General features: G+C 37.6%; 4 protein-coding genes and 1 non-coding gene across 5 annotated transcripts in view; 4 read left to right on the forward strand and 1 right to left on the reverse strand.

Moving 5' to 3' along the window:
* bmp16 (bone morphogenetic protein 16) overlaps nt 1-7,926 on the forward strand; it is a 34,426-nt gene extending 26,500 nt beyond the window's left edge. The window contains 2 exon segments of the mRNA XM_059331149.1: nt 1,825-2,180; nt 5,408-7,926. Of these exon segments, the coding sequence (XP_059187132.1) occupies nt 1,825-2,180; nt 5,408-6,474 (1,423 nt within the window). The 3' untranslated portion in view covers nt 6,475-7,926.
* A 37,381-nt stretch (nt 7,927-45,307) lies between these two features.
* LOC131970304 (histone H2A-like) lies at nt 45,308-46,943 on the forward strand. The gene is made up of 2 exons (XM_059331666.1): nt 45,308-45,414; nt 46,469-46,943. The coding sequence occupies exon 2, from the start codon at nt 46,476-46,478 to the stop codon at nt 46,887-46,889; it is 414 nt and encodes a 137-aa protein (XP_059187649.1). The 5' UTR covers nt 45,308-45,414; nt 46,469-46,475; the 3' UTR covers nt 46,890-46,943.
* Nucleotides 46,944-52,603: 5,660 nt separating this feature from the next.
* On the forward strand, nt 52,604-118,437 carry ppp1r37 (protein phosphatase 1, regulatory subunit 37). The gene is made up of 13 exons (XM_059330729.1): nt 52,604-54,666; nt 77,078-77,175; nt 90,474-90,519; nt 90,662-90,762; nt 97,224-97,343; nt 101,571-101,721; nt 103,366-103,521; nt 105,413-105,525; nt 108,597-108,738; nt 108,836-109,002; nt 110,612-112,229; nt 113,781-113,866; nt 116,414-118,437. The coding sequence occupies exons 1-12, from the start codon at nt 53,928-53,930 to the stop codon at nt 113,855-113,857; spliced, it is 3,528 nt and encodes a 1,175-aa protein (XP_059186712.1). The 5' UTR covers nt 52,604-53,927; the 3' UTR covers nt 113,858-113,866; nt 116,414-118,437.
* Nucleotides 118,438-124,375: 5,938 nt separating this feature from the next.
* trnastop-uca (transfer RNA opal suppressor (anticodon UCA)) lies at nt 124,376-124,462 on the forward strand. Its single transcript has one exon. It is a non-coding gene; the product is annotated as a tRNA-Sec (tRNA).
* A 13,063-nt stretch (nt 124,463-137,525) lies between these two features.
* Nucleotides 137,526-144,179, reverse strand: part of relb (v-rel avian reticuloendotheliosis viral oncogene homolog B) — a 16,585-nt gene continuing 9,931 nt past the window's right edge. The window contains exons 7-10 of the mRNA XM_059330735.1: nt 144,000-144,104; nt 142,024-142,239; nt 141,864-141,935; nt 137,526-140,333 (exon numbers count right to left, since the gene is read on the reverse strand). Coding sequence (XP_059186718.1) covers nt 139,894-140,333; nt 141,864-141,935; nt 142,024-142,239; nt 144,000-144,104 — 833 coding nt within the window. The 3' untranslated portion in view covers nt 137,526-139,893. The remainder of the gene's footprint in view (nt 140,334-141,863; nt 141,936-142,023; nt 142,240-143,999; nt 144,105-144,179) is intronic.

Genomic DNA, 144,179 nt, shown 5'->3' on the forward strand with positions numbered 1-144,179 from the left:
CGTGCGAGAATTGAATCTGACAATGGGGGAAAATGCAGTTTTCCACCCTCAGTAAACTGTTCTAAATATGAGGGGTATAAATGATTTTTTATCTATTAATATATTTTATATTTCACCTGCGCACTGCTGCTTACTTGTGCAATAATAGTAATACACTCTAATGTATCATTTTAAAATTAAAGCCTTTTGAAATTTCAAATAATACAATATATTTCCCTCTAATTTCAGACTACAATTAAAAGAAAAGCGTCTATAATCAAAGACTTGTTCCACTTCATGTGGCTACTGGATATCCCCAGGGTGTCCCTCGACCAATTTGCAGACATTCTGATGTATAATTTCAAAATTAAAGCCTTTTGAAATTTCACATATTATGCCATTTTTCATTAGAGGAATAATAGCAGATCTACCTTCTTGCAATCTGCTGAGGGACATCCTGAGGTTGTCCACTGTCCCCATTAGGTGAAATGAGTCTTCAATTATGGATGGTTTTCTTTTTATTGTAATCTGAAATTTAAAAAAAATTTGCAGATCATGTGAAATTTCAAAAGGCTTTAATTTTGAAATCATACATCGAAATGTCTTGAAATCATCTGAGGGACACTCTGAGGTTGTCCATCTGAAGTGGAATGAGTCTCTGATTATGGATGATTTTCTTTTAATTGCAATTTGAAATTAGATGGAAATACAGTCAAACCGGAAAACTGCTTTTATTTTGAAGGCCGTTCTTACATGTGGTACCGTTATGACTAGTACATAGATGCGTCGCGAAAACAAGTGGCGGCTGGCTCAACTGTGTTTTCCGAACTCAGGGGTGGCTTGACCAGGGGAACCTCGGGGTCATAGAATCCTGACCACACAAGAATTTAATTGCAAAATGTAAATTTTCAAAATCAAAATTCAGGCCCTTATTCTCATACTTGATTTCCTGGTCATGCATTGTGTTTAAAATTACACCTACAGATACAAATACAATAATACAAGTTTACAAAACTATATTTACAGATACAAACCCTGTTTTCAAGTACATTCTTATGAATGAAATAATATTCCATACCCTTTGATGGTCAGCCAAAAATTACACATAGGATAATCCTGATTTCTGTTGTATATAACAAGTCGATTTAAGTAGGTATTTAATAAAAAGTTTCTCTATTTCACTCATGTAGACAAACTTAATGTTTTGATACAGATTTTCTCCTGTGATTTAAAAAGGAAGCGAAAAAGTAAAAGGTTACCTGTCATTGTGACTGGCCTCTACAACTCCCTTACATGCCACTAGCGTCCACAGGCTTTAATTAATGCTGCATGTCTTTCATACATAGCACTATGATCTCTTTCACACACAAAGTAGCAGCATGATTACATCACAAATAGAGACTGTTTAATTACTCCTGCCTAGATATCTGCAGAGATATATGGGCCTTAGGGGCCGGGAAGCTCGCCATAAATTATAAGAGAAAAAACAAAGTGGCGCTGTTTCTACAGCCAGGAGTAACAAGCAAACAACTTCATATGGATATGTGGACGGTAAATTTCTTGAACATATGCCACATGAAGGCTGAAGACTGATGAGAAACTAGTGTGTCCAGGAAGGAGAAGACATGCATGATATACAGAGTCCAGGAGCATCTCAGAGGAGCTATCTCTAGCAAATTTCATATTGTGCTTATTATAAAGCACCTAAATTTAAAAAGACTGGGAAAAAAACCCTGCACAACCTGCCATCACATGTTTGTTTAGATTGCTTCTCTTTTTTCTCCGACTCACCACTTCCTCTATTCTTTTCTCCACCACACCTGTCCTCCCATCAACTCCCTCCAGGTCCACCATGTTCCCTGCTAACCTCCTGCTCCTCATGGTCCTGCTGCTACCTCAAGCCACGTCTGGTCGCCAGGGTGGAGAAACCAGCAAGATTGACCATGGCAGGGTGTCCCCCCCACCAGCTGGGTCCCTCCTCCTGGAGCCCAGCCTGGCTCAGACCATCCAGAACCTCCTCCTGAGCCGACTGGGCCTGCAGTCGCAGCCTGACCCTCGGCCTGGAGTGCCGGTGCCCAGGTACCTCCTGGATCTTTACCGCTTCCACCAGCAGCAGTACCATCTCGTGGAGGACCCTTCTTTTAGCTTCCCAAGCCAGCACATCCAGCAGGCTAACACCGTACGCAGCTTTCACCACAATGGTAAGATCACTGGGCCATACTATATGACGCCATACTGTATTTTATTGGATCTTACACTATGATTATAGTTTTTTTTTATAGATAAGATCCACCAGTGCACTCTTAGATGAGTTGGGTTGTCACGATCAGAGGTGCAAGAAGTATTCAGATCCCTTACTGAAGTAAAGTACTGATACTACACTGCAGAATTACTTCACTGCAAGTAAAAGTCCTGCATTCAAAACTTACTTAAGTGAAAGTATCAGCATCAAAATGTACATAAAGTACCAAAAGAAAAAGTAATTGTTATGCAGAATGCCCCGATTCAGGTTGAATAAATTTATGAAAATGCGTAATCATTTGAATGAATCGTATTCTTTCATGTTAAATCTTGACCTGAAAAGTAGCTAAAGCTGTCAGCTAAATGTAGCGGAGTAAAAAGTGCAAAATTTGCCCCTAAATGTAGTGGAAAAGATGTATAAAGTGTAAATGTAAAAAAAAAAAAGTACAAGTACCTCAAAATTGTACTTTAGTATAAGTAAATGAGTAATTGTACTTCCGCCACTGGTTATAATCCTAAAGTCTTTCAAAACATACGAGAGCATACTTGGATATACACTGAGAGGCTGCTGAATCTGCACTGCACTTCTGATCATGACTGGATTAACCTGTCAGGGGGCCCCAGGACAAAGATCTGCTGCTAGGGCCCTACAATGAACTCCAAGTTCCAATTGTTTCAATTGTAATCCCCTCCTGGAATAATAATACAATTGTATAAGTTTGTGGTTTAATTTGATTAAACACAACTTTTTTTTAGAAATATGCATTACATTTGGATAATAAACTAACTATGTGTGATCCCAAATAGTCCAATATTTGAAGAAAAGTCTAGCTGTAACTCAATGCGACTGCCAATCCCACAGTCAAACTACACAGTGGCTCAAAATGTGGTAATGAAACAAATTATCCTTCCATTTGGGCTACATGGGGGTGCTGAGTGTTTGATTTTAACATAGAACTTATCGAATATTGTCACAATATATAAGTCTATTTCCGTATAAATATCAATTTATTATTAAAAATGTTAAAGTGATTAATGTGCCTTCAATTAATCTCCTTAGTGTGTGTAATGAGGGTTATACTTATATTAATATATTAAGTTCCTCTAACTGGTTGGGATGTGTTAGCCACTGTAGGGTATCGGCAAGATGCACAAGTAAATTCTTCAAATGATATTTATTCTTCCAGACAGTGAGGGAGTGTGAATGTGTGAAGGTGTGTGTGGTACTACAAGGAAAGAAACAGAAAAGGTTCCCCGAAATCCCAAACAGAATTCTCACCCTGCCATGTTTTACATTCACAACTGTTTGATTAACAGCAAGGCATTTAAAGCCAAAGAACATTGTCAAATGTTCACTGAATATAACCCTTCTCCTTTGAGGAAACATAAAATTACTACTTTAGTGTTACTACACTCTTATGTTGAGTAAATAACCTTCATACAATTTCAATTATTTTACAGGTTTTTTAGTATTTTATAAAACGCAGGCTATAGTTGACATGTGGCTACTGTAGTTATGCTGATTTAACTTAGTTTAACAATAAATCAATGAAAGTATGTGTTAACAGCCAAACATGTGCATCATACAATATTACTTACTGGTCTATGGACGCACATAATGGACAACTAGAAAATTTCCTCTGGGGAAATTCTGAAAGGGCCACGGGGGCTACTGCCGGTGTGTGTACACTATGATGAGATTATTCAGAGATTTATAACTATGCCCTTTAACCTCAAAATGTGTGTGTGTGCGTGCGTGTGTGTGAGTAACATGTATCTTACTCGCGCATTCGTGTGTGTGTGTAGCGAAAATAGCATAAAGTTATCTGTGTGTGCGCGTGTGTTTGAAGCAGGTGTATGCATGTGTGAGGAGTGTGCGCACTTACGCGCATGTGTGTGTGTGTGTGTGTATCTGTAACTGTAATCACATCAAAGATCAAAGCAATCAACAGAATTAACTGACACCTGTTAATGAAAGAGTGACAGCAGGCAGAGGTGGACTGGAATTTCTGGCCTCGAACAGAAAGCATTTTTGGCAAAACCATAATATCTATCAATGATCCGACTTCACTTTGAGCGTCCTGAGTTTTTCCTGAACGTCTATATATGATTTTTTATCATATATATATGATTTGTTATGCAAGTTTGTATCTGTGCGTCCTACGCCCAAACTATAACTCTGACAGCTTTACCAGAGGATTGTGAGTGAGAATGTGTTACTGTGTGTATGTTATATGTGTTATAGGTTATATGTTTTTTTTTTTATAAAAATGAAAAAATAGCTTTGTTAGAGCGATCTAACAAAGCTATCCTACGTTTCTATGTATAAATTATATCTGTAGAGTGGAATTTGCGGCCTGGAGCGCAGTTTTCAAATTTATTTTTTGACAGTTTTTTCTCTCCCTCTACACTCTGGCGATGATGTCACACACTGTGACACGAACATTCCGTGCAATACACACCCATTATAATCTCAGAATTTCTCCAAAAATGATCATGGTCATTGAACAGGGATTGATAAAAAACTATATGACCTATCGAAACGTGGATTAATACACCGAAACACAAGACTTGTGTCTACTGTTTAAAGTTTAAATGGAGTCTCTAGATGAAATTATGCCGGAGAAGTAGACGTTTAAAAATCTCCAATTATTGTTCTTTTTCGCTCATTTTTGGTCGGCCGTCCCATTAATTTCAATGCAAAATTTTGGGCAGTTTTTCGCCACTTATGTCGCGAAAAATTCGTATTCTGTAGAGAAAAGTAATAGCACACCGATCCCGATCAAACCGCACGTTTTGATATATAATTTGTCCTGCAACTCTTCAAGTTGTAGGACTAGTAGCGGGACGAAATTGCGTCCGGAAGAGGAAGAAGAAGAAATCCACAGTATAACAGTAGTGCAGCACTGGTCCCTACAGCTATTGCTGTATGGGACCAGTGCTCGGTGCGATTGCCCCATGGCCCTAATAATAACTGTATGGCAAATAATCTTCAAGATATCACATAGATACACCTCTGGCTCTCATCAGCTCTGCATCTGTCAGGATATAGCCGTTGGAACTTACAGTGTCTGTGTGAGCTATCCTCATAACTTTCGTCCTTGGTAACTTATTTGCTGATATTGATAGATAATTTGGCAATTACTAAACTCTTTTACCCTCTTGTCTCTCTCTCTCTTTCCCTCAGAGCTCCTTGGAGAGAGTCCCACAGCAGAGGATCATAGAAGGGTGCACATCTCCTTCAATGTTTCCTCCATCCCTCAGGATGAGAGGGTGCTCTCTGCTGAGCTCCGACTCCTCCGCAGTGACAGAGCCTCCCTGGGTCCAGGCTACCACAGACTAAACCTATACCTCACTGAGCATCATGAGGACCCTGAGCCCAGCCTGCTGGAAACAAGGTTACTCACAGCTGGCCTCCACAGTCATAAAGCAGGTGGTTTCTGGGAGGCTTTTAGCCTAAGTGCAGAGCTTCTCCATAAGGCCCTTGATGGGTCTGGCAGTCTGGGTTTCCTCCTGGAGGTCAGACCTGAGAACAGCTCCACCTCGCTCCCTGTGCAGAGCTTCTCCTCCGCTGCAGGTGAGGAGGGACACAAGCAGGGACACCTGAGGGTTTGCAGGTCTGTGGGTCAGGACGAGCACAGCTGGGCCCAGGAGAGACCCCTCTTAGTCACTTATAGTCATGACGGGCGTGGAGAGCCCTTAGTCAAACATGGCAGGAGGACCCCCAGTGGAGGACAGAGGATGAGAGGGAGAAAAGGGACAAAAGAGAGGGCCAGGAGCAGCACCAAGGGCCGCAATAGAGACCAAGCCTCGGGGAGGGCCAAAAAAACAGGCTATGCCGTGCCTGGCTGGGGTGGTGGTAAAGGAGCGGTCAGCTGGAGCGAACGTGGAAGGGTGAAAAGAAATGGCGGTCGGGCTGCAAAACTGAAACGCCTTTCCCGTAACAGATGCCGCCGCCATCCTCTATATGTAGATTTCAACGATGTGGGCTGGCACAAGTGGATCATTGCACCCAGCGGCTACGACGCCTTCTTCTGCCTGGGAGAGTGTCGCTTTCCTCTGGCCGACCACATGAACTCCTCTAGCCACGCCATGGTGCAAACCCTGGTGAACTCTGTGAATGGAGCAGTGCCCCGGGCCTGCTGCGTCCCCACCTCCCTCAGCCCCATCGCCCTGCTCTACCTGGACCCTCAAGACCGAGTGGTGCTGAAGAACTACCAGGACATGGTGGTGGAGGGCTGCGGCTGCCGGTAGTGGGCTGGAGAACTCACCCCAGAAAGAGCCAGACGTAGACAGAGGAGCATCGTGGGAATAGAAGAAAGACAGAAACATGAAAAGGCAGAGGGTGGTTGAAAGAGAAGACTGTAGAAGCCAACAGACATGCTGATATGAGATAAATGCAACAGCGTAAGAAGGATGAGTGGAGAGGAGGGAAATAAGAGAATGCAGCTAAATCTTCATTATCAGGAGCAAGGAAAGGGGTCAGACATAGAAAGAGAGAGAGAAAGAGTGAGAGAAGCAGATAGAATCTGCCACACAACAGGATAAATGATGAGACAATAAGTCAGACGAAGCAGAAATATGGGCAACACTGCCAGGAATTACTTTTCACTTTTCCACATTTAGCGATGATGCAGCTGTTTACACCATCAACCAACTCGATCTCATACGAGGAGCCTGCGCTTTAACAACAGATGGTGTCTATTCTATATCCCAGTGTTAGCCACTCATCTCACTTCTCACACGACTATCTGACAAATGTGTTTAGCAGCCGAAATGGTAAGCATTCAGAGTAGGCACACTCTTTAAGCTCTGGAGCAGAATCCTGTAGCTTCTCGATGGACTTCCTGATGATCAACAGCATTAGCAATATGACGATGACACTAGCACGGCATCTAAACTCTGTGTGACTGTGTTGTTTCTGCAGTATTTCAACCGAGAAGTAGGGTGCATCTGTTTTTATGAATAATGACTGTCCGCTCACAAGCACCCCTACATCACAAGCTATTTAAAACCACAACAATAATGCTGAAGAACTATTATGCTATTGTTTGAATGTACTACTATCACTATTATTTAAAAAGAAAAAAAAAAGGAGACTTTTTTTTGTATATTTCTTTTGCAGACATGAAGAAAATCCAAGTGACGATTGTTTTGTGATTATACATAATTCCACTGAATGGCAATTCTAACTTAAAAGACACATTATGTATTTAAATAGCAGCAATATGGTGTATTTAATCTTGAAAATATTTAAGATACCTGCACTCAACAGAGCATACAGCATACTGAAAGCCTGCCGTCCACATGAAGTAAGTTATGGTAGCTTTACATCCGTACAAATGTTCAGTGTATTGAGTCAACAGTCTGTGTTATTTCCCACCTCATCATTGCACACATTTTGGTGTCCTACACATGATAGCAGACATAAGTCGTGTTGCCTTTAAAAGCTCAACTAACAAGTCAATTGAAAGCTGTGTGTAATGTAGCTACTGAAGTGTGTAACAACAGGTGTCTTTGCTAGTTGTGTCTGCATGTGTCAAGAAAAAAAGGAGGATTGACATTAAAACTGGGACTTTAGTGCCTTTCAAACAGGGGCTTTAAAAGTGTTCTCTGCTGAGCTTAGTAATTGTTTTTCAGTGTTGCAGTGGAAACATTAAAGCATCAGCTTGTAAAATGTTTGACAATATACCTCTAATAAACAAAGCAAACAGCACAGCTGACTTTTCATTTGCATGAATCATTTTCTAATTTTTGCAGGTTTTCTTCTCTTTTTCTCTGCAAAAGTAACATAATGCTGCTAGATGGATTGTTACACACAACATCTTTTAAAAAAAATACTTGGCAGGTAATTGGATTACCATCTGTCAATCAAAGTCTGAGTCACCGTCTCCATGATTTTTATTGAATTGTCACCTTGTGGAGTTACATCCCAACCAGCGAAGGTAGCGTTAGGGCTGAGATTGGTTAAAGTTTTGGTAGAAATGTCAGGGTAAGCCAGTATTTTCTGACCTCAAAACTTCCAAACACAACAAGGCTCAATATAAATAATGCATAGTTCTGTACTGCTAGCAAAACATGGACAAGTTTGTGGAAAAACCTGCAAGCTAAACCAAAGCAACACCACACTTACCTCAACAAGGACATGATATGATGAGGCCAGTCCCAGTGGGTTGTTTGGTTGCTTGAAAATATTTTTATTTACAAAAGGGCGCCAATCAGAGGCAGAATAGTCAGCATACCTTCGGTGGTTGGGATCTATCATCTATGCAATGATTTTCAAGAACACCTCAACCACATTTTTTGCTGCGAGTAGCTCCTCACAGCATGATTAGCCAAACGGCTGGCAGTTTGGACCCAAGTGCTTTACTTGAAACCTGAGGAGATGGATTTTTGGTCTTGTGATCCTGCAAATTGTCATATGATCTGATGATATCTCAAGAATCCAGCTGCTGTGCGAGGTAAGGGCCTGAGTGCTTTAAAAAAAAAAAAGCTTCATACATATACATTTTTCTTTAGCTTGCAATGGAATTATTGCCATGTTCAGGAAGAAAAAGGGGAACCAGAAGTCCCACAGAGAGCAGATCCAAACAGATTTGTGTATATGATACTGTAGCTAAGGAAGTATCTTCAAATTCACACATCAAAACAGCTGCTAGGTTTCAATGCAAAGGGAAATGTCTTATCTCCACTGCACATCCCTGCTGCCAAAATCAGTAAAGCACTGTATCACTTCACACCACCACCCGTGAACAGTGCACACATGTTTCTGATTCCAGATATCACACATGGAGGCAGAAAGACAGAAAGAAAGAAATTATAGATGAAAGCAACAAGAGAGGGGAGAAAAAGTTTCCACACTTGGCTGCAGGTCAATCCTCGCTGCAGGGGTCAAACCAACTCTACGACCTCTTTAACCTCCACATTCCCACCCCTGCTTCTGCAGCGACCACCAGATGGACCAGCTCACTGCTGCATGCACAGGTGAGTGAAGCCCACAACCTGTACGGGGCTGTGATTTACTTTGTGTGAGAGCTGAAAGCAGTGGCGGTTCTATAAGAGGGGGAGGATGGGGGGGCCAGTGCCCATGTAGCATTAAGCCTGGAGTGTAAAAACTGAAACTGAAGTGTCTGTTTTCAAAGGGGTCCCTAGACCTTCGATCTTAAGATATCTCAACTCTCAACTCAACTCTATTTGTAAAGCACTTTAAAACAACCACAGCCGCAACAAAGTGCTGTCCATAAACAAACAGAACAAGAGACAATAAAAGAAATAAAACAGGAATAAACACTAAAATAAATAGATTCATTGCTTTTTTAAAGAAAAACAATTTAAAAAACAATAAATAAAAGCAAACCATAAAACACTAAAAAGAAGAGCAGAGTCTGATGCGTGGTTAAAAGCCAAGGAATAGAAATAGGTTTTAAGATGAGTTTTAAAAATGGACAGTGAGGAGGCTTGTCTGATGAGCAAAGGCAGCTCATTCCATAGTTTGGGCTGCAACAGAGAAAGATCTGTCCCCTCTGAGCTTCCCTTTAGACCTCGGTACCTCCAGGAGCAGCAGATCAGCTGACCTGAGGCACCGAGCAGGAGTGTTTCTGAATGAAAATGGGTTTGATGGGTATCTATGAATCTTCCATTTACTGGTATATCCATTTCATGCTGATCCCATAGAGTTTGTGATGGAAAACATACAGTTTTTCTAATGCAATACAAAAGTGGTCCCAGCCTGACCCCTCTTTTCAAGTGGTAACGAACTGCCTCTGGCAGAAAGAAGTGCTGTATGCGGCCCATTTACATCACGCAAAGCAGCTGAATTAACTGGGATGCTACACACTACATCACAATGTTAAAAAATAAAAATGAAAATGTTCTTGCCCAGTACCCCTTCTTGTCTTTACTTTTCTATTGTTGCAATCCATTGTCTCAAAACCTGAAAAAAATGACCTTCGACAAGAATTGCAAGAAAACACTAAATCAAGTCAGAATTTCAAGTGGGAAAATTGGGCAAGATTCATCCAGTCTAAGTTTACCAACATAAACACAACTGATGACCTTTTCGTCATTTATTCATTTCATTTCAACTCAGTTGAATTGTGCTTGATAGAAGTCTTACTAGCCTGCTCCTCCCTTCTCTTCCTTAAATTGTCTTATATTAGACATTCAGAATTAATGGTTATCGTAGAACAATAAATCACCTTTAAGTGCAATGTACAGGCAGTGTGCAGGAGTGCTTTGTTTTACTTTATTCTTCTCTGAAGCACCTGTCGGCCTACAGGGGTGCAGGAGTTTTAGTTTAAAGAATTTGAGTTCATAAAATGAACAAAACAAAAAGTTGGATTTGGAATTTTCAGGTGATACCTAATTGCATATGCTGTTTCGCTTCGCTAATAATACCTTGGTTGATATTGATATAGTAATTGAAGCTTAAAGACTTGACAATGTCATTAAATCATCAGTTTGTTGCAGGAGTCCATGGTTTAAAATGGACACAGTGGAACACATTTAGTTCGGAAGTTGGGAAAACTAGCTCAGAATAACTTCCGACGGCAACATATATGAATTGTATCATATATAACTACTTCCCAGGAATATGTCCCAGGATTTCCTGTCAAAAATGTAAAAAAAATACATTTTACACACAGAACTGTGTACAATGAATCATAAAATGCTTTACTCTCATTGTATTACATCATTCTTTAACCCTTTATCAGGCAAAGAACTATATTTGGTAACTTCAGGCAATATTTCGAGAAAAAAGTTGCAAATTTACTAGATTAAAGTGGCAAATCTACAAGAAAAAGTCACAGATTTAAGAGATTTAAAGTGGCAAATCTGCACTAAAAAAGTCGCAGATTTACGAGAAAAAAAGTGGGAAAAAAAGCAACTTTTTTCTCCCATTTTCACCACTTTAAATCTCATACATTTTTTTCTCGTAGATTTGCCACTTTAATCTCGTAAACTTTTTTCTCAAAATATTATTTTCTTTTGTTTTTTTTACACATTCTGGCAGTATGTAATATCCTCCAATATTCTCTAGGGTTGAAACTGGGAATTTGCAAGTATTTCAATGAGTGCATGTCCAGGTATTGAATATCTATGTAGTCTGATTTGGGGTTAGAGGCCTGCATATATTGTTGAACTGCCTGCATAGTTTGTCTTTACAGGTTTTAGAACTCTATTTCATTGTAAGCTGCCATTGTATCATTTTAGCATGAAAAGTAGCTGGAACCCTCTAAACTTCCTTCCCCGGGATACTTCACCTCTCAACACTTGTCAAGTGTGTGTGTGTGTGTGTGTGTGTGTGTGTGTGTGTGTGTGCGTGTGTGTGTGTGTGCGTGTATAAAGAGAAAAACAGAGCAAAGACGAGGCAGATAAAGACACATAATGTCACATGACATCATGTTCACAGACGGTTCGTGCCTCTGCTGCTCTTGCAGATAACAGTTTGGGTTAGTGCCCGTATTTATTTCATCTTATGTGCTGTAACACATCGTGGTTCACTTAGTGGTTGACTGATAACCTCTGACCTTTTCCCTCCATGACCCCCTTCTCACTTCTTCACCTACAGCCCGTTCTTTATTCTACCTTTCTAAACCACAGCTTCTTCAGCTCTGTTTTTATCTAAACCTATTCATCAATCACCTGCCCGTCCTGACAAAGTTTTCGCTTCTCAACCTTTTTCTTCGTTCAACGTATGATGCATCGACTCATTCTTCTCCCGAGTGCTAGATTAGAAACAGGTGCTAAACGGTCCATTTGTCTGTCATGATGAAGTGAGTGGAGTGATTATTGATGAGCCCTGACCTAAATTTCGCTGATATGTGAAATGTCACTGTTTTGACACTTTACATTAAAGAATAAATGGTACTGAGCAACAACGGGTATCATGTTTGTACAACAAATATGGGGGATGGTTTAAAGCCTGTGTGACTGGCTGTCTCATGTTCCCTGATTGTTTTTGCAGCCCAGGCGCCAGCCAGCATTGTACATTTCTGCAAACCACAGAGACGTTGATCTGCAGTGTTTTTGCCAGCAAATATGTTGGCACTGTACGTATCTGGCAACTAACAACAGGCGTTAATATGCAAGGGTTTTTTGTGTCCGGTGATGAAGCAATATGATGTTTATAGCTGCAAACATCAGCTGTTGGACAAGCAGGAGGTGAGGGGAGTAGGACTAACAAACTCAGAGCTTTAACCCATTTAAACCAGGAAAGCGGATATGTCATTTTGTAGTATTTGTAGTTTTTTCCACTACTTTCAGTCTTGCACTTGCAAATTCCAAATTTCAACCCTAGAGAATATTGGAGGATATTACATACAGCCAGAATGTGTAAAAAAAATCATAAGAAAATAATATTTTGAGAAAAAAGTTTACGAGATTAAAGTGGCAAATCTACAAGAATAAAATGCTCAGATTTATGAGATTTAAAGTGGTGAATCTGTGAGAAAAAAGTTGCTTTTTTCCCACTTTTTTCTCGTAAATCTGCGACTTTTTTCGCACAGATTTGCCACTTTAAATCTCTTGAATCTGCGACTTTTTTTCTTGTAGATTTGCCACTTTAATCTAGTAAATTTGCAACTTTTTTCTCGTAATATTACCTGAAGTTACCAAATATAGTTATTTGCCTGACAAAGGGTTAAAACACGTTTTCTCCCTCTCTCCTTCCTCTCACAGGTGCTCTGCTTTAGTGGTTTTAAGGGTGAGGTTGTGGAGCACAAAGACAGGATATGGCCAGGCTTATCTTGTCAGGTGGGGAGTCTGTTTGAGGCTGGGTAGCAGCGGCCTTGACCCAGTCAGCCCTGAGGAACACCTTCCCTCAGTCCATAAATCAGGGAGGGGGCTACGGAGGAGCAGTGGAGAGTTACTGCCAGTTGCAGGGCTGATCGGACACATGGCTGTGCTTCTGACCAGGTGTCTGGATTTATCTGTGATGAACACCAGATAAGCACCAGGACAGCAGGAGGGAGTACAAATGCCTCACATTACAGGGAGTTCCTCACACAAGGAGTGGACAACCAGAGCGCAGGTTCACAAGAACAGTGTAGCCAGAGCCTTAGGAAGGATTTTAGACAAACTGAGGTCCACAGAGTACAGTGACCCCCTGACCACTCTAGGGCTGCAACGATTCGTCGACGTTGTCAAAAAAAAACGATAATAGAAATAGACTATTGTCGCCAGACGTGTTTTTCCAACAGAGTGAGGCATCTCACGTGTATAAAGTAAACAACAACAACAAAAACCAACTTACTTTGCTTCTCTGAGGTGAAAGATCTGTTGATCTGACCATCTATCCTTATAAAAACAATATGTTATGTCATAAATGATGTATGATGTTCCACTTCAACAATCAGTCTCTTGTCGTCCGTGTCGCCGATCCTCTGAGACCCTTTGATTGATTGATTGATTGATTGATTGCTGATCTGGTGCCTCGGTCATAACATAATGTTGATGTGAAGTAATTTTAGGCTGCATGAACTGCGTATTGTGTTTTATTTTGAAAGGGGCGGAAGTGCTTTACGCTGATTCTGAGTCGGACTTCCTGTCTGGTGATCTGCTCTGTTGAGATTCACGCGGTTTGGCAGCGTCTCGCGGAGAAATAGAAGTCCTACCTAATGCTCGCGTAGAGACGCTGACGCGACGCTGCAGTAACGTTACGCTACGCACCCGGTGGAAATGCTCTCATTGATTAGAGTGTTACCTATTTGCAACGTCATACGCGACGCTGACGTTACGCTGCAGTAACGCGCCCGGTGGAAATCAGGCTTGAGATTCCACCGACTGCAGATCCGCTGCGTAATGAGTCCGACGACGCATGGCCATCCGACAGCCCTCGCAACACTTGCGCAGAGCTTCTATTTTTGTCGGACAACGGAGCACGGCGCATAAAGTCAGCACAGAGCAGATCGTTCGGGACAGGAAGTCGTGCACAGACACAAAATAAAACATCCGGTATATTTTCAAAATAAAATACCTCAGGTTCACGGCAGCTCGTATTTCACAATGTGAAGACGTCATGGCATTTTTTCCAGGCGTTTTAGGCCTTAATGGGTTAAATGACTCAATAAGACCAACAGGAAGCATCACACTGCAGTGCTTCAAAATAAAACTTTATGTATTTTTACACAGTTTTCTCACTACTAAAAAAGAGATGAGCAGGTTGTCCTCCTCTGCATTAGTATAAAGTCCTGTGTGGTTATCAACCACTTGATTTCTCAATTGAAGAGCCATCTCCAGATGGGCGAGGGGATTGCTTTTCTGCTTGACTGCAGGGCTTTCCGAGTGTGGACAGATTTTGTGAAGACTGGCCTGCCACTCTTCCCACCCACACTGACAGAACTGAGGTGAGCCACAGAAAGAAGCAGCTTCATGTGTCCCTGGTGCAGAAAAACTACAGAACTTCTAACTCCCTGTTAGACTGCTTGAGCCCACCCACTGAACATATTTAATACCTGTCTAAAGCATGTCTTGGATTACTACTTTTCATTTTTTAATATGATGATTTCAATTTGACCATTTGTGCACAGACAATGTAGTATACAGTATTCAGACAAAATGACTATTGGCTGTTTTACAAACATCTCACTTTTGTTCCATAACCTTTTTTCCATACATTTCGTTTGGCAAAGAGTCACAGCCACAAACGGTGTGCGCCTGCAGGTTTTTTAAACAGCGATGATAAATAATAGTGAAGATGACAGTGATATACCAGCAGCAGTAGTACCAGGGCATCACTTATACTGCTGAGGTCATGCACCCTTAATGGCTACAAAATATTCCCTTTTGGACATCAGAAACAGTTTTCAATCATGCTAACCCCTTAAGTACACTAAATTGCAGTTTGATACATATAGTGTGTCACACAATAAAATGATAGTGTCCCAAATCGCTATAGCAGATGTGGATGTATCTAGCAGTTGTGTGCTGCTGCTGAGTTGGTGGTTTCAGTCTGGAACACACAAAACAGATAGCGAGGGTTTTGGGTTTCGCCTCCGAGCTTCAAAGACAGACTCATGCTGAAACCCAGTGAGCAGAACTGGACCTCTGGGTCGCAGAGTGAGGCAGGTGCAGCACGTCGAAACCAAAGGTCGAAATGCAGAGCAGGCCGACCGGAAGCAGGCATGTCACGAGCCAGAACCCTGACCCCTAAAGTCATGGAGGGCTGCGGTCCTTCTGTCTCTCTAAGTTTACGTCTCTTTTTCTCTGTGTGCATGTGTGTTTGATGTAGCGGTGCAGAGGTTGCATAAGAACCAGCTGTTGTCCTAAATTCATCTTTGTCAGTTGTCTTTGCCTGAAAATGTGCCAGATAGTGTCTTAACTAAACTGGATACCAGTTTAAACAGTGAATGGGCCATCAACAGTCTGAATACCATTCACTCTTTTCCTCCTCTGTCATCTGTCCATCTCTTCATTTATGTTTTCATCTCATCTCCGTCTTCCCTCCTCCCATTCCCGTACAGCTCAACGATGAAAAATGATGTTTTTACAGGTGTCTCACAATGCGGATGCTGTCCCCGCTTGAATGGAAATTGCATTCATTCCTTCCCTCCTTTCTGCTATTCCTACCTTCTCTCACCACCCCTGATTTGCTCTCGACACTCGAGGCATGCGTTCGGGGAAATATACCACTGGAGGCGAGAAGAGGGAGGGCATGGTCTTACGTTTATTTTTAATTAGGCTCTGCAGGGTTCCTGAAGACATTTACCTTTTAATTCTCCCTGGAACAGCCAACGTTAAAGTTTATTTATGGTTCATAAAACCTCAAGTCTTATTTTCATAGTTCCGGAAAAAAAAGAAGCGACTTACCAGAGTGGGGCGCCGCAGGAATGAGATCTTAAATCGCCCTGGGGTCTCTCCTCTCAAACTCAATGAGGATTTTGAATGGGTTGGTGGTTAGATGCCTGAAATAAGGCCTGTGGCTAACACAAGCTTAAGAGATTTTAGCATTTTGTTGTACGACATAATCAATAGAAAATGAGATGTATCATAAACTGTTCCAGGGCTACATGGTGGTGTAGTGGTTAGCACTCTCGCCTCACAGCAAGAGGGTCCCCGGTTTGACTCTGGCTTGCAGCTCTTCTGTGTGGAGTTTGCATGTTGTCAGCGTGGGTTCTCTCTGGGTGACTTTAAATTTCCCGTAGGTGTGAATGAAAGTGTCAGTGGCATGAAACGAGGGGGAACAGAGACCTCGGTGCCGATATGTAGAGAGTGCACTCAAGGCGAAATATTTTTTCGTAATATATGTAAATACGTTTTTGTTCTGAAATTTAATTTTCTTACCTTGAGTGCACACCTCAAACTGATTTTTAAGAAATTAGTCTGTTTCAGTCATAAAGACTTTTTCCCGAGACTCTAGCTTTACAGACTCGCCTATGATGGATGGGAGAGGCGCAAGAGTTGATCCTTTAGATCCTTTAAATGTCTCATGCATCTTTTTGGTCATGGTTAGGTCTGACTTGTCTTCAAGCTTTACCATGGTTTTCCTTTTAATGGGAACTACTGGTTTGTGAATCACTCTAAGGTCACACTCCAGCAGAAACTTTTTGGAAATGGGTGGGAGGACGACAACTGGTGATTTGGAGGTTGGCCTCTTGGTTTGGACCTGTTTCTCTCTGGGTGGGACAGGGAAGGCTGCTTGGCTCCACTCTTCAAGGCCTCCCTCAACTCTGTGTGTTGCATCTTCTCCTCCAGGTACATCTTTTTGACACTTGCAACCTTCTCAACCAATCTGTTGTTCTCACACTGGTACTCTTCAGTTTTTACTGTGAGGAAGTTAACCTGACCTAATAATGCCTTGATCTTTTGACCTTTCTCTGTGATCTGCCGCTTGTACTCCGGGATCAAATGACATTCCTTCGGTAACTGCGGCTTTGGTTGACTGCTCTTCAGCTCCTCATACTTGGTCTTCATTTCATCTATGATGTGTTCCTTTCTTACCAGTTCTCTCTGCATGACGGCCATCTTCTCTTTTAACTCCATATTCATCTTGCATACTCCAGCACATTCCAGAGGTATGACATGTAGTGGAGTTTGATTTTTCTTTAGCTCGCGCTTAAGCTCTGAACACCTCTTCTGTGCGTCATACGTTTTGGCTTCTTGTTCAAGCAACCCCTTTTTGATTTCACTTTTCTCATTCTGATGTCTGCTTGTCTCTAACTTACATTTGCTTGTCTCTTCCTGAAGTTTGTCGTGCTTCTTCTGAAGTTCCTCAAGTTTCAACTCAAAGCTTTGGATTTTCTTAGCCTCTTCTTCCTTCTGCTTTTTCAGGGCCACTTCTAGGTTCCTGCCTTTCTCTTGCTCCAAAGGGAATTTATGTTTGTATTGCTCGTTCTCCTTACTCAAGAAGTCTCTTTCTCTGGTCACTCGGTGCAATTGTTCCTCCAGTTGAAAGGCACGTTTCTGGTGTTTCCTTGAGGATTTATAAATTTCATCTTTTATCCTCAGTTGTTTTCCTCAGTTCCGTCAGCTTGGCTCTTACGTCCTTTCTATTGTCCACTATCAACTTGTAAGTAGCAAGTTCTCTAAGTAACTTGTTACTTAACTTCTCAAAGGGTTGAAGCTTTGAAACTTTTTCTCTGAGATGTGTAATAACATGCATCAGTTGAGCTTCACTTAATCCAAACAAAATTTCCTCTTCAAAGTATCCTATTGACGCCATCTCTATGCTATGAATTGTAGATGTTACTCTGAAATTGTTAAATGACAATCAAATTGAAAATCTATTTCAGTAAAATCGTTCTGTCTTCTCTGGTCTGTCCTGTGGTCTGTGTGCTGCAATTTCCACTCATGTAGGTAAAAAAAATTAAAATTCTGCATAATGAAGCGGGTCCCCGCTTTGAGTGACAGGTGATGTAGCTGACGACATCAGCCACTAGCCACCTCTAGCTACTAGCACTGCAGCTTATATTCACTGCAAACTTAACCTGTCAGCTGTGGTGTGCTGTACCACTGCCGCACAAGAAGCCCAGGCTCCAGTTTGTTTGGTGAGTGTTATTCTCGTTTTATTTTATTTATAAATGATCACTTATTAGCGTTCACAGTAGTTTGTTAGCCAGCTAATGCTGCCTTCTGTGCTAACGGGATGGAATGAAAGAAGACATTATTAAACCAGTATTATGATTGAAGTCATCAGTAATACAGAAGTGTTATAATTTATTTTTGTAATACTTGCAATCAAAAGGCGTCGGTGTGTTTAGAAAATAAAGCTTTACAGTGTTAGTGTGGTAACATGATGCAATGTTATGACTAAACTTACCATTACACCAAGTAAACGCTACACTCGGCCCAATTTAAAGTGTTGAACTCTGTTATTACAACAATGTCTGCAATTAAAAAATATCACATTTTAGCATGGTTTAGAAATATTGGAGTTTGTTATTAAGACTCAGACTGTGAAATATTCGGTAACGTAAAATTTGACGGCGCGGGACCCCAGACTTTATCTTTTTATTTAATATCATTATCAAAGCAGGCATTTTGATATTAAAACACTCCAGAAACCGACTGATTGTGATCGACTGAAGTTGACACATAACTTTAAGTTTTACTAAAAGTTTACTAAAAGGCTATATTGAGAGAAATACTGTTGAATGTGAATTTTGTAGTCCTTTGAAGACAGATAATGTGATCATAATGTCAGCTGTCTAAAGTCAAGTTAACAAGACTGGAAGTTAAATTAACTGACAAATGTACTGAAAGAAATACATATAAATATAAAATGGCCTTTCTTTCTTAATTTATATTCCAGATAATCCCAGACAGCCCGTCAGTGTCAAATCATAACGATAAATGCATACTGTTTAGTAGCACTGTGGGGGATTATAATTTTGAGTGTTAACCTATAAGCACTGACACATTTGCACTGAGTAACAACCCCCAGATTTTCAAATGTAATATGGGATAATCATATCTATGAGTAGAAGTTATTATTAGGCAAAATAATAATAATTATATGCCAGTATCAATCCAACTTGGAGGGTAAGAATACTAACCTAATTACATATCACGCAGCTCATATTAAAGTTTAATCAAGGGGCATCCAAATAAACAATTTCTAGCTAAAGTAAAATTAAATTAAAATTCAGGTTAACATGTTTGCCTCATGTAAGTATTCGTAAACGTTCTGCTGATTCAAGGTAACACTGGCGACATTAATGCAAGTCTCAACAAAAACGGTATTTCAAATTACCCTAATTATATATCTAAAACAAGTTGAAGCTGGTTTGTAGTTTAGAGTAACTTACCGCGAGTTATGCAGGGTAAGCTTGGACACCAACAGATAGCTTGCATCGATTAAAGTTCTCTGTCGGAGTTCACAGAGGCCACTTATGAGATCATTAGCCGTGTTTTCTTCAGGGGGAAGAGTGACTGCTGGGAAAGTCTCAGGCCACAACCTCTTAAATGTCTGCTCACTCAGTCTCCATTACAAAAAGGGATCCAGAGGGAGTTATGAGACTCCGGAGGTGACGTATAGTTTTCGATTGTAGCTTAATACTTAGCGACAGTTTCGACCGTGACACGGGAGACGCAACTGCGGCCGTCATTGCTAACTGTGAATAATGTCAGCAGCTGATCATAAACAAAGCAGCATGGCTAATTATAATAATAATAATAATAATAATAATACAATTTATTAATAGAGCTCTTTTCAGGGTACACAAAGATGCACAGCGTCTCCGCTGATCATTAATATAGTGATCGTGAATTAACTGGCCTCGCTAACTGTCCACAGAGTGTCCGGTGCATGTTGTAAACAAACAGAGATGACTAGTGAACACCTCCTGCAGCAGCCGCCGACCCCCGCGGCTCGTTAACAAACAAACGGAAAAGAAACTGAGAGAAGCTGTGAAGGTCCTCTCAGCAGTTAGAATATATAAAAGGTTTACTTGAAATACTAAGGAAATAAAAACAGGTAAAGAAAAGTTATGTAGATGCTTGATTATTCTAGAGAGTAAAGACCAGCTTTGCAAAAAAAAAAAAAAGAATTGAAAAGACAAAAAAATGTAATAGATGCAATAGAACAGCTGTTTAAACCTCCTGTAAAACAGTATTGGTTGAGCATTTAAATGTGATGGCTGCATTTGGTTATTTCCCACATGTTTTGTCTTGGAAAAAGAAACAGCATGAAAATGAACTGCGGGAACAGCAGTCAGGTAACTCTCCGGATGGGAGAGTTGGAGGGACGGGACTAGTCCGTGTTTGACCTACATTAACTGGTCTCCGTGTGTGTCTCTTCAGGCTTCTATCTCTTTAGTTGTAGTCTAGTTACAACTGCACAAAATGGAAAGTAATGGATAAAAATAGAATAATGCTGTGTTCCAATCCCCATACTTCCCGTACTTACTATACTTAGTTTGAGTACGCACGGTGTTCCGATTCCGATCGCATTCTCCACATTTTCTGTGTTAATGGAGCCATATTGCCGGATTGTAGAAGTAAAGATTAAACAACACAAAGGGTCATTTTTTCACCGTTCAAAGCGGGAAGTTTTTCGCGGTTGATGAGCCGCGGCGGCTGTCGCAAGCGTAATTGCACCACGGAGTATTAGATTTGGAACAACACTCACCTGCTGAAATCGGCATACTTAGTAAGTGCGGATAGTGTACTGCGTTTAAGTGTACTCATGGAAGTATGGGTATTGGAACACAGCATATGATTGAATTTTGTTTGCTTGGATAGTCCACAGGCAAACAGATGCAGATATCTAAGTGAATAAAAAATGTTGTGAAATATTATGACAATGGTGCTAAATAGGCTAAATAATAATCTTAATCACCTACATTTGAAGTATATGAAAGTAAAACAAGTGCAGCCAATTTGATGGAGCTGAATTAATAGTAGCCTTATCTATATTCTCACAAGCAGCACAGACTCCAGCCAGTGGAGGGACCAAGCCAGCTTCATATAGGACATTTTTTCATTTACACCTTCAACCGGCACAGATGAGTCAGATGCAGCCGCCTCAGGCAGTACAAGCAGCACAGGTCCAGTACAGCCACCGTTGTCAAGTACAGACACGGGAAGAACAGGCAGCCTTAGACACTATTCACACAACCATGTGTGCACAGAAAGCATCATCATTTTGGGGTTTTGCCTAGGGCCCCATGGAGGTCTGAACCGGCTCTGTGACAGCTCCATGTTAAACCAAAGGTGAAACAGTTGGCGATTGTGACTTTGACACAGTGATTAAGTCAGGTTATCTGTGAGAAATCTGTTTCACTAGGTTTATATTGCGCTCAATATTAATCACAATCACAAATACTTTATTGATCCGGTATAAATTTGGTATATATGTATAAAAATTGTGGAAATAGCTAAATATATAGACCTAAGAAAATGTACAATCTTAAAAAATAAACAGACTTCCTTGTACAAATGTTAAGTCTATTGTAATTGTCATTATTGTATTTTAATTCAATGTTCAACTCAATACAGTATTTTTTCAGAACCTGTGCTTGGCTTATTATTGCATCCACTCAACTCGTTTGGCTACTGTGAAATTGGCAAAGTGAAACTTTGATTCTAAATCAAACATCATATTTTTGTCTGGCATGCTCTGTCTGCAATTGCAAATTGCATTTCTAGGGTTAGGGTTATAAAAATTGTTTGGCTGTCAATCATGATGGAAGAATAGACAAGTTCCAGCATGTCCCCTATCTCTTGTGGGGGTTATGCATTAAGCCATTTTGGTGCCCTTACCACATATACTGTAAATGTTAGACTCAATGACAGGCTGGCATGAAATGGCTTGCATAATACTTAAACCCCCAAACTAGGAGTGTGCTATATCGTATCGTTCACGATAATATCGGTATATTTTTTTAATGGTTAAAAAAAATGCATATCATGATATTGGCAACATTCCTACTTCTTGATGTAGTGGTTAAAGTTGTTTTAATCACAAAAAGCTACTTACTCCCTGTCGCTAAACACATGCAGCTTTCAAAATAAGAGCACAGAGAATCCACCACAGAATTTACAAGAAGACTGTCAAAATAAGATGCCTTAAATAAAACATACAAGAACCTTTATTCTCCTTTACAAAATGTCATTAAAATATGCCCCCGAAACCCCTAAATGGTTATTTTTATTATTTGCTTATACTCAAGAGTCAAGAGTAATTTTTTTTGTATTTGGCAACTGTTGAGATTTGCACTTCAAACTACATTTTAGATTTTTAATTATTTATACAGACTAAAAAAAACATATTTTCTATATCTTTTTAAGTATTTCCTAATATCGTCAATAATATCGTTATTGCAGAAATAGCCTGAAATATCGTGATATTCTTTTAGGGCCATATCGCCCACCCCTACCCCAAACCTCTCTTCCCCCATGTGCACCCAGTTTGCAAAAAAAACAACGCAGGGGCCCTAGAGTCCCCCACCCCAGAGACCACGTCTCACCTTTTTCACCCCTGACCCGTTTTCATGGCTGGCATCAGACGAGTCTGGATCAGAATGTGTTGGACTCGACTCAGAATTAATTAGAAGTATCCTTTAAGTGTTGTGGCTTTGTCAAACTCCCCCAAAAATATTTTAGTCTCCTTACTGGCACACGCAAACGTGACCACATTACACCCGTCCTTGCTTCGCTACACTGGCTCCCGGTTGCTTTTAGAATAGATTTTAAAATTTTATTGTTTGTTTTTAAAGCTCTTAATGGCCTAGCCCCTCAATATTTGACCGAGCTCCTTAAAATCCACGCCCCTGCCAGAACATTGAGATCCTCCAGTCAGCTGCTACTGGCCGCCCCTAAAACCAGACTAAAAACCAAAGGTGACCGTGCCTTTGTGGCAGCGGCCCCAAGGCTCTGGAATAACCTGCCCTGGCACATCCGATCTGCAGGATCTTTTGAAGTTTTTAAATCCTCCTTAAAAACACACTTTTTCTCCCTGGCTTTTAATCAAGTTTAAGTTGACATCGTGCAAAAACAAAATTTTATTTACATTTTTTATTTATTTTATTATATTTTTAATTTATTTTATTCTATTGTTGCACTGTGTTTATGTATTTTAGTATCTTTGTTTTTACCGTATTTCCTGCAACTGTGATATCTGTACAGCACTTTGGTCAACCCCGGTTGTTTTAAATGTGCTCTATAAATAAAGTTTGACTTGACTTGACTAGTGCAGTCAGAAAAATCAGCTTTCAATCTGTGTCCTCAGTGTCCTCCACCGCTCAGATCACAAGGCCCAGAGCAGCAGGCTAACATCAGCATAAACACATCCATCACTGATGGTTACTGGTCAATGAGCCAACAGACAACAAACAAACAGAGAGGAGGGGACAGAATGACGGAAACACACAGCATGTGAGGAAAAGGAGAGATGGAATTAAGGAGGAACCAAGTGATGAAGGAAGAGAGGGAAAGGCAGGAGCTGGTTGACAGCTGTTGGTCTGTTTACTTCCAGGATATTACTCTTCTCCAGATGTTTAGCAGCACACAGAGGAAAGGGCTGAAGGTAGAGAGAGCAACAGAAAAGGATGTGAGTGATTGGAGGTTCGCTGGCGGCTGCCAGATTGGACTCATCGTTGTGTATTTTATGACTTGCATATTCAAAAGTCAGTGGTAGGAATGCCCTGTCACGGGATAACACAGGAAACAAACACCAGGAAACACATCTACCGATCCCCCGAGATTAGCTATTCTCAACCTTGGGTTCCAGACCCCAATTGGGGTCGCGAGATGATTTCTGGGGGTCGCCAAATCATTTTGGAAGTCAGCTCTGTCTCCACTGTGTTAAAGTGTTCGTGTGTTAATGTGTGCTTGGTCATTTAATGCCTTTTTTTGGTCATTTTGTGTGTGTTTTAGTCATTTTGTGTATTTTTTTTTATCACTTTGACGTCAATTTGTGTATTTTTTTGGTCAATTTGTGTCTTTTTTGGGTCATTTTGTGTCTTTTTTTGATCATTTTGTCGTCAATTTGTGTCTTTTTGGTAATTTTGTGTCTTTTTTTGGTAATTTTGTGTCTTTTTTGGTCATTTTGTGTCTTTTTGGGGTCATTTTGTGTCTTTTTTGGATCATTTTGTGGTCAATTTGTGTCTTGTTTGGTCAATTTGTGTCTTTTTTGGTCATTTTGTGGGTTTTTTTGGTCATTTTGTGTCTTTTTTGGTCATTTTGTGTCTTTTTTTGATCACGTTGACGTCAATTTGTGTCTTTTTTGGTAAATTTGTGTCTTCTTTTGGTCATTTTGTGTCTTTTTGGTCATTTTGTCGTCAATTTGTGTCTTTTTTTGGTCATTTTGTGTCTTTTTTGGGTAATTTTATGTAATTTTTTGGTCATTTTGTGTTGTTTTTTTTAATCATTTTGTCGTCAATTTGATTTGGGTTTTTTTTTGGGGGGGGGGGGGGGTAATTCTGTGTCTTTTCTGACAAATCCCAAAGTAGCAAATTATTAAGATTAGATTAAGATTTTTGATTAAAAGTAATACTAAAATATATCAAAAATATATTAATGAACATACAGAGAGATGTTTTAATTGTTGTCTGCTTCATTATTTGTCCAAAATCAACTGAGTTTGTATGATCTGAACTGTGAGATTGTGTTCAGTGAGACAACATGCATGTTAAATTGGGGGTCGCGACTCAAAAAGGTTGAGAACTACTGATCTAGACCACCTGAAGAAATAAACGTGCATAAAGATGCATAAAGTAAATATCACAATGTGAATATGATCTGTTAACCTATATGTAATTAACTTGTGTACTCAGGCAGAAAAATGATTCAGTGCTTTATTTCTCCTCACACTTCCACATGTACTAATCTCTGGCTATATTTCCAAGTTTTGTGACCTGTGGGGATTTTTTTCTGGCAGTGGCCTGTTTGTTTCTTGTCTAGCGTGTCAGGAGGAGGAGGCTTAAACCACAGGATTTAGGTTTGCTGTTGACATTCTACAGAGTGAGATTAACTCCTGTGCAAGCACATCCGCTGAATGAGGGAGCAGTCGGCGTATTTCAATGCAGCCACTGTCTGACACAAAGTCTCCCTCCTATCGAGCAGCGAGAGGGAGGAAGGCAGAAAAGGCAAGAGGGAAAATCAAGGAAGAGAGTGACGAAGAGGAAATGAGTTAAAACTCAAAGTGGGACCTAAAATTTATTACTTTCACTAACATGAGAGGTTCCCCCCTTCATCCTGTATCAGAGTCATATAACACAGATGCAACACACTTTTGGCAGAGCTTAAATAAGTGCGGACCAATAAGGTGTCAGACTGTTAAAAAAAAGAAAAAAAGGAAGGTCATTGAATCTGATGAATGATCACTGTGGGTTATATTCTTAAAAAGCAAAGACAGTCGTTCCCTCTTGCTACTTTACCTCCCTTTCATCCTTTCTTATAGGCAGTTATTTTTCATTAGACTTTTTCTCAGCTCCAGACTCCTTCATTGCAATCGCACATATGTCTGAGTCTGAAAACAGGGCTGATAACAGGAGCATGAATAACCAGGGCCCATCAGCACGCAGCAGCAGTACATGATGCTCCTGAGATGCATCAACACAGGCCACAGCCTTTCCAGCCTCCCTCCAAAAAAGTAAAAGGAGGAAAAGAAGGAAAAAAACTGAGACGGGGAGAGGGGAAAGAAAGAGAGAGGAGGGGGAAGGCCTGGCATAAAGATTAGATTAGCACTTTAAAACATCTGTGAACTCGTCCGGCCCAAGCTACCGCTTCCCCACAGATTTGGGCCTGATCTCACATTTTCTTTCCTTCTGTTCTCCACCTCCACCCTCATCCCCCTTTTTGTGGTTTGTCTGTTCTGTTTGCTCTGTCAATGGTCTTTTAGTTTAAAGGAGCAGTGTGTAGGATTTAATGGTATCCTTTCCAAAGCCCTCTTTAGAACCAGGGTTTGGTTTATCCATTATTGCTTTATTTTTATATTATTATTTATTAGTAAATGCTGTCTGTGTGGCCTGATGTGCTTATGCAACAGTGCAAGAAGAGAAATCATCATCCAAAAGTGGTTTGTGATGTGGTTCCGAGTTTCTCTATGTCTCTTTTGTCTGTTCTTTTTAACAAATTGGGCAATCTGAAGTATGAAGTATTGCTGATAAATTCATAGTATGCACAGTATGTCAGCTCATATGTGTTTCCAATAACACGCTCCCACCTTCCCAGGAGGTTGTTTATTTAAGGCTTGATAATGTGCGTTACATTAAACACCCTTTCCCGGGCCATTCATCTCTGCAAGTGACGGAAAGAGACGACATGCCACCTAATTCTGTTCATATCACCATTATGCATCCATTGGGAAGAAAGCATTGGCCTGGTTTGGAGGAAAAGGGCTTCCTCCATTCCTTTCCCCTTCAGCTATGAGCTTGTTTCCAGCAGCACTGAGCTGTAACTCCAAAGGGAGGAAGGGTGGGAACAGTATGAAGACAAAGCGATGGAAAGACTGATATATACCCTCTAATCTCCACTGGTGGGCTGGTAAATACTCAATTATTCTGTCTGAAAATAAGGAGATGAGCTGAGACTCTTGTGGGAACGCAGGAATGCCAATCCAAAAACACAAATTTGGGCCTAATGGGTCTGTATTCTTAAATGAACTGTGCTGTATCTCAAGAAAGCTTGACTGGGACTCCACAAAACTTGTTAAAATGTGAAGGGTACTCAAAAAAAAACTGCTGTATTTAAGTATCGACTTAACACTATACATTCTCATCCCCAACTTGTCACATGCAGAAGCTTGATGAGGACTCCTTACCGTCACTTTTTAACGCACAAAGTAAACCTTCAGGGCCACTTTTGGACATCCAGGGTAAGTTGTGAATTCACTTTATTTAACTTTTAACTCAAGGATTGTGGTTTGAGTCAAAAGAAGTACAATTGTTACAATTTTACACAGGACTTGAACAGCAATCTCCTGGGTAAAAGTCCGGTGTTTGTTTGATCCATTCATCCCGACCTCTGCGGACTTTCTTGCTCTTTATAAAACGTCGTCTGAATTCCTCAGGCAGCACTACACATCCAAAACCAGAAAAAAGGACCGTCCGTCAATACCACAAAACGACCAATGACCGTCTTGCTAGTACTGGTCGGAGCGATTGTAAAAATGGTGCACGCGCCAATAAAGTTTCTATTGGGGAAAAAAAAAGCTGCAGTTTCATTCAATTTAGCCTACAAAGACAGTTTAAACAGTAAATAAAGCACGGCAATGCCAGAAGTGAAATAGCTGCAAGGACGATGTGACCACCAGAAGTGACATAGTTACGTAAAAATGTGATGCACAGAAGTTCAGTGATGTTTGAATCATATTGTTTACTTTTGTTTTCACATGGGACACGAACGCCATTTTCCTGGTTGAAAGTCCAGGTATTGTCTGATCTATCCACCAACTCTCCTGCCCTGACTGCAACTTCAGCTGCTAGAGAGCGGGGAAGGACAGTCTCAGACGTGAATATAGGTCATATTTTGCTGCTTGCACAAACAACTTATGGGGTCGTTATTGAGGAGAGACATGTCTCCCAAAACTAATGCTAAAGGTGATGGTAAATGTGTTAAAAAGTGACGTCAAGGGGTCCAGACCAGGCGGCATTTCAGCGCAAAATCTGAAAACTTCTCACTTGATTTATTACCTCAGAACATTTTTTTCAGGACAACACTATGGTCTCAATCACTAGTAAAAAATCATCTTCAAGACAATTTGATGCCAATAGTTCTAATAAAGGCCCCATTTAAAAGAAAATAGAAGATAAAGAATCATGTGATTTGGGGGCGGGGCTACCTTTGATTGACAGGTCACTAACAAGGCGAGCAGTCACCAGGAGAGAAGCAGAACAATGCGTATCCACGACAACGTGTCAATAAAGTTATATATAACGTTAAATAGATAGAAAAGAGGACGTTTAGCGGTTTGGTCTCATAACTTTGACCCTTTCACTGTATTTTCACTTAATGACAGTTTATTTGAACGTTTTGTTCAGTAAAAATGTCTTGTTCAGTGTTTGGTTGGACTAACAGACACTCCAAGGAGTCGCTGCTCAGTTTTCTGAGGTAAGAAAGATACATTTTGTTTTTGTTTTTTGCTAGCCAAAACTAACATCCCAGTTAATGCTCCAGTTAATGCTAACATGAATTAGCAGCAGCTTCTCTCAGTCAGGTTGAGGTGTAGAGAGGCTGTAGTCAGTGATCAGATCCCTCTCCTCCTCCACAGTCAGATATGGTCTGCTCCGCGTATCGGAAACAAGATGGCGACAAAAGATGGTGACGGGTGTAACGCTGAACTCGAGGCTTCCAACGGGCCACAAACCAATGGGTGACGTCACGGTGACTACGTCCATTATTTATATACAGTCTATGGTCCAGACCAAGAACAGGCTGTTTAAAACAAGTCAAATGGGGGAAAAAGTCAGCCAGAAACATTTTTTAGACAAACGTGAGCTTAATTTGCGACAAGCTAGAGCTGATGAAGAAGTATTTTGTGATGTGAATCCTGTTATTGTTGTAAACTGCGTTTGTGTTGTGCTCGAACAGGAAGTTTGACAGGCGCAGCAGCAGTAACTGCAGGGGGCGGAGCTTAGTGAATGACCAGTTGCCAGGTACAACTGACTGTTTGTGGCTGTCCGCTCTAAAAATAATGTTTTTGTTGAAACACAATATTCTTCATGGCCTGCTGCATTTCTTCAACTGATGTATTTCCCCTCTCTAACGTTCTCTGGCTGCACTAACGCACAAATTTTAGTTTAATTCAAAATCCAGCTCTACAGACAATTTCACCATCAACCAGATGTCCAGCTGAGATCAGTGGTTTACTGGAAGCATGTCGCCTCTTTAAATACAATCAAGCCGCCACATGGTCTTCCAGATTCCCAAAACTTGGTCTGAGTCAAGATCAGGTGTGTGTGTGTGTGTGTGTGTGTGTGAGAGTGAGAGTGTTTGTGTGTATGAGCGTGTGGGGATGCTATGTACCTCACATTTGGCAGATTGTGGCAGCTAGTAGGAAGGAAGAGAAGTGAGGCCAACAAGAGGCCATGGAGCATTTCCATGAGACATCAATAAAGTCTGTTGTAATAACAATGAGCACTATAGCAGGTGTCCATATTATACTTGTTTTGAAGATGCCTGGCAAAAGTCGTTACAAACTTCTTTCTTTATATGAAATAGCACCATGTTTTATTAGAAGAGAGAGAGAGAGAGAGAGAGAGATATTCTGATTGCGGTTTGGTCACAGCGTGGAAACACCAGAAAACATGTTATATAAACATCACACACACTCCATTTGAAATAATTTATTCAGGAAGCAGCTCAGGAACCGAAGGCTCAGAGGTTTGACTGTTTTAAATCACAGACAGTGCTGGTAACCACAGCAGGAGAGAGTGTGAGTGTATCCATTATACAGACATATGCAGTGTACAGCAAGAGCCACTTTAATCTCATAAACTTTTTTCTCAAAATGTTATTTTCGTATGTTTTTTTTTTTTACACATTCTGGCAGTATGTTATATCCTCCAATATTCTCTAGGGTTGAAATTTGGAATTTGCAAGTATTTCAATGAGTGTCCTATTAAGGGTTAAAGTGGTGAATCTGGGAGAAAAAAGTTGCTTTTTTCTCACTTTTTTCTCGTAAATCTGCGACTTTTTTCGCGCAGATTTGACACTTTAAATCTCTTAAATCTGCAACTTTTTTTCTTGTAGGTTTGCTACTTTAATCTAGTAAATTTGCAACTTTTTTCTCGAAATATTACCTGAAGTTACCAAATATAGTTCTTTGCCTGATAAAGGGTTAATCTGTGGAATGCAAATATCAGTGAGTCATTTATTTCAAAGTGAACATTGTATTAATACCTCAGCTTGGACCAACTGTCAACATTACAGTCTGTAATTGAGCATTCAACACTTTCTTCAGTCTGGTGGCCCTTCTCTCCGTCCCTCTGCCCCCTAAGCCCCCTTCCAGTCTTGTTTTGGCCAAAGCAACAGCACAATAATATAAATCACAGGCCTGTTTGTAGCCAGAATGAGAAAACCAAGCCTTGAGCTACGAGAGCATCTGTTCTTTCCTCTAAAACACACAAACATACAACAGACATGCAAGCAAACAAGCACAAGCCTGAGAACAGCCTTGAGCTGTCAACACAAGGGCCTGACTCCTGCAACAGGTTATTTTTATATATATTGACAGGCAGGGAGGGACAGACCTGAGGCGTCGTGTGGTCCAGATGGGAGAGCGAGGAAAGGATCAAATGGTGGAGGAGTATGAAAAGGCAGCTGGAGAAAAGGAAGCAAAATATGAGTAAGAACAGGAAACAAAAGATGTAGAAACAAGCGATCAGCTTATTGAATTGGCTGCTATATTTACGTGTATTTTTGGCAGCACCCTCTAGTGGCCATAGTCATTATGAACATCAAGAAGGTGGAAGTGATGTCTCAAAGCAAAGGGGGAAGTAATAGAATTTAGTATAAAGCACGATAGGAAGTGGCAAATCTGCGCGAAAAAAGTCGCAGATTTACGAGGAAAAAGTGGGAAAAAAGCAACTTTTTTCTCCCAGATTCTCCACTTTAACCCTTAATAGGGCACTCATTGAAATACTTGCAAATTCCAAATTTCAACCCTAGAGAATATTGGAGGATATTACATACTGCCAGAATGTGTAAAAAAAAAACATACGAAAATAATATTTTGAGAAAAAAGTTTACGAGATTAAAGTGGCAAATCTACGAGAAAAAAATTTGCAGATTCATGAGATTTAAAGTGTTGAATCTGGGAGAAAAAAAGTTGCTTTTTTCCCACTTTTTTCTCGTAAATCTGCAACTTTTTTTCTTGTAGATTTGCCACTTTAATCTAGTAAATTTGCAACTTTTTTCTCAAAATATTACCTGAAGTTACCAAATATAGTTCTTTGCCTGATAATGGGTTAACCAAATGAACCAAACGTAACAAAGGCGAAAGTGTAATGTAATGCAGCAAGCAGCCATTGAATGGGCTGATAAATCCCTATTGCACCTATTAGAAGGTAAAATAGGCCCCTGCTTGCCCATAGTTATGGGATGATAAGCGTCCTGTCAAAAGTGTGATGTTTCCTCTCTTTGACCCCCTTTGACTCAGACCACCAGAGAGACTCTGGAGAGCTTCATCACCTGAGGGTTTACACTTCCTCTGAACTTCAAAGCTCAGTTTTTAGTATTCTTCATGTTAGATTAAAAAAAAGTAGGCCAGATATTTTCCAGTCTGAAATAAAATGCACGGATTCAAGTTCACATGTTTATGCTGGGGAAAAACATGCCATCGCTTCCTGAGTGACAACCTGGGAATTATTTCTGTCAAAAGAATTAGAGAGAAATTCTCAGAAAGTTCCAGCTGTGAAATAGAGTAATATGCTGAGTTTATTAGCGAGCAGGGCTGAGCAGGTTGTGCAGTAAAGAGGGTGATATTGTCTGGGAAAAGGCTATTGCAACAACAATTTTTGAAACAGAATCCAGAAACCAGTAATATTAAATGGACAGTAACCTCAATGGCAGAGGTCCATCTCTCTTTTTCCCTCTCTTTCCAACTCTAGGTGGGAATGTGAGGAGGAGGAACTAGTGCCAGGACTGCCACTTCCTACATGGCGGTTCTCAGGGAAGCAGCAGGGCTGGGAACAGGAAACTCCCCAAAACACATCACAGACAGGCGGAAATGAATATTTAAAGAAATGAAGTGTGTGAATGCCTCTGTGTGTGTGTGTGAGTTGGATGATGAGGTACCACTGGTGTATAGAGGAGAGAGAGAGAGAGAGAGAGAGAGAGAGAGAGAGAGAGAGAGAGAGGACAGGAAGAGAATTATGTAAAAGAAAAAAAGAGTTACAGTAGTGGACAGTAGCCAAAACAAGTTATGGTTTAAAGAAAAAGAGAGAGAAAAACAGATGGAGGAATTAAAAGCAGGGAGGAATGGGAGTTTTGCACAGGTGGGATGGACGGATGGGTGGATGATGGAAAATCTCTTTGTCCTTCATTCTTCTTCTAATAACGTGGCAGTGGATTTGCAGTGCCTGTCTTCTTCTGGTCCTTCCCCACACACAGGTGTTCAGCGCCAGATCAAATCCTACCCCGATTTTACATCTCCCCAGGTCCACCCTCTGTTTTCATAATGTTTAAAAAGGGAAATGGTTTTTATTGGGAGACCGGTGACATGTGGTATGGACATATGGTAGCCATCACAGCTGGCTTAGGACCTGAGGAGGATAAAAGATGCGTAGGATGATGCAAAAGATGAGGATGGTGGAAAGGAGAGGGGGATGGTACGAGAGAGGAAGGGCCGGAAAGGATAAAAAAAATCACAATTTCCAGAAATAGTAAGCACAGGAGGGACTACTTTTGGAAACAGACCTAGCCTAATGTTATTACTTTACCATAGCAGGATGACCAGTCTCTGAAGCTTTAGCAGAGTTAGACTCCACACATTTAAATCTATCATCTGGGGGTCACGTGATGGTTGCGAGGTGAGCACAGCTTTTTGGGGAAAGCTCCGCACCACTCGGTTCTAATTATTGGTTTATCATGATGAATGTCGTTTTTTTGAAGATTGAGTATTGCGTGAAAATGAAACCCAAACTGGCGAGTGCACGGAAGATGGCGACCTAGCTGAAGCTAGCGCTAGCAAGGTTGCTAGCACCGCTGTTACGGTGTGTTCAGACCGGACGCGTAGCGAATATTTCGCACGACAAGATTACATACAAAGTCAATGCAAACACGCGAATAGACGCGAATTTTTGCCGGCGTTTCGCGCGACGCGAATGCCACGATTGACGCGAATGCTGCGATTGACGCGAATGTCGCAGCGCGAATGAAACAACGCGAATTCGCGTGAGTTCAATAAATTCAACTTTGGCGAAATATTCGCGGGACGCTGTGTCGGGACAGCCTATCAGCGTTGAGATTCTGGACGACAGTGACGTCATGCATCCCGGGAACCCGCCTATTCCGGAAAAATGGAGGAGAAACTTATTGTTGCGGTCTGTGGGCTTCCCGAGCTTTTTGACACATCATCACCCTCCTACCGCAACCGGAACCATAAAGATCTTGCCTGGAGGAGGGTGAGTGAGGTCACCGGTCTGCCTGGTGAGTTGTGACAATGTGATTTCAGCTATCTGTTGTAGCTACTTCTCTACAAAGTTAGCATTAGCATTAGCAGCCTTCGCCGGCGGCATATATTCGCAAGTTATTTACTCGCGCGAGTGACACGAGTAAATTCGCGTCACTCGCGAATATATGCCGACGCGACGTGAAAATTCGCTACGCGTCCGGTCTGAACACACCGTTAGACTTGACCCAGCCCTCGCTAATGCTTTTGACTTGATGACCGCCAACATTACGAAGGTGATTGGCGATAAACTCAGTCCCCTGTTTGATCTATCCAGCTATAATGGTGCTGTGATGTTCGATGGGTCCAGACTGTCCTTCTTCAGCGACTTCTCTCTTGCGGTGATGAGGAAACGCAAAGCTTATGATGGCGTGAAACAGCAGCTGGGAGAGATAAATATGGCGTACACCATGCTCTTCTTCCCAGCAGAGGTTCGTCACTCCGGAGCAGGCTCTGTCAACTCCCTGACTTAAACATTGTGGCACGGAAAGATCCGGATGCACAGGATGGACATATTACAGTTCCTGCTATGACTAGCCTGCTACGGCTGGTCAGTGGGACTTTGTCTAATTCAGGGGTCTCAAACTCAAATTACCTGGGGGCCGCTGGAGGCAGTATCAAAATGACCAAAAAAAGACAAAATTACAGAAAAAGACAAAATGACTGAAAAAATACACAAAATGACCCAAAAAAATACACAAAGTGACCAAAAAGACACAAAATGACAGAAAAAAACTAAATTACTTAAAAAAGACACACAATTACAAAAAAAAAACACAAAATTATTTTTTAAGCTGTTGAATGCATCCATGTGTCATGGATACCTCGTTGGTGAAAAACGGATGAACGGGTCAAAAGTTAATAAACATTCAACTTTGACCTGTTGGTGGCGCTAGAGCTCTTGAGCTAGAGTTGATACACAGTATCACCACTTGAACCCAAGTAATGGGTGGTCTGCTGTTAAATTATTACAATATTGGGGAATTATTACATTATCAGGACTTGGGAAATGAAGGCTAACCTGATAATGTAATAATCTCCCATTAATGTTATACTTTATTACATTATTGGTAAAAAGTGTTGTTAGTGACCAGCTGAGCTGGTTGTTTATGCACCATTCATGTTCCAGGGTTGTTGTTTTGGTCTCTTTCTTTGGGTTATGTTTTATTCATGTTCCTGGTCTCACCACATACCCTGGAGTGTGGATAAATAGGGTTAATTGCCACACACCTGTGATTGCCACATTCACCTGGGCTGCCACACAAAGAGCAGGTCAGGTAGAGCAGAGAAGCTGAATGCAGTTTGGTTGGTGGACCTGTTGCCATTAATTTGGAGGAAAGTTTGCACCCTTGGTAGGCGAAGCGAGGTATGAAACAATTGAAACAATAGTGGCATGTGTTTTGTTTGGTTTCATATGTTATGTTATATTCATATATTGTCATATATTTGTTTGGTTTCATATGTTATGTTATATTCATATATTGTTATATATTTGTTTGGTTTAATATGTTACGTGTGATATTGGAGTTTTATGGTTGACTGTGGGTATAGTGTGGGTTTTAAAGAAAACATAAACTATCTAATGAAGTAAAATGTGTGAACTTTTAATATGTGCAAATATTGATATTTTGTTATGTGTCTTAGTTTCACGGTGCTCGACGATGGAATAAAATTTTGTACCAGTTGAACTCTACGCTGTCTCATTGATGCCAAGGGCTGTAACAAGTGTATTACATTATTGGGAAATGCACTTTATTACATTATCGGGAAGTTATTACATTATCAGGTTCTACAGGCCCCTGTATTGTTCAGAGTTAACTACTGTGATGTTTGTTTGGTTCATTGGGTTCCAACCTTTTTCCTGGCTAAGCAGAATTGCTCTTATTAAGATGATTGTCCTAGCCAGACTCCTCTATCCGCTGCAGATGATCCCAGTATTGTTGTCTAACAAGGTTATCAAGGTTCGTGAAGGTTGGTTGAGCTCTTTTATTTGGAGCAAAAGGAAACCTCATCTGAAGAGGCAAAACTCCAGACTCTGTCCACCAGCTGCCAGCTGCCATGGTAACGCCCCGCTGAAGTCGATGTAGAGTTCATCCTGGATCACTCTTGCTAGTAACTTAAAAAAAGACTTGAAAAATAAGATTGTTTTAAAGATGTTGATGTTTTCTGTGTGTAAACTAAACTGCACTGCATGGACACTAAAGCTCCCGTCTCTCTTTTTGAGCTCTTAGCACTGACGCTCACTATGGTCCAAGGTTATAATAGTTTTGGATTTTTCATTAGTTTTAGTTTTAATTTCGTTGTGAATTTTTGTTTTCAAATTCAGTTAGTTTTAGTTAGTTTTTAGAGTGAGTTTGCTAGTTTTAGTTTAGTTTTTATTTTTTGAAAATGCTTAGTTTTAGTTTAGTTTTTATTAGTTTTAGTGTTAGTTTTAGTTTTTTTTGTAATGGGCTATGTTTTGGGTGCCAGATTCAAAGTGGTCATAATAAATTTTGCCTTTATTTCCTTTGATTTATCATCTCAGCCCCAATAAGGTTATTAACTGTTTTGAATTTTGGTTCGAGTGTAGACATCCCAGTCTCAGTAAACATATTCACCATGTGTTGCATGTTCAAATGAATGAAAAAAATTGACAAAAACGAAAACTAAGGACATTTTCACTATAATTTTAGTTAGTTTTGGTTAGTTTTGTAACCACGCAATACAGTTTTAGTTAGTTATCGTTTTTTTAAAAACTCTAGTTTTTATTTTTATTTCAGTTAACGAAAATGTTTTTTCAATTCTAGTTTTCGTTATTTCGTTGGTTTTCGTTAACTATAATAACCTTGCTATGGTCACACTATCTGGATCACCAGCAGTGAAAACACCAGGTGCCTCCTTTCCTATGAGGAAATAAATCACAATCACATCCTATAAATCACAAATTGTTGCTGAAACATTCATATCAATGCACAACAAATAAAAGGAATTGGGATCATGCAAGTATACTTTCTATTTGTGTGTAGTGTATTGTTTACCTGCAAAGAATTCATAGAATCTTGAGGATCTCAGTGGTGGTGATGCCTGCTGACGAAGCACACTGCTCACCCAACGTATACTTTAACTTGATGTATACTGTGATGGCCACAGTCATAAATGTCGGTAACCCTCTGCACTCATACATTTGTTTATAGTTAAGTTTTGTTGTATTTTGGTTCATACACAATATACATTCAGTTAAGTAATTGGTCTACATTTGTTTAACATTTACTATCCAAATAAATCACACAGGTTTTCTGTTTCATACAACACACTTTATTATTTTGACAGTACATTAGTTTTCTATTTGAAGCGCGCACATTTAGTTCGCTTTTGTACAGTCTTTGTTTGGTATAGTTTTATAATTCTATAGTTTTGGGTGGGGGGGATTTACTACTTCACTGTTTACTTTCTTTAGAGAATTAGTAATTTCAATTATTCATTTTGTTTGGTTAGTACAGATTTTTTATTTAAGTGAGTTAATTCTCCTGATTTGCTTTGTGGTAAAGTAGCTGTAGTCTTTTGTGTTTAATGTTTGTAAACCCCCTCTTGTGTTTGGTTTGGGCTGATCACCTACTATATAAGTTACTATAAGTTCCCTCTTGTGTTTAGTCATCAGGTCTGTTTGTCTTCTGTTAGTGTGTTCAGTTGACCGTTATACAGTTTTGTTAGCTTGAACTCTTTTATGGGCCCAATTCTTTATTACTTTTGTTTGAAAATGTTGTTGCTTTATACTTTGAGTAAATAAAGACCCCTTTTTTGAATATACTACCTGTTGTCCTCATTGCTGACTGACTCGGTCCCTCACATATACACAGTGAGGCCTACTGAACATTAACACTCAAACCAAGTAAGTTCTTGAGGTGGCCAAAGCAACAAGGTCATTAGTCAACTAAACAGCCTCTCCAAAAGCACTTTTGCGCCCACACAATTGCCTTTAACTGAATCTCTCCTTGTATACAGATACACTGACATTATCCAAATCATCGCACTGTAGCACAAACTGACATTTCCCCCAAAAGAGTATACTAGTGATGTCTGAATTCTTCATTCTGAACGTACCAAACCCCACCTACACTGTAAAACTTTTCACTGTAAAATGTACAGTACCTCTACTGTTTTATAGAAATACAAACGTCTCGTAACGAAGAGAAAAAGCGTGACGTTTAAATTTTTAACTCTAAATTATGTTACAACTTATCCATTTAAACTCTATATTAGCATTACTGGGAAAAAAACAACATTGTGATTATTTCAGCCCAGACTAAAATTAAATAAAATAAAACTTTTCTTCTTTTCGAAAATAACGGCTTTATTTTCCCCACATGCTCATCTGAAAACAGTAAATTCCTTTAAGAATATATAATTTTGATCGTTGATAACTCCCACAATGCATTGCTTTCACAGCAATATAGTGTACAATCATAATTCAGCAAGTTACTGTTAGAATTTTACTGTAACTTTACAGCAAAGTCTTACAGTGTACCATCACCTTTGGACAGCAAGAAAACAACAGGTTTTTTTTACCAAAATGCCCAAATGACTTCCTTAAAAAACTGCTTCAGAGCAATAAGATTAATGCTCATATGTAGGAAAATATTACACCTAAAACACATAAACACAAAATGTGTACGATTTCACTTAGGAAATAACTTTGAGGTCGTCTCTCAAAGTATTCCCTCTTTTATTTAATGGGACGGAGCCCAGGCTGTTGCAAAAGAAGTCATGGAAAAACAATCACAGCCTTGCAGGCCTTTTTTTTTTTTTCTTCAGGAGGCGACAGACTTCAAGCACCTAAGGATCCTGGGACCTCAGGACACCCGGCTGCACTGTGTGTGTCCATAAGGTTTCATAATTAAAGTAGATGCACTCAGAGAATGACTCACTCTCCAATTACTGTGTGAACACCTCACATTAATTGTCTCTTTATTGACTTGAAATTACTGGAGGGGCCAGACGTATTTAACACCTTTTTCTGCTGTCAAGGCACCTTATGACGCTTATGTTGCCGTCATCTGGGATTTTATGAATGAGGGGGAAATGGTGGATGATGAATAGGCTATTATCCGCTGAAAGAGGTGAACAGTTGCAAGGAATTATTTCTAGAGATTTGGTTATTTTCAGAGGGGTTATTGCTCTTTCACAACTGACAGTAATTCAAATCTGAACGCAGCTGTTTCCATGTGAAAACATGTCTGTGTTCGGACAAGCGTGTCTGCACGTACGCAAGAAGTCACTGACCCCTGAGTTTATTTAATGGAGAAAATCAATTGCTTTCTGAAGATCAGGCACAATCTCCCATAGTCCCCCAATGACATCTCCATAAAGCTGAGGAAAGGGGAAAAACTAGCCTTCAAAGTCAAAGTAGCAGTACAATCCTCCTAAAAGCCACATCTACAGATTTATTGCTGCTTGGGGAAAAGAGAAAAAGGCCTCCGTGTGTCAGCTCGAGAGAGCGTGAGGCTGCCTTCGCTGTTTACTTGTTCACCTGTCTGATGCAAAGACCTTTTGTTAAAAATGGCATATAAGGGAAATATATATTATCTTATTTAAATGATTGTGGGTAAGCAGACATAAAAGTCATCTTGTTAGGAGCTTTGGTGTCTGCTTTTGCCTTCAGTCTCTGAGTTTAATCGCATGTTTGGATCAGTTTGTGGCTTCCTCCGCTCTCCCTTTCATCTCCTTTCCTCACTCGGCAGCAGACTGCAAACTTCAGTGTTAGTAGCTACTGTTGCTAATAAATACAGAGGGCCTTCAGACTTTATCCAGACCAAGACTCTCAGGAGGACTGCATGAAAAACAAATGGCTTGTTTCAATGATGACAACTCACATGATGAAAGACTATAGGCCGATCGACTCGCCGCTGAGTGCAAATAAATTGTGTTAGGAACCAGCTCGATGTGTGCACTGGCTTTATACTTTACATACTTGAAAGTCAGACCGCAGACTAGATCTGCATGGGGAGCTGCTCTGTGACAGCTCGTGAGTCCCGTCCTGTCCTCTTCGTGTCGGGAGGATGTTGAAAGGTTGAACAGAATCACATCCAATCTGTCCAAGGACGACCTGCTGGGAAGGTCCCCGCTTAATTTGTCTTCCCGCTGCTCTGCCATTGGCTCTCTGCCATGTTTTAAAGTGAATACGAACAGTCAAAATGTCTCTCTGTGTCTCTCCTCCATCTCTCACTGTCGGTACGTGGGGGAGAAGGCAAATGGTACAAAGGACGAAGATGGTTGCCTTTAAATTTGGCAATGAGGATGTTGACGATGACGTAGCCACCAGTCGTTGCATTAAAGCAAAAGGAAAATAGAACATTTTAAAAAATAAATGTGGTGCTTCCACTGTGACGGTAAAATATTTGCTTACTTTAAAATGCATCTTGGGCGACAGCTGACCACTTGTGTTCAGATGTCGTTACTTTATTTAGTACTTCACTCTAAATATACCCTGTTACGTTAAAAACACCCTGTTACGATATGAGTCGTCAAGTTTTCTTTTGAATGACTGAATGTATGCTTTATTTCGGTTACAAAAAAAAAAGAGACAACAAAATAAAGTCATGTTTTTACAAAAGAATCCATCAGGCAGCAACCGAAAAAGGAATAGGCTGAAGCCCCACTAAAGGCTTATTTTTGCCTCTCCTGTACCATCTACATGCATATACATTACATTTTATACATTCTATTAACTGAATAATCCACATTGTAACAAAACACATGATACCTTAAACTAAAAAATCTAATTCAATCAAATTTCATTGTAACCCTTAATAATTTTCCTTGACTTTAAAGTCTTCTTAAAAACTAACATAGTTACACATCTTTATTTCATCATTTAGTCCATAATTCCATAATTTTACACCCAAAACTGACACACATCTGTACTTAAGATTAGTTCTGACTTTGTGAGTTTCAAACATTAGCATTAACCCCCTTAAGTTATAAATCTCCTGCCTTAACCCTATAAAGCCTGAACCATGAAATAATTGCCAGAAAATTATATTTTTAAAAAACTTGAGTATTTATTGAACCTGCTGACAAAAAAAATAAAATCAATTTGCATATATGAATTCTAATTTGTATCATATTTGATACATCAGGTCTTTTTTTTACAATTTGTTGCTCACAGTTTGTTTTTCCTGAACTAACAAAAACATAAAACCTAACATTTTTTATCCTATTAAGACTTTCCTTTTAACATTTAATTCAAATATGCAAGAAAAAAATTATTTATCTGCTGATATGAAGTTTTCACCCAGCAATGAACCTGTATCATTTTTGCTACATCTGGTATTTTTGTGCAATTTGTTGCTCAGTTTGTTTGTTTTTAATCTCCAACACATGTATACATCAGGTTTTTCAGGAAAAAAATATATCACTCTAATGATGTAGAGGTCTCAACAACATGTGTATCAAATGTGATACACTTGGCTTTATAGGGTTAATTTAAACATTTTTTGAATACAAACAGGAATTGACATGTTTACCACTCGAAACATAATTTCTAATGTTTTTGAATATACAGTGTCCTGAAATTTTAATGTGTGTGATCTTGTTAAAAGCTGATTTCTAGAATCACAGTATCCAACTTCATTTATTATCCTGATAGCTTTTCTTTTGACTGAATCTTCTGGGTTCATCAGTGACGATGTGTCCTTTCAGCTGTTATCAAGATCTGCTCAAATCGTGATGACACATCTGGTTTCACCTCAACAACGTTCATCAGTGCTCCTCTTCATTTTTATGACCGTTGGCGCTCTGTCATCAAAACAACCACCACACAGCCTATTAATGACCTGTTTTTCTGTTAAGTCCTTGTCGGGGATGCATCATACACCATCATTGGCATTTAAGCTACTAAATATATGCGGTCAAATGTGCCAAGACCACCTCAGCAATTGTTTTGAGTGATCCGATCACAGGTGGGGTGCCAGCCAGGTCTCTCTCCTGGCATTTAAGATTTTTGGTCAGTCTGGTTTTATATTGTTCTCTAGGGTTGAAATTTGGAATTTGCAAGTATTTCAATGAGTGCCCTATTAAGGGTTAGATAGATAGATAGATAGATAGATAGATAGATAGATAGATAGATAGATAGATAGATAGATAGATAGATAGATAGATAGATAGATAGATAGATAGATAGATAGATAGATAGATAGATAGATAGATAGATAGATAGATAGATAGATAGATAGATAGATAGATAGAGAGATAGATAGACATACTTTATTTATCCCAAGCTGGGAAATTACAGTGTAGCAGCAGCATTACACACAGAGACAATGACAACACAATTAAATAAAAAGAACAACCTAGGCATACTTCAAGCAATAAAATATAAAATACAATAAAAATACAATAAAATATAAAGTGTCTAAAGAAGGAGTAGAATAGAATTCCAGTGCAGAATAAATATGAATATACAGTATAAAAATGTTGGTGCTATGAAACAAATAAGGTGCAATGAACAGTGTGCATAAAAAACACATAAAGTGCATAGACAGTATGTAATGAACCAGACTATTATTTCTTATTGTACAGTGTGATGGCATGTGGCAGGAAAGATTTTTTATATCTGTCCCTTTGACAGCGGAAAAAGTGGTGAATCCGGGAGAAAAAAGTTGCTTTTTTCCCACTTTTTTCTCGTAAATCTGCAACTTTTTTCGCACAGATTTGCCACTTTAAATCTCTTAAATCTGCGACTTTTTTTCTGGTAGATTTGCCACTTTAATCTAGTAAATTTGCAACTTTTTTTCTCGAAATATTACCTGAAGTTACCAAATATAATTCTTTGCCTGATAAAGGGTTAAATGTCACCACAAAAAAATACCCACAGACAAATACTGGTGTGAAAACACAGGCAACCAAGTTTGTGTTATTAGTTATGAGTAGCCTTTGAGACCTTTAAATGTGAATAAATTCCTGTTTATCTCTCTTTTGTCCGTCTGAGTGTCATGAAACACTTGATAGTGAGTTGTACACAGTAAGGAGATGAGTCATCAGTTAGTTAGTAAGCACATCAGGCGCTCAGGGGACAGACGCAGTCAAGCACCTCATTATAAAGTGAAGGATCATGACACCACTAAGTGTGGCTTTATAAATGCTCCTTCATTAAGGATATGTAATGTGAGTAAAAAACCAATAAAGACAAACTGCACCAAGCGACACCTTCAATCTGAGGACTGTGCTGCCATCTGCTGTTGACACTTTACACTACAGTAAAAGTCCTGAATTCAAAACTTACTGATGTAAAAGTACAAAAGTATCAGCTTCGAAATGTAATTGAAGTACCAAAAGTACTTGTTATGCAGAATGGACCCACTCAGATTGTTTTATATTCCAAATGTATTATTGTTTTATTATTTTTGATACATTTATGGAAGCAGCGTTTCAATTTTATAATATGACTCATTTTAACTACTAAATATACTGTTGTGAGGTTTAATGAAAAAAAAGTCCAATTGCTTAAAATTGATTTTATTTTATTTGATGTTAAATCTTGACTGTCATCTTAATAATGGAGTACAAAGTACAGTATTTGCCTCAAAATGCAGTGGAGTAGAAGTATAAAATTACATAAAATAGAAATACAAGAATAGAAAGTACCTCAAAATTGTACTTGAGTAAATGTACACAATATACAAATATATTGTATTATATTATTTTCTTTGTTTTCTCTTTTCTCTTCTTTCTTTCTTTCTTTCTTTCTTTCTTTTTGTAAACGCTTTAATTTTATTTGAACAAAATATCTATTTAAAAAAAGAAAAGAAGAAGAAATGGATGGGAAAACGTTACATTGTGTTAACTGTTTAAAAGAATATGTGTTTTATGAGCAGCTTGCCCAGAAGTGGGTGTTTCTCAGACAGCATAAACAAATATTTATAAATGTTTACACAGTCAGGATGGTGGAGTGTAAGAGTAAACAATAAACACTTGTCTACAAAGAGAGTAAAGAAAATGTAAATACTTTAGGCTTTTCTGCAAATACTTTTTTTCCAACACACTGCATGCAAAACACTTTTGAACCAGATTATAAAACTATGCGTTTCTTTTTTCCCTATTTTTATTTATATAGTTACTATGTTCAATCTTAATTGCTGTGCTCACTTTAGCACAATAATAAAAATAAAGTGAGGCGTTGAAACTTCTGTTAGTCCACTAGTTTTCTTTAGTTCACACATATCACACATGTAATATAAACACCGAAGCAAAAGAAATAGAAAATATTCATATCACATAGTATTAGTGCAATTCCCCTGTAGTATTATATTACACTTTTCAAATTATGTCAAGCAACAATTTTATTGTTTGATTTTTCTCTCTGAAAGCTTGTGGAGCAGAAGTATAAAGAAGCATAAAAAGAAATTTTAAAGCATTCAAATCCTTTGTTTTAGGTTATTTAAAAATCTAATTCAAGTATATTTGGAATATACAAATACATTGATTGAAACAATGAGACTTACCAACAATAATAACTATTTTTGTTCGACAATGACATTTCTCATTTTAGTGCACAATTGCTTTTTTTTATTTTGAAAGTGCAGTACAGTGAGAATGATCTTTTTTATATATACACAAGCTTTTATTGCATAATTCAAATATTATACAATGTACACATTCTGGGTTCCTTTTGTGTACAATGAGATATTGTTTGAACAAAAAATAGCTAGAATTGTTCCGTCATTCATCGTTATAAATTGATCATTTTATTATTAATTTGACACAGGGGCCACAGTAAACAATTGTCTTGTAAATTAACAGTAAAATACTGGCAGCAGGGTTGCCAGTATTCTACTGTTAATTTTAAAGTTCCCTTACTGTTATCTACTTTACAGTATGTTACTGTGATAAAACCACATACTGAATTACAGTAAAATCCTGCATTTCATTGATTTTTACAGTAGACTAAAACACAGTATAGTGCTGAAGCTAGTTGCAATATTGTTGCAGTATACAATGCAGTCATTTTTTTGTAAATAGAGCATATTACTGTCTGAAAGCCAATTACTACCAATTAAGCGCTGTCTTCACTGTAACCTCAGTCATTTTAATAAACCATATACTGAATGAGTTAGTTAAGTAAAATACAGCCATTAAAATGTGGACAAGAAGTGTGTATATATGTATCATATATTTTATGGGAAACGGCAAGCTACCTACAAATATTGCCCAGAATGCATTGTTTTCTACAGCAGCTATTCTCAACCTTGGGGTCGGGACCTCAATTGGGGTCGCGAGATGATTTTTGGGGGTCGCCAAATCATTTGTTTTAGTCTTTTTGGTCATTTAATGTCTTTTTTTGTTCATTTTGTGTCTTTTTAGGTCATTTTGTGTCTTTTTTTGATCATTTTGTGGTCAATTTGTGTCTTTTTTGGTAATTTGATTTCCTTTTTTTGGTCATTTTGTGTCTTTTTTTAGTCATTTTGTGTCGTTTTTTGGTCATTTTGTGTCTTTTTGGTCATTTTGTGTCTTTTTTTGGTAATTTTGTGGCTTTTTTGGTCATTTTGTGTCTTTTCTGGTCATTTTGTGTCTTTTTTGGTCATTTGGTTTCCTTTTTTTGGTCATTTTGTGTCTTTTTTTGTCATTTTGTGTCTTTTTTTTGTCATTTTGTGTCTTTTTGGTCATTTTGTGTCTTTTTTTGGTAATTTTGTGGCTTTTTTGGTCATTTTGTGTCTTTTCTGGTCATTTTGTGTCTTTTTTGGTCATTTGGTTTCCTTTTTTTGGTCATTTTGTGTCTTTTTTGGTAATTTTGTGTCTTTTTGGTCATTTTGTGTTTTTTCTGGTCATTATGTGTCTTTTTTGATCATTTTGTGGTCATTTTGTGGTCAATTTGTGTCTTTTTTGGTCATTTTGTTTCTCTTTTGGGTGATCTGAACTGTGCGTGTGAGATTCTGTTCAGTGAGCGGGGGTCACGGACAACATGCATGTTAAATTGGGGGCTTCAAGAAGCAAAGGTCTCCACTGTTACTCAGCACAACGTAAGTGAGAGATGTCAAACAATATAACATTGTAAAACGGAGGCAGGTGTCAGCAATCAACTAATTACAGCCTGACTCATATAAAAGCAGCATTCTGTGGTTCAGTCTGAAGCTGCTATCTCAACCTGCAGGAAGTGCTGAATACTGGTGAGTGCTCATTGAAGTTTGATTTAGTTCTACCACAAGGGGAATTAGTTTGTCATTGTGTGTTGTAAGATGGTGTTTTGAAGTTTAAACAAGTGGCTGCTCTTAACCCTTAATAGGACACTCATTGAAATACTTGCAAATTCCAAATTTCAACCCTAGAGAACATTGGAGGATAAAAAAAAAAAAACATGAAAATATTTTGAGAAAAAAAGTTTACGAGATTAAAGTGGCAAATCTACAAGAAAAAATGCGTAGATTTATGAGATTTAAAGTGGTGAATCTGTGAGAGAAAGAGTTGCTTTTTTTCCCCCACTTTTTTTTTTCTTGTAAATCTGCAACTTTTTTCTTGTAGATTTGCCACTTTAATCTAGTCAATTTGCAACGTTTTTCTCGAAATATTACCTGACATTACCAAATATAGTTCTTTGCCTGATAAAGGGTTAAAAACAATTTAGCCTTTTGACCCCTGTTGGTCTTAACCCTATAAAGCCTGAACTATGAAATAATTGCCAGAAAATTCCATTTTTGTAAAAACTGAGTGCTTATTAACCTGCTGACGAATTTTAAGAAATAAATAAATTGCATATATGAATTCTAATGTGTATCATATTTGATACATCAGGTCTTTTTGTGCATTTTGTTGCTCAGTTTGTTTTTCTCGAACTAACAAACATATAAACCCTAACATATTTAACCTATTAAGACTTTGACTTTTCCTTTTTCCTCAAACATGCAAAATACATATTTTTTTCCATATAACACAACATCATACATCTGCAGATATGAAGTTTTTTAATGCAGCAATGACTGATCCATTCGTGGAACCTGCATATCATTTTTGCTACATCTGGTATTTTTGTGCAATTTGTTGCTCAGTTTGTTTATCTTCAACACATGTATACATCAGGTTTTTGATGTAGAGGTCTCAAAAATAACTGTATCTAATATGATACACTTGGCTTTATAGGGTTAATTTGGAACAAAGTATCTGTTTTAATGGCTTTCTTTAGTTGGAGGAAAAAGTATTAAATTGCCTTAAAATCTTTCCACTCAGGTGAAAGATGTCTGGCCGGGGAAAGAAAGTTGTAACCAAAACCAAATCGGTGTCCCGGTCCTCCAGAGCAGGGGTCACTTTCCCAGTGAGCCGCATCCACCGGCTGCTGAGGAAGGGCAACTATGCTCAGCGGATTGGAAGCGGCGCTGCGGTGTACTTGGCAGCAGTCCTGGAGTATCTCGCCGCTGAGATCCTGGAGCTGGCTGGGAACGCCTGCCGTGACAACAAGAAGCAACGCATCGCTCCTCGCCACATCTTGCTGGCGGTGAAAAACGATGAAGAGCTCAACAGAATGCTAGCGGGGGTCACCATCTCCGATGGCGGCGTCATCCCAAACATCCAGGCCAGCCTTCTCCCCAAGAAGACCAAGATGTCCAAGGATGACAGTACAGCCAAAGATGTTAACTCTCAAGAGTTTTAAGTGAGAATGTACAAGTTCTGCAAATGTGTTATTAAAGTGATATTTTTTTAAGAAGTGCTTGTCAAGTGTCTTCATGACAGTTTGAGGTACTGGAAGCAGTATTTCTGGGTAAGATTCTCCTGACAACTGCTCCAAAGAACTGGGCTAATTTCTCCAATGCTAACAAAGTGCTTGATTTCCTATTTCTGGTAGCAAAGGACCTAATTTATGAGGAACCTGAAGTGACCCAACTATTTGTAGGATAATTATCTCTACAAAAGGAAGTGTTGTGACTTTGGGTCTAAAGTTTTGCTTCTGCTCTCCAAGATGTAGCTGTCTAACCCTCCACATGCTGTTCTGAAAGGTCAAAGCTGACACCACGTTGGTGGTGAGGAGCTGAATACAGCCAAAATCTTCAAGGACGAGACAAACGGGCCTCCTTATATAGCCTCATAAGATTTCTAATGTTTGGTCTAAATTAGGACTCTCTAGCATGGTCTTCATGGCTAAAGTTCTTGCTAACCACAAGGTTCCTGGTTACTTGAAAATCTGAAACAAGTCAGCTTTTTTTTTTTAATACACTAGCTACTGCTTTCATGGAGTACAAATACTTGGCAAAGATGTGTATGTGATTTGTCCAAAAAATTATAAATATTTATAGAGTAGAAGCTAGATACTTTATTCATCCCAAGGGAAATCCATGTACCCAGTAGCTAATAGAGAACATACAGCAAAGCATGCAATATTATTAAAAAGTCAGAGAAAAAAAAATACAGTAAGTGTAACATAAAATCAGATTTGGGAAATATACACTAACTATATAGAAGAATACAGAAATTGCAAAACATGTCAGCAGCGCTGCCTTTAACTATATGCAACGTGTTACATAAATATCCCTCATAAACTTATCGTCACCCTGTTAAAATAATAGTCTAACTCATTTTTTCAAGTTTTGCAGAAAACAAAAAACTTCAAGTGTAACATGACATTTATTGATCATTTCACTCAAAGGATGTAACAAAGGATGGCTATTGGCATATTAATAACACTGTTTGCGAATTATGTAATTTAAGATTTTTTGAACATGCCCTTTGTGACTTAAGCAAGATATGGTAACACTTAATTTTGAAGGTGTCTACATAAGAGTCACACAATTGCACCTTATTTGTTTCATAGCACCAACATTTTTATACTGTATATTCATATTTATTCTGCACTGGAATTCTATTCTACTCCTTCTTTAGACACTTTATATTTTATTGTATTTTTATATTTTATTGCTTGAAGTATGCCTAGGTTGTTCTTTTTACTTAATTGTGTTGTTATTGTCTCTGTGTGTAATGCTGCTGCTACACTGTAATTTCCCAGCTTGGGATAAATAAAGTATATCTATCTATCTATCTATCTATCTATCTATCTAAGCCTGTCAGAAACATGACATGACAAGTATCATGAGCATTAATGTTACTTCAAAGTGTCATTAATGTTTATGTAGTTACATACTTCAAAATAAAGTGTTACCATATCTTGCTTAAGTCACAAAGGCATGTTCAAAAAATTGCCTAAGTCACATTTTATTTAGATTTAGGCATAATAAATCCGCTTAAGTCACACACTTGACATAGGACATTATCTTAAAGGGGTAAAATCATGATCTGATTAACTGAGGATGGAGGAGATTTTTACCATAGGTGGCCGGCGTCATGAAGAGCTGATTTAGGCAAAAAAAACAAAACAATTTTGACAAAAAAATGACTTATTTAACATATTTATAACAGTGTCGCGATATGTTTGTTTTTCTTCTTTTTTTTTGCAACCCTCTGGAACGCTGCTGCTGCTGAACGCGCCCTGTGGGTAAAGACGTGCTGACGTCAGACGTGTGAACAACAAACAGTTGTTGGACTTCAACAAGCTAGCGAATGGTAGCGCTGGACTAGAACAGGTCCACCGTCCTTCTCCCGGGCTGAGGGACACCTGAGAGACCTGTGCGGCCGGAAACATATTGAGAATCTCATAATAATCTGCACTATTAGTGCCGTCAGGTTGCAACACTTTATTTTGAAGGTGTCTACATAAGAGTGACACAAGCCTGTCAGAAACATGACATGACGAGTATCATGAGCATTAATGTTACTTCAAAGTGTCATTAATGTTTATGTAGTTACATACTTCAAAATAAAGTGTTACCATATCTTGCTTAAGTCACAAAGGCATGTTCAAAAAATTGTCACATTTTATTTAGATTTAGGCATAATAAATCCGCTTAAGTCACACACTTGACATAGGACATTATCTTAAAGGGGTAAAATCACATGATCTGATCAACTGAGGATGTAGGAGATTTTATCATAGGTGGCCGGCGTCATGAAGAGCTGATTTAGGGAAAAAAACAAAACAATTTTGACAAAAAAATGACTTATTTAACATATTTTTAACCCTATAAAGCCTGAACCGTGAAATAATTGCCAGAAAATTCTAAATTTTCAAAACTGGAGTGTTTGTTGAACCGGCTAACCTTTTTTTTAATTCAATATCAATTTTCATATATGAATTTAATTTGGATCATATTTGGTACATCAGGTCTTTTTGTGCAATTTGTTGCTCACAATTTGCTTTTCTTCAACTTAACATAATCACATAAAACCTAATATTTTTAACCAAATAAAACTTTGACTTTCCTTTTAACATTTTCCTCAAACATACAAAATCTTTTTTTCCATATAAAACAACATCATACATCTGCTGATATGAAGTTTTCACACAGCAATGACAGATCCACCAGTGGAACCAGCAAATCTTTTTTATTACATCTGGTATTGTTGTGAAATTTGTTGCTCAGTTTTTTTAATCGTCAATTCATGTATTCATCAGGTTTTTCAGGAAAAAAATATCACACTGATGATGTAGAGGTCTCAAAAACGTATGTATCAAATATGATACACTTGGCTTTATAGGGTTAACAGTGTGGCGATATTGCCCTTATGTTTGTTTTTCTTCTTTTTTTTTGCAACCCTCTGGAACGCTGCCGCCGTTGAACGCGCCCTGTGGGTAAAGACGTGCTGACGTCAGACGTGTGAACAACAAACAGTTGTTGGACTTCAACAAGCTAGCGAATGGTAACGCTGGACTAAAACAGGTCCACCGTCCTTCTCCCGGGCAGAGGGACACCTGAGACACCTGAGCGGTCGGAAACATACTGAGAATCTCATAATAATCTGCACTATTAGTGCCGTCAGGTTGCAACACTTTATTTTGAAGGTGTCTACATAAGAGTCACACAAGCCTGTCAGAAACATGACATGACAAGTATCATGAGCATTAATGTTACTTCAAAGTGTCATTAATGTTTATGTAGTTACATACTTTAAAATAAAGTGTTACCATATCTTGCTTAAGTCACAAAGGCATGTTCAAAAAATTGCCTAAGTCCCATTTTATTTAGATTTAGGCATTATAAATCCGCTTAAGTCACACACTTGACATAGGACATTATCTTAAAGGGGTAAAATCACATGATCTGATCAACTGAGGATGGAGGAGATTTTTACCATAGGTGGCCGGCGTCATGAGGAGCTGATTTAGGCAAAAAAAACAAAACAATTTTGACAAAAAAATGACTTATTTAACATATTTTTAACAGTGTCGCGATATGTTTGTTTTTCTTCTTTTTTTTGCAACCCTCTGGAACGCTGCCGCCGTTGAACGCGCCCTGTGGGTAAAGACGTGCTGACGTCAGACGTGTGAACAACAAACAGTTGTTGGACTTCAACAAGCTAGCGAATGGTAGCGCTGGACTAGAACAGGTCCACCGTCCTTCTCCCGGGCAGAGGGACACCTGAGACACCTGAGCGGCCGGAAACACATTGAGAATCTCATAATAATCTGCACTATTAGTGCCGTCAGGTTGCAACACTTTATTTTGAAGGTGTCTACATAAGAGTCACACAAGCCTGTCAGAAACATGACATGACAAGTATCATGAGTATTAATGTTACTTCAAAGTGTCATTAATGTTTATGTAGTTACATACTTCAAAATAAAGTGTTACCATATCTTGCTTAAGTCACAAAGACATGTTCAAAAAAATTGCCTAAGTCACATTTTATTTAGATTTAGGCATTATAAATCCGCTTAAGTCACACACTTGACATAGGACATTATCTTAAAGGGGTAAAATCACATGATCTGATCAACTGAGGATGTAGGCGATTTTAAAACAAAACAATTTTGACAAAAAAATGACTTATTTAACATATTTTTAACAGTGTCGCGATATGTTTGTTTTTCTTCTTTTTTTTGCAACCCTCTGGAACGCTGCCGCCGTTGAACGCGCCCTGTGGGTAAAGACGTGCTGACGTCAGACGTGTGAACAACAAACAGTTGTTGGACTTCAACAAGCTAGCGAATGGTAGCGCTGGACTAGAACAGGTCCACCGTCCTTCTCCCGGGCAGAGGGACACCTGAGACACCTGTGCGGTCGGAAACACATTGAGAATCTCATAATAATCTGCACTATTAGTGCCGTCAGGTTGCAACACTTTATTTTGAAGGTGTCTACATAAGAGTCACACAAGCCTGTCAGAAACATGACATGACAAGTATCATGAGCATTAATGTTACTTCAAAGTGTCATTAATGTTGATGTAGTTACATACTTCAAAATAAAGTGTTACCATATCTTGCTTAAGTCACAAAGGCATGTTCAAAAAATTGTCACATTTTATTTAGATTTAGGCATTATAAATCCGCTTAAGTCACACACTTGACATAGGACATTATCTTAAAGGGGTAAAATCACATGATCTGATCAACTGAGGATGTAGGTGATTTTACCATAGGTGGCCGGCGTCATGAAGAGCTGATTTAGGCAAAAAAACAAAACAATTTTGACAAAAAAAATGACTTATTTAACATATTTTTAACAGTGTCGCGATATGTTTGTTTTTCTTCTTTTTTCTGCAACCCTCTGGAACGCTGCGTCTGCTGAACGCGCCCTGTGGGTAAAGACGTGCTGACGTCAGACGTGTGAACAACAAACAGTTGTTGGACTTCAACAAGCTAGCGAATGGTAGCGCTGGATTAAAACAGGTCCACCGTCCTTCTCCCGGGCAGAGGGACACCTGAGAGACCTGTGCGGTCGGAAACACATTGAGAATCTCATAATAATCTGCACTATTAGTGCCGTCAGGTTGCAACACTTTATTTTGAAGGTGTCTACATAAGAGTCACACAAGCCTGTCAGAAACATGACATGACAAGTATCATGAGCATTAATGTTACTTCAAAGTGTCATTAATGTTTATGTAGTTACATACTTTAAAATAAAGTGTTACCATATCTTGCTTAAGTCACAAAGGCATGTTCAAAAAATTGTCACATTTTATTTAGATTTAGGCATAATAAATCCGCTTAAGTCACACACTTGACATAGGACATTATCTTAAAGGGGTAAAATCACATGATCTGATCAACTGAGGATGGAGGCGGTTTTACCATAGGTGGCCGGCGTCATGAAAAGCTGATTTAGGCAAAAAAAACAAAACAATTTTGACAAAAAAATGACTTATTTAACATATTTTTAACAGTGTCGCGATATGTTTGTTTTTCTTCTTTTTTTGCAACCCTCTGGAACGCTGCCGCCGTTGAACGCGCCCTGTGGGTAAAGACGTAAAGAGTATTAATGTAACTTCAAAGTGTCATTAATGTTTATGTAGGTACATACTTCAAAATAAAGTGTTACCATATCTTGCTTAAGTCATAAAGGCATGTTCAAAAAATTGTCACATTTTATTTAGATTTAGGCATTATAAATCCGCTTAAGTCACACACTTGACATAGGACATTATCTTAAAGGGGTAAAATCACATGATCTGATCAACTGAGGATGGAGGCGATTTTAAAACAAAACAATTTTGACAAAAAAATGACTTATTTAACATATTTTTAACAGTGTCGCGATATGTTTGTTTTTCTTCTTTTTTTTGCAACCCTCTGGAACGCAGCCGCTGCTGAACGCGCCCTGTGGGTAAAGACGTGCTGACGTCAGACGTGTGAACAACAAACAGTTGTTGGACTTCAACAAGCTAGCGAATGGTAGCGCTGGACTAGAACAGGTCCACCGTCCTTCTCCCGGGCAGAGGGACACCTGAGACACCTGAGCGGTCGGAAACACATTGAGAATCTCATAATAATCTGCACTATTAGTGCCGTCAGGCTGCAGCTTCGGCTCGGGTTGCCAGGCGCTAACGTTAGCCACCGAAACATGCTCGTTGCTCGGAGTGTGACGCCTGTTTTTTCTGTGGCTGCCGCTGGTGGAGGGCTGTGAGCCGACAGAGGGTGAGACAGGAGCTGGGACATATTTTTCTGGACACAGAAGAATGGACTTTGTCGGTGTGAGACAGACGGGCTCACGTACAGCAGCGGGCATGCGACCGTACACGGGCCTGGACGGGAAACAACTTTAGCAAGCTAGCTAGCATTAGCTCGCTCAAATTCATGCAAATGAATCGGTTTAGTGTCTCACTGTGCTAGTAATGGAGGCTCCCTGAGTGACTGGTTCGTTTCTACTGACTGTCCTGGTCCTCTTAAATACTGCAGGCAGTGTGCTGACCACTTGCAGCTACAGGACACGGTTGGCAGAAATTATTATTAAGTGGTGGTTTGCCTGCCTGGGTGATAGTTAAGCAGATTTGCCTGGTTTGGCATATAAACACTTATTGAAACGGTGTTTCACATATTCCTTATATTGATATTTGTGTGAAATTGCACTTTAATTAGCTATTTTCTGTAGGGATGCACCAAAGGCACCTGTGTTTGTGATCATTTAAATCATCCCAAGTACAACAAACTAATTATATAGAATATAGCTATACATTTCTGATTGCACTTGAATATAATTTGGTCAATAAAGGACCAGGATAGGAGCACATTTGCGTATATTGTTGTGAGACAAAGGCCAGAGACGGGCTTATCCTTGTCAGTTGGTTCCTAGTTACTGTTTAACCCAATATCTAGGCTGTCTGGCACAGTTAAAGACTGAGTTTTACTGGAGATGAAATCATGAATATCGAAGAGCAGTGTCTAGATTTGTGCAATGTTAAGACTAAAAGCAACGTGGATGATGATCACAACACTACCAACAACACAGACGGGGTCATCCCCCGGATCTCTGAACTGATGACGGACAGCAACACGGAAAAACAAAACATTGTTCCCACAGAGGCCTCGGAAACGTACTTGATGCCTCAGCTCACTGACAACCTTCAGGCAGCTGAGGAGGACAACCAGCAGGCACAAGACACACTGGAAATTGATGAGGTCAATGGAAACAGAAAGAGCAGTGCTCAAGACATCCCTGCGCTGGTGAATCCCACTGACTTGATCTTTTCTAATGATGAGCAGCACAAGGATGATATTGGAGTGGAGAAAATGAAGGAAGATAATAAGCACACTGATCCAGCAGGGGATGATGGCGGGGACATGGACATAGGTGTGGATCTGAGTCTTGATGAGAGTGGGGTGTTGGAGGCTGAATCAACAAATATCAGATCATTCTCAGACAATACTTTAGACTCAGAGTCCACGTCGCAGGATCCCCCGGCTGGCAGCGCGGCAGAGAGCCCATCAGATGCGAGCCAGACAGGCAGCACAGATGCTGGTGCCACGGACCCGGCTGGACTGTACCCTTCAGTGGAGGAGGGGGATGATAAACACAAACCCAGTGGCAAAAGAGTGACGTTTCCCTCAGATGAGGATATAATCTCTGGAGCTGTGGAGCCCAAGGACCCCTGGAGACATGGTAATACTTTGTTTGCCTGTGCGTGTCTGTATGTGTGAATGACTTTCAATTTTTTCTATTATGCCTGTATGGACATGTCAGTACAAAACAGTTTGCCAGGATTCATTCTTATAAGGCTTCACAGCTTCTTTGTCAAGCTTGGTATCTAAAAAAAACTGCTCATACTCACACACAATTGTGTGCTGTCATGGTCCATACACTGTTGTGTATTCAGTTTAAACGTGATTGGTGGGTTTATGTTGACACCAGTTCATGAGAGGTGTGTCCATTTGCCGTTTTTCTTGAGGGATGTTCTTTTGTGTGATCAGACGACAGTGTAATTAGTTCACCTGTGCCCCCACCCCTTTTTCAAACAGAAGTTCATGTCTTACTTGAAATACTCAAATAAATAACATACTATATTAGTTTAGCCTTTTCCTACTAAAGAACTACACTATACATTTTAATCTGGGCCCAGGCCTGTGCCTTATCCACTCCTTGAGGTGTGCCATTTTACTGCCGTCGTTCCTGTTTGTTCGGTGAAAACATGTCAAAGGAAGCTCATGCAGGATATTTCACGGCCGTTACTGTGTTGGTATAAGGAAACCATTCTTTAAAAATGCAACAAAATGTGTAGTTACTTTCTCATCTTTTTCACCATCTTCCATGTAATTATCTTTTTCATCACAATTACTCATTGACTTTGTAAACATTGTGCATTTATTGAACAACGCTTGTCTTGAACTTAAACTTTAACTATCATCAGATAAATAGATTCAATAAATAATATATAATACATTTACTTACAAACAAAAAATGGATTCGGTCAAAATTTCAGATCAGATGTTGATAATCCGATCAACTATGTTCTGACATTATATGCACTTCCACACCCTACTAAAACAGCTAATAATATATTCAGTATATTAACATTATTTCCAAGAGGTATTAGACAAAAATACATTAAATCAAATATGTAGAAGTGCACAGCCACAACCTAAACTAAGAACAGTGCAACATATATTCAATATTTTTGGTATACCACCTCAACGGCATCCAGTAAGTGACTCTATGACACAATTATCTTTGAAAGCCATAAATCATTCATATTTATTTTCATGTTAAATCCCTTTTTAGAATAGCTGGTACATCCCGTATGATCTGACCGTGACTCACAGGCTCCTTCATCCGGCATCATTTAATAAAGTGTAACAACTTGTGTTTGCTCACAGAACTGTGACGGCAGTCGACATAGTTACACACTTCACTGCAGTCTGAGAAGATGCCAAATTTGTGTTTGTTTGGACTATATCCTGCCGACCTTTCAGTGTCTCTGTAACCTGTGTGGTTTTTAGTGCAAGCCAGTGAAACCCTGTTTTTTTCGCGTGGTGTATGAAACCGAAAATGTAGGCCAGGTCGAGGCAAGGGTCAGTGATGGGAGATGTCCAGATGGGGGAGGGGGAGCAGAAAAAAAGCATCATGGTTAATATGGATGAACAATACTGACTCATGTTCAGCTGAATATATAATTGTCCTATTAACACCCCTGCAGTTGGTCAGACAGCCACTCAGAAACACACTTGTTGTTTTCCCCCAATTTATCCTCACACATTCAGCTGCATTTTGCACTGTGATTTTTAGTCTACCCAATCCAAATAATTTACACGTTTCTTACATCTATGACCCTTGCTGCTTGTCACATAACAATGCCGGCTTTCCAAATGTGTCTGTATCAATTTACGGTGCACATGCCGGGGGGCGAAGTCCAAGCCAGGATTTCTGGGACCTTATGAAACACTTCTAGTCTAGTATCTAGATTGCTGTAATGATCCGTCACTCAGATTATTTATCATAGCACATTTATCTAGTTGTTTATTTAAGTTCCAAAGGTCCAACTGATTGTGGCATTGATATAGAGGCAGACAGACAGTTGGTGGAGGTTAAGTTAATCACATGATACAGAGTGTTCTGCAGGCAAAGACACACCATGCTACATTTATTAAGAGTTTTAACCCCAGAGGATTGGATAAATGCAATCGATTGAATCTCAAAAACTGAAACTCGCACAAATAAGCAACACTATAATACTGTTGCAATATCATGATCAAGGTATTTGGTCAAAAATATTCTGATATTTATTGTTATCCGTATCGACCAGTCCTGATTTTTTGACCTTTTCATTTCTAGCAAAGCCTGAAAATGACTTTAAATTTGGATATTGCTTCTTGTGCCATGTTATCAAAAAATGACTAAATTAGTCTACAGAACCTTTGAACTTTAAGTGGATATATTTTCCTTTGTCAACCTGAGGACATGCTCGCACATGAGACAGGATATCTTAACATGTTTCTGGCTCCAGGAAATGAAATGTATCTGAACCTCCACTCCAAGTCCCTTCATGCTTTTTTCGGAGCACTGTGCCACAATAGCTCCATGATCCATCTAGACCCTTTATCTGCGGATCTAGTGTCAGGCTCTTTGGGTCCCTGTCTTATGTCACCTGTCAGGAACATAACAGTGAAGTGAGCCTGAGCTCACAGAGCCTGGAGCTTCGTCCGTGCACAGTGAAAGCCAGAGCTGTAAGAACAGAGGGAAGAATTTGCTTGATGGGTTTTAAATGTTCACAAAGCAACAGATATCTGGTTTTATGGCTGTCACAAGATGAGCCCCTGAAAAGTGTGTGGAGAAGCTGCCATTCAAAATAAACACCTGGGGTTCAGGAGGGAGCAGAATCAGGGAACAGTAGTAGCCAGATTGGGTGTCATATTTCCATTTCTTCCTTGGTACGCTCATTTTTCCAGAACTGACATCCAGTTATGTGGCACACAATGCCCTCATTTATCAAACGAGCATACGACAGAAAGTGAGTGTAAAGTGGGCGTACGATCATTTCTACACAAGCCTCGGCATTTATCAATTTGGACGTGAGCGAAGGGTACGATCAGATCTCACTCTGCTCTCAGCTTGTGTACGCAAGTTTGAGTCAGCGTAGAGTCTGAGGCCCTGTTCACACGAGGACGGTCTGAACAGAAGACGCAAAAGTGGCGTCACGTCTTCACTTTTTATTCCTCGTTTAGACGAGCGTTTTCAGGAGGAAATCTGCTGCATACGGTGACGCAAAAGTGTGTGAAATTGGATTGTATGCAGCCAGGCGGCATCACTTAAAGCCATAAGAGCATCTTTGGGCATGCAGAAGTTTTCACGCCACACATTTTCATCAGCTACTCCTTCCACAAAGTTCTCCACCATCCACTAGATCTCCCAGGTCTCGTTCACAGCCGTCTGGCTCCTCCCACCAATCGCTGCATCCAGAATGTGATGGAGGTAATTCCAGATCCTTCTCTGTTCACTAATACTATCTGTACATATCCTGGACATTTGGTGGAAAGACTCCTGTAAGTTTATTAGAGCTGCCAGAGCAGCTTGAAGGTCCCACCATGGAAATAATCCCACGTTTCTTTATTTCCTGTCCTGGAGCATGTATGTGACGTAAACACATACGTGACGTGAGCAGATCAGATCAGAGTTTTGTGTCTTGTCAGTGTAGACGACACGCTACGGAGGAGAGGATTCAACTTTTCCACTCTGGAGGGTGGTTTCAGATTTTTGCGTCTTTAAGCCCCCAAATCGCCATCACCGTCTAAACGAAAGGCACTTCCGATAAAATATTTTGTCGTTTTCACCCGCGAGCGTCCTCGTGTAAACGGGGTCTGAGACGGAGAATTGATCTTAGACTATTGTAGTGATGTCTGGAGCTGATCAAACTCTGCAGTGTTTTGTTTTTTAATGGTGAAAAAGCAAAACATGTTTAGGCTACAGCATGTATCATAAAAACATAATTTAAAATAAATACACCCTGCGACCGTGAAATTCCTTAATCAGAATGTTCAAGCGCAGAGGCTATTAAATGTTGTTGTCTACTGCTATTTACCATTATTATTATTATTATTATTATTATTATTATTATTATCCTGCTGGTCTCCTTCACCACCGGTGGTGCTCAAATAGAAACATTTCCACTCAGCGCTGCCACACCTCTTTAAATGTAAAGAGGTGAATGATATATCTCCATCATAATAATAACAACAATATTTGGATATTATATAGATTATTAGGCTGTATATATCACGATGTATAAATGAATTACTCAAACCTCGCCGGGAGTTTAATTGTCCGCTACTCTGCTGACAGCACCACTGATTTACTTCCTTTTCACTGTTTATGCTGCCAAACTAAACCAGTTTGTTGTTTTGCAGCTGTTGGACGTCAGCGTTTCACTTTCTGACTCTGAGAAATTCCTCTTCTTTTTTAATTAAAACCTACTTTAAAACATTGTTTACCATTGTTAACCAAAAAGCTGTGAAAACGTTTCAGTCTTTGCTCTGAATGCAAAATATTCAGTGAACTTGTTTGAGTATATTACTATAATTACTTTTATTTCATAAACCTCTGTTGCTGCTTATTTCATATTTCTGTAAAATGTGTATTGCACTGTTGTTATTTGTAACGGTGCACTTTGCTAATAAAGCTGGCTTTAGGGGGGAAAAATCCTCTTTTTGGCCGTATTGAGCCCTTCAGTGTCGTAAACTCTGGAGGCAGCCATCTGAATCAGGTATATATTATATATATATTATATATATTAGGGCGTGGTATTTAAATGACGCTTGTTTCGAGCCGCCACATTTATCAACAGTCGAGTCATTTTTACACTGTGATTGGAGAGATACGATCGTTTTAATGAATCACACGTGAACCCTATCATAAGACGAAATATACGCTCACATCTGTGCTCGTTTCTACGGCCGTTTGATAAATGAGGGCCAATTTGTGGCTAGAATTGATACTAAAATGTAGGAACTAGCTTTAGCATCAGAGTTTAATTTGGTCTGCAGTAGTGAGATATGTCTGTCATTTTGCTCCCAGTTAGGTAACGTCTTTGTTTGTCAGAGCTGCTTTTCGTTCTTTCCTCTCTCAGTGTTGAGACTTGAGGGGACGTCTGTTCTTTCCCTCCAGACCTGGGCAAATACTACATCATATCCTGAGATTCCTGAACTTCCCAACACGCTGTGTTGCTTCCCCTGCTCCCTTTGCTTCCCCTCCCCTATTTCTCCTCCTCCTCGGCTGGCCAATTCAGTCGAGCTGCAGCCCAGGCTTATATCAGCAAAGCATGTCATTACGAAAGCAATGGATCATACTGTGAGCATGTGCTAAGTCATTTATTTTGACTTATCAATCACTGCAAACACTTTCAAATGTAGAGAGACTTTTTGTTTTTGTCAAGTCATGATTCAACAACCACCACAGAGAACGACAGAGCATGATAGAGTACTATTCCTTTATTGTGATAAAGCTTTGTGTACAAATAAGCGTATACTATTTGCAATGCAGACATTTCTTTCACATTAATGACTGTTTATCCTGCAAGCGGCCAAGCTCTTTGGCCTACGTGCAGCTCCGTCTCATGTCATCAGACCCGAGGCCCAGTTGGCACCAGGTTATTAGAGGCTCTGTGACCCATGAAATGTTATGTGTTATGGCTGTGGACCAAGTTACCTACTGATAAGCAAAGCTTTCACTCTACAGAATGGACAAAGGCTTTGAAAACCTAGAAGGTAGATTAGTTTGTGCTAGACCGGGACTGGATTTTCTAGGCCAAGGCCCATAGAGTACAAGGCATAACAGGGTTCAACATTAAGGATTTTTCGGTTGCCCAAAGTCAATTTTAACTTGCCCCTAATGCAAATTTTGACAAGTTGTCATCCTGTTGAGAACAACATGGCTGCAAATATTTGAGTTTTAAATCAGCTGCAAACATCTCAGTAGCATCTTGCTCTTCTCACAGCGCTGTAGCAAATTCTATACCGGAGACAAAAGCCAGACTTAATACACCAAACATACAATATGATTGTCACATAAAGGCTTTGATTTTTTTTTTAATAATGTAATATTTCTAATAGTTTTAGAGCTAGTGACTTTGTTTTTTTGCTTTTTTAAATAAATGAAAATCATTATAGGAATGTTTAGATGCAGAGCTATCCATGCAGTCGATATTGCATGGCAATATAAATACTTATAAACATAAAATGTATATGTGCATGCCTCCCTATCAGCTGACTCTGGAACAGCAAACAGCTACTCAGGATTTGTAAAGTATTGTAAACATCGGCGTCTGCTAGATAAACTGTGGAATGATGACACTGTTTTTCCGTGTTGGGATGTTTTTTAACTTTGCACGCTGATGCCTATATGTGAGTGATACGATAACACTACTGGTAATATCAGCCCTGTGGGAAAGCTCCAGTTTTTACATTAATCTATTATACATTTCTGTCTGTCTGTTCTATGCACGCCCCTTTGTTTGTCTTTTAAGTTGAAGAAAGAAGCGTCTGTGTCTGGTGTTTGTTTTGTGATTACCTCTGGCCTTTTACCTGTAGCCCTAAACCATTTTCATTGATTGTAAATGCTAGCATTCCCTAGAGCCCGACTGATATGGGATTTTTGAGACTAATGCAGATACTGATTTTAGAGGGGGGGAATTAATAGATTACAGATATGGTAGTCAATATAGTCATTTTTTGAGCTGGATTGAAAATAGACCTTTTTTATGTGGGTTGTGCAATGATTTTTCACCACTCAAATATACCCAGAGGGCTACTTTTTTAAACATAAAACTTTATTTAATAATATTTAACATTGTTATACATTATTATACGCACAATGTATTATGTTGTCAGCCATTCTATAAATGATAACAGAGAAAATAAAGAAGCTAACACCATTTCTAAATCACACCAGGCAACATTTTCTGCATTATATTTTGTGTAAAAAACATTTTTCAGAACTGCACATATCAGACAGCATATTCACGATACCGGTAGGCCTTTGATAGGCAAATATCGGCCAATAATATCAGTCATCTGTTGGGCTCTAGCATTAACAGAGAACATACCAGTCTCAGTGAAATCTATCAGCTTTTGGTTTGTGTCTGGTGGTGATCTCTCATCCAGTCCCAGTGTCTGTGCTGGACTTTCTGCCCTCGTCAAACAGGAATTCCTTGCTCTCCTGGCGAGGCTCGAAGTGACAAATATTACTTACACATTGCACAAAATGAGCTGTCCTTTAAAAAAAAGAGCGTACAACTGTTGTTTGCTCATCTCCATCTGGTCTGGCAGCTTTCTCTCTCTGAGACGCAGGCCTGGTTTTATGTGGGAAAAAGTTTGAAATGGCTGCTCTGTTTTTTTGTGTTCATCAATGTTTATCACATCAAGTGAAGGAGGCTGTTGATGCAGAGTTATGTCTTACATTTGCATGAAGTCCACATCTTGCAATATCATTTACTGTCCATCTGTAGCTGCTTTGCCTGCAGTATTGTCCAAACCAATTTAAAATACTGGAGATCTATGTTGTATCTGGGAAATTATGTGAAATTTGAGGACGGGTATTGTGTGGGATGTGTGTGAGAAGCCTGGTGGCTGCAGATGTTGTAATTTTTTCACATTCTGCCTCATTCTAACTGGAGTGCTGTCTGTTAATTATTGATCCGCACACAGCGACTTGGAATCAATTCTTGGGTTGTTGTTTTTTTTGCATACTTACACTTGTGACAAGTCTTGATGTTTCTTTAGCTGCATTATTAGAAGCATTCACATTTGCTTTTATTTACTTTTGACCCACTGTCCTCATGCAGACCTGTGTACAGTGTGATTTATCAGAAGTAAATGGCTTTAGGTGGCTGTATAAAAACAGATGAGCCCAAAGGTTTAAGCAGAAGGCAACTTGTATCTCTCTTTGTGTTTATGATAACCCAACAGATGTATCAGTTGACAGATATTATTGCCCAATATTGGCCTATCAAAGGCATATCGGTTTCGGTGTGTATGCTTTCTGATATGTGCTGTAATTAAATCTTTTTTACACAATATATCATGTAAAAATCCTGGCTTGGCGTGATTTAGAAATGGTGTTAAAATAGACTAGTCCTAGCAATAATAATTAAAAAAGCAATCCCTTTCGCAGCATCCACAATCATATCAGACCCTCAAGGAAGATATATTATAGTAACAGGGAACTTGTATAATAATCCAGTAATACTAGCTAATATATATGCTCCCAATGTGGATGATGAGCAGTTTATACAGTCTTTCTTTTCAAAATTACCAGATATGAATTCTCATCAGCTCATTGTTGGGGGTGATTTCAACTTAGTGCTAGACCCATTTCTGGACAGGTCTGCACAGAGGCCAATAGCTTTGTCAAAAATAGACTAGTCCTATTGATTCTTTATTTTCTCAGTTATCATTTATAGAATTGGCTGACATCGTTTACGTCGTTTTGTAGTATTTGTATAAGCTCTCAAATACTTTTTGAATTTCATTTCTATCTGCTACAGAGGCTGAAAAATCTATTCATTAGTAAAAGAGTTCACACTTTTTTTCCCAGAATTTCCAGAAAATTAGAGGCTTATTTTAAAATCGCCCAGCGGTTTTTCAGGCCTCAATGGGTTAATACAGTTTTATGCTTGAGAAAGTAGCTCACTGGGTACATTTGCAGAAAAAAAATCAGTGCACAATCCACATAAAAGGGTCTATTTTCATTCCAACCCAAAAAATTACTATAACTGTGAATATATTGTTAAGTGATTAATATTCCCCCTCTAAAATCAGTATCCGCATCGGTCTCAAAAGTCCCATATCAGTCGGGCTCTAGTGTTTACCCACTGCGCCGTCTTGTTATCCAGACTGGTGGAGACATACAGCAGCAGTGGCACCTCTGACCAGCCAGGCAGCCAACTGTCATGTGTGAATGACGCTGCTGTCACCATCCACAGCACAGCAGTGTAAAAGAATGGACTGGACCGGGAGAGTGGGCCTATTTTCAACACTGGCACTTGCATGTTAAATAGGAGCTGGCAACACTTGGGTGTTTCGCCCACAACATACTCACATCTATCTCTGGAAGTTTGCCCAAAGCCTTGGCATGTTATTCCGAACATTCCTGTCTGAAACCCAGTCACCTCAAAATTTGGGGATTTTCTTGTTAATGCTAATTGCTATTCGCTCCATGCACTGCCAGTTAACCCTTTATCAGGCAAAGATATACCTATATTTGGTAACTTCAGGTAATATTTTGAGAAAAAAGTTGCAAATTTACTAGATTAAAGTGGCAAATCTACAAGAAAATAAATTGCAGATTTAAGAGATTTAAAGTGGCAAATCTGTGCAAAAAAAGTCGCAGATTTATGAGAAAAAAGTGGGAAAAAAGCAACTTTTTTTCTCCCAGATTCACCACTTTAACCCTTAATAGGGCACTCATTGAAATACTTGCAAATTCCAAATTTCAACCCTAGAGAATATTGGAGGATATTACATACTGCCAGAATGTGTAAAAAAAAAACATACGAAAATAATATTTTGAGAAATTTTTTTACGAGATTAAAGTGGCAATTCTACGGAATTTTTTTTTGCAGATTTATGATTTAAAGTGGTGAATCTGGGAGAAAAAAAGTTGCTTTTTACCCACTTTTTTCTCGTAAATCTGCGACTTTTTTCGCACAGATTTGCCACTTTAAATGTCTTAAATCTGCAACTTTTTTTCTTGTAGGTTTGCCACTTTAATCTAGTAAATTTGCAACTTTTTTCTCAAAATATTACCTGACTCTAACTACCAAATATAGTTCTTTGCCTGATGAAGGGTTAAAGTACAAAATGATGTTCATATGTCAGTTGTAGATGTCCATAAACATTCTCTCAGTGATCATCTGAATCAACTTTAAATACTGCCATGCTGCAGTTTGTGGTGCTTTAGAATATATTATACTGGCAGGCGTTTTTTTCTGCCTAAATGTATATCAATGATGGTATATATGATGATGGTATTATAAATAACAGTAACACCTCTCTGTGTAACACAATACAGCTCAGCAGCACCACAAACCACATCCTCTTTCAACAAAAACTGAAAATTAAAACCATAAATGACTGAAAATGCTTGGAGGCTTTTATATCATATGAAACTGAGCATTTTTTCTACTATTTTCTGACATTTCATAGACCAAACAGTAGTTAATCGATTGTTGAAGAAGAAAAAAGAAATTTCAAAGTTAATGGATAATGATAAAAATATAGTTGGCTGCAGCCCTACTGGCCGTTTTAGTGTCTATCATTGGTTTCCTAAAATTGAGTAATCCGCCCTCCAAGCTAAAATGCCAGCCTGTGTTTACAGAGTCATTCACTCTACAGACCATGTTCATAAAGCACAGTTTCTAATGTGTAAAACACAGGCTTTAATTGTTGACCAAAAGCCAAAACAGAGAGAAAGGCCCATTATCAAATGAAGCCAATATAATAATAATGCGCTCTTATTTCAAGGACTACATGGCTTTAATTCTCTCCATTCTTATGCTTATGAAAACCTTTGGAAACCCTCTAGAAAATGAATTGATTTCATAATGAATGTCAGAGTAATAAATAAGCATATTTGACATTTTAAATATGCAGGATTTTCATCAGATGGCAACAATATGAAGGTGGTGCAATACAGTTAGAGGTGAAAGATTCATTGATTAGTTACAACAAGATATTTTAGGATTCATCTTGGGCTTTGAAATATGCCGATTTACCTTTTTCACCATTTTCTGACATTTTATAGACCAAACGTCTGATCGATTAATTGAGTATATGGTCATAGAATGAATTGACAATTAAATAACCGTTAGTTGCTGCCCCACTGAAAGTTCAACCCACACTCGTATGTTAATGGTTTTCATTTAACAGTGGTGAGGAGTTTGGCCTTCAGCTGAAACAGAGTGGATTATTGGACACCTGGCCTCCATGTGTTGCTAGGCGCTCTGTGTCCAATCTTGTGCATTGGAACACCTTTTTTGAACTGCTAGCTGGGAATAATTTCCTCTTGAAGCATGTAACCTGCCAACACTGGTTCCGTTGTCGTAACCTTTTATCTCAGACATTGATGTATATAGTTTCTAAATTATCAATTCAACCCCACTTTCCAGAGACCTCACACTTTCTGTCATTTAGTAATTTAGCTTTCCCTCCTCTTAATGTGATAATCCTTCCAGAGGATTGGTGGGCCATTGTCATAGCTACATAACAATTTGCCCAAGAATAAACTAGGTCAGTCAACAGGCTGACTACCTTTTCCGACCACAGTCCTCTCTTTCAGTTTGTTGTTGTGTAACTTAACATTATTCTGTCCTTAGACCCCTGCTGTTCCTGCAGCTCCAGATGTGTGCTGACAGCAGGTCAGGTATTTATCTGCAGTAGCTCCACAGAGGCTGGTACAGACTTCACCACATTTCCAGTCATTGCCAAAGTTTATCTCAAAGCCTCCACATACAAAATATGCAGTATCATTCTTAACTTGTGTAACCAGACTGTGCAGACGAGTGTAAACGGAAATTCAAGACATTATGCAAGTTGTATATTTTCAATGGAATCCTTTGTTTGTGCCAAGTCTCTCGGTTGTCTGTCTGCCTGTCTGTCTCTGCAAATAGTGTTGCGTCTTCCTCTGCACACATGCAAACACTTGTCTTCGCTTGTTTCCTCCTCGTTGTTGGAGTGAGGGGAGAAAGCGCATCACCTGTAGACTGTGTGTTTGCAGTTTGCTTTCTGTCAGCTTAGACCAAGGATAAGTGTTAAGAATTCTCCAAGTTAGAAATGGGGTTTTGTATTTGTGCTTTTATTCTGAAGTTGGACGTTATATTTTCAAAGCATGCACGCAGTTCCTTCCTGTCTCACGTTTGTCGATTTACATTTTGTTTGCAGTGGTACGGCAGTCACTGATGATGTAAGTTGTGGTTATGGTGATGGGGAATTAATGAGAGCACGACTTACCTTTTTGATAGTGATTTGTCGCTCCTGATGTGTATTTACAGCTGTTAAATAGTCTGTTTTTTCACTCGTTAGCGTCTGTATGCTAACTGAATTGAACTGAGTTTTGTTATGACTGGTAGCCTTCATACTACTGCTGATATATATGTGTGTGCTACGTAGTTAACAGTCAAGTTAAAGTTATATTCATTAATATTAAGTTATAGAGTTAAATGCATTTTATATATTGTGAAGTGGTTGTTTAGCCCAGTCTATTCAATTGCATATATTTAGAGCTGTGTACATTGATAATTTAATCCTTTATTTTTGTGATATAATTTCAGAAACTGCATTGTACCAGAATACGTCGCACAGTCCCTCAGTAAACGTTATAAACCCAATTGATGTCTTGCATGCTTTCTGACCGAAGCCCTGCAGTGGTCAATTAGGCAAAAATCAGCATCAGAGGTCACAATCCTCAACAATAAGAGTGATGATGAAGGCACAAAGATGGCAAAGCTGAGGAGTATAAACAGACTGACATGTATATAAAATTGGGTCACTCAAATGCCTTCTCAACAGTCACTTATCCAAGAGTGCAGTAAACAGCAGCTCTCAAAATGATAATTTGCCGTACAAATGTGGAGCAAGTGCTGGCACCAGGGGCCTCGTGTATCAAAGAGCGCGTAGCTTTCACACTGAAAGATGGCGTACTCCCAAAACTAGAAAAGTACACACACAAACTCACCTCCACATGTATCAAACTGTGGTTAAGCCAGGTTCTGCCCACCTTACCCTGGAACTGAGCACATGCACGAGCCACCAACCACGCCTCAGCTCCTCCCGCAAATGAATACGCAGATGACATGCAAATGACTATACATCGCCGGCATGACCGCTAATTTAAAAAAAAAAGAAAAGGCAAATCAATCTCCGAGGTGGAGGCAGGAAAATGTGCTTGTTGGAGCCTCAGCTCTGGGATCAGCAGCGAGGTTTCACTGTGGCTGTTAACGCAGCTTTTTCAGAATTGATAGAGCATTTTTATGCATCAGTTTATAAGCCACGCTTAACTTGTTGTCCCAATTAAACATCACATACGGGATCAAATATGCACCACACCTGACTTATTCTGAAAGGATTTCCCACACACATTTTTCTCTGGGGAGAGGGATCTGTGGTCATGGATCGCTGTGCACCTGCAGCGTTAACATCTCCATGTCAAACCAAAGGGGAAACAATCGGCCATCGGGACTTTGACACAGTAATTGAGACAGGTTATCTGTGGTATTTGTGAGCTCAATATCAATCAGAATCAGAAATACTTTATTGATCCCCAGAGGGAAATTCGGTATATATGTATATAAAAATAATGGAAATAGCAAAATATAGGCTATAGACTTAAGAAAATATACAATCTTTAAAAACATACAGACTTCAACATACTGTCATTGCACAAGTAAGCAGCAGTACGCAGGTGAAATTTAAAATATAATGACAGATCAACAATAAAATCATCTATCCCCTCATATTTGGAACGGGTTATTGAGGGTGGAAAACGCCATTTTCCTTCATTGTCCGGAAGCTATAAACTATGTAAACACAAAGCCAGTTGTATGTAGTTTGAGTTTAGACATGAAACACATTTTAAATACAGCAGAAAAGACAGTACTTACTTTCCGCCAAACAAAAGTTTGTGTTGCCACCGCACATTCTCACGGCAAGTTCACCTTTCATACATGCATGTGCGGGAAAAACAGCGTACGCAATGTTTTTGTGCGTACGCAGCGTTGAACATGAGGCCCCAGATGATTTTGTGCCAAGATGATGGTCATTTACATTCATTCAGTGCCCCAGTTTGACAGCAGCTTCTACACTGCAAAAAAAGAAAAGTTGGGTGAACTCAAAATTTCAAGGCAATAAACTTCGATAAAATTTTAAGGGCAGCCAAGAGTTTTGTTTTTGAGTTTGCTCAACTCTGAATTTCTCTGGCACAAGAACGCCGCTATGAATGTCAGCTAATGTTGTGACCACAGTTTTGAGTTAGCATTGATACGCTAATGGCTACTCTTGTAGCTGTAACAAGCAGCTAGCATCAGTTAGCCGCTAGCTTTCGCTAATGACCAAATTTCACAACAAAGAAATAAGAGTTATCGGAACTATTGTCCCTTGTTGTGAACCCCAACTTAAAGATATAAGTAACAACAACTCACCAACTTGTTTTTGAGCAGGCAACTGGCTTCCTTTGTTGTGCTAACTTACATTATTGCCCTAAATGTCAATCATTTATATTTCCAAGTTTTACCAAATTAAATCACTGTTTTAGGCCAAAAAATACAAGTTGGCTTTTTTTGCAGTGTAGGTAGTTGAGGTTCTAGCTCTTTCTCAGCACCTTGGAAGATAATAATCACATGTTTTTACAGGCCCTTAAGGTGGCTTCCACATTGAATGTTTTTCAAAAAGTTTGAACGCATTGGAAAGCTCCTTTCAGAGGTTTGGAGAAGGGGTGATGTCTGTGATGGTCTATTTCTTTTAACGTTCCAGAAATTGCAGTCCGATGGTCATGCTGCGTTTGGCAGAATCTGCTCAGGTATTAATTGGAATGAACAAAGTCTTTACAATCCTCTTTACAGTCTGAGTTCCCTCCCTTGTGGTTTTTAAATAAACCATTATACACAAAGTGATCAAGTGGTCATGTGATGGACCTAGGTCTGTTAAATTGAGCACTATGTTAACATATTCTTCAAGTATTAACACTGACATCGAACATGAAATAGAGCCCGACCAGTTACATTGTCAGCCAATTCTATATATAACTGAGGAAAAAAAGGATAAATAGGAACAAAATAAATAGCTAAATAAACAGCATTAATGCCTTTCTACTGGCAAGAGGAAAGGAGTCTATTGCCTGTTTTTAGCAGCTTTTCCCACATTAAAAAAAACAGTATATGATCACTTATTGTTTTGGTGGAAAAGGGGTATAATGCACAAACAGAGTCTGGTACTAAAGCCCGGCTGTTGGCACTCTGTGGGTCGATCTGTTCTGACCTTTTGTGGGCGGTGTAGAGGCTTTCACTGCAACAGTGTTATGATGTTTTGCGGCTACAAAGGAGAGAAATCTTGTATCTTTTTGTATGAGGTGTCATTGATGCTTACATGGCTTGTTAGACAGCTTTAATTGAAAATAAAATAAAAACTCTGAAGAATTTGCAGCATTAAATTACCGTAGGTAGAATTATTGAAAGTTTTTTTTAAATCAAACAACTTATAGTAGTAGATCCCAGCTGATTCTTCTGTTTTACATTTGTGAAGTAGGTTTTTTTTTCACGAGACAAATTCACATAATTTGGAAAACAAAGAATCACCAAAAATGTGAAGGCAACCTGTGTCTATTAGAAGCTCAGGCCGCAAGACTCAATGTTTTGGCCAAAATCTTGTTGCATAGCTTTATTTTTTTTATTATTCATTTGTGCAAGCACTGGTTTTATTGTTGAAATAAAATGGTATGTTCATTTTTTCACTGTAAACCTCCTTGTGCTTTATAGCTTTAGTATAATTAAGGCGTGGAAGGGAAGTAGCAGGTTTCAGGTGACTGATCATCCGCTCACATTCAATGCCTAACTGTAAAAAAAAAAAGTAAGTACAGCTCTCTCCTCTCAGCATATGTGCCTGTACTTGTTGCAGCTCTGCCGGTTGTTCAGCTTCAGTAATTGATTGACAATTTATGGCAGGTAAACCTCCCTGGTTGCCTGCAGTTTTTCCTCGCCCCAAGATACTACAAGATACCAATCTAACACACTGTGTACTGGAGCACAGATGCAACACAGCCTTAATTTGTTTTGGGAAACAGACATGGGTTATTAAAGAGAGAAAAATATACTTTCCTACATTTTGTATATTCATAATAAGGTTGGGCTGATGGACAGAGGCTGACTGAAACAAAACATGGTGATCTAAACTGGTGACAGCGTACTTATAAAGTAATATTTCTTATTAATCAACTGCAGGTGGACACTCGGGCTGTCACGTTGCCCCAAAATAAAATTTAAGCAAATCCAAAGTGAAAGAGAAATCTTTTAAAAAAGAAAGGTGTGACGGGCATATACAGACATGCATCAGGTATCGGTATGCCTTAATATTGACTAATTAATATCAATTTTGAAATTCAAAGACATTATTACAGTTCATTCAAATAAAGTTTACCTCTTAGCATTCTGCTTTCTCCTTTTTATTGAGAATTGGGGGTTGTGGGAAGTGGATCTTTATGGGGAGAGAGCAGGTCAACAATTAATGCCACATCGAAGTGGTGAACATCATCTGAAAGCTGTAAATATTGAATGAATGAATATTAATTTGAGATGCAGCACTCTGTGTCGAGTTGTTCTGGTCATAATTCTCTAATAGAAAAGAAGATTTATCAATTCCATGTCCAAGCCTAACTATGTCCCAGAAGTTGTTGCAGCAATATTTGGCTTGATACCATTTGTTACAGACGTGGTGCTGAATTAGACAAACAATTTTAATATCTAGAATGGATAATAAGTACTAATGTGTTCTTAGATCTTCGAGTTTCGTATACCTTATATTACCTTCTCTGTAGCAGTAAGATTAAGCCCCATGAGATGTTATTGTCCGTCGTGGAGATCAACATATGCTAATTCTGTAGATATTGCACAACCCTAATTCTGAACCCTAATATACTTTTAGAGGAGCATACTGCAACAAACTAGATTATACCAAATTGATTTCCAGCTCTCCTGTCATGACTGGACTGCATACATTTGATTGCATTGATTTCCTTTTTTCTACCTTCAACACCGTCTAAATAACAAGGGGAAATATGTCAGAAATAGAGAAGAGGAAAAAGATTTTAGAGATCAAGGAATTGATGTTGATGATATAAATGCGTCCCTCTCTACCTTTAAAAGACCCAGCTCTTCAGAGAGCATCTTCTCTCCTAGCACCACACGATAATTCTACTCCTTAAAGAATTGTCACTAGCACTTATTGATGCACTAATAGCTCTTATTGCACTAGACCTTCATTGTTTGCTTTTATTCTTCCTGTAAGTCGCTTTGGATAAAAGCGTCTGCTAAATGACTAAATGTAAAATCTAAATGTAAGTGTTGGCACATAAAAGGAAGTTTTGCATGATTTCAATACAGTATTACTTTAACATGTTGTGTTGATCCCACTGTTCAAAATGTCTGCTCCACTAAAGGCTAAATCGGCACCGGCAAGATAGTGGTCTAAAGCTCATCATCATTCGTAACCATAAAGTCCACAGTGCTTATTTTTACCTCTGTTGATCTGAGTCAGCAAGCCAGATGCTGTTGTAGCAGGGTCCTGCTTTTTTCTTTTTTTGCTCACAAGCTCTGCGTTGGAAGCAGCAAGTGATTTAGTGTGTGTTGTTGCACAGTGGACAGTGGCCAACAACAATAACAAGGGAAAGGGGCGTGCTGCTCGTTGGTGTCATTTAGCGGATTCACTGAGTCAGAGCAGAGATGGACAAGATCCACTCATTCATTTGTCTCTTTCTCATTTTATGCCTGAAATCCCATCACAAGGTGTTTTTAAAGCAGCTGCCCTTCCCTTTATGCTTTCTTTCTTCACTACAACATGAAGAACGTGTTTATGAAAGGGATGGCCGGGGCAAGGTGGATTTATGAAGAGGGGGGAGGATTTTCAGCTGAACTTGTAAACTGGTTGGCAGAGATATATTCAGCGGTTTATATTGGTATTTAGTAATTGTTTGCACACTCACTGTGATCAGACTTTACTCCTATACTTCCTCTTAACCTGGTTTTCAAAGAGTGGTTTGGAGCAGTCCTCCCTCTCTCCCCCTCTTGCGTACCTCCTCATCGCCACTCCCTCCATACATGTACCAGCAGCACTGGAGGGAGTGTAATAAAACAAAGACAAAGCAGGCAGAAATGCAGGCAACAGCTGTAGCTCAGCGCTTAATGATCCTGCAGGGCTGAAGCACACATCTTCCGTTTAACGCCAAACATTTGACTCCTGAGTGGCTCTCGTATACTGGTTTTCTTTGTCTCTTTTCCCCATTTCCTGCTTTCGCATAAATAGTTTATTTTGTGCTGAGGTGTTACGGTAAGCTTCCTTTGGTTTTGAGCACAGCGGTGATAGATTAAACCATATAGGCCGTGTTCTTATTTTACTCAGTCTCCTTCTAGCTTACCCCCCTTTTCTCTCTCTAATTAATGAGCTATGTGTGAAAATACTGTGTAGTAAGCATGGGACCCTTCCCACCTCCACCCCTACCCTTCCCTGAGGAAGTGTTTACACACACACACTTGCTCCACAGCCACTCCGCACAATAACACTTTTCCAAGGACACAGTGTTCACTGGAACGCACACACTGTGCTGTACAAATTTACAAGACTGCACTCTCCCACACTGGCAGTAGAGGCATTTAGGTTAAATCCACAATTCTGTGTCCAGACACCTTTTGTAGATAAAACAGAAATTCGGATTAATTCAGCTGCACTTAATTACAACTGATTTTCAGGATCTATTAGCTGCATTAGCTTACATTGAAACCCTGCAAGCTGGCATCAGGGTTGAAGAGCCTCATCTTCTTAAACCACCACAGCAAGGTATTAACTTGCTTTCTTTTAAATTAAAGGACGCATTTACACTGTGGATGCAGAGTTAAAGGAGAGGCAGAACTTAGTAAAAGGCCCAACAAGCATTTTTAACTCACAATGGTCAGGTTTCCATTCATTTGTCAGATTTATTTCAGCACATTTTTTCCGTGTCCATCAGCTGGTTTGGAGCAGATTAACTATGACTAGTTGGGTTTTTTTTTAGAGAAGTTGACTCAAGGCTATGCATGATGCAAGTTGCAAGTTTTAGTTTTAGTTTTTCATTTCACCATGTTTCATGCTGTCAGGAAACATTAGAATGATCCAGGAAAATGCTGACAGCAGAAACGGCTTATCACTCATGTGAGTTACACGTTCACTACGTCAGAATTTATTCGGCAAAGGTGTTTCCATATCCCATCAACTCTTTTTCAAAAAAGGTAAAAAGCCTGTGCAGATGAGGAAGTTTTATCATATTTTGCTGTTGCTGTTTCCTGATTTTGCTAAATCAAAATGTGTGTAAAAAAACAGTTGAGTCATACAACCGCGATTTTAAATATTATTTTACCCAGAATCAAGGTTTTAGGTAATCAATGACCATTTATGGCTTACTGTGAGGATAAACCAGGCTTGGGCTGTTGTGCACAATTTCACAATGATTGAAAGTTATCAGACAGAACTATGTGAATGTGAAGTTTTCTGCACTCAATATATCCCGACGAAACCAGTTTAAGCTTTTCTGTGTACATGTACATTCAGTGTGTACCAGCTCCTGCTGCAAGATTCAACTGGTTTCCATTTGAGTGGCTCTTTGGTCTCAAATGTGTTGTGGCCGCTCTCATTGTATTCATGTGGCACTGACTGCATGATGCAAGTTGCAAGTTTTAGTTTTAGTTTTTCATTTCACCATGTTTCATGCTGTCAGGAAACATTAGAATGATCCAGGAAAAAGCTGACAGCAGAAACGGCGTATCACTCATGTGAGTTACATGTTCACTACATCAGAATTTATTCGGCAAAGGTGTTTCCATATCCCATCAACTCTTTTTCAAAAAAGGTTAAAAAGTCTGTGCAGATGAGGAAGTTTTATCATATTTTGCTGTTGCTGTTTCCTGATTTTGCTGTTTGCCATTTTTCAAAATGTGTGTAAAAAATATGCGAAGGGAGTAAAATTTAAAGACTTGTCAACAGTTGAGTTATACAACCGTGATATTATTTTACCCAGAATCAAGGTTGTAGGTAATCAATGACCATGTATGGCTTACTGTGAGGATAAACCAGGCTTGGGCTGTTGTGCACAATTTCACAATGATTGAAAGTATCTGATTGAAAGAAGATTGAAAGAATGTGAAGTTTTCTGCACTCAATATATCCCGACGAAACCAGTTTAAGCTTTTCTGTGTACATGTACATTCAGTGTGTACCAGCTCCTGCTGCAAGATTCAACTGGTTTCCATTTGAGTGGCTCTTTGGTCTCAAATGTGTTGTGGCCGCTCTCATTGTATTCATGTGGCTCTGACTGGCCCTTTAATTTAGTCTCACGCACACCATTACCTCAGAGTCACCACAGTGTCGTCTCTTGTAGTATTTTCAGCCATGGTCTGACAGAATAACACAGTTGGTCAGACATGCAGGGTTTTGAACTGCCTCTTTGTCTTACCAGCAGGTCATTCATTCTGACCTACAGGCTGGAACTATTTGTATAGAAATCCAATGTTTTTATCATTATTATTTGTATATTTTAGTTTTGCCGGTTGGTCCATTCTCTTCTGCCAGGGCCTTGCACCGATGGCGGGGTGATGAACTTGAGTTATGGGCGAGACAAAGGGGACAGGAGAGGCCGGCAACTGGAAAGTGAAGCAGACAAATTGTCACCTTGGCGAGAGAAATCAAAATGCTGACTACAGCACAGAGACTGATTCACACACACTAGCCCTATGTGTACAGTACTGTTGGTACAGTAGAAGCATAGGGCCGGTTTCTGTCTGTATCAGCATTTACTGCTTACTCTGAATGTATTTATCGGCCTGTCAAAAATAAGTCTGGTAGGATGCATATCCTCCTTTGTGTTCCTCTAATTTTATGTCCTGATCTTTCTCATTTCCTGTTTACATTCACTTATTTTTTCTTTGATTCTATCATCATCTTTTTGTATTTCTTTCCCCCAATGTCTCACTTCATCTCTCAGCAGAGCCTCTCAGCTAGAACAGTGGGTTTGAATGTTGCCCAGTCATCTGACTGGAGTTAAAGCCTCCGCAACAGTCTGGGAAGCAGCGGCGGCTGACCCACACACACTCCAAGAACAATACCTCCTTTTGCTGACTTAAGTAGGGGAGCCCTTAAAGGGGTTACACTTTCTGATCCTCTCTGTCAAGAGAGTGCTCCGCAAGGCAGACACAAACGTGACACATAAAAAAGATAATTTCCAAGTTTTTAAAACATTTTTTATTAGTTTATTTAAAAGGGGACAGTGCACTTTCATAAAAGACATGATTGTACATGGTTAAAAAGCCAGAGTTAGCCAGAAGGCTAGTTTTCATCTGTAGTCCCCTGGCCATGGTGTAAAAAAGCAGAGAATTATGAAACAAAAAAACACGTACAATATACAAAAATACATATACAAACAGTTAAGAACAATTAAGAAAAAATACAACATCACATACAACATAACATTTTATCATAACATCAAAACAACACAACAGTACATCCCAGTACATCCCATTCCTGGACTTCATTATGTTAATAATTTGTTAGTCATGTCGGGACATTCCTGGCTGATAAGCACCATCGACATCCGTTTCAGATGCTTTGTTGGTTGTTTAACTGTTCACCTCACAAGTGAGAGTGACCTGCGAGCGACCTGCATAGCACACAACTAGAGCATCAGTTAAACTGATGATATGACAACGTGTGCCAGTAAGCAATGTAAGCAGAACCACTTTGACAATTTGCATATACACTACTGGTCAAAAGTTTTAGAACACACCAACTTTTCCAGAATTTAATTGAAAATGATGCAGTTTAATGTCTCAGTGTACTCTGAAATTAATGCACATTTAAAATTCTTTATTGAGCATGATAGTGTTTTGAAAGTAAAAAAAAAGATTCAAAATCACATTTTATGTTGGACTAAAGGACTGAAAAATGACACAAAATAACAAAAAAGACACCTACAGACACAAAATGACTAAAAAAAGACACAAAATGACCAAAAAAAGACACAAAATGACTAAAAAAAGACAAATGACCAAAAAAAGACACAAAATGACCAAAAAAAGACACCTAAAGACACAAAATGACCAAAAAAAAGACAAAATGACAAAAAAAGACACAAAATGACTTACAAAGACATGGAAAGAATTAAAAAATGGACAAAATAGCCCAAGACTCCATAGAGTTAAGTTGTTAACCCATTTCTTGTTCCCTGAAAAAAGGCCTACTTGTATAATTCTGAAATGTACATTATTTTCCAGTTTTGGTTAAGCTTACCTTTTTTTATTTACCTCTGGCAGTTCACCACTTACCTTTGTACCCTTTCAAGCTGTTCATTTGACTTGAACTGCTTGAATTTCAATAAAAAAATGGAAAAATTGGGGTGTTCTAAAACTTTTGACCGGTAGTGTATGTCGTACTGTAGCTGTAGTTTGTTTGAACATCAGTGTAGCTGGATACAAGAAATCCTGTCCAAATCCCGTCCCAACCTTTGTGACGTGTCATACAAAATATGAAACGAAATCATCAAAAGAAAGCTGTCACACATAGCTTTCATTTATATAAATGAGCACGGTGAAGTTTTATTGTGCAGAAATAGAAATATGTATATTTTAAAGCTTATGTGTAATTATGAGATGATACTGATTGGGACATACTTCACTCAGTCGGATCCTCCTGTGTGTGTGTGTGTGTGTGTGTGTGTGTGTGTGTGTGTGTGTGACCTTGTGTTGTTTCCTCAAAGAAACAAAGCAATAAAAGCAATCCTTACCTTATTTTTCTGTGTCTTGCAGCTCAGAATGTGACGGTGGAGGAGATCCTATCTTCCTACAAACAAGCCTGTCAGAAACTCAACTGTAAACCCATTGCCAAAGTGCTCAAACAGATACAGGTGAGATTCAACGCATCACAAAAACACAGATGATCAGACACATCAGAGCTCTCTAAAACAGCTTCAACACAAGCTCAACATTATGACGTTCATGCTGGTAGGATTTATTGTAGTTCTGCTGTTGAGACTGTAGTCCTGGTTTGTTACTCGAATCATCTGCTATCAGAAAAGGAAAAATATTCATTTCACCCAACCAAGGTTATTATAGTTAACGAAAACTAACGAAATAACGAAAACTAGAATTGAAAAAACATTTTCGTTAACTGAAATAAAAATAAAAACTAGAGTTTTTAAAAAAACGATAACTAACTGAAACTGTATTGCGCGGTTACAAAACTAACTAAAATTATTGTGGAAATGTCCTTAGTTTTCGTTTTTGTTTTTTCATTCAAAATTCAGTGTTTCTATTTGAACATGCAACACATGGTAAATATGTTTACTGAGACTGGTATGTCTACACTTCAACCAAAGTTCAAAACAGTTTATAACCTTATTGGGGCTGAGATGGATAAACCGAGATGGATAAACTGAGATGGAAATAAAGGCAAAATTTATTATGACCACTTTGAATCTGGCACCCAACAAATACCCCATTACAAAAAAAAACTAAAACTAACACTAAAACTAATAAAAACTAAACTAAAACTAAGCATTTTCAAAAAATAAAAACTAAACTAAAACTAGAAAACTCACTCTAAAAACTAACTAAAACTAACTGAATTTGAAAACAAAAATTCACAACGAAATTAAAACTAAAACTAATGAAAAATCCAAAACTATTATAACCTTGCACCCAACGAGGAAATGCCAAAAACAATGTCAGAGAAAAGGTTGTGAATGAGAGGGGCTGTTTCTACTTGATATCATGCTATTTGCCACCTCTAGTGGAACGTCATAATCTCCTCTTAAATCCCTTGGCAGAGGAGAAAGCCATCACAGCCCCAGCCTGCTGAGCTCCTGCTTTTTTAACAGTTTTTCACTCCAATTTGACGTGGCCTCTTCCCCTGTCACTGCAAACACTGCTGTCATAAAGCTACCAACCACTGCTTTATGATGGCAAAAAGTTTCAACAGGAGAGCATAATGTGCTCGAAACTTTGCTGTAACTTTGCTGAGTGCAGTCACAAGGACAGAATGCATTACCAGCTTCCCACCTAAGACAACAAAAGCAAAAATGACGAAAATTCACAGGTTCTAGCTCCTCAAATGTTGATTTTTTTTCGTATCGTACGTTATTTGTGTTTTTTAAGTGGTGGACAGAAAAGCAAGGAATGTAACCCTTTATCAGGCAAAGAACTATATTTGGTCACTTCAGGTAATATTTCAAGAAAAAAGTTGCAAATTTACTAGATAAAAGTGGCAAATCTACAAGAAAAAAGTCGCAGATTTACGAGAAAAAAGTGGGAAAAAAGCTTTTTTCTCACAGATTCACCACTTTAAATCTCATAAATCTACGCATTTTTTCCTCGTAGATTTGCCACTTTAACCCTTAATAGGGCACTCATTGAAATACTTGCATATTCCAATTTTCAACCCTAGAGAATATTGGAGGATATTACATACTGCCAGAATGTGTAAAAAAACATACGTAAATAATATTTTGAGAAAAAAGTTTACGAGATTGAAGTGCCAAATCTACGAAAAAAAATGCGTATATTTATGAGATTTAAAGTGGTGAATCTGGGAGAAAAAAGTTGCTTTTTTTCCCACTTTTTTTCATAAATCTGCGACTTTTTTTGCGCAGATTTGCCACTTTAAATCTCTTAAATCTGCGACTTTTTTCTTGTAGATTTGACACTTTAATCTAGTGAATTTGCAACTTTTTTCTCAAAATATTACCTGAAGTTACCAAATATAGTTCTTTGCCTGATAAAGGGTTAAAGAAAGCATTAGAAAATTGTAAGGCATTTTCTGACGAATAGAGTGAACAATCAATCAAGAAAATAGTTAATATATATATGTATTAATTAAAAGTTGACAAACACACAAGCCTTCAATTTCGCCTTTCGAACTCAAAAGCTGGATCATTGCCCCTTTTTTATTAGAAATAGAAATTTCCCTACATACATCTTTTGTCATATTTTTAGCACATTGTTATTACATACTCTTGTACAGTAAGACAGAAGATGAGGAAAAAAAATACAGAATTAAAAATTAATTAAAATCAAATGTGTGCATATGTATTAATGCTGTTATATTTTACATTTTCAAAGCCCAGATTAAAATAATAATAATAATAGAAATTAGCTTTGTATATTTGAGTCTGTTGTATTCCATTTCCTCATTTTCCGAAAAAGAACAAGTAAGCTTAACTATGTATCCAAAGAGAACAAAAAGTAATACAAGTAGTATCTTTTTGAAGAAGAATTAAAAATGTAAGGACAGTTGTTTATATCAAAAATTGAATCAAATTATGACTTTGAAATGTAAAGTCTCTTTATTTGGCTTTATCTCAGGCCACTATTTGTAAGAACAGGTATGAATAGTCAGTGTAGTTATTTGACAAAGAATATACATTTTTTATCAACAATAAACTTGATAAGGTAAAGTAAAAGTCTAGCTATTTGTCTCTAAAAAAAGAAACTAGAAATAAAACCTCACCTGTTATTACATACATGAAGCAACGACTGAGTGTGTGTGTGTGGACACTGTAAAATGGATACTGCAGTACATTTACTTTACATCAAACCTGGCCCAGTCCCCAGGTAGTTAAGTAAGTGCTTCAGTCTTCACAATACAAAAACCAATACAGAACACTTATCTTATATTGACTGAGCCAGGAGCACGGTGGCCAGCTGCTCACTTCAAGTAACATCAAGCTCACTGCCTGACAATTTGCTGGAGCTTTTCATGACAAAATTGCTGCTTCTTGATTCTTCAGCCAGCAGAAACCTTAACCCTTAATAGGACACTCACTGAAATACTTGCAAATTCCAAATTTCAACCCTAGAGAATATTGGAGGATATTACATACAGCCAGAATGTGTAAAAAAAAAAATAAAAACAATACAGACCCGGGGGAGGGGGGTCATATTTTGAGAAAAAAGTTTACGAGATTAAAGTGGCAAATCTACAAGAAAAAAATGTGCAGATTTATGAGATTTAAAGTGGTGAATCTGCGAGCAAAAAGTTGCTTTGTTCCCACTTTTTTCTCGTAAATCTGCGACTTTTTTCACGCAGATTTGCCACTTTAAATCTCTTAAATCTGCGACTTTTTTTCTTGTAGATTTGCCACTTTAATCTTGTAAATTTGCAATTTGTATTTTTATTCATATTTGGCCCTATTATGCCATCATTGTCAAGTTCTCCTGGTACAAGTAATTGAAGAATAATTCTGTTTGTACGACTGTTTCTTGCATTTTTTTTTACTAGATTAAAGTGGCAAATCTACAAGAAAAAAGTCACAGATTTAAGAGATTCAAAGTGGCAAATCTGTGCGAAAAAGCAACTTTTTTCTCCCAGATTCACCACTTTAAATGTCATAAATCTGCGCATTTTTTTCTGTAGATTTGGCACTTCAATCTCGTAAACTTTTTTCTCAAAATATTATTTACGTATGATTTTTTTACACATTCTGGCTGTATGTAATATCCTCCAATATTCTCTTGGGTTGAAAATTGGAATTTGCAAGTATTTCAATGAGTGTCCTATTAAGGGTTAAAGTGGCAAATCTACAAGAAAAAAATGTGCAGATTTATGAGATTTAAAGTGGTGAATCTGCGAGCAAAAAGTTGCTTTGTTCCCACTTTTTTCTCGTAAATCTGCGACTTTTTTCACGCAGATTTGCCACTTTAAATCTCTTAAATCTGCGACTTTTTTTCTTGTAGATTTGCCACTTTAATCTAGTAAATTTGCAATTTGTATTTGTATTTTTATTCATATTTGACCCTAATATGCCGTCATTGTCAAGTTCTCCTGGTACAAGTAATTGAAGAATAACTTTGTTTGTACGACTGTTTCTTGCATATTTTTTTTCAAATGTTTTCATTTTTACATTGGAGGTCCAGGTCAATAAAGTTAATATTATTATATTATTATCATACTGATTGGTCAGATACGACCAAACAGAGAGACATGGGGACCAAGGTTATTATAGTTAACGAAAACTAACAAAATAACAAAAACTAAAATTGAAAAAACATTTTTGTTAACTGAAATAAAAATAAAAAAAAATTTTTTTAAACGATAACTAACTGAAACTGTATTGTGTGGTTACAAAACTAACTAAAACTAACTAAAAATATAGTGAAAATGTCCTTAGTTTTTTTACTTTTTTTATGCATAATTCAGTGTTTCTATTTAAGCATGCAGGGACACATGGTAAATATGTTTACTGAGACTGGGATGTTTACACTAGAACCAAAATACAAAACACCCCAAACTGTAAGAGTTAATAACCTTATTGGGGCTGAGGTGGATAAACCAAAGGAAATGAAGGCACATACCCATTACAAAAAAACTAAAACTAACACTAAAACTAATAAAAACTAAACTAAAACTAAGCATTTTCAAAAAATAAAAAATAAACTAAAACTAGCAAACTCACTCTAAAAACGAATTAAAACTAACTGAATTTGAAAACAAAAATTCACAACGAAATTAAAACTAAAACTAATGAAAAATCCAAAACTATTATAACCTTGATGTGGACCTCAGTTAGATATCCACTGAAGTTACCAAATATAGTTCTTCGCCCCATAAAGGGTTAACAAGAAGTGAACATGCTGTGCAAGTTCAAAACTCCTTGGGTACAAATAGTTGCGTATGCCAGCCATTCTCAACCTTGGGGTCGGGACCCCAATTGGGGTCGCGAGATGATTTCTGGGGGTCGCCAAATCATTTTGGAAGTCAGCTCTGTCTTCTTTGGTCATTTAATGTCTTTTTTTGGTCATTTTGAGGGTTTTTTTTAGTCATTTTGTGTCTTTTTGGTTATTATGTGTCTTTTTTTGATAATTTTGTGGTCAATTTGTGACTTTTTTAGGACATTTTGTTTCCTTTTTTTGGTCATTTTGTGTCTTTTTGGTAATTCTGTGTCTTTTTTTGTTAATTTTGTGTCTTTTTTAAATAATTTTGTGTCTTTTTTAGTAATTTAGTGTCATTTTTGGTAATTTTGTGGGTTTTTTTGATAATTTTGTGGTCAATTTGTGACTTTTTTTTAGGACATTTTGTTTCCTTTTTTGGTCATTTTGTGTCTTTTGTTTCTTTTTTGGGCCATTTTGTGTCTTTTTTGGTAATTCTGTCTTTTTCTGGTAATTTTGTGTCTTTTTTAAATAATTTAGTGTCATTTTTTTGGTAATTCTGTGTCTTTTTTGGTCATTTTGTTTCTTTTTTAAGTATTTTAGTTTTCTTCTATCATTTTGTGTCTTTTTTGGTAATTCTGTTTATTTTTTTGGTTGAGCGGAGGTCGCGGACAACATGCATGTTAAATTGGGGGTCGCGACTCAAAAAGGTTGAGAACTACTGGCGTATGCCACAAAGCTATACAACATATATAATAAAAGAAACTAGTCCAGTTGAGGCCGCACTGGGCTGCATTGTGCAACCAGGAGCTGGACAAGCTGGCTGAGAACAGTTAGGAAGTCTTGGCAGGTCCACCCAAACTTTATATGTAATTGTGAAAGTTCCTGTTTGTGAGGTTGAACAAAATTTGGTTCCAAGAATGACATCCCTAAACCTTTTCTTCTGGTGATGAAAACCCTTCAAAAGCCTGTTAATGTGGTCTGAGGGTACAGCGTGATGCACCATGGCATGAGGACGAGGGCTGTGATAGTATCCAGTAGAGGTGGTCCCTTTTCATTTCTCAGCAAGGGTAGTTATTACTCCGAACAGGCAGACGAGTGTTTCATGTCTTTTTTTTTTCCTGCCTTCTCTTGTGGGTTAGCCAGCACAGTCATGTGTCTCATAATCCCTCTGCATAAGCAGTTCTTCAAATCCAGTGGGGGAAGCCTCAGGGCTGTTTGTTTTTATATTTCTGCCGACCTCGTGCCTTTTGTAAGGGAATTGGTGCATGTGCTTGATCTGTATTGCGATTGTTAAAAATATTTTCTACTGAATGTGACACATGTGACACACAAGCCTGCCACAGACCAGAACAGAGAGAAGATGCAAAAAGAATGTGGCAAAGAAAACAAAAAGAACCTTTTTAACCGCAGACATAAATTTCTGCCCACTTATCACCCAGTTTTGATGATGCTGGTAACCTGATTTTTATGGGTTTCATGAAGCAATAGGAGGAGGTTTCTTTTTTCTTTGTTAACAGAGCGAGACAAGCAGCATTTGTCCTGCTATTTGAAACTAAAACTGACCATGTTATTGTCAGCTTTTGGCATAGACTGACAATACTTCCACTGCCTGTTTTGGGCAATATGATAATGGCTAATTAAGCTTATGTTTCATGTTTTATTTGTCAAAAGACATAATGGTGTTAATATGTGGTTACTGAGCCAGAGTTTGATGTTGATCTGACCTCTCTGAGAAAAACGTGTGTATGCAAACAGATTTGTTCTTTTCTGTCTGCTTAAACTTCTGTGGGAACATCCTGTCACCAAACTTCTTCCCCACTAGTCAGATGGAGGAGTTGGCAGTGCTAGTGATTGCAGCAGGGACACATTAGCACTTTCGCCTATTTGTTCTGTCGCATACACTCATAAAACCCTTAACGGGGCCTCTCCGCTGGAGCTCTGCACATTTGTACCTGCAGCAGTGAGTGATGATGTTGAAGTAAAGTGAGCCGGAGATGGGAACACATTTGTGATTCGAGAGACTCTGCAAAGAAATCCCCACACGCCTGGTCAGCTGAGAGAAAGACTTTGTGTTAACATGTCAGCTACTTGCGGAAATGCACAGCACTGTGCTAAGCTGCTGCTGTGAGCTTCATTTAGTCCCAGTCTGGGTACATTTCCACTGGGACTCTGCAGACCTGGGTTGGTCATCACCTGCTTCCCTCCACCATTCTGCTTTTTTGTGATTGCTCATGTTTGCTCATGTCTGGCTTCTCTCCATCCCTCCCTGCCACTGTAGTCTTCTGGTCCACTACCGCCCCCTCTCATTTCTGCTTAGTCATCCTTGCAGTAACCAGCCACATAAACAAGCCAGTCAGACCAAATGGCTGACCACTGAGAGGGGGGATTGCAAGAGAAGCTCAGCCTTTTTACAGCTTTTTTTTCCTCTTTCACTCTAAATGCTTTCTTTATTAAGTCCAACTGCACTGTACACATGGCCGCCTGCTAGGGGCCCTACAGGTTATGTACATTTCTAGCAAGTTGTTTGTGTGTCTGTGTGTTTTATAAGGGTCACTATTTAGAAGCTGCTTGTTGAATGCCTGCTCTGCAGTAACTCCCAACAGCGTCTTAAGACCTGGACACTTGGTAGCCTTGTGTCACATTTCTGCTGCAGCAATTCCCTCAGGGACAAGTGGTTTCCCTATTATGCAATGTCTCACACGCAGCCCATTTGCGCACTAGATTTCTCAGAATATTCAGGAACTTGCTGTCTTAGATTGGTTCAGTATATCTGGAAAGGTAGTTTCATCCTGCAGGGAGTATACTGTTAATCTATGTATGTAAAGGATTTGATATTTTGTTACACACACTGCCCAGAACAGAGCTGCCAGGTTGGTTTTACATTGTTCCATAAGAACAAACACTATCAGTATGCACCGTCAACTCTCCTGGTTAATGGTAGATTACAGGTTAGCATGCAATACAACAACATTTTTTAGAAACACTGTCTATTCTTTTCAACCTGTTTTCTTATATAACCAAATTGTCAGATGTGATCAGGTTCATTCTTATGTGACAAGGTCAGCTAATGGTGGTCAGATGATGTCACCATGTCCAAAATCAAACGCCTTAAAGAGAACATTATTTATCGTGCTATCAGTTATTGGAATAATTGCCCACTGAATATACGTGAACTGAATAGTAAAGTATCTTTTAATTATTACTTGAGAATGCACTATTTAAATTTGTGAGTAGTGAATTAACATATTTACTGTATGAAAGTGAGAATTAATGTAATAGATATGAATGTAATAACTTATTCGGAATGATTTCTGATGATGTATATAATAATGTCTACAGTGTTTAATTGTTAAGTGATTTTTGTTTTGTCTTGTGGACCCCAGGAAGACTAGCTCATCCCACTTTTGGTCACAGCTAATGGGGATCTTTTTAACAATAATCAATAAACAATAAACACACGGGACATGTGCATCAACACATTGAGACTTGGCCACATCCACATGCTGCTCAGACATCCACTTCTCTTCTGCCATTTTAGCACAGACCTATTATCACTCTCGTTAGGGATGCAATCTAAAGGTCATGCAGGCCGCATTCCAATATAGCAACTGGACCCTTTGATGTCTTCAAGATCAAATATGTGAACGGACTAATTAAGCATCTCAAAGGCAGACTGCAAAAACCAACAAGATCTCCAATGTAATACCACCCAAAACGGCCAATATGAACACTTCTAAAAAATAGCACAGACGTCATTATACATACATGTTCACTGTTGTATTTCCGCCACAAAACCACTTCTCTAGTTTTAGGGCACAAAAAAGAAAAGAAATAAATTACGTAAATGTCAGAAGGGAAGTAGTTATGAGGAAGACGTGACTACAGGAAGTGTTCTCCTTATATTATATACATCCACCACCTCTCCTTCACACCCTGAGTGACACTTTAGTGCTTTACACTCTGAGAGGGTGGGGAAAGACAGCCTCAAATGTAAATATAGGTAATATTTTGCTGCTTTTACAAATGACCTTTTTTGAGGAGAGGACAGTCTGCGAAAGGTTCACTTGTCAGGTGGTGCACGAAAAGCAGAAGTTCAACATTTTGCGATAAAAGATTATTTGCTTTCTGACTGAGAGTTGTTTGAGAGGATCTATACCATGTTCATGTCTGTATAGAAAATGTTAAACAAGCATGAGAACCGCTTATTTTCGCTTAGCACAAAGACTTGCCAAAGACATAACAAACTGTTGTACAATTGTAGTTTTTTTGTGTTGTTGGACTCATCCAGTCCATCCTCTCCCCACTAAACCCACTGCGGCCTTTTAAGGGGGAAGGACCTGGAGATTAATTAGGGATGAAACCCAGCACTGTGTTAAGTTTTTCTGTAATTACAGTGTGTTTTGGTTAGGTGCCTACTAGTGGTGTGACGATACTCTCAGCTCACCAGACGAGACACGATATTGGGTTCACAAGGACGAGACGCGATTTTAAGAAAACTACAATGACACTAAATATGACTGGACCAACAGACTTTTATTTAACCGAGTTGCACATGCATTTTGAAATGTTTTATTATAACTCTTTACATGCATGATGTAAGCATGAGCTTTTAATAAACGTCTTCTTCCAGAAATTGAAACTAAAACTAAAATGTATAAAAGTTTAATTTCTTTCTTTTTTTCAAGTGCAAACTATATGTAGTGTCTCCATTACAAAAAGGCCCCCAGAGGGATTTAGAGACTCTGGAGGTGACGTAAGGTTTTCGATCGTCGTGTAATCGCTTAGTGACACTTTGGACCGTGATCACATAAGCAATGGATTAAACACGAGAGAAGCAACTGTGGCCGCCTTTGCTAACTGTGCACAACATCAGCAGCTGATCAAAACAAAGCAGCATGGCCAATTATGCACAGCATCTCCGCTGATCATAAACATAGCCATCGTGAATTAACCCGCATCGCTAACTGTGCACATATTGTCCGGTGCTTGTTGTAAACAAACAGAGATCACTAAGTGAACACCTCCTGCAGCAGCAGCACATACACACTGTACTGCTACAGAGCTAACTGTTAGCCTGTTAGCACACACACACTGTACTGCTACAGAGCTGACTGTTAGCCTGTTAGCACATGCACACTGTACTGCTAAAGAGCTAACTGTTAGCCTGTTAGCACATACACACTGTACTGCTACAGAGCTAACTGTTAGCCTGTTAGCACATACACACTGTACTGCTACAGAGCTAACTGTTAGCCTGTTAGCACATACACACTGTACTGCTACAGAGCTAACTGTTAGCCTGTTAGCACATACACACTGTACTGCTAAAGAGCTAACTGTTAGCCTGTTAGCACATGCACACTGTACTGCTAAAGAGCTAACTGTTACCCTGTTAGCACATACACACTGTACTGCTACAGAGCTAACTGGTACCCTGTTAGCACATACACACTGTACTGCTACAGAGCTAACTGTTAGCCTGTTAGCACATACACACTGTACTGTCTCATAAGTTGTTGCAGCAGTTTTTGGGTTGATATAATTTATTGGTCAGTTGTGATGCGAAAATAAACACATTTTTTCCCACGCAATTTAAAAAAAATGGTTGGCCAAGGATGCTGGCTTTTGAGGGGAGTTTAAGAGGTTAAACAAATTCTGTATACTATACTAAGTTAAGTTTTAGAGCCAGGCTGGCTGTTTCCTTCTATTTCCTGTCTTTGTGCTAAGCTAACTAAACTAACTGGCTGCTGCCTGTGACTTCATAAATAACAAACAGACATGAATGTGAGATGAATCAGCTCATCTAACTTGGTCAGGGAGTGAGTGAGCAAGCGTATTTCACAAAATGTCAAAAAAAAAGGACCTGAACGACACGTACAGACTGTCTCCTTTAGGGAGACGGTGCAGGTTTATCCTGGTCATCAGGTCCCCTGAAGGACGCTTTATCATGGACCGATTATTTCCAGCCCATAGATTTGGACTTATAAGGTCATCTAAAGGTTTTCTCGTGCATCTTCACCTGTCCTTTTCTTAATGACCCCCAAGATTGGTTTTGGCAAAGACATTTGGCCCATAAAACACTGCAAATACATAAAATAGAGACACAGAACAGCAAGAGTGAGTACAGCATTTAATGAAGAAGATCAGAAAGAGAATCAGTAGCTTCATGTAGTCCACCCACAGCACACACACACCCGTACCACCACTCGTGCAGAGGCACACTATGCGTCATACACTATTTTGGGTTCTGGCAGCTCTGTCAGAGAAGTATTTACACTGATAAAGTCATTCTCACTGACAGGTGCCCCCTTTAATTGTAAGTGAAGATTTTCTTGTTGTTAAATTGCCCAAAATGTGTCTAATTCCATTAACACCACCTGGTTAATGAAGCACATCCAGGGTTTCTTAAATATACCATATTTCACAAAACTGTGAAAATCCTGTTGATATTTTTAATTCATGATTTTGCTACTTAAACTGAATGATTCACAGGTGAATCATCTTCGTAACTACTACAGTGTTGTTTAGTATCATAGTGTTTCCTGCTGATTGTATTGTGACAATACAGCTCTTTTAGATGTGGCGTTTGACACGTAACATCATGTTTCTATGACCCGTTGAGTCATGCAGGAGGCCATGAACCCTCCGTACAACTAAACCATCATCCGTATATTCAGACACGCACACATAAGTGATGGCAGCGTGGCACGAGGGCAGAGGTTATTGAGTGCACGCTGAATGGGCTGGGCAGTCAACTAGAGAGAGGGATTTGCTGGTACATAGTTTCGAGGACAGCACTCTGTATGTTTTCGTGTTTGTGTGGGTGGTTGGGTGTTTTACCAGGGCAAGAGGTTAAATATCTAACCACCTTTTGATCCGTGATGCTGGTCTACATTGCAGGATAAATGACGTGGTCAAGCTGAACACACAGAGATAGACAGCTGTACATGCTCAGGTTTAAAGAATAAAGTGGAACGTAAAATGATCTAGTAGGGCTGGGCGATATGCCTCTAAAAGAATATCATGATATTGCAGGCTATTTTTGCGATGACGATATTCTTGACGATATTAGGAAATACTTAAAAGGATGTAGAAAACATGATTTTTTTTTTAGTCTGTATAAATAATTAAAAATCTAAAATGTAGTGTGAAGTGCAAATCTCAACAAATGCAAAAAAATGTACTCTTGAGTATGAGCAAATAAAAAAAAATAATAATAATAAAAATAGCCATTTAGGGGTTCCGGGGGCATATTTTAATGACATTTTGTAAAGGAGAATAAAGGTTCTTGTATGTTTTATTTAAGGCATCTTATTTTGACAATCTTCTTGTAAATTCTGTGGTGGATTCTCTTAACACACTGTGCTCTTATTTTGAAAGCTGCATGTGTTTTGCGACAGGGAGTAAGTAGCTTTTTTTGATGAAAACAACTTTAACCACTACATCAAGAAGTAGGAACGTTGCCAATATCATGATATGTTTTTTTTTTAACCATAAAAAAAATATACCGATATTATTGTGAGCGATACGATATGGCACACCCCTATGATCTAGCAAGTTTTATCTGTAAAAATCCAAATTTGGTGGCCTGCATATTCTACTGCTGCTATTCCATCAGATACATCGACCGAATTCACTGAATTTGCCTACCTGATTGTAGACGTGTAAAGGAGAATAAGGCTTCTTGTGTGTTTTCACCCACAGTCTTTAAATAGCTTTTAATGATTAAAACTATGCCAATTCCTGACTGACCGCAACTTTTGATAAATGACAATCATGAGACCTTATTTATTGTTTTTAGTGTATGTATTGACACATCCATTGTAAGGTTGACCCTATCAAGACGCTATCATGCCATGAATTTATTTTTTTACAGAAACATAAAAAGTGTGTGAATGCACCTTCATGTCCTGAGGAGACGTAGTTTTTCCTGGGAATCTTGCCACATACGCCCAGTTTGAAGGATTACATCAGTGGGCTGCAGGCTCAATCACAATGGTACCTCATTTGGTGATAGATTGTGACTTCAAAGATGTTTATTTAAATAGAAATCTTCCATATTTCTCCTCCTTTATTTGTTGCTGCTGGTGCACATGAAATATTTTCTGCAGCTGCTTCAGTTTTTCCAACTGAACCAATGGGTGGCTTTTATTGTGAAGCAGCTACAGGCAATGCAGTGTAGATGGAGATATTCTGTGTCATTGTTTTAATGAAATATATTGCAGGAAAGAAAAGCATGGTCACAGTTACTTATGGCTCAGCTTGCCACAAATAGCCACACTTGAACAATTCATTTGAAAAGCGGCATCGGGAATGGTAGAATCCTTCTTTATCCAGTATGCTGTTCCCATTAAAGTTGCATTGTTGAGACTCCTAAAATGAACCAAAGTTAGTATCAGAACAATGTTGAGCCAACATGTCCTGCAGAATTATTATAGAATTATCTTAGTTATGGTTAAATGTGCCTCCCCTGTGATGAGACGGTTACAACATGTGAAAAGGATGATGTAAAAACAAATTTAAATCTTACTGACTCTGCTTCTTTTTGTCTCTGTAGGAACTGAAAGACCTGACTCAGCGAAACGAATGCTTAGATCTGAAAGGTAAGCATCAAAACATTAGCCTGGCAGCCATGCTATACATTCAACTTGTGGGAATCAACAGAGATGGCAAGACATTTTTCATATTGGGGGATCACTTGTTTGTTTTTACACATTTTATTAACATACTGTATGTCTTTTCTAGGTGAGAAGCTGGACTACAAAGCATGTGAGTCTCTGGAAGAGATCTTGAAGAGGGTCCAGTTTAAAGTGATAGACCTGGAGCAGACCAACCTGGATGAAGATGTAAGACGATCCTGCCTTTAAAATCTATCCGTCTCATTCCCATGCCTCACTTCTCTACATACAGTACAGGCCAAAAGTTTGGACACACCTTCTCATTCAATGTGTTTCCTTTATTTTCATGACTATTGACATTGTAAATTCATCAAAACTATGAATGAACACATGTGGAATTATGTACTTAACAAAAAAGTGTGAAATAACTGAAAACATGTCTTATATTCTAGAAAGCAAAGGGTGGTTACTTTGAGGAATCTAAAATACAAGACATGTTTTCAGTTATTTCACACTTTTTTTGTTAAGTACATAATTCCATATGTGTTCATTCATAGTTTTGATGCATTCAGTGAGAATCTACAATGTAAATAGTCATGAAAATAAAGAAAAATGCATTGAATGAGTAGGTGTGTGTCCAAACTTTTGGCCTGTACTGTACTTCCATCTCTCATATACCCATGCCTCTTTCTCTTTCACTGTTGCTTTCTCTGATCCTTTCTTTCACTCTAACTGTGCTGGCAGGATGTAGAGTGTTTGTCATGGGTTTTTTTTTTTTTATTACTCCAGATGTCCACTTGTGTAAACACTATTAAGGACGTTCGAGCTACAGACACGCACAGATAGAGACAGTGCTGCAGTGTGCAGCAGAGGGACACTGGCCTGGACCACTTCCTTTTACACAGAGCTCCAAATATACTGTATTACACACAGACACCAGCTCTGCTTTTAGTCACACAGGATGCGTTTCTTTAGGTTGGGCAGGGTCACTTTAATTACTGCTCATTATTTTATTGCTATCTGGAAAAGCTGGGTCACTACTTTGACCTTTTGACCACAGACTGGATTTAGTTCTCCAGTCCCCTGCTGTTTTCCAGCACACTTGTAGATGATGGGATATTAGAGATTAGATTCGATTTTTTATTTGTCATTGCACAGAATACAACGAAATTCAATGCACTCACGTACTGGACTCATAAAAAAGCATAATAAATAGTAAATAACAAGATACATTCTTATCATCTCATCTCAATAAATAGCAAATAGAAAAGATACATTCTCATCATCTCAGCACTTAGTATATTCATGTCATTCATTCACTGTACCATCAACTTAGTGGCATTGTATGCATTAAAACAATAGTGTAAATATATAAAGTGCAGAGCATTGTGTTAGGTGTGGATGTCCCTGATATTCTACTATTGTCTTCAGAGAAACATGTGGACTCTGGGATCATTTGGGCAGATTACCTGCACAGTTAACAGTCTATCACTTAGTGAATGAAATTAGACCTTTTTTATGTGGATTTTTCACCACTCTGCAAAGGTACCCAGAGAGCTACTTTCTCAAACATAAAACTTAATTGAATGTTATTTAACATTGATATATATTATTATAAAAAACAATGTATTACATTCTCAGCCAATCTAATGATAACTGATTATATAAACAATAAATAGGGAGAACATGAACTAAATAAACACTGTTACTGTTCAGTGTTAGTTAACTGCTTATTTTTAACCAAAAAAAAAGAAAAGCAGACATCATTTCTAAATCACGGCAAGCAACATTTTCTGCATTCTATATTTTGTAAAAAAAGTTGAAATAACAGCACATATCAGACAGCATATACAGTACAGGCCAAAAGTTTGGACACACCTCCTCATTCAATGTGTTTCCTTTATTTTCATGACTATTGACATTGTAAATTCATCAAACTATTAATGAACACATGTGGAATTATGTACTTAACAAAAAAGTGTGAAATAACTGAAAACATGTCTTATATTCTAGTAAGCAAAGGGTGGTTACTTTGAGGAATCTAAAATACAAGACATGTTTTCAGTTATTTCACACTTTTTTTGTTAAGTACATAATTCCATATGTGTTCATTCATAGTTTTGATGCCTTCAGTGAGAATCTACAATGTAAATAGTCATGAAAATAAAGAAAAACGCATTGAATGAGATGGGTGTGTGTCCAAACTTTTGGCCTGTACTGTACACCGATACCGATATGCCTTTCATAGGCCGATATCGGCTGATAATATCTGTCAATCGTTAAATCTGTCAGGCTACACCTTTGACCACGAGTAGCTCTGTAGAACATTATGTTTAATGTTGTTGTGTTTTGTGTGGGAACAAAAGGAATAATAGTAACATTATTGAAAAACATAACTAATAACTTTAATGTGAACCTTATGCTTCATGTTACTTGTTACAACAACAAAAAGTACTCACACTAGGGGTGTGCCATATCGTATCGTTCACTATAATATCGGTAGTTTTTTATTTATGGTTAAAAAAATGCATATCATGATATTGGCAACATTCCTACTTCTTGATGTAGTGGTTAAAGCTGTTTTAATCACAAAAAGCTACTTAGTCTCTGTCGCTAAACACATGCAGCTTTCAAAATAAGAGCACAGTGTGTTAACAGAATCCACCACAGAACTTACTAGAAGACTGTCAAAATAAGATGCCTTAAATAAAACGTACAAGAACCGTTATTCTCCTTTACATAATGTCATTAAAATATGCCCCCGGAACCCCTAAATGTTTATTTTTATCATTTGCTCATACTCAAGAGTCAAGAGTAATTTTTTTTGTATTTGGCAACTGTTGAGATTTGCACTTCACACAACATTTTAGATTTTTATTTATATATTCAGACTAAAAAAAAAAAAATCATATTTTTTATATCTTTTTAAGTATTTCGTAATATCGTCAAGAATATCGTTATTGCAAAAATAGCCTGAAATATCGGGATATTATTTTAGGGCCATATCGCCCAGCCCTAACTCACACACGTTACCCAAGCACTGCTTTCAAGTGAGACAGATTTTACTCAGTTGCATGCGGGAACATTTCATTATTTAAATTTCCTTCACCTGCAACCAATCACAAGGGAAGTGTCGTTTCACAATGTCAACTCTAATACATAAAATACACACACACAGACACACACACTCGAGCGTCACATAATCCAAACAAATACAGAGTGACGTTCGCACTTCTTTCACCCAACTTGGAGCGCTGCCCCGGAAATATGAAAGAAGTAGTTGAATGAGTCAGTGCCTGAGTCACCAGAGAGCAGCAAGTGTCTGGCCTTGGGCTCCGAAGAAATGAAACGCTGAAAGGAGAAAATATTGAGGAACGGTTGCTACGGTAGTTGAGGGGAGAACGGAGGAAGGTGGGATAGAAGAGGAAGTGAGAGGATGGCAATGGGAGAAGTACAGTAGAAGGCTTAATTTGTCGGAGCCCCAGTCGTGGCGTCGTGTTGGGAATGATATGGGCAGATGAAAGGAGAAAAACATTTTTGGAGAGATGTTTTAAGAAGCCTGGGGAGGAGCAGGCATGGGGAGCACTCACACAGGCTGCCTTTTATTGGGCCAGATGTGACTCATCTTCCCCCACCCTGTAGATAAACAGGCTTGTGTATACTCGGTAATGTCTCCCAGTATACACACACCAAGGAGAAAAGGTTATGAGACGCTATGCTGCAGCCTGTCTGATTGTGTTACTTCTCATCAGCTTCACTGAAGGATAAACTTATACACTCCCATTTTAATCTGCTAGTCACGTCCCACAGTTGGCTGCACACGGGAGCAAATTCACCACTGGCTGTTGATTCTGGTTGTGTTTAAGTTTTCCTTTAACCCATTTAAGGCGGGAAAGCATTATCGCATTTCTACCATTAAAACCGGGACCCTTGGAACCAATCGACCGGGATTTATGGATGAGGAATATGTTTTTAGACGACATATTTTCACCGAAGAACAGACAGATTTGTGGCCGTCTGGAGATAATAACTATAATAATACTAATTGATTGTGATTGTGATAAGAAATCATGACTCTTTATGTCTTATATTACTTTATGCGTCGTTGAGTACCCTGAAAAGTGCAATATATAAAATGTATTATTATTATTATTGTTATTGTTATTATTATTATTATTATTTTTATTATTATTATTATTTTTTATTTTTTTATTACAGTAGGCTAATGAGAACTATGTCTTGTTCTTCCAGTGGTCATATCATGTTTGCATCTTGCTAATGGGCATGTATTAGTATTATGCATAGGATTTTTATTCAGTCAAATGTAACATTTGCTGAGTTTGTTGATTTTGTAAAAAACTTTATTGAAGGTTTGGACAAACAAACCTCTCATGCAAGCCACAGGTATAAGCTCTCAAATACTTTTTGAATTTCATTTCTATCTGCTACAGAGGCTGAAAAATCTTGAATCTGTTGAATTTCCAGAAAAACTTCAGGTTTTAGGGGGTTCTTTCAAAATCGCCCAGAGGTTTTACAGGCATTTTTTTCCAGGTGTTTTAGGCCTTAATGGGTTAACTGTTGAGTGAGAGACACAGAGGACGGAGAGCTAATGACCCAGTAGCTCATTTTTCTGTTAAAACAAAACAAGTGTTCCTTCTCCACTCCATACTTTATCAGTGATAGATGAAAGAGATGCAGCCCCACGGCGCTACCAAAACCAAAATGAGATTAAAACTCTGAGATCACATAATTTCACTTGGCTGCAACACCTGACATTTCTCTTTAGTCCTTCTTTTACTCTTTTACCAGAGAGGGTTTCATGTAACATGATTTCTTCACATTTATCTCCAGAACACAGTTGAAGTGACAATTAACAGATTACTTGTTGAGCATAAAATGAATATGCTTTATTTATAAACTTAATTCATACCCGACTAACCTTTTTAAGTAATTTTACAGGGAAAAATTCCAATATTTTTATAGTCATAATGCTGCAAATGTCTTCATAATATATATCACTGTAAAGGGAATATTTTGGGATTTGACAAAAAAAACAAAAGATTTCAGATAAACTATTAACCCTTTATCAGGCAAAGAACTATATTTGTTAACTTCAGGTAATATTTCGAGAAAAAAGTTTCAAATTTACTAGATTAAAGTGGCAAATCTACAAGAAAAAAAGTTGCAGATTTGAGAGATTTAAAGTGGCAAATCTGCGCGAAAAAAGTCGCAGATTTACGAGAAAAAAGTGGGAATAAAGCTACTTTTTTCTCCCAGATTCACCACTTTAACCCTTAATAGGACACTCATTGAAGTACTTGCAAATTCCAAATTTCAACCCTAGAGAATATTGGAGGATATTACATACTGCCAGAATGTGTAAAAAAAACATACGAAAATAATATTTTGAGAAAAGGTTTACGAGATTAAAGTGGCAAATCTACAAGAACAAAATGTGCAGATTTATGAGATTTAAAGTGGTGAATCTGGGAGAAAAAAGTTGCTTTTTTCCCACTTTAAATCTCTTAAATCTGCAACTTTTTTTCTTGTAGATTTGCCACTTTAATCTGGTAAATTTGCAACTTTTTTTTCAAAATGTTACCTGACGTTACCAAATATAGTTCTTCGCCTGATAAAGGGTCAATCGGTCAACTGTGAAAATTATCTGCAGAGTAATGTAAAATGATAATAATCTTGTGCGGCAAGGATTGATTAGTAAATCAACAGAAACACAGCTATTTTCATAATCAAGTCATTGTTTTGGTTATTTTTTTAAGCAAAAATGCTAAATATTTGCTTGGTTCCAGCTCCTCAAATGTGAAGATTTTAAGCTTTCCAGTGTCACAATTGACAGTTAACTATATATATTTAGAAGAAATCACTAATAATAGTGTTTTTTGATATTTTAAACCAATATTTTAACCCTTACAAAGTGACAACATGTATTTGAAACTGTGTAGTAGCACCTATTTCTGACTGAATGTTGACAAAAACTAAACAGAACATCCCAACACAACAGACTCAACTGTGTAATTGGAGTCTACAGACATAAAGAAATCATCAAAGTTCAAGCTAGGTTCAATATATAAATATGAAGAATTTGTAGAGGACTGTTGTAACAAATTGATGAGCATTACATCTATTTATTTTAAATGAAATGTGCGGAAAAATATGATTTATCTTAAAATCCATTCAACCATTTATGTTGAAATCAAAGTATTGATACTTGTTACCATGGAGACCCACTGTTGCGTTTTCACAGAATCTTCCAAAAAAATAATTCTTGGTTTTAAAATTATGGCTTGGGTTTCAGAGGGTTAAAGACAAAACAATTAATGGATTTTCTAAGGAAATATTAGCAGATGAATAGATGGTGGAAATTATCATCAGTTGCATCTTTACTCTAAAATAAAATAAAAATAGGAGCAGCGACACTGTTCATTTTCACAGACTTAGTCTGTCAGACAGGTGTGTCTTTCTCCCACCTGAGTCCTCTTAAACACCTCGGCAGGTCTCACCTATTCTGAGGGACTGTAACCATGGCAACCACAGCTGCTCCAGACTGTATCGTGTAACATCTCTTTCATTGTTTCGACACTGTGGCCAACTGAGATTTGTTACAGAAAAACAACCAACTGTATTTTAATATGAAATGCCATAATATTTATATATTTCTCTGTTCTTCTCAGGGCGCCTCGGCTCTGTTTGACATGATCGAGTACTACGAGTCGGCCACGCATCTCAACATCTCCTTCAACAAGCACATTGGCACACGGGGATGGCAGGCTGCAGCTCACATGATGAGGAAGGTGAGAGATCATCCTCCCCTACAGGGGAAAACATTGTCTGCTGTTCCCACCCTGTTCTTTTTTCTCTGCAAAGGATTTGATCTTTTCATGGATGAATAAAATGGTCTGAAGATTGTTAAAAGACGTTTAAAGCTGGACAAAAAAAGGAATCGGTTGTAAAAAAGGGACTACACTGGTCTGAGTGTTCTTCATGAGAAGGCCTAATGTTTTTAAACATTTACTTACCGGCCACTTTATTAGGTACACCTGTTCAACTGCTCAGTTACGTAGATATCTAGTCAGCCAATCACATGGCTGCAACTCTGTACATTCAGGCATATAGACATGGTGAAGACGAGCTGCTGAAGTTCAAAGCAAGCATCAGAATGAGGAAGAAAGGTGATTTAAGTGACTCTGAACGTGGCAGACGGGCTGGTCTTAGTATTTCGGGTTTAATAAGGTCCTTAATAAGCATTAATTAGTAATAATTAATAAGGCATAAGGCATTGTTCTCGCTTTAGATCCGGTAGTTGCAAAAAGCATAGTTAACTTATAGTTAACTTATAATAGATGAGCAATAAAGTATATTTTAATATCAATAAGCAAACAAAATAAGATTAATAAAGGCATGGCAAAGACATAATGGGTGGGTCATGGGTGTTTGTAATGCCATTATTAACACTTATATAAGCTTATAAACACACAATAATGTTAATAAGCAACTTGTAAGGACTTACAAGGGCCTTATTACTTGTTAATTAATGGTTATTACAAGGACCTTAATATAAAGCGTTACCAAATAATGTTTTCTTTAATAGAACGGTCATAATGTATGGCACTATGAAAGATATCGGCATATTCCCATTTGAACTAAATAAATTCTAATGTTAACAATAAAAACAGCTATATCTGGTTATTATACTGCGGCTAACAGCCAGTCAGATTGCTTCATATGAGCTAAATAAATAAAATTAAAAATTAAAAAATCTTCTTAAAAGGCATCTGAAGGCATGGCAAAGACATAATGGCTGGGTCATGGGTGTTTGTAATGCCATTATTAACACTTATATAAGCTTATAAACACACAATAATGTTAATAAGCACCTTATTACTTGTTAATTAATGGTTATTAATTAATGGCCACTTTATTAGGTACACACTTCACCTAATAAACTGGCCAGTGAGTGTATGTCATGCGTTTTGTTTAGCCAAAGAAGAAGGTGTTTGTTCTCAAAAGTATTGACTTGAAGCCTCTACTTCTGTAATTTTAGCTGAATACCCAGGAGAGAGGATCGATCCACTGTTTCGTGGGTTGTTGGGTTTTTTTTTTTCAGGCTGAACTTGTCGTGCGGCGCTTCTGTTTCCTGTCAACACTCGGACATAAGGTCTCGGCCTTTCCTCGCCTGCTCCTCAAAAAGTCTGCTGTGCCCTTTACGCTGCTCTTTGACGTCAGTCATCACTTATTACTGTGAAGAATACAAACGAGGCGCCAGACAAACACATTACCATGTCACCTCTCAAACAAGATACGTGAGAAAACGAGCCGGTATGAACAGCTGCTGGTTGGCTTTTGTCAAACAAACCATGTGAAGGAACTGTTGATTGTGTGTCGAGGAACAGACAAAGTAAAGCCAATCTGCAATGGTGCTGCAGTTAATGATTATTTTCATTATTGATCAATGTGCTGCGTATTTTCTTGATTTATTGTCTATAAAACGTCAGAAAATAGTAAAAAAAAAAATGTCCATCTCAGTTTCTAAGGAGCAAATGTGATGTATTTATTATCAGTTATCAGTCCAAAATATATTCCATTTCAATATGTTATAGAATAGGAAAAGCAGGAAATCCACATATTTGGAAGGCATTAATAATTACTTGAATGATTCATTGAAGAAGAAGAATGCCTTTATTGTCACTATACACATGTACAATGAGATTTAAGAGCTGACTCCAGAAAGCAGTGCGACAATAAATAAAATACATAAAAGATATACAATATAAACATAAACATACACCTACTTAGGCAAGTAAATGTAAAGAAAAAAAATATATATAATGTAAAAAAAATAGGCAAGAAAGGGAGGTAAGGTGCACAGTCTTCAATTCAATTTGCCATGATGCTAATTAGTGTTCATAAATATATTGCACATTGAAGGACAATTTATTGCACAAATTATTGCACATTGCCGAAGAAATATTGCACAGTAATAAAGTCCATATGAAAGTCAGTGCATATGAGAGTTCAGGGTTGTTATTGATTGACAAAATAGTTCTTCTGTCGATCAACTAATCGATTGGTCGGCTGAACTTTGTAGCTCTGCTCTACAAAAATACATTTCATACAGTTGCTTTTTGTATAATGCTATACTGTATAAAAACGTTTGAGATGACTCATGAAAAAAAATCCAAATAGTAGAAAAGTAACAGTTAAAATCAATCTGTAATATATACAGTACAGGCCAAAAGTTTGGACACACCTTCTCATTCAATGTGTTTCCTTTATTTTCATGACTATTTACATTGTAGATTCATCAAAACTATTAATGAACACATGTGGAATTATGTACTTAACAAAAAAGTGTGAAATAACTGAAAACATGTCTTATATTCTAGTAAGCAAAGGGTGGTGACTTTGAGGAATCTAAAATACAAGACATGTTTTCAGTTATTTCACACTTTTTGTTAAGTACATAATTCCACATGTGTTCATTCATAGTTTTGATGCCTTCAGTGAGAATCTACAATGTAAATAGTCATGAAAATAAAGAAAAACGCATTGAATGAGATGGTGTGTGTCCAAACTTTTGGCCTGTACTGTATATTAGGTTATTGGATTGTGGAGTTTGTGTGTATTTTTACTGTGACTCCTGACAGTGAACAACATTAATCTGTTGCCAAACCACAAATTACTTTGCAGTCTTTATTATTAATATTGTGGCCTGTTTATTTGTTTTTTTAAAGATTCGGTTCATTGCTTCCTCTTCTCGAGGGGAAAACAACAAACTGTTAATCACAGTTGCTAATGGAACAATAATTGTGTTTAGAAACATTTATGAGCGCTGCAGTTGTTTTGTGGTCACAACCGTTACTGTGTGAGAAGCTAATTCATCTGATCAGCGTCTGAAAAGGCTTCGCTTGCCTACAAGCATCGAGTGTCTGGTGATTAATGAAGAGCTGTCTGGAGACACCAGCTTGTAGATTGTTTGTGTTGTCTCTGTCAATTAAAAGACACGGGAGATAATTTCAGCAAAGCCCTGTAAATCTTCGCCGTCGTGCTTTGACAAGTGCGTGTCCTTGGATGCCTGAGGTGAGGCCTGGGATAGAGCAGATGGAAACCAATACTGAAGTGGCTTTATCTGGGGGACAGTGTGCACACATGTCATCTTTGCTGTTCACATTTGGTCCTTTGAGCTTAATCTTTTCTGCATGCAGTTGTAGCCGGTCTGGCCTAAAACTTTGGTCTGCTGCAATCTCTGCGTTGTGTTTATGTTTGCTGAGGAAGGAGATGCTGACAACTGCTGCTCTGCTCGGCTGGGGGTGTATTTATTCTGTGTAAAACACATAAAAATCAGTACAGCAACATCTCATGACCAGTCTTCCAAATGCACACCTCTCGTCTGCAGTCAGTTATAGCATTTACTATGTTCAATTACATTAAATTAAATCAATAAAACAAAATACATCCTATTCAATTGTGTAATCACAGAAATATTTTTCCACCCAACAGCAGTCTTTTATATTTTATAAATTAACAACATGACAAAATAACAAATAGGGGAGCTCACATACCTGTAAAATACATAAAAATCAGTAGAGCAACATCTCATGACCAGTCTTCCAAATGCACCTTTAAAAGGAAGGAACATAACAACAAACTGCATGAAGTGCTGTGAAAAACTAGTACTGCCTCACCAAGATGCTCACAGGTACTGAAATTGGGTACCGTTTGAAATAAAGTAATATAATTTGCTTATCATGGCTAATGACAGGTTACAGATTGAGGAATAATGATTAAAATGTGTGTCTGTGTGTGTTTGCCGGATGTTACAGGTCATTTACTTACATAAAGTCTACAAGACAACCTCATTTTGAACATTTAGCTTGTTTACTTCTAGTATGTGTCCTTTATAAATGTGTTATTTTATTGCACTTAAGAACCACGCAAAGATTGTTATCATCACGACTATTATCACAAGCTGTTATTCCTGCACACCAACTAATTCAGTCTGTGCTGGTGTTTCCCCTCAGACGAGCTCTCTGCAGTATCTGGATGCTCGTAACACTCCTCTGCTGGACCACTCGGCTCCCTTCGTAGCACGAGCACTCAGGATCAGCGGCAGCCTGGCGGTGCTCCACCTGGAGAACGCTGGTCTGTCTGGCAGACCGCTCATGTTGCTGGGTAAGATCAGAGCCGCTTCTTCTCCCAGCCTTGCTTTCACTGCCGGAGAATCCCTTTTACTGAATTTAGTCTTGAAACACCTACAATTTAGAAGGTTCCCCCCTTAAGTTTGTGAATTTGACGGGATGATTTAAGGCCCTGAATTATGGTAAATGGACTGCACTTATATAGCGCTTTTATCCAAAGCGCCTTACACCAGCGGTTCCCAAACTTTTTCAGCCGTGCACCCCCTTCTATGTCCCAACTGGGTTGACGCACCCCCGATCCCCCACACCTCCAAAAAAACAAAATGCAATAAGAGTTTTTATAGCCATATTAAAGGATGATGACAGGCTCAGGATCAGAGGCAGAAAGCAGATCAGTTGGGAAAATGTTATAATATTTTGAGCTGCGTTCAACAAAAATTGCAGCAAATTTAAATGAGCGTGGAGTGAACACAACCCCGTCATCATAACACAGGTTGGAAAAATGATACAAGAACAAGAAGATAACTTCTTCTACGCTTCATTATAAGATCAAAAACAACCAAAAATAGATGCAAAAATGACCAAAGATGACACAAAATTATCAAAATAGACACAAATTGACCAAAAATACATGTAAAAATTACCAAACAACCAAAAAATAGATGCAGAAATGACCAAAATAGATGCAAAAATGAACAATAAATGACACAAAATTGAATAGCCATTACATTTTTCATCTCGCACACCCCCTAGCAGCAGCTCACGCACCCCCAGGGGTGCACGCACCACACTTTGGGAATCCCTGCTTTACACTACAGACTGCACTCATTCACCCGTTCACACACACATTCATACTGGTGGCAGAGGCTACCCTAAACGGTGCCACCTGCCACCATTGGATTCATTCTCACACCGATGAACGCAGCATCGGGAGCTATTGGGGTTCAGTATCTCGCTCGATCGCTGGACGAATGCTCTACCAACTGAGCCACAGCCGCCATTTGTTAATTATTATTAGAATTATGTTAGACATAAATAGACATGGGTCATTGTAAGTGTTTGAATGTATTTTACCTGTATTTTTTTTTTAGCACAAATGAGAACCCAAGTGACCCATGACTCCTTCAATTTGAGGGAATCGGGCCTGGAAAGTCCTTGAATTTGATCATTAAGAAGGGTTGGGGTTTTTTTCAGAAATTTTATTGAGTAGAATAAACCCCTTGAGAGGAATGCTCTCGTTTTCGAGGGGGTCCTAAAGTACATTACAAAACAAAACACTCAACAATTTACAGACATACAACAACAACGACAACAGGCATCAACACAAACATAACAAACAAAAAATGAACACAAGAATAAACACAAGAATAATCACAACCTCTCAATGGCCACAAGTTGGCCATAACATTAGCCTAGTAAAACTGAAAGAAGTAACATAATATTATTGTAAATTGAAATTGCATTTTTTTTTTTAAATAAAAATAAAAATTACATAATATTATCTGAAACATGTGCAGTTTAACTCAAAATAAGAAGACAGGGCATACTTAAAACTATGAAAAGATGTCAATGATCGTATGTTTAAAGGAAGATTATTCCAGTCCGATTTGAACATAAATGCTTTTTTTACCAATTGTTTTTCTCGCTCACTTCCTTCATAATTTATTTTTCTCTACAGCTACGGCTCTGAAGATGAACATGAACCTGCGGGAGTTGTACTTGGCAGACAACAAGCTCAACGGCCTGCAGGACTCAGCCCAGCTCGGCAACTTGCTCAAGTTCAACTACAACATTCAGATCCTGGACCTCCGCAACAACCACATCCTAGACTCTGGTACATAGCTGTGATAGAGAACTAACACATACTGCTTTATAGGCTTATAGTCGTTTTCTCAAGGCGGGACTCTTTTGTTAAAAAGATTTGTTAACTGTGCACCTGAATAACGTTTCACAAACTCATATAAGATGAGACTTTATTGATCCTTGTGGAGAAAGTAGGTAATCCCTGCAGAAGTAATACAACAAGGCAATAAATGGAACAGAATAAAAGCAATGAACATATTGTGCAAAGGTACATTAAATACTCATTAAATATTCTGCATTATGAGCATGCGTTCACATTATCATTATCATTATGGGTTTGTTAAGTTATCTGTTAAACACAACCACAAGAATAAAATAACAAGGAAGGAAGCCTGTTTGTAGAGGTTAAATCACATTAATAAGCAACAAAAATCTGTTTTCTACATGAAGTTATAGTCGAGTAATGAGTAACTCTGGACCATAGATATGCTCTGAATGTTGTGTACAGCATCTTCAAAATCAGGGCTTTAAACATGTTGAATTTTTAATTATTTGAAAAACAAAATAAATAAATAGTTTGCAAAAGGTCGGACAATAAATATGAGGTGCTGGACAGAATAAAATGTCAAAGAACAAAACATAGAGTATAAATAATGCTCCCATGGACATATATTTATTTAACACCAAGGTGATGTTTTGAACATCAAACAAAGAAGGTCTGGAAAATTCAGAATATGATTAACTGGCTTTTGTCACAACTTTTTTGTCTTTTGTCAATCAAGTGTTACATTTCACCCTCTTTGTTTTGTTTTCTGACAGATTATCATATTGATAAAAGTATCACCACTAAACACAAAGTATTCATTTGGAGCTTACAGGATTATTTGGCCAATCAAGTATCAGAAATTAACGTCCAAGTCTTAGGGGAAAAATAGTGTTTCTTGCTTTGCTTTCCACCAATACATTCAGGGTTTTTAAATTTATATTTGAATTATAGATGCAGACAACAAAAAACTTATTTGAGCGCTGAGCTCGACCAGATGCAAATATACGATTGTTTATGATTTTCATCATTCTGCTCTTATTTGGCTAAGGCTCATCGATATTGTTTCTTATGATGAATTCTTCCAAATCCATTGTCTGCCACCTGCAAAATAACACTTTTCACCATTTCCAGTTAACCCTTAATAGGACACATTCCAAATTTCAACCAATATTGAAATATCAATATCAATCAATATTGAAAGATATTACATACTGCTAGAATGTGTAAAAAAAACAAACATACGGACCCGGGGGAGGGGGGTAATATTTTGAGAAAAAAGTTTACGAGATTAAAGTGGCAAATCTACCAGGAAAAAATGCACAGATTTATGAGATTTAAAGTGGTGAATCTGCGAGAAAAAAGTTGTGTTTTTTCCACTTTTTTCTCGTAAATCTGCACCTTTTTTTCGCACAGATTTGCCATTTTAAATCTCTTAAATCTGCGACTCTTTTTCTTGTAGATTTGCTACTTTAATCTTTTTTCTCGAAATATTCTCAAATGTCATGGTGTCACTGTCTGTGACGTAGCCTGATCTTTGCTGATTAGCTGGAAAGTCAAAGTCAAAGTCAAATTTATTTATATAGTGCATTTACAGACGGCTGAGCCGCACCAAAGTGCTTCACATAAAAGTGCAATAAAATACAGAATTGACAAAGGTAAAAAAGAGACTAAACAAAACAAAACAAAACAAAAAAAAAACAACAACTTTAATTGTAGGCAAGAGAAAAGAGGTGGGAGAACCCATGTGGAGAGACATGGGGACCCATTTAGATATCCACTGAAGTTACCAAATATAGTTCTTCACCCGATTAAGGGTTAATGAGATGCTCCTGCTGGAGGACAGCTTAGAAAATTAATTCTCTGTTTGTGGTTTCAGGCCTGGCCTACGTGTGTGAAGGACTAAAAGAGCAGAGGAAAGGCCTCGTCACTTTGGTGCTATGGAACAACCAGCTCACACACAATGGCATGGGCTACCTCGCTGCTGCACTGGTACACACACACACACACACACACACACACACACACACACACACACACACACACTCACTGCGGGACAATACATCCACTCAAACAAACTCTTTCAAGGTTTTAAGAGGAAAACACTGCTGGCTGTGTGTTTGTGTCTATATCAACTTATGCAGAGAGAATTGAATTTTCTCCTCATTACTCTATTAAAGAAGTGGTGAAAATAGAGCTTTTCTGTTTGTTTTGCCTCTTTTCTCCTCGTATCTGCTCACATTCATCTAAGTTGATGTTGTTCTGAAGCTCGTCTACGCCTGTGTGACTTTTGTTGGTTTAATGGATACAGTTTACCCAGTAGAACAAATAATATGAACAACTGCTTCACTGTTAGATGAATGACTCATATTTGCATGTCACTAGAGAAACCGCTACCCAATTTCTTTGTGTAAACTTGCGAGTGACAGGTGTGCAGGCGGGAAATGAATGTGCTGCGTAAATGGATGTTATGACGTCTGAATTCACTGGACATTTCTGTGTCGGCTCCTCATTAATACAGCTGACGTTTAGTGTCAGAAATATGAAAACAGATGTGAGCTCGGGACTAGTCTTCATGCCGTTTTATTTCTTTCAGTTTATCTTAGTTTGATTTCACAGCAGTCTGTCGTAGATTATCCATTACTAATGCACTGGTCTAATGTCTGTTGTTGAGTGATAGCGTCATTATCTCCACACTCATTGTTCTCTTATTGTTTCAGTCAGACAGTGTTCACATTTAGACACCGCTGAGTCATTACGGTCTGTTAAGTAAGATAAACTTTTTCCTGCTGTTTATGTTTTGTTGCAGTTTAGTCCTTTTTAGTAGAACCACAGCAAATGTTTCAAACATTGCATAATTACCATTATTTGATGACTTTAATGCAGCATCTGCAGCATGTTTCTTACCCACAGTTTTCCCAGTTAATAGACTAAGTTTTATGACATTTCAGTTTCAGTTACTGGTGTTATTTGCTGCTTCATGTGTCTGTATTGTTTATCAAATGTTTCACTAATGTGCAAAGCAGTAGCCAAGAAAAACATACAAACCCTTAGCATGAAGTAGCTGATTTTTATTTGTTTTTGTATCAGTAAACTGTACACTGAAAGTTATCATCGGGAAGTTGAGTGAAGTGACAGATCGAGTTGAGCTTTTAAGATTTTACTAAACAAACACAGATATGAATGATGTGATTAAAATGAATGCCTCTCCCATGTTGTTATCTACGGAGAATTAAGACACAGCTGAACTTGGAAGAGGCAAAAAGGGACTAATTGATTAATGATGATGATAAGTTTAAAGATTAAAAACTTAATGATAATTTCATCATCATTCATTAGGTGAAAAAAGCTCTTAAATGCATAATTTAGTCATGTATGAATGATAAAACACTTCTATACTTTAAATTATATGTCATGAAATCACTGTATAGTTTAAGCTGTGTTAGGATTTATTCATATTCAGATATTGATGGAAGCTACACAGTTTTTTTTTTTAAATCCGTTGGACATGTAATTTTATTTTCAAGTTTCCAATTAAACATTTTTACAATGACTTTCGCGTTGCAAATACTTTAGTTAAATCCAAATAGTGGCCCAGTTTAAGTTGAAGAATGGGACAGAGTGCCACTACGGTCCTGTTATTTTTAGAAACACATGATGCTTCTGCTTTCAGATTATAACATTTCCAAGAAAACACTCTCATGGTTAGGCTTGTGAGATGTTACACGACACACAAAAATGGCTTTAATCTACCATTCCTACTGATAAAGAACATCCCATGACTGTCTGCTTCAGCTCTTTGTCTGCCTGAGATAAACACAGTTATGTGCACTGATAAAATCAATAGAGGGAGATTTCTTACATGGTGAAAAAGCTGTTAGCATTAATAAAATTGCATGTTTTAAGTCTCAAACCACCAGCAACACCACTCTGTTTGCAGTAACTGACAGGAGAGATCATCAGATCGTCTTTTTCATCAGTTCATTAAGTTAACTACTAACTTTGGGCTGCAAGGAAATTAAAGCTTTTCCAGTGACTCTCCAATAATGCATAAAAAAATCCTAAATGCACAATTTAAATATAAAAGCCACTACATAAACACTGTAGTTGTCATGATGATAAAATATGCATTAAATATGTTCTAGTCTATTAAACATAACTGGCATATCACAGATTTAATTAAAACCTTGAAACACATTTTATACGTAATATTTACCCCAAAATGACCATTTGTATGAGAATTACACGACCTTTGTAACCTTGAATTCTTTAAGAAAAAGGGGTTTTTTTTTGCATGCTTTCATGGCGACCAAAAAATAAAAAAACTGAGAAAATTCCTACGTTAAATAACAGCAAAACTATATCAGAACATCTGTTTACAAACTCTCACACAATTTGTGCAGTATAATGCAAGTTTGCATTAATTCAGTCGTATGCTCAGTACTTCCCAAACACACAATCCACATAAGCTGCATCAGCTCGGCATGGAGGAATATTGCCCTGCTCAATCATAAGACTGTTTGTGCCAAAATGTTCAGATTTTAATGAAGTTGCATGTGTTTGGGAAGTAGTGAGCATACGACTGGATAAATGAGACTTGGATTATTTTGCATGTGACAGTATGTAAACGGATATTAATCACAGGGTAATTTTTTTTTTTTAAACTTTCTTTTTATTGATTTTTCAGTGAAAAAACTAAACACAAACATATAATTATACACACAGAACAGGTACATCAGACAGGGTCATCCATAAATACAGCAAAATACAATGGCAGGTTTTGTTCTAAACAAAGGGCTGACAGGTTATTCACAAGGTCACCGGTACAAAAAATAAAATAAAAAAGAACCCCATAACAAGCGGAATCACATGGTAATTTATATACAAATAATTTTGGGTATTCCTTCAGTGTAAGCTAAGTTAATCACTCCATTTCTGAGGTTTATTTCGACTCCCCTGACAAACGCCAGCTGTTAAAACTTACCTGCAGCGTCCCGTTGCTGAAGAAACACCTCATTGTTTCAAGCTCATGGATATCTCTGTTATTTCTCTCCCTCCTTCAGCCATGCACCCAGAGTCTGGAGACCCTGAACCTGGGCCATAACTCTGTGGGTAACGAAGGGGTCCACAAGCTGAAAGACGGACTGATTGCCAACCGGTCTGTGCTCAGACTGGGCCTCGCCTCCACCAAACTGTCCTGCGAAGGTGGGAACTAGCGCCTGTTAGGTTTTGAGGAGTAATTTTGGTGTCCGGCTGTCTGTCAGTGGGTGACTCCTGTTTGCTTCTGTCGTCTGTGCTGTAGGAGCTGTGGCTGTGGCTGAATTCATCGCAGAGAGCCCCAGACTGCTGCGTCTGGACCTTCGAGAGAACGAGATAAAGACGGGAGGACTGATGGCGCTGTCGCTCGCCCTAAAAGTCAACACCTCCCTGCTGCGTCTCGACCTCGACCGGGAGCCCAAGAAAGAAACTGTGAGCATGCAGGCATCATTGATAACGCTGCTGGCTGAATGAAAATAGACTTTTTTCTGTCATTTGTGCACAGATTTTTTGCAAATGTCCCCAGAGAGCTACTTTCTCAAAGATAAAACTTTATTAAATAACACTGTTTGTTTTTTTCAACAATATTTTTTATTGAAGTTTCAAGTGCATATCAAACTTTATGTCGAATGTACAAACATTTTCATTTATATCCCCTCGAACATACATTAATTCACACAGACAAAGAAAGTGAGTAAATAAAATGGACATTGACAACAAACATCAAACTAATGCAAAATAAGTACTAAAATGAAATAAATAAGACTAAAGTGGAGTAAAATAAGAAATAAAAAATAAAAATAAAATAAAATAAAAGGCAGGATCATTTCATAACCTGTTGTTCAGTCAGTGTTATCCGTTTCATTGGTCAAGAATGACATAAATGATTCCCAAATCCAAGCAAACTCCTGTTGACCTTTAACAATGTATGTCAATCTCTCCAGTCTAAGACAAGTCATCAACTCCTTCTATTCTATTCTATATCTATTTAACATTGTTAAACTTTATACAAACAATGTAATACATTGACAACCAATTCTATAAATGATAAAAGAGAAAATACAGAATAAATGGGAATAAAATAAAACTAAATAAACATTACTGTTCAGTTGCAGTCAATTGCTGACACTTTAAAAAAAAAAAAAGAAGAAGAAGAAAAAAATCATATAGCATATACACCGATGTATTGGCCGGGCTCTAGCATAAATCCCCATAAGATCCAGAATTTATTCCTGTTTTAGCAAAGTCTGCTTAGAACTACCGTGCCCAGCTATTTTAAGAAATTATTTAGGCTTTTTTAAATGAAACTATGTCTGTATGACCTGTTTTTTTACATGTTTGACTGCTGACTGTTTCGTTTCGTTTCGTATCTGTTTATTTCGGTCAATGCATGTCATCAAAACAGAAGCAACAAACCAGAAAAAAAAAACATTGATCAAAGTAAACAACATGTAAACAGAAACAGAAAATGTATGATAGACCTTTGGACCGAAAATTAGAAATGTACAATCTGTTATTTATTAACAAAAGAAATAAACAGTCACAAAAGAGAGAAAAGAAAGAAGCTTCTTACTCATTACTCTAACTTATATAAATTAATCATCCTATTTTTAAGTATTTTTTGGAATAAGTTAATGGTATTGCATGGCTGCTATAGACATGGTTGAAAAAGCCGAAAGTACTGAGATAAACTGATGCAACTTTGGATTTTTCACTGGATGTGTTGAAAATAACTATAACTTATAGAATAATACTGCCCTTAGCCTTTTTAAAAAAGATTATTCTGGGCCTATTGTGCCTTTATGAAATAGCTGCTGGTGGAGAGATGACAGGAAATGAGGGGAGAGAGATGAGGAATGACAATAAAGGTCACCTCAACCCTGAGGACACTTGGGCTTCCCCAGCTTTAGCTTTTTAAAGAAAATTGTGTTTTGAAATGAAGATGATATTACAGCAGCCTGAAGTAAGGTACCAGCTCAGAAGAGATTGTAGGTATTGCTTTGATTTAGTCGTGTTTATATTATTGTGATTTGTCTTTCAGGTAAAGAGCTTCATTGAGACTCAGCGTGCCCTGCTGGCCGAGATCCAGAACGGCTGCAAGAGGAACTTTATCCTGGCGAAGGAGAAGGAGGAAACAGAGCAGAAGATGAGGCAGTCGGCATCCATGGCTGAAATCGCCACAGAGGACGGGACCAGAGAAGAAGCAGAGGACACGGTGGACAAAAAGGGTAAAGAGGAAGAAGAAAAAGTGGAAACAACAGGAAATGAAGGACAGAGCAGCAGCCAGGAGGCAGCAGAGAGCACTGAGACCAGTATTCCTCAGATGATCCTGGAGTCTGACTCGGACACTGAGGATGAGGAGGAAGAGGTGGTAACAAACTCCACTTCCACGTCAAACTCTTCCACTCTTCACCAGACTGCTCCTCAAAGCCAGACGGGGGTAGCCCCGCCCCTCCTCAGTGCCTCATGTACCTCCTCCCCCCCGGCCGCCTCACCTGCCGGCGGGCCGGGTGTCATCTCCGGCATCACCGTCACAGAATCCCCGGCTCCTCCCGGGACCCCTCCTTCTCCTGGGCGCTGTATATCTGTCTCCAGTCCGGGGAGGGGTCACAAGATCTTCATGGTGACCCGAGTGGAGAGCCCTCCTGAGCAGCAGCAGCTAAAACTCCAGATGAGTGCGCCGGCCGCTAAAGAGGCCTCGAAGAAGCCACAAGTAGACAAGAACACCACCAAGCAGACACAGCCGCCTCCCACATCCCAAACACCTTCACTAACACAGCAGGAGGAGGTGAAGGAGAGCCCAACAGACTGTCAACTCACAGAGCAGAGTCCTGTAGCACACTCACAGTCCCAGCTAAATGCTACGCTAGAGCCACAGGCTACAGGTCAACCCACAGACCACGAGACAGCTCGCACCTTAGCTCCCCAAGTGGCAGATTCCAGTCAACAAGCACCAGCCCTGCCTTCAGATTCTTCGTCAGCGCCGGCTGCAGCACTTCAGCTCACTGAGGAGGTAACAGAGAGCTCTAAAAGCCCCCAACATGAGCCCACCTTTGTAGTAGGAGAGGAGGAAGGAGGTCATATAGAAGAGGAGGAGCATGTGAGCAAAGAAAGAGAGTGTAAACTGTTAGATGGACTGAGTCAAACCCCTGCAGTGGAACAGCTACAGGATGAGCTAGCATCTGCATCAGAAGAGAGCCAGTTGCCGAACCAGACGGAGGAACAACAAGAGGAGGTGCTACAGGAGGAGCAGGAGGCGCCGGCCGATGTGTCAGAGAATGAAAAACCCAGTTTAACAGAGCAAGAGGACAGCCAGCCGACCCAAGAGGAACCGTGTCCACAGCAGCCAGCAGCAGAGCCTGTTGTCTCTCTGCTGACTGATCACCAGGAGCCGTCTGTCACTCAGAGCGGAGCTCAGGAGTTAAATCCTCCAACAGGAGAAACCGCAAAGGGTCCCGAACCTGCCACGGCTGAGTCCGTCTCCCCAGTCAAAGGCGAGGATTCACCCGCTGAGAGCTCTGCCGATGAGGACGAGTGTTTTGCAGAAGCTCCGGAGGAGGTGGTGGGCTCGGCGCTGCCCAACGGCCTGAAGCCCGAGTTCTCCCTCCACCTCCTGGACGCTGAGAGCCCCAAGCCTGGCAGCTGTGTGATGGAGCACGGTGAGTCACCACACACCTCCAATCAAAACCTCTTTTTTTATTTTTTTTATTTCCAAGGTGTGTTATCAGCTTGTGACGCAGCACTGAGTTGAGTTGACTACAGCAGCTATTCTCAACCTTGGGGTCGGGGGGTTGCGAGATGATTTCTGGGGATCGCCAAATCATTTTGGAAGTCAGCGTGTGTTAATGTGTTTTAGTCTTTTTGGTCACTTAATGTCTTTTTTGGGTCATTTTGTGTCTTATTTAGGTCATTTTGTGTCTTTTTTTGATCATTTTGTAGTCAATTTGTGTCTTTTTTGATCATTTTGTGTCTTTTTTTGGTCATTTTGTTTCTTTTTTTGGTCATTTTGTGTCTTTTTTTGATCATTTTGTGGTCAATTTGTGTCTTTTTTGGTCATTTTGTTTCCTTTTTTTGGTCGTTTTGTTTCTTTTTTGGGTGATCTGAACTGTGCGTGTGAGATTGTGTTCAGTGAGCGGGGGTCACGGACAACATGCATGTTAAATTGGGGGTCGCGACTCAAAAAGGTTGAGAACTCCTGGACTACAGCATACTGAGATGAGCTGATAATTATGAGTTGGAATAAAACTTATCAGAAGTACAGCAAACATATCTATCTTCTCAAGAAAACCTTGAACCACAGTTGATTGTTCTTCTGTTAGCAAAAATATGTAGCCCAGTTTGTTCTATACTGACAGGCTAGCACCTGTAACAGAAAGCTCCATATCAGCTGCAGCTATCGATCTTGGTTGTTCTCTTCACGGTCCTCGTCTCAAACACAATATTTGATAAAGATTTATGATTGGCCCGACACGTCTCAGGTCTTTGGAAATCTGTCCAAAGCAGAGGGGGACCAAACGTATCAGCCAAAGCAAACAAGGCGTAAGTTTGCAGATTTGTCTAGATCAGTAGTTCTCAACCTTTTTGAGTCGCGACCCCCAATTTAACATGCATGTTGTCTGGGACCCCCCCTCACTGAACACAATCTCACAGTTCAGATCATACAAACTCAGTTGATACAACGAATTTTGGACAAATAATGAAGCAGACAACAACTAAAACATCTCTCTGACCAAAATTACCAATGCAAATTACATAAAATTAAGCAAAAAAAGACACAATATGACCAAAAAGAGACGCAAAATGGCCCTAAAAAGAAACAAAATGACACAAAAAAACACACAAAATGAAAAAAACAAAACATAAAAGGACCAAAAAAGGAAACAAAATGACCAAAAAAGACACAAATTGACCACAAAACTATCAAAAAAGACAAAATGACCAAAAAAGACACAAAATAACCAGAAAACCCACAATGACCCAAAAAAGAAACACATTAATAAATAAATAAAACACATGAACACTTTAACACAGTGGAGACAGAGCTGACTTCCAAATGATTTGGTGACCCCCAGAAATCATCTCGCGACCCCAATTGGGGTCTGGACCCCAAGGTTGAGAATAGCTGGTCTAGAGCAATAAACTCACATGGGCATTTGGTTTTATGCGTGAAAATCCTGTTTGGTAATGTGTGTTACGTGTCACTTGTTTAGTGAGTGTCAGCTGTGGACAAGACCTGGAGGAGCTGCTGCTAGAGGCCAGTCTGGAGACGGGGAGAGACGCGCCATGAGGCTGCCAGGTGAAACATTTATCTGTATTTATGTACTGACAGTGGTGGAAGAAGTATTCAGATCTCTTACTGAAGTAAAAGTACTAATACCACACTGCAGAATTACTCCACTGCAAGTAAAAGTCCTGCATTCAAAACTTACTTAAGTTAAAATACAGAAATATCAGCATCAAAATGTACTTTTTTAATACTTTATTGCAAGACTTCTTACTTTCACAAACATAATCAGTCATTTCGTTTTCTTTACAATATTGTACCTTGCATTTTTTTTCTTTTTTTTTCAAGGTATGTATTCACAAAGTAAATAACAAAACATAGGGTAAACAGACAAACATATATACAAGGCAAACTGGTATTTCCCAAATGAGGATCTCCAAGAAAAGGAATAAACAACAAACTAACGACACAAAAAACAAGAAATAATAATAATAATAATAAAATATTTTAAAAAATAATAATAATAAGATATACTAAAATGGACTAATGGGAAAATAAGGGGTGGTGCATGTATTCATGTGTTCATCTCCTTAATTTGATTAAATATTTCCACTGTTTTTATCAGCCTTTCTTTACAGTATAACTTATTTACTCTCATTAAATAAAAAAAAAAAATGTCCTTTGCTCTTATCTTTCATTTTAAATAAATACCTAACCAATGTTGTACCTGCAAAGGCTCTTTAAACTCAAAAATGTACTTTAGTATTTCCTTAACTCCTTCCCAGTATGTTGTTAATACTGGGCATGTGAAAAGCATATAATTAGCCTCCTGTTCTCCGCAAAATGTACTTAAAGTAACAAAAGTCCTTGTTATGCAGAATGACTCCACTCAGTTTATTTTATATATTCTAAATATATTATTTTGTTATTATCATTGATGCATTTATGTAAGCAGCATTTTACTGTTGTCAAGGGAGGGCTAATTTTAACGACATAATATACTTATGTTAAGTAGTTTAATTTATAAACATGCATATTGATTTTAAATTGATCATGCTTTTCATGTTAAATCTTGACCTGAAAGTAACTAAAGCTGTCAGCTTAATGTAGAGGAATATTTGCCTTTAAAATGTAGTGGAGTAGAGGTATAAAGTTACTTAAAATACTCAAGTTAAGGAAAAAGTACCTTAAAACTATACTCAAGTACATGAGTAAATCTACTTAGTTACATTCCACCAATGAATTCTCGTTTATAATATTGGTGATGCCTAATCTTTATCTGCAGTTGTGCAGAAATACCAGATTTAAACAGAATAAAAATGTATTTGTGCAGCCAACGTAGCGTTTTAATGACAAAATGTGCTTAAAAGAATAAAAGAATGGCTTCAGACAGATTGAGGAAAAGGGATTTATCTTCAAAAAGATTTTTATCAGTCACGGATAATTAGTTTTGCTATATTAGCTTGAGTTTAAAAAATGTCCTCTGCCATATTCAGGATTAATTTCAATCCACTTTCTTTTGTTATTAAACTTTTTATTTGAAGAAAAACCAAACAGCACATACATGTTGCTCTACATCCTGTAAACATGTCAAGTCTTTTCATCAAAACATAAAAAGAAAGAAATGGTTTTTAAAAAAAAGAAAAAATATATATAAATAAAATCAAAAATCAAAATCACATCCTTGCAAAAGCATTTAAACTCTATCACAATACTCCTATAAAGACATATTTATACTTAAATTGATAGGTCTTCCTTCTTAACTGCGCCACTTCTATAGTCAGTCGATAAAAACACTCTTTTTCCACGCGAGCGACGAGACATGACAACTTCTTTGTCTTTTAAAATGTTTACTTAAAAACAACAAAGTAAATTACAGGTCTGACGCACGGTCAACAGACTGTGTTGCTTCCACCATGTTCTGACTAAAAACCAAACTTAAGATACACAGTCAGTTACCATAGTTACCACTATATAGTGACATCACAATGTAAAATTTAAAGGCATAGAAACATTTTTAACCCTTTAAACATTTCTAATTGTATATTTTAAACTAACATACTCTTAGCATTGTATGAATTACAATGAAATTCTTATCATTCATTTTTAACTGTTTTTAACTTCAATTATTATTGATGAACTGGCCCTTATTGGCCCTTACAAAGATAATAATGATAATTCAAAAATCCCAATAACAGCCTTAATAATAGTGAGTTTATCTGCCCCATGCAACCTGGTCTCACAGGAATCCGTGAAATAGCCACGGAATCACTCAAATTTCCGTGAAACTGACACGGTCAAAATATAGATTTTTTTCACTAAAAATGAGAGAACTGTCCGCCATGTTTTTTGTTCTGACTGCCAGGACCTTGAAAGTCACGTGACTTGGAACAAACCAATAGGAACAAATATTAGTATTATATACTTGCTTTGGCCAGGGCTCCCTTGAAAAAGAGGTTCTTAATCTCAATGGGATATTCCCTGGTTAAATAAAGGTTAAATTTAAAAAAATTGCGTTGTAGTGAAATCCGAAATTTGAGTTATTCCGTGGCTATTTCACGGATTCCTGTCAGACCAGGTTCGCCCCATGTAATAAATCCACTTTCTTCCTCTTGACAGGGACGGTGAGGACGGGAGAAAACGGCACTCAGATGGTCTGGCTCTACTACATGACTGGTCGCCCTACAAAGTTTTTGTCATTTCTTTGACTTTACCACCAACACAACCGTTCATAAAGGACAGACGACCCGGTGTTACAGCCGAAGCTCTACACATGAACAACAATACAAAGTGAATCATGGAAAGACGCTTAAAGGACGAAAATGGAGCTTTGCTGTGACAAATAAGGAAGCCTCGACATCCACACTACATCAACCACTGAAACACAGATACATATGCACATTATGAGGGGGAGGGGAGAGAAATAAAATCATGCTGTTATCACTACATGTTTTCAATCTGCAGTCTTTACACACAAGCAGCCGCCTGTGAGTGAGAAAGAGGATGCAGTCTTTACACACAAGCAGCCGCCTGTGAGTGAGAAAGAGGAGCGCTGGGGGATGAAACACTAACCAAAGACGGGACGCAGGACTTTCCTCACAGCCCTCTTGTTGTTGCTGTTGTGTGTAGATTTCCACTGTATTTGCAGAAATAACTAGTTGTTTTTTTTTCATATCACACATACACAAAGACATAACGGTGATAATGAGAAAAGCGGGGTTAAAGGCGTGGTCACAAGACAAAAAAAAGGGTGGCGGACCCGACTGGGCGGACCTGCTGGCTTTAAACGGAGGTGGAAGTAGGTCGCTGTCAAAGGCTTTTATATCCAGGAAGAGGAAGATGTTAACGTGTCTGTTTAAATGTCAATGTTTTATGTCCCTATGTGTCCCTGCTCCCAACCGTTTCTCCCCCTTCAGGAAAAAAAAAAAAAAAGAAACTCTTAAGGGACCTCTGCCAAAGTGACCTCCCTCTTCGTCTGTTTTCTCATCCTCTTCTCACTTTGGCCCCTCAGGAATCAGCGTCCCCCTCCGGTCTGATCCTGGTGGAGGAGCTGCAACTGTTTCTCCGCCTGCCTCTGTTCAACAGAAACAAAAACAAACAACGCTTTTTGAAAGTCGGTAATTTTTTGCTGAAAAACCCAAAACTTCTGCGAATGTCGGAAAGCAAGATGTCTGCTTTTGGTTGAGTTATTTACATCTTTTTTTTTTTTTTTCTTTTTCTTGATTCTCTGCAACTTTCAGACGCTTATTATCGCTTCGTTGTGTCAAACTCTTTGAAGAAAAGCAGCTCTGTCTCTGTGGTCTCACCGCTCCAGCTCTTCGTTCATGTTGCCTTCAAAACTCACAACTTCACATTCTGTCTTTGTTTTTTTTGTTTGGGGGCTGCTTTGAAAAATCAGTTATTTTCTATTTATTTTATAGCTATATGAGCCTTTTTTTCTGATTTATTTCTTCATCCTCATTTTATCTTTTATTTTCCATTTTGGGGGTTGCTTTTAAAGATGAACCCCATTTTTTGATGTATATTTCAGATTCAAAATTAGAGCAAATATTTAGATTTATTTTGTTTTTTGGGGAGGGGGGGTAATCTGTGCTGGAAGGAAAGGTAACTATGGTTGACTATGGCAGCAGTCAGGGTGCAGGAATGAAAATCAAACACTTGGAAGCAGCAGTCCTTGTTGTTTAAAGCTGCTCTGCTGGGTGAAGCTGTGGCCACACGGGGGCGCTGCTGCTTGTGTTGTTCTCCCACAGAAGGAAAAGATCCCACAACCTTTACAACACACTGCAGCCGCTGATGTCTCTGCTCTAATCCAACTCCTGTCCGGAATTTTCCAGAGCAAGGCAGTAAAACTTTACATGAGATGTCAGCTTCATGTACGTTTGTGACGAGAGCCGTTCTGATTATTTCCTGAAGCAGAAGCAGGCAGAAGTGTTGTTTGTTTTTTCTTTTCTTCTTTAAAGGAGCAGCATTAAAAACCATCCTGCTCCTCCACCCAACAGATAGTTTGCCCCCACTGTTTGTTATGCTTTAATTTTTAGAAATTTTTAATAATAATTTGTTAACTTAATTGAAATGTGCTGGTAATCACAAAGATATGTATGGCGAAATTTGTTCCTCTCAAATAAATGCATGTAATGACTAAATTATATGACTGAATGTTTTAGTGTCTGCAGGTGGAAAAATGTGTTCAGTTCTTAGATTAGTTGGGATTATTTATATATATATACACTACTGGTCAAAAGTTTTAGAACACACCAACTTTTCCAGAATTTAATTGAAAATTATGCAGTTTAATGTCTCAGTGTACTCTAAATTAATGCACATTTGCAACATTTAAAATTCTTTATTGAGCATAATAGTGTTTTGAAAGTAAAAAAAAAGATTCAAAATCACATTTTATGTTGGACTAATGGACTAAAAAAAGAACGGGCCCTTTTGGCTTTACCTGCAAAATGTTTGCAAACTACACTTTTTCACACAAGTCAAGTCAAAGTATATTTATAGAGCACATTTAAAAGCAACCTCAGCTGACCAAAGTGCTTTACAGTTATTAAAAAAAACAAAAAACAATAAATTAATACAAACAATGAAAACAATAATAATAAAAATAATACTAAAACAATCAAATACTAATTAAAACTCAATTTAAAAACAGAGTTAGAGTTAAAAAGGAATAAATGAGTAAAAGCCAAGGATTCTTGCCTAGCTACCACTGAACACCAAGGAAAATCAATAGAATATATAAAATATTCATTTTGAGACTATTATGTATGTGCTGTATTGTGACGAGTGGATAGAAAACATCCCTACTACACATTTAGGTGTTAATTTTACTTTGTAGATTTATTCTAAATTTAGAAAATGTTCATCTGCATATGTAAACATAACATTTCAGACAACTTGCAATACAAATAAGATAATTAACCTTTTATCAGGCAAAGAACTATATTTGGTAACTTCAGGTAATATTTCGAGAAAAAAGTCACAAATTTACTAGATTAAAGTGGCAAATCTACAAGAAAAAAAGTCACAGATTTAAGAGATTTAAAGTGGCAAATCTGCGCGAAAAAAGTCGCAGATTTACGAGAAAAAAATGGGAAAAAAGCAACTTTTTTCTCCCAGATTCACCACTTTAAATCTCATAAATCGACACATTTTTTTCTCATAGATTTGCCACTTTAATCTCGTAAATTTTTTCTCCAAATATTATTTTTGTATGTTTTTTTTACACATTCTGCCAGTATGTAATATTCTCCAATATTCTCTAGGGTTGAAATTTGGAATTTAGTATTTCAATGAGTGTCCTATTAAGGGTTAAAGTGGTGAATCTGGGAGAAAAAAGTTGCTTTTTTGCCACTTTTGTCTCTTAAATCTGCGACTTTTTTTCTCAGAATATTACCTGAAGTTACCAAATATAGTTCTTTGCCTGATAAAGGGTTAAAGTAAGTAATCTGTGTGACAAGTGATGAAATGCTTCCTCCTGGTCTCTCCTTGGGCTTGGTCGTTCCTCAGGAATGTGCTGCCTGCTGATGGAACAGAAAGGATTTATCTGGTGTCAGCTCTGGTCTGATCTGTTGACTCGCAGTCAGCGGACTGCAACACCAGCAATGATGTCACCGCAGCGTCATCTGTGGTGTCATGAGCGTGCACCACCGCCAGCTAAAAAAAATAAAAAAATACAGAAACAAATTTGAAATGCATATTTTGCTTTCTCTCTGTGACTCTATGGATTCCAAAAACACTGCTGTACGTATTAATTAGTTAAATGTGACAAAAATCTTAAAATAACAAAAAATCTCTGTAACACTTTATATTAAGGTCCTTGTAATAACCATTAATTAACAAGTAATAAGGCCCTTGTAAGTCCTTACAAGGTGCTTATTAACATTATTGTGTGTTTATAAGCTTATATAAGTGTTAATAATGGCATTACAAACACCCATGACCCACCCATTATGTCTTTGCCATGCCTTTATTAATCTTATTTTGTTTGCTTATTGATATTAAAATATACTTTATTGCTCATCTATTATAAGTTAACTATAAGTTAACTATGCTTTTTGCAACTACCGGATCTAAAGCGAGAACAATGCCTTATTACTTGTTAATTAATGGTTATTAAGGACCTTATTATAAAGCGTTACCAAAAATAACATTAGAAAAGTAACATACACCAGAGTTGTATTATAAGGTGCGGATCACTGGAAAGTAGCCAGGATGGCTCCTTTTTTTTTTTTGATGACATTTCAAACATCAGGCCTTCACTTCACTCACTTCACTCATGAAAAAATAAATCTAATTTGTAAACAGAAAAAATACAGATCACATGATCAAAACAAATAAATGGGATATAACATCCTTTTTAAAAAACAACATCCCATCTCTGTGCTTTTAAACACACAATAATGTTAATAAGCATCTTGTAAGGACTTACAAGGGCCTTATTACTTGTTAATTAATGGTTATTACAAGGACCTTAATATAAAGCGTTACCAATATATTATTATTATTATTATTTATTTATAAGTTATCATAAATATCTTATTGTCCTGGTTAAAAACTTGATTTATGCATGATCATTTTTCACATGTCAGGTGTGCTGATCTGATGACGAGTCACTAAGGTGCTGCACAGCGTCCAGCCGGGGTTCCCCTCCTGTCTGGCTCCTCTGCTGCAGCAGGGTCTCCTCAGAGAGGAGCTCCCCCCGCCTCCTCTTCTGACCTGCAGCCTCGCCTGTGGAAAGGCCGAGGAGCAGCAGCCTGCAGGCGCTGACAGCTGGAGAAACAAAGGAGGCGAACACCTTCCTCTGACTGAAAGAACTGCACTGGCGGAAAATAAATGAGTGAATATAAAGGTGGAGCTGGTGTAATCTCTCTCAAACACTGCCTCAAAGATCTTTATGCAATATCAAGTGAAAGGCATTTTTCTTCTGCTGCTTCATTTGTACCTGGAATTTATGTTTTCCCTCCCATCTCTGTGCTGGAATAAAACAAATATACGAAAATGTGTCTCTTTTCAGTTTAACCCATAAGAACCTATGGTGACACCTGTGTAACAAACACTTTAAATCTTCTAGAATCTCCCATATTCAGCTTTATGCTTCACATTAACTCATCAAATCCTTAAGCGACACATACTCAACACCTGGTGTGGTGGTCATGTGACTGTAACAAGAAGTGACTTCTCCAAAATATGTGTGTGACTGGAAACAGAAATCTAAAAAGGAGCAAATTTCAAAAAGCTTATTTTTTGTTACTAGGCTAAGTTTAAACCCATTTAACAAAATTAATCCGTTAATAGGGTGTCCTTCATTGCATTGTTATTTGTTTTTATTTATTATGATTTATTATTATTTTGTTACTTAAAAACAAATCTGAAAAATAATTTGTTATTAAACAGCAACGTTAATGTCACAATGTTGATAATTGTTGTGGAGATGCAAAGAAAAAGGCAAATTTGTGTTTCTATAAGCAGAAAAGGTGTCTAGTTTATTTATATAAAAATAAGAAATATCATCAAAATAATACCATAAACACCCAATCAGACATATATGTCACATTACATATCTTTGACATTTAGGAGTAATATTTAAAAAATACATCAGAATATAATTTATATATCAGATAAATGGGTCTGGGTTCTTATGGGTTAAGATAATTTTAAGATGTATGGATTCCAGTCACACAGCAGCAAGAACAAATCCCTATATATAAGGAATTTAATAATATATGCATATACTATATACATGCACTTCCTAATATACACACCCCATGCTGGTAAGTAACATTATACATTCATGAAAGTATTGTGTAGTCATGCAACAGAAGAAGTTTACTTCTGCTCCACTAATACTGTACTTTTCACTCCACAACATTTATTTTACCAGCTACTTTACAGATTATATTTTTTAATTCAAAACAGTGATCAGTTAATTGAACTATATGGTGCATTGTTATAGATTAAACTACACAGTTAATAGTTCAGATTTGTTTCACCTCTACCAACTACAATATTAAGGCCATTTTTTTATTCTTTAAACACTCAAAAGACTTCTTAAAATCCAGAAAATGAGAAATAAGAAATGTGTCATGATAATTCATGGAGACAGGCTGATACAACGGACCTCTCCTAAACTCAATAACAAAAAAAGAAGGAATAAAGAAACTAAGTTAAATTAAATAAATAAATGTCAACATGAAGCATGCAAAATGTGCAGAAAAACAAACTAATCAGTCAACAACAATCCAAGTAAATACACTAAACAAACAGAAATACTGATTTTAAACTACAGAGGAAAAAAAGCAAGAAAATAAAAGATATGCATGTTAAAAAAATATTTTACATCATGAATTGGTACATATTAAAATATATTACATATGGATCAACAATAATCATGCAACATTATAACACACAATGTTGGAATGAAATATATATATATTTTTACCTCTTTCCAGAAAATGATTGCAACAATGTGATTTATTATTGACAGATAAAGTGTAAGTCTTCTCCAAACTTTATTAATCAATCTCTTCCAAACATATCACAATGAAAATGAAACCACAATTAACAGAGGACTTTGTCTGAAAACTTAATTATTCAAACTTTATGGGTGACCGTGTGATATGAAACTTGTAGGGTCTTTTCTGCTCAATGAATATTTTTGCTTTTAAGTACATTTTGTTGCTAATACCTCGTTACTTCTTCATCCCTAAAATATTTGACTTAATTATTGTACTGCCGAACAGAAATGTACACATCAGTGTTTATTGAGGAAAAACAGTCAGGAATAAAATTAGGAACAGCAGAAGTTAAAATAAAAATTGCACATAAAGGATTGGGTCTAGGTTGTGTGCAAAGCAGATAGCAGCCACCTATAGCAGAAGATATGTGAGGCCTTTACATATATATATATATATATATATATATATATATATAGACATAGATGCAACTAAAAACAAAGAAGTCTTGACATAAAAACTGGCACACCTCAATGAAAAGCAGCAATTATCATTGCCACCTGCTACACCTGTCCTTCCTGCTATGTGGCTTTCTGTTTTGTTTTGTTTTTTTTGTTTTTTTTTATTGACATGTTTTGCACTAACAGACAAACAGCAAGATAAAGAGTGAGGGGGGTTACATGGGGGAATAACATAATTACAATTAATAGTTATGTGAGATCATAGAGTGCAGGAAGGTACATTTCTGTTCGGTCAACACAAAGTCACAGAAAACTTTTGTCTTTTAAGTTACATAATTTACAAACAGTGTTATTACGATGCCAATAGCCAATAGTGAAATAATCAATAAATGTTATATGTTACACTTTTGGTGAAGTTTTTTGTGTTTCCTGCAAAACGTGAAAAAATGAGTTAGACGATTATTTAAACAGGGTGACACGGAAACAGATAAAAAAAATAATTCTAGAGTCGTTATAGCTTTCTTGTTTTCGGAATGAGTAATTGTATAAATGTATTGTTTGATTTCCCTTTCAAAACGGTGAGTACATGGTATTTGGTTAGTGAATTTCCGGTTATGGATATGAGCTTTGGCTAAAAAATAATATTAAATTAAGTATATAATATTGGTCTACTTGGGGGAATGGGACTACGGAGCCCCTTAAGGGACATTGAAAGAAAAAAATCGAATAAAAGAAAATATATATATACTTTTGCGAGATCTCGCAAAAGTACATCTTTTTTTTTTTTTTTAAACCTTAATTTTTTTCCTTTCCGTGTCTCCGTATGGGACCAAAACGAAACCAAACAATGCATTTTTATGTGGCTTTCTGTTTACATATATTCCTTACCTGTGGTGACGTCGTGTAGAGTCACCTTTGTGTAACATCAGACAGCCAATCACAATGCGCCTGCTTTGCATAACACAGCACAGAGTTGAGGCCGTTTTCTCCCTTTTTCGTCCTTTTATTGGACGTAAATGTGTTTTTAGGACATCAGGCAGGTGATAACACTTTGTTTACAACAGCCCTATGTAATAAATAGAATAGTCATTTATACAACACCGTGAGTGAGAAGAGTCTCTCTGCTGTGAGGTATAAATACCTCTGAGACACCGAGTTAAAGTGCCCGGATGAGCCTCGGTGGTCCGGGGTGCAGGCTTCAAACCTGTAGCTGCTTAGCGGCAGAGTGGTTCAATTCCACCTTTCGGGCGAGATGCTCCGACGTCTCGTCCTAGAAATTAAGTTGTTTTACAAAAACAAAAATAAATGTCCTGGTTGATTTATCAAACTACTTCCTGTCTAACTCTGTGCGTGCACTTCACAATAAGAGTCCGACATTCTTAATTCGCTGCTATTCTGAAGTTAAGCAATAAAGTAAATGATGATAATGAAGTAATGATGTTCCTCATGTGTTTTTTATGCACACTGTTCATTGCACCTTATTTGTTTCACAGCACCAAACATTTATTTTTATACTGTATATTCATATTTATTCTGCACTGGAATTCTACTCCTTAATACATACTCCTTCTTTAGACACTTTATTTCTTATTGTATTTTTATATTTTATTGCTTGAAGTATGCCTAGGTTGTTCTTATTTAATTGTGTTGTTATTGTCTCTGTGTGTAATGCTGCTACTACACTGTAATTTCCCAAGTTGGGATGAATAAAGTCTATCTATCTATCTATCTATCTATCTATCTATCTATCTATCTATCTATCTATCTATCTCAGTAGGCCTACAATATCTTTTGTAACCCTTATTGAAAACACACGTTTTATTTACAGTAATAACTTTATCTATATCTCTATACTATACTATTATAGGCTACATTAATATATTATACTTTATCATATGATACCATAGCCTATTATATTTTATACTCTATTCCATTAAAAACAATTATTGGATCTCCAAAACTTAATAGGACACTCATTGAAATACCTGCAAATTCCAAATTTCAAACCTAGAGAATATTGCCAGAATGTGTAAAAAAAAAAAAAAAAACATACGGACCTGGGGGAGGGGGGTAATATTTTGAGAAAAAAGTTTATGACATTAAAGTGGTGAATCTGCGAGAAAAAAGTTGCTTTTAACCTTTTTCTTGTAAATCTGCGATTTTTTCGTGCAAATTTGCCACTTTAAATCTCTTAAATCTGCATTTTTTTTTCTTGTAGATTTGCCACTTTAATTTAGTAAATTTGCAACTTTTTTCTCAAAATATAATTTTATTTATTACTCATTTTAGATACCCGCTGAAGTTACCAAATATAGTTCTTCGCCTGATAAAGGGTTAAGGACTTTAACACAGTTCACAGTTTTACTTCCGCTTCCGGAATCATCATTGATTGACATTCAGTGAAAGCCAATCATACGCGAGATGTTCCTGTCCCGCTACCCAATCAGGATCCTCCTGGAGGCGGGCCGATAAATTCGAAAATCTGCAGGTCCAGTTGAATTGTGCGTTGTGTCCTCGGTTGTGTCCTTATCGGCTCAATTTTGGGGTAATGTTGATTTAGGATCATCTTTGTGGACGTCGTCGTTTACATTTTTTTTTGTTTTTAGCTTTAGCCTTCGCCCGTTAGCATCCTGCTAGTCAACAACATTATGAAAGTTGTTATCGTCACACTGTTAAAATAATCGCCTAAGTCATTTTTTGTAAGATCATCACTTCTTTGACAATTTGCCTCATTCATAGGCATCAGATAAGAACCCAGCAAAGAAGATTTAGAGGGAGATTGTTTAGTTATCAGTTTAGTTTATCAGTGTTTTATTGTTGACACTAATATTGGTAACACTTTATTTTGAAGGTGTCTACATAAGAGTGACATGAGCGTGTCATAAACATGACATGGGATGTGTCATGAACATTAATGACACTTTGAAGTAACATCAATGCTCATGATACTTGTCATGTCATGTTTCTGACAGGCTTGTGTCACTCTTATGTAGACACCTTCAAAATAAAGTGTTACCATATCTTGCTTAAGTCACAAAGGCATGTTCAAAAAATTGCCTAAGTCATTTATTTCTCTTTTAAGTTACATAACTTACAAACAGTGTTATAACTATGCCAATAGCCATCCTTTGTCACATATTTTTTAAGTGAAATTATCAATAAATGTTATATGTTACACTTTTGGTGGAGTTTTTTGTGTTTCCTGCAAAACGTGAAAAAAATGAGTTAGACGATTATTTTAACAGGGTGACGTTATTCTCTTCTCCAGAATTGATTTTAAGCTCTGAAACTGAAGCAGCGCAGGCTGTAAAGGAAGGATCTGGATATCAGACTTCAGACACGCCAGGAATGACAAAGTGAGTCTCCAATAAGAGGATTTTATTTCTTTAGTTCTGTTGCAAAAATGACAATATTATTAGAGGTGGGAAGGGGATCAATCAGGGATCAATACAGCAAATTTGCAATATTGTATCCATAGAAAGACACCAAGTATCAATATTTGATATAAATTATGATATCCATTATGGTGCATTAGACTATTAATAACTATTTATTAATGTATACATACATATGTACACACATATGAATATATACATACATATACACACACACACACACACACATATATATATATATATATATACACACACACACACACACACACGTGACGTACAACAATCTATTTACCATTCAACAACTATTCTACTTTAACCAATATGCAATATTTGTGCAATACAAAATACTCTCAGGACTATCTGTGACATTAAAAATATAATTTTAACAAATATTTTATGTCTATAATGTATGTTTAAAAAGTCTTGTTTTTATTTTGTCTTTCTCTTTAGCTGCTGTGGTGTTTGGAACTGACACAAAGGTGGAAAAGACACAAATGACAAGGTTATGTTGCAGTTATGTTTATTTTTTATTTCAGATTTAATTTGAGATTCAAATATAAGATATTTTAGGAATTAAAGGAAAAGCCTCCATCAGTGTCAGTAGCCTCTGATCAGATGTGATATCAGACCCTTGTACAAGATATCTAAAAAATAAAATATTCCTTTTTTTTTCTTAAACCTTGTTTCTGCTCATCTGTTCCCTGAAAATATTTAAATCAGTGCACAGATCATACAATTCACAGATTCATAAAAATAAACAAGTATTTTAATGTGTTTCCTACCTTTGAGGATTTCCTGTAAACTCAGGATATGTTATGACTGTGGTTCTCCAGTAGATGGAGCTAAAATACCTTTAAAGTCGCCATTTATTAGATTGTTCTGTTTGAATTATGGAACCAATTTTGTTTTCTGAAAATCAAATTAGAACTCAAGATATTAGTCAAGCTTATAAATCTCCAGTTAAATGTGTTAATAGCTAAAAACACTATGAAAACACTGTTTTCTCTGTATTTTCTTTTTAAATGTGATACTTTTTACTATTATTGATATAAAAAATATATTTTCACATTGAATTTGCAACATGTTTACTGTTAAAACAACAGTAACAATTTAATTTAAGCTTGAGGTAGGAAAAACACCATAATACATTTTTTAAAAAGCATAAAGAAATAATAATAAAAGGCAACATAAACATTTATGTAAATTACAAATCCCAATTTCTTACATTTAGTTTTCACAGCTTTAGTGTATTTTTAAGTGTGTCCAGGTAGGATTTTAAGTTAAAGATTATAAGTAGCACTAACATCAAAACAAACAAGTGTACTAATGCAATAATCTCATGTTACCTTTATTTTATTTTACTTTATTTCACTTAATTTAATTTGATTTATTTCCATTAACACAGTTTATTATTTAATTACTTATTGTTTGTTTGTGTTACTTTGGTTTAACCATATCATTTATACATATTTTACTTGATGTATATGCTTTAATGCTGTATTAAGCAGATCACAAATGAAAAACAGCAGACTAAATGTGAATTTGTATATATATGTTTGTATATGCTGCAAAAATTGAAATAAAATTTAAGTTTAAAAAAAAAAAAAAAACAAGTGTCGTAATAAACCACAGATCTGCCCATGAAGACACTCTGAAGCAGCTCGCTGCCTTATATGGTGCTCCAGTTGTATAATGGAAAATTAAAAAAAAGAGGTTCATGAAAACAAAAAACTGCCGTTTCTCGCCTTGTTTCACTTTCGCCACTACTTGCCTCATGTGTGACAGTTGTATCGGCTCTCTGTGGCTTCGTGGTTGCAGCGTGCTGCGGTACGATGGGGAGTCCCTACTGGTGTGGGGACTCCCGTGGGTGTTGTTGCATAGCAACAGAGGACAAAAAAAACATACCTGACACCTGTAAACAGAAAGATTCACTCCTTATATAGATACAACCTCAGCGTGGAATTACCCATTCCCAAATCACCCAAATTAACACAAACACACTCTTTAAATAAAAGGCCAAATTTGGTGCTACATCTGCGATCCACTGACATAAATCAGCCTTAAAATTACTTTCATAAATCACAACACAAAATGTAATCATGCAAGTTTTTGTAGAACTGGAATCCATGATGCTCCATGTAGCAGCTGTCTGCAGAGGAGTGGAGTCAACAGACTGAGACACTGTTTTTACAACTTTAAATTATACAAAATCTTAATTAGACAAAATCCCAGAAGACTAAAAGACCTAAAAGAATATCACGATATTGCAGGCTATTTTTTCGATAACGATATTCTTGACGATATTAGGAAATACTTAAAAAGATATAGAAAATATGATTTTTTTTTAGTCTGTATAAATAATTAAAAATCTAAAATGTAGTTTGAAGTGCAAGTCTCAACAGTTGCCAAATACAAAAGAATTTACTCTTGACTCTTGAGTATGAGCAAATAAAAAAACAAAACCATTTAGGGGTTCCGGGGGCATATTTTAATGAAATTTTGTAAAGGAGAATAAAGGTTCTTGTATGTTTTATTTAAGGCATCTTATTTTGACAGTCTTGTAAATTCTGTGGTGGATTCTGTTAACACACTGTGCTCTTATTTTAAAAGCTGCATGTGTTTAGCGACAGGGAGTAAGTAGCTTTTTGTGATTAAAACAACTTTAACCACTACATCAAGAAGTAGGAACGTTGCCAATATCATGATATGCATTTTCTTTAACCATAAAAAAAATATACAGATATTATTGTGAACGATACAATATCGCAACTTAACTTTGACTTATGACTTCACTTCGACTTTTGCCTTTTACCTTAAAATGCCTGATATCTTCCCTCAAGCCATGCAATGTCACTACTCGTTTTTTAAATTTTCCGTCGCACTTGTTTCAACAAACAAAACCATTTTTAAAAAGCATTTATGATTTTTGTAAATGTGCTTTAGTACTCTGTTTAGCAAATGACATTGCATCTGCTAAAGAGCACCTTGTGACTTGTTAAGGACACGAAAATTAGGACTTGGGATTTGACTTGACAGCAATATATACATATATATATACATATATACACATATATATATATATATATACATATATATATATATATATATATATATATATATTCATTCCCATAATTCAACGCAGCAGCATATTTCCTTTAGTTTCCCCCCCAAAAAGGCCCCAAATGACCAAAAAAACACACAAAATGACTTAAAAAAGACACAAAATGACTAAACAATCCCACAAAAAGTAATCAAAATTTGCTTTAGCTGTATCATTAAAATGATGACCCTACTAATGCACCACTGATTATAATTTACAAATATAATAATATAAACGATTCAGAAATGAGCCCTTCTGCATACGTTTTGATACCTTAAGTATATTTAATTAAGAATATATAAATTAAGGAGTTTTACTTGGAAAAGAGTCCTTCCACACTGATGTATCACTACTTTTAAGTGAAAGATCTGAATACTTTTTTCACCTTTTATTTATTCAATAACACTTAACGTGTGTGATTTAAGTGTGTCATAAACAGCCGTGATCACCTGATAGAGACTGGAAGCTTCCTTTTTAATGACTTCATCTAAATTATGCAACTGAAAGTCAAACTTCCACCTTCACACATTTGTGGTTTAAAACCACACAAACGCCCTTTATCTCTTTACATCATTTATTCCATATTCAATCATTTCCACCTCGCATGACTCATCCTGTGTTTCATATTTTTACTGATGCGTATACAAAAAAAACCCCAGAGGGACATACCTACATTAGGGTACATTAAACATGTTGTACACATCCTTGGATTTAAATTGTATAATTTTAAGAACAAACGGTCACATAAAACAAATAGACTATACAATATTTAGATATTTAGACATAGTCTGTATAAAATGAATAAACTGACCACATAAACATAACAGATAAAATACATAAATAATAGTAAAAGAGAGAGGAGGAAGTAAAAAAAATAAAATAAAAATAAAAAAAGGACAAAGAAAAGAAAGGAGTGTGGGGAGGTTACTTCGTCACAAAAAAGTCCATAAACGGTTGCCATTTGTCGTAGAATTTGCTCAAGTTTCCCCTTCTGGAATATCTAATTTTCTCTACTTTTAAAAAGGACACCTGCAAAAAAGCCAACTTGTATTTTTTGGCCTAAAACAGTGATTTAAGTTGGTAAAACTTGGAAATATAAATGATTGACATTTAGGGCAATAATGTAAGTTATCACAACAAAGGAAGCCAGTTGTCTGCTCAAAAACAAGTTGCTGAGTTGTTGTTACTTATATCTTTAAGTTGGGGTTCAAAACAAGGGACAATAGTTCTGATAACTCTTATTTCTTTGTTGGGAAATGCGGGAAAAAGATGAAATCCATTAGCGAAAGCTAGCGGCTAACTGATGCTAGCGGCTAACTGATGCTAGCGGCTAACTGATGCTAGCGGCGCTGCTTGTTACAGCCACAAGAGTAGCCATTAGCGTATCAATGCTAACTCAAAATTGTGGTCACAACATTAGCTGACATTTCATAGCGGCGTTACAATCGTGCCAATTCAGCACGTTGCAGAAGTAAGGATTAAAAGTTATTACAATGTAAAATTATAAATTAGTACAATTTACAGTTGAGTTGACAAAAATCTTAATTGTAAAAAAAATCTTTATAGTTTGTTGCCTTGAAAATTTGAGTTCACCCAGGTAAAAGCTATCACTTCCAATTCTTTAGTAGAATATAGGTACATGACTCATCCTGCAGCTCAGTTTTCCCCTGAGTCCCCACAAACCATCAGACGCCTCTGAACATCTCACAGTGAGAGTTGAGGTTCATGCCTGCAGTTTGAAATTAGCAGTGGTGGTTGTAAAAGTCCCAATATCACACCGTAGAATATATGCATGGGAAATATGACTTGAGTAATAAAAGTATAATCAGCACTTAAAAGTATTAAAGGTCAAAGTACTTAATATAGAAAAAAATCCCCTGTGACTATTATATGTTTTATCATTAGACTATTAATAACTATTTATTAATGTTAAGGCATTTTACTGCTGTAGTTGGTTGAGGTGAAGCCACTTTAACTATTTTGTATAAAAAACTAATGATTATTTTAATTTAGGATTAAGCTGCCTATCATTTAGTTGATATTACTGGTGAGTTGATTGCATGTTTGATTTGTTAAAAAAAAAAAAAAACTGAAATGATGAGAAATGCTGTCACAACTGAGCTTACATTGACACCTTTAAAATATTTGTTTTGTCCAACCATTAGTACAAACTCTTTCTTTTTTTTGTTTCCAGACTAAAATAATAAAATAAAAAGAACTCAAAATAAGCCCTGTTTTCAAAATCATGTTTTACCAATCTTTTTTTGTTTTTTAAGTAAAAAATATTTTTTTAAATAAATGGAATATTGTCACATTTGTGAAGCTGGCACATTGTTTTTTTTTGTTTTTTTAAATGAAAAATGACTTAAACACTTTAAACAGTTGCCAAATAATTTCCCACTGATCAACAAATCGACTAATTGTTTCAGCTCTACTCTGTATATGGTTGGGTAGTTTTAAAAAAAACATCTTATTTTATAAATTCTTTGTATGTCTTTTGTGCTTTATGTATATAGCCTAAAAATTAACTTTAAGTATTTTAGTGACTTTTGTTAAGACAAATAATCTCAATGTGAACATTTGTGTATGAGAAGATTCATGGAAATATATATTTTAATGGAGACATGGCTGAAATTCACAGTTTTCTTGCATCACAATAATTGATCTCGTAAACATATTTTTTACAACAGATCATTAACTTTGCTTTATGAGATTTAAAAGTATGAGTTTTTAACCCTTTATCAGGCAAAGAACCATATTTGGTAACTTGAGGTCATAGAACCACATGGATTTCTACATCACTGACCAATCAGTAAATCATACAAGATTCAAGCTTTCCTTTATTATCATTATATTAAAAAAGTATACAACTAAATTTAAGTGTGCTTCTCATATATAAGGTGCTTTAAAAAAAGACATTCAGACATTACGCATATGTATTAAGTAGTCTAAAAATATAAATAGTTTAAAGGTAAAAGATAAAGTGCTGATGGATGCAAATGATGTGTTATTGTCTATTTAGGGTTGCTGTGGGAAAGAGACCATAATAAATATATTATAATTATAATAATAATGACTCAATTGACCTCGATTTGCAATATAAAAATGAAACATTTTGCAAAAAGTCTTGTAATATCCTCCAAAAACACTTCAGGGTTGACGTTTTCAATTTCCAGGAGTGCCCTATAAAGGGTTAAAAAATATAATTTTGCTCTCAGTTAGATGAGAAGATTTATATCACTTTTATGTTTGTTAAAAAGGAGGTTACAGCATTTGGTTATCTTAGTTTAGCAGAAAGATTGGAACAGCTAACCTGGCCCCGTCCTGAGATAGCAGCACATCATAAACTCACTCATTGTTTGTTTAAAGGTATATTCTGCAGGATTTTCATTGTAAAATAAAATAAAATAATTTAATACAATGGCACAAAGAGAGGAGAAGAGTAAATGCAGCGCCAGAATAAAATGCAAATACAGCTGTTCTAAAGATAAAGAACGTCTCCGGGTTCACTTTCATTGAGCCGAATCAAAATTTAAATGTTGTGTAAGGGAAAATTCCTGCATAGCATGCCTTTAATCTGTACAATGAGTTAAATTATGAGGTGTGGTTTCATGGGATGTTATGTGCCAGATTATTTCACAGCCACCTGGAGTAAGAGATAAGCATATTTTCTTTTGTTTGCACAGAGCTAAGCTTGTAATTTTACCGATACAACTCCTAGATAGTGTCTCTTGGAAGAGATAAACTTAGGTTTTGGCCAACAATGCCTGAAAAATAAATGTTTTTCACCTTGCTTTTCAGGGCTTTTATATTTAAATCCTTAATACTAATGGGACAAAAAAAATTCTCAGATCAAAAATGTGAATTTCATACAAATAAAATAAAGTGAAGAATGATCCTGTCACCATAGCAGATGTGCTGACTTAATTCAAATTTAAGATAAGACTTTATTTATCCTGCAGTGGGGAAATTTAGTTGTCACACCAGCGTAAAATACAAGCTGGATTATAAACATACATTAAATACACACACATACATACACACATTGTAAACATAAAATACTTACATGGCCGCTATTGATTAGGTATGTTTATAAACTAAACCACATAAAAGTATATTAAGTAGTTAAAATGACAACAGTAAAACACTGCTTACATAAATGCATCAAAAATAATAATACAATAATATATTTAGAATATATTTATAACAATCTGAGTGGGTCCATTCTGCATAACAAGTACTTTAACTTGTGATATTTTAAGTATATTTTGATGATGACACTTTTGTACTTTTACTTAACCCTTTATCAGGCAAAGAACTATATTTGGTAACTTCAGGTAATATTTCAAGAAAAAAAGTTGCAAATTTACTAGATTAAAGTGGCAAATCTACAAGAAAAAAAGTTGCAGATTTAAGAGATTTAAAGTGATTCACCACTTTAACCCTTAATAGGGCACTCATTGAAATACTTGCAAATTCCAAATTTCAACCCTAGAGAATATTGGAGGATATTACATACTGCCAGAATGTGTAAAAAAAAAAACCTATATGAAAATAATATTTTGAGAAAAAAGTCTACAAGATTAAAGTGGCAAATCTACGAGAAAAAAATGCGCAGATTTACGAGATTTAAAGTGTTGAATCTGGGGGAAAAAAGTTTTTTTTTTCCACTTTTTTCTTGTAAATCCGCAACTTTTTTCGCTCAGATTTGCCACTTTAAATCTCTTAAATCTGCGACTTTTTTTTTCTTGTAGATTTGCCACTTTAATCTAGTACATTTGTAACTTTTTTTCTCGAAATATTACCTGAAGTTACCAAATATAGTTCTGTGCCTGATAAAGGGTTAAGTAAGTTTTGAATGCAGGACTTTTACTTGTAGTGGAGAAACTGTGTGGTATTAGTACTTTTACTTTAGTAAAGGATCTTAAAACAACTGCAGTGTAGTATAAAAGGATATAAAAACAGATATATAGAAGGTATAGCAAATGTGTAAAAGTAGGAAGTATGCTATTTAGAATGATGAGAAAGTGAATGAATAAGTATAATAATAATAATAATAATATATATTACTATACCACTTCTCAGATGACCATGTTACAACTGATAATGTGGACATGTCCTGACAAGTTACAGCCACATCCGATAGTGTTTCCACTTTACAGGAAATCATGTTCATCTCTCTCTCCGCACTGATCAGAGCCTTGGAAACCAGCCCAGTGTGGAGTTTCCCAGCGGCAGCAAGCCGTCTTCAGTCCACACAGAGATAACAGCTGCTCTCACACACACACACACACAAACACACACACACACACCCAGCAGCAACACACCAGGTCACCAGGTTCACACGATGGTGAATATTTAAACAACTCCTCTGTTGTTTGTGGTTTAGTAAAACAGGTTTGTGGGTGTGACATCACTGGTGCTGGAACAACATGCCCACTAACCAGCTGACTGATTAATGCTAATTATTTAATTCATCAAGCACAAATGTCACCTGGTTTTTATATTTATGGCATGAAAAGTGTTGGTAACACTTTCTATGAAGACTACATCTATAGTGCATTATGAGCACATTCATAGTGAATTATAATGCTCATTATAATCAATCATAATGCATTATGACTGCACTCATAAACACATATAAAGCTTCATGATGCACTATATCAACAGTTATAAATATAGCTTATAATGACTTATACATCCAAGTGTCTTATGAGTGCTCTTGACTGGTTATAAACTACAGGCTCACTGATGAGGCTTATAATACATTACAACTACTCATACCCCTCTATACACACACCTCAACAATCAATTGTTATAAGGACTCATAGGATGCAATAAGTATAAATAATGACTTATGATGCAGCATAGCTTCTTTTAAATGCATGAAAATGTGTTACACTTTACTTAACGCCAACAATGAAACATCATGATTAGCTATACTGCATTATAGATGCGTCTATATGAACCTCACTTTACTTAAAGCATACATTGATCATTTATTTATACTTATGGCATCCTATGAGTCCTTATAACAATTGATTGTTGAGGTGTGTGTATAGAGGGGTATGAGTAGTTGTAATGTATTATAAGCCTCATCAGTCAGCCTGTAGTTTATAACCAGTCAAGAGCACTCATAAGACACTTGGATTTATAAGTCATTATAAGCTATATTTATAACTGTTGATATAGTGCATCATGAAGCTTTATATGTGTTTATGAATGCAGTCATAATGCATTATGATTGATTATAATGAGCATTATAATTCACTATGAATGCGCTCATAATGCACTATAGATGTAGTCTTCATAGAAAGTGTTACCAAAGTGTTAGACAGCAACACCAAAATCTTCACCTATTTTCTCTGCGCAGATCGTTGATGGGGAATGATGAGCAGGAGACGTCCAAGTTCTCAGTTTAACATAATTTTATTACAATACGTCAAGAAATGTGCATTTTACAGAGATCTGCGGGTCCAAAACTCATGTCCCTGATACACACAGACGGGTTTCAGTTCGTGAAGTCTGAACCTCGTCTCTCTCCCTTCGAACCCATTAAATACTAATGTTTACTAATCATGAAGGTAGATTTCTTCCAGGAAGTCCCGCCCTCTTGATCCGTCGATTCGTCAGTTTTAATCAATACAGGGAAACATCATGTCACCGGGCAACAGTCTTCTGATGGCCGGCACATCAAGTCCTGACCTGGCCTCTTCTCCACAACATTCAACAAAACCTCCTGCCTTGTTCTGTCTTACAGATATAATTTGGTTTTTTCAATGTTCTACATGTACAAGTCTAAAAAATATGAAACTTAAAATATATTCTTTAAGCAAATGAAATATATGTAATCAAAGTAATCACAGTTTCTAAACCAACATTAACACACAAACATAATCACTGTATCAAAATCATATTGCCTGATTAACCCTTTATTAGGCAAAGAACTATATTTGGTAACTTTAGGTAATATTTCGAGAAAAAAGTTGCAAACCTACTAGATTAAAGTAGCAAATCTACAAGAAAAAAAGTTGCAGATTTACGAGATTTAACGTGGCAAATCTGCACGAAAAAAGTCGCAGATTTACGTGAAAAAAAGTGGAAAAAAAGCAAAATTTTTTCTCCCAGATTCACCACTTTAAATCTCACAAATCTGCGCATTTTTTTCTCGCAGATTTGCCACTTTAATCTCGTAAACTTTTTTCTCAAAATACTATTTTCATGATTTTTACACATTCTGACAGTATGTAATATCCTCCAATATTCTCAAGGGTTGAAATTTGGTATTTGCAAGTATTTCAATGAGTGCTCTATTAAGGGTTAAAGTGGTGAATCTGGGAGAAAAAAGTTGCTTTTTTCCCACTTTTTTCTCGTAAATCTGCAACTTTTTTCGCGCAGATTTGCCACTTTTAATCTCTTAAATCTGCGACTTTTTGTCTCGTAGATTTGCCACTTTAATCCAGTAAATTTGTAACTTTTTTTCTCGAAATATTACCTGAAGTTGCCAAATATAGTTCTTTGTCTGATAAAGGGTTAAAAAATTTGACCTTTTTTGACAAAAATCGACATAGGACTTTTTTTTGAGGGGGCAACAGACAGGTTTTGTTCTCACAAATGTCATTTTAGCCATTGGAAGTTTGTAAATGAAGGTTAGGCAATAGTGCTGTTAATTTCCCAATCTGTGTCAACATGTAAAAATTCCTAGAGTGACACATTTCCCAAAAAGCATGTGGCCTTTACAAAGACTCAGCAGAAACCACAGTCTAAAAGCAGAACTTGATTTTTTTTTTTTTTTTTGTCTGGTTTACTGTAAAAATCTGACGGCCAAGTCTTTGAAAACAAAAGGCCATTTTTGGGCAAACAAGTCATTCCTTGTCTTGTGTGACACTTAAAGACATGAGAACCATAAAACCATCACTTTGTTATTGTTGGCAGCATTTATTGCTTTTATAAGTGAGTAATGCAGGTGAGGAATGTGTGTAGGCAGGTGGCTGAAGGTCAAAAAAGCTTTCATCCATTTATCATCTGCAATCTTTCTTTTGACAAACCCTCACAAAGGCAGCATTGTGCTCAGAGGAAGTAACAACAGGACAAAAATAACGCTGACATTTTATTGCTTCTTCTTCTTCTGAAATCGTGACACTACGACGCTACAGTGAGGGGGCGGAGCTGTGACAAGCTGAGAGTGAAAATTTGATTGTTAAAGCACGAGAGTGAAACTGTACAACAATAGGAACTGACACACAGAGAGAGAGAGCTATAAATAACAGGGCAGCTGGTTTCTATTGCTTTTTACTGGATTAAATATTAAACAAGCCAACTGGTGCATCAACAGAGAGAGTAACAGCAGAACAAGCAGAAATGGAATTAATGAACTTTTTGTGTTTTAAAATCCTGGTCAACTTCATGTAGGAAGTAGTCAGGTTGAGTTTGTAAAAAACAAACCAGACCTTAAACTAACATTACAGGTTTTCAGTCTGACCTCACCGATCATTAACCACAACACACGGCAACTCATGTGACTGCTGCCATTGTTCCCAAGTTTAATATAGATGTTTTTCTCAGTTGCTTTGGTGCATTTCTCACATCAGAATTGAATTTCTCAAAACGACTAGTGCTTACCTCATCACTTTTGAGTCGATATTGAGTCATGCAAATAATTATTTACAGTTTTTTGCAGTTTACTTCATTGTTAATTGCTTTTTAGCCTCTGAAACAGGTTAAAGAGGAAGCTGAGTGAATGATAAGACGACATGGAATAGCCTGAGGATGTGTGATTTTGGTTAAAGATAGGATAAGATAAAGAGAGAAAGATACAATAGTTTGGGGAAATTTTTACTGTGTTCCCATTTTCTATGAATCAGAAACTAATAAAGACTTTTTTTAAGCATTTGGTGTCGTCTGATGTTATGTAAAATCATCTCAACATTAGTTTGCAGTGGTGAAATGTAACCAAGTACATTAACATTTTACTTATGTACAATTTTGAGATCCTTTACTTGAGTATTTCCATTTAATGTAACTTTATACTTCTACTCCACTGCATTTTAGAGGGAATATTGTACTTTTTTCTCCACTACATTTAACATGAAAAACATGATCAATTTAAAGTGCTTAGACATTTTTTAAATAAATCTCATAACAGTTCATTAAGTAGCTAAAAAGCCCAGTCTTTGGGCGGCATTCTGCATAATGACTACTTTTACTTTTGATACTTTAAGTACATTTTGATGCTGATATTTTGCTGGTTTTGAATGCAGGACTTTTACTTTTAGTGAAGTAATTTCACAGTGTGGTATTAGTACTTTTACTCAAGTTTTTCCACCACTGCTGTCAAGCATATTTTATATACATTTCTTCAGTCTTCAGTCTTTTTTTTCTTTGTTCTATGCAGTGTTGTAAAACCGTCTGTTCTGTAGAACAATGACGTGTTCCTTCAACAAGTTACTGTGCAAACAGTAAAGGTCTAAATGTCAATATGGACCAATCAATCTCCAACACACAGTAATGTGAAACTTTGTACTGTTGAGATTTGATATGTGCCATCCAGAAAAAGTGCATTTTCAATAATTCAGAAAATACTTTCATAGTGCACTGCTAAGCATTTTGACTATTTTGTTTGTAAACAGCGACAGAAGGACTTGTCATTCTGAGCGCTACGGAACAAAAACAACAAAAAAAATGAATTATAAAACAAGCCGCTGATGGCACCCACATGTTAACTGACTAATATTTGCTTTTCAGAGATGAATTACAGATTTTGAGCAAGTTAGAGGCTTTTGGAGGTTGATACATTGAATGCTTTGAGATATGCAATTACTGTTTTAGAATTGTTTAGGAATATTTGAGAAACGTACCAAAGCGCCTTTAGAATAACTGTAATAACCTGTACATATGTAGGAATGTTAACATGCTCCTGGTTGCCGAAGCCTCGACCAGCGAGGTGTTCAGACACGGTGAGAGGGAAACACATTTCATAGAGCAAGCAGCAGAGTGGAATATATCTGGTTTGGCTCTAAATGCAGAGGGATGAAGGAGGGAGTTCAGCATTTCAGGAAATACACTTCTTCACTTTCTTGCAGAGAATAAGATCGATATCAATATTCTCTTTTGACTCTCTGCAAGAAGGTAAATGTCTGATTTATTCTTTAAAAGTGGACGGAGAGTGTTTTTGCCCGTCCCGTCCTCATAGCTCCTCTTCGGTCTTCACCTGCACCATGCTGCTCTCTGGAGCCTCTGGCTGCGGCGCCTGGCTCTCATTGAACAGCATGTTGAACTGCAAGTCGCTGTTATAGGAAAAGTCCTGCGTGAACGCGCCAAAGTTGTGGTTAAGGTTCATGTCCAAGTTGCCGAATGTGGAGGTGGCGTCCGGCGCCTGGTCGAAGCCGGCAGCCATGATGATGTTGTGGTCAGGAATCATGTCCCATAGTAGTTGGTTTTCTAGCAGCTGGTTTAAGAGGGAGTTCACTTCGGCGGTATTGTTTGAGTCCTGGGGTTCGCTGCAAAAAACTTCCCCTACAGCAGGAGGCGCGGGCTGGGGGGCGCAGAGCCGCTCGGCGGGAGGCATCATGGCCGGAGGCGTCGGGAAGAGGAAGGGCTGCTGCTCCGGTGCTGGTTTACTCTCTGCTGCAGGAGGAGACACAGAGATTGTGTTACAGAAAACATAACGGCTGTTAGAAACACGATGAAACGTCCGTTATAAGGGAGAGAACTTTATACTTGAGACAGCTGCTGTCTGAAACTTGATATTATTTAAATCTTAAAGGAAATTCAAGATGTTCATGCACTTAACCCTCTATGGCAGCTATTCTCAACCTTGGGGTCGGGACCCCAATTGGGGTCGCAAAATGATTTCTGGGGGTCCCCAAATCATTTAGGAAGTCAGCTCTGTCTCCACTGTGTTAAAGTGTTCATGAGTTAATGTGTCTTTTTTGGTCATTTTGTGTCTTTTTTTGATTATTTTGTGTCTTTTTTTTTGTCATTTTGTGTCTTTTTTTGATCAATTTGTGTCATTTTTGGTCATTTTGTTTCCTTTTTTGGTCATTTTCTGTCTTTTCTGGTAATTTTGTGTCTTTTTTGGTCATTTTGTTTCTTTTTTGCGTGATCTGAACTGTGCGTGTGAGATTGTGTTCAGTGAGCGGGGGTCTCGGACAACATTCATGTTAAATTGGTGGTCGCGACTCAAAAAGGTTGAGAACTACTGCTCTATGGTACGGTGTTGCCCTCAGGCAACATCCCCATTTTGGGCCTGTCAAATTTCTATAATGCGTGTTTTTGAGTGATGCGATACTTTAAAAAAGAGGGAAGAGTATAGGAAACCCAGGAGGCCATATTGAAACCCTATTTTGCAGACTTATTCAAGGGAAACAACTTTGCCATTTTGAGCCACAAAAAAAAAAATCACTCAAAACGCCATTTCCTGGCCCTTTTTCATCTGGAAAAAAAAATATTTCTACTTATAGGTGAGTAAACCTTCATTTTTGATAGTTTCATACACCTAGACTGTTCAAGACATTAATTTTAATGCGTCGTTGGTTCAATGGTACAATGTTGCCTACAGGCAAAATTCAGACAAAAAAACGGTTAAAAAAGTTCCTTTTATAATGTTTTTAAATTTAAAAATGTTATGTAATATACCCTGTTGAAGCTACTGAATCTTTTACACATGTTTATTAAATAAATTATGTTAGAATATTTTTTTTTTCACTTGTGCACCGTTATGGTACAATGTTGCCTACGGGCTAACAAACCCCAAAAACTTCCACAAAAACAAGAATTATAAAATTTCTTCAGGTTATGTTTGTTTTGTGTATTTTAAGACAAAAAAGCACTCCAAACATTTTTGTCTTAACAGGCATCATAATGCGTACCATAGAGGGTTGAATAAACACTCAGTTGCCAGTTTATTAGGTTTTTTTGGTAACTTGGGGTTCAAAGTCTTGCTCAAGGACATTTTTACACACTTTTTAAACTTTTAATTTATAGTAGAATTGCACAACTAGAATTGCAAATTGTGTTTTTCTGTGAACAAACCTGTGCTCATGTTCAGTGTGAGTCTAAAAGTCACACACAAAGGCGACCTGCCTTAGCAACAAAGTAAACACGGATAAAGGAACATCAAATAAAAAAAATTAAAAAAACCCATTGAAGCCTCACCTGTGACGCAAGGCTTCTCTCTGAAACTGATGTCTGATTTGATCTTTCTCTTCCGATTCACCTCATACGGATCTGAAATGAGTCAGAAATATTCAGTTAACCTTGCTGTTATTGTTTCAGATATTACGTCAGTTTTAACTGACAGTTGAACCTGACAGACCTGGGTTGTGTGGGAAGTACGTGAAGGTGATAGATTCACTCTCCATCTGGTCCGAGAGGCGCCGCAGCACCACGCTGACCTCCACCTCCTCCGTGATGTCCTGGTCCTGGTAGGGCGGAGTCTTGAACACGATGGCGATCTGACGGTGCACGTCCGTCTGAGCAAACTCGCCGCTCGCCTTCCACTTCCCGTGTCTGAAGATGATCTCGATGTCGTCTGTGGAGAAGGGACGACACGCAGCCATGTTAGCTAAAACTATAATTATTTTACATTTTTGAATGGAAAGTGCCTACTATTTTTATCTCCTTTTATCCCGTGTGGTCCATTGGGGACTGGATATTGCTGCTACCCTCACACTGATTTGTTGCCACTGACAGTGGGAATTGTTTGGTTTATGTGCTGTCCTGCTTTTGTTTTGTTTGTTTGTTTTGTTTGTTGTTTTGTTTTTGCTTTGTCTTGTGTGCTGTCTGACTGGAGACTGCAAACTGAACTGCCCTATTTGGGATAAATAAAGTTGTTTGAATTGAATTGAATTGAATTGACCACACTAAGGCTGCAGTCAAACTCATTTATGGAAAAAGTAATTAGAACACCCTTTTTCTTCAATTTCTTGTTCATTTTAATGCCTGGTAAAACTAAACTAAATTAGCTAAACTAAATTTGTTTTGACAAATATAATGATAACAACAAAAATAGCTGATAAGAGTTTAATTTAAGAGCTGATGTCTAGACATTTAACATGGTTTTCTTGATGATGATTTTGGTTATGATCAACAAATCCATGGAAAATGTCTAGATATCAGCTCTTAAATTAAACTCTTATGAGCTATTTTTGTTGTTATCATTATATTTGTCCAAACAAATGCACCTTTAGTTTTACCAGACATTAAAATGTACAATAAACTGAAGAAAACAAGGGTGATCTTTTCTTTTTTCTATGACTGTAGACCTAAAATTCTCCTCCTGTGTGTTTTAAAACCACTTTTATGACATTTTTGAGGTAATGTTAATAACGATTTAGGAAAAAAAGACAACCCGCCTGCACATCTGTCTGCCGAGGGAAACTACAATGTCCTAAAGATGAACTTACAGAAAGCACATCTAATGTACTTCTTCCCTTTTTCTCTTTCCTACTGTGCTGTGTTATTTCATGCATTCTTCTTTTGCAGAAAAAGATCATCTGACCATCTGAAGTGTTCATTGTGTTGATTTTCTTGATGAATAGAACAAGACTTCATTTCAACACCTAAGGTAATGGATTACAGAAATGAGCAAAAATAGTGTACTTTTACCACTTTTATGTGCCTTAGCTTCAAGTTGAGTTCATGATACTTAACATTCATGAATAAAATACTTGTTATATTTTGTATTGATCACATTTTTTTAAACAGGAGGAGCATTCTTGTTGAGTTCTTTCTTTCTTACTTTGTGCTTTGTTAAATATTATATGAGTAAAAGAGGCAGTTATTTCACGGTGTAAAAAAGATAAAAATAAACTAAACATTAAGCCTGAGAGGATTTTTACAGAAATTGCAGAAATATGCCTAATTTTGAATCGATGCTACCTTATATTTATACAGTCGTGGAAAAAATTATTAGACAACCCTTGTTTTCTCTAATTTCTTGTTCATTTTAATGTCTGGTACAACTAAAGGTTCATTTGTTTGGACAAAAATAATGATAACAACAAAAATAGCTCATAAGAGTTTCATTTAAGAGCTGATATCTAGCCATTTTACATGGTTTTCTTGATAATGATTTTGGTTATTATCAAAAAAAAACTATGGAAAATGGAAAATTAACAAGAAATTGAAGAAAACAATCTAATAAGTCTAAGGATTTTTTCCATGACTGTAGGTGTTGACTAAAGTTCAGGAGCTCAGTCTGATCATTATGAAACTCTTCATGTTCTGAGGATGATTCTTGTCCCTGTACGCTGCTGTGTGAGTTTTGTTTTGTATGTAACAACAACGTACCTTTCTGCACTTTGTCACACAACATGTAGATCTCCGTCTTGCCGGTGCAGGGACCTCTGTACTGGTTAAAGCGGCCGATCTTCAGCTGTGATGTAGTTGTGGCCTCTGTGCAGAAAAAAACAAAAACATGCAAAAATGCGTCAGAGAGGAAATACATTTGCATGTTGTTGGTGCAGCTGG

The sequence above is a fragment of the Centropristis striata genome, chromosome 4 (genome assembly GCF_030273125.1).
Source record: "Centropristis striata isolate RG_2023a ecotype Rhode Island chromosome 4, C.striata_1.0, whole genome shotgun sequence".
NCBI classification, from domain to species: Eukaryota; Metazoa; Chordata; class Actinopteri; order Perciformes; family Serranidae; genus Centropristis; species Centropristis striata.

Bases quoted from the DNA above. Each gene is read 5' to 3' on its own strand.
- LOC131970304 (XM_059331666.1), top strand. From the start codon at position 46,476: ATGTCTGGCCGGGGAAAGAAAGTTGTAACCAAAACCAAATCGGTGTCC.
- ppp1r37 (XM_059330729.1), top strand. From the start codon at position 53,928: ATGAATATCGAAGAGCAGTGTCTAGATTTGTGCAATGTTAAGACTAAA. The intron at 54,667-77,077 runs GTAATACTTTGT...TGTGTCTTGCAG, and splicing joins CAAGGACCCCTGGAGACATG to CTCAGAATGTGACGGTGGAG. The intron at 112,230-113,780 runs GTGAGTCACCAC...TCACTTGTTTAG, and splicing joins CAGCTGTGTGATGGAGCACG to TGAGTGTCAGCTGTGGACAA.